We start from the raw sequence: 126,661 nt of genomic DNA, 5'->3' as shown, positions 1-126,661 counted from the left end.
CTTGTACCTTGATCATTTCTTGCCCAGAATTCAAATTATTTCTAAAAACCAAAAGGTCAGGTTACGTCAAATACATCCAAAATGTATATGGTTTTAAATTGCTTTTAGATAGAAGAAGGGTGTGTTTAACACTGGATGTAAATAGGCTTTTATGCCTAACATTTGAGAAAGTAACTTATGAGTGCCTTTGAGAAGAAATATTTCTTCTTCAATAAATGCAACTCATTTTTCAACTCGCACACGAACAGACATAGTACATAACAAATACTTATTCAGACATTCATTTTAATTCTGCTTTCTAGTATTTGGTTGTTGTTTGTTATGATAACATTATTTCCATTTTTATCTATATACACTTTGTTTTTCAGATGTTGTGGAAAATACGGAAGCAATGGTAGAAAATGTCGACTATCAAAATCTTTCTACTTTGTTTCATTCTTTCTACATTGATATACCAGAGGATCCCTTGCAAATGTCATTTACTAGAAACTTTCTTAGTGGGACCAAGTTAGAACAAATTGTTGACGAAGGCAAATTTCTTGCACAGAGAATATTATGTTGTAGACACATCAGAGAAAAGGATAAAAGTTTAGGGACATATGTCTACGAAGTTGCCGTGAAGCATAACGAAAATCAGATGGTTATTGAGGAAATGGTAAATAAATATAAGGACATTAGCACTTTGCTTACCGTTTCATAAATATATTTTTGATTTTCGTACTATTTTTTTAATTTATTCCAAATGAAAATTCATGCCTGGTGTTATTGCAGTGGACTTAATTAATACACAAAAAACAAATGTATGATCGAATCTTCTGTTTCAGGATCCCTGGGAAAAACTGGACTTTTTCACCAGGAAAAATGATAACCTTATCAAAATAATTTTGATTCGAGGAGGTTGCTCTGATGTTTCGAAAACAAAATGTGTAGTTAAACAAAAATACGAAAAGTTCTTTCGATTTCAAACAATCCATTTACATCATGAATCGGAACATTATGAAAAAGTGGTTAAATTAATTGCGCATAAAAAAATTGTGGCTTACAAACAACTTATTATGTCACTTGGTAATACAATTCCTATAAATCACATCGCAGATATTGTCAGTTATGCTGTTAATCGAGCTTTGTCAAAAGAAAGCATCACACAACTTTGCTTCGAAGCTAACATTAAGGAAAGCGGGGACGTAAGTAGTGGTCCTTACAATTGTTGGTCAAGTTTTACAATTAAAAGACTCACAACGGAATTGATAGAGAAGACCCTGGAATCAGTAAGCGGATGTCTAGGATCGATAATTTGTGCAGAAATGCAAAAACACATTGTATGGGATACCAAAATCAAATTTAACTTTGATTTAAATCCTTTTATAAAACTCTTAGATATTCCAAAATTGTTCCAGTTTCAATCGGTATTCATTGCGTTAACTACAATTTTCAGTCCTTGCGCAGGAATCTATATTGTGGTTGTTAATGTTGTTGCGGGTACATTTACCATAGCAGTGAATGTTAATTCAGAGGCATGGAGGAGAGATGTAGCGACTGAAATTTATGAAAACGTTTCTGAACATAGACAGGAAATAGTGCAAGAGATAACTTCAAACATGTTAAGAAGATGCAAAATCACAAAAGATGAATTAGACAATATTGTTGAAATACTTGAAACTTTCCAAAGGCGAATAGACTTATCTGACCAAGTTTTGCGTGAGTATCTTCTAATTGTTTTTGTAAATAATATTGTAACTGTCTGCAACTTAAGTTTTTGTTTTTATTTTCGAAGAACATTACTGAATTTAAACCAGTCTCAAATAAGAACGCAGAACAGTTAAGACAACATTTTGCGTTCAAATAGCAGTAAAAGAAGGTCGTTTTGCTCTAGTCTATTCATATCTGCATAATGAATAGTTCTAAACTATTTTGGGTGTTTTTTGTAAAGATATGGGTAACCTTAAGTTGACAATGTCTAACTTTGACGGTCACGTGACCTTTAAGGGTCACGTGGGCGTCTTTTAGACAAAATACGTCATTGCTAAATTGACACAAAAAAGTCAAGGCCAAGGCAAAAAAGGTAAGAGAATCACACTGTGATAGACTGTGTCTAAAAACCTCGTATGAAAATCCCCTGTCTTTCCCTGTTTTCACTGTAATCCTTTGTACATCCTCTGTGTGCCATTGTACAGAGCCCCTGTATACCCTGTGCGCCCCTGTAATACCCCCTTTTTGGCCCTGTCACCCATGTATGCCTGTCATCTCCTGTATACCCCTGTGCATGCCCCTGACATCCCCTAAACGGACTTTGATAACTGCTCACTAAGTAAATACATGTAAAAAGCTTTTAATTAATTTTGATTTTTAAGAATTTATATTAAGCATTCATTTTTTAGACGGTGCTTGTTTTTCTTTTCATTTCATAGAGGGCAATATTATTACAAACATGAATAATTCTGACTCAACATCGACACAAATCAAGATATATCTGTATACCGATTAACATATTTTATCACATGCATTTAAACAAATGACCGTGTTCTGTAATTTGTTAACAAAAAGAAAAAAAAAACAATAGGTGGAGGAGTGCGTGATATCTACAATGTTCTGTGCCATGTAAACTTGAAGCCTTAGCTAAAGCGCATACTAACACAACATGATCAGCACGTGCAGATAACCACTGTTTTGAATAATTAAATGGTACATAGAATTAAACGGTCTTTATGAAGTTCGTGTAAATCGCTGATATTTGCTGTCAGCATAGTTTTTTAATAAATCAGAGAGAGAATTATTTTTCGGAACGGGGATTAGACCGGTCCATGGACACTCTTTACTTCTATGAACTAGTGTGCATTTTCCATGTATTTATGTGTATTATTGTATAGAATTGTCAACATGCATATACACTGTAGAACACTGATACGGTTACTGAATGATTTCGGACTAGAAAAATGTCATTCATTTATTTAAATTTTATTTCATTTAAAAAATTGTTTCTTTACTTCACATAACTCGAAGTGAAAACAAAACGAGAAGGGATCTTTATAAATTTCTTTCACGTCTTAAGAATGCTTTATTAGATATTAAAAATCCATTAAATATATTAAGAATATGTTTTTCCCCTTTCAGGTGCATATGATCCTTGGAAACTACACCCTTCATTCCCAACCAGTCATCTCATATATCAAAGAGACCAGGCCCAATGAAAGACAGAAACCTAGACCAAATTCAACAGAACTGTTTATACATGTACGTTTGTTCAATAACTTAACTATTTAAGTAATATCAATTTCTATGTACTTTCCATTCTAAACTACTATACAGTTGTTAATTGTTATACTTATACCTCGTAAGTTGTAAAAACTTGTGTCCGAACCATTTGTACATGTTTATGCAATAAAATATGTTCAAACAAATGAAACACGGCGTATATGATTGGCTTTGTAATTTTGCATTGCCTTTGTGTTTTCATTGTTTCATGAATGGAATAAAAATGTAATAAAAATGTCCACATATTAAATTCTTTTTTTTAATTTCTTTTTTAACATTCAAGAACAAACGCATGAATATGAAATTTGAAATATATACATAGATAATTAACAAAGGCTAGGTAACACCCCCCCCCCCTTGTGCACACACATACACACAAAATACTACAAGAACAAAAATAAAGAAAAAAGTAAATTATAAATTGATTTCGCTATTAGTAATATTGAATTGTATTCATACGAGGGTTGTCCCAAAATAGCGTAGACAAGTGGCGTTATTCAGTTAATCGAAGGCAAAGGAAGATGAAATTTGTGCCACAAAGGGTACAAGAAATTTGCATTCAAATAATGTTTTAAAATCGAATATTGTTTGAGATTAAATTAGTGAAATGAAAGCATGTTAGATCAGAAATTCCACATGCGGCGCAATGTCAAAAACAAAAAGTTAAAATCAATATAATGAATTGAAAATTGGGCGGAAAAGTACCTTTCGAATGAAAAAAATTTCAAATAAAACATACACTGATATTTGATAAAAGTTCTATTATTTACTCAGAAAATGTTTTGGCTGTAACAAAACTTTTAAATATTTTATAGCGCGTTTTGTGACAAGTTGAAAAGTTAACTAGTAATAAAATGACGTTGTCAGCGTTTAAGGCGGCGCAGCAGTAACTGATACAATTTTGTAAAGACCATGAAATAAATCCTAAGCGGCTTTGGAAGTAAATGAAATTAACAAAATCGATGAGAAAATGTGTTTTATGAATAAGTAGTTAAACAACATTCAAAATATCTGAACAAGTATGATGACAATAAGTGGAAAAAAGAAACCCCGAACGATATCAATGGACGTCAAAATGTTGAACGACACATTTCGGTAAGAAGGACGTTAGAGAACAAGTAATACGTACAGGACAAGTTTGGAGCAGACAGATCGTTTGTACTTAAAAAATATTTAAAAAAAAACCAAAACAAAACTAGAAATATATATTGAATGTACATGCTGGGTGCATGTTTAAAGAAATTAATTTTTCTAAGACATTTTCGGAAATAAAACGTAAATGTTATCGAAAACGATGTGGAGGGTTTAGGAACAACGTAAAACTGGAAATTTTCGACGTCGCACATTGCGCCGCCTGACAAAACTTGTTGTTACTAATTATTCATTTTCTCGAGAAATAAATAAAGTACAGATTTGAACTTTTCAGCATTGTTTGCCAAAGGGTCATTGAAGAAAACATAGAAGTCTAATGAAATTGCAGTGAACAGATAATAAATTATGTGTCTTGTCTACATTATTTTGGGACAACCCTCGTATATAAGAATAAATGCAACAAAAAAAATATTTATTTACGAAAACATATAACCTCTAAGCCAAAAACTATGAACAGAATAAAAACAAAAATGCAGCTTTTTACATGTTTTGAATAATAGTAGTAAGTACATCCTAATTATTTTCAACTTTTTAATCACTTTTTTATCAAAATATGCCATTTGTTACCTCAAGTAATAAAACATTTTTTGTTTCAAAACTTTATATTAAAAGTGTTAAAAAATAATTAAAGGCATTCTAATTAATTTAATCTCAAAATTTTTATGACCCAAGAAAGTAAAAAAAAAATAGGTTCTTACTTTTCTTATTATAAAATTTCTGTGATTTTCTTAGAGAATATACTATGGCGTCTGCTGGAATGGGTAATGTAGACACATTCTAATATCAATGGTTTTCTGTAAATCAAGGTAAAATGAACTATTGCAACTTTGCTAAGGTCATAATAGCTAGGTTCTCAAAAGATCCCCAGTCAATTGAATGGTGGGAAAACAAAGCAGAGGGCAAGTCAACAGGAACAATATTGCCAACACCACAACAACAAGTAGTGGAAAAATGCAAAAACAGCAATTTCTTCGAAAGTTTTCCCTGGATTCATGGTCCCTTTTGTCAGAGAGAAAAAAAATGTGCATTCTCTTCAAGACTGTGCGAGGTGTAAGGCAACCGATCCATCGTCGTCATCTCTGCACAGATCTGTAAGTGAAAAGACAGAGAATATAATGTTCAAAGCTGATGATTTGATCAATAAAATAGGTACATTGACCCCAAACAGAACTGCCAATGGGCAGCTTCAAATGATGAACATATTATAACCTATCTTTGAGTCAACATTTCACATTAGTCTCAAAAATGCTACCTCAAATTTTTACAGTTTGACAGAAAAAACAGGTAAGCAAAAATTTCAAGAAAAAATTTAAGAGACAAGAAAATACAGTGAAAAGATTTCCAATATGTTATCCAATAAAAATGAAGTTAGCTCCTTTCTTTCATCTGGTCATTCATATAATCAAAGAGATAGGAACAAACAGTCAGCGTTTTTGAAACACTCAAAGCTGCAAGGGGTCGAAGTGAAAATTTATCCAAATTGGTCAAATGTGGTACAAGGAAAACCAAACAACATAGAGGCAAGCTAGAGAACTATGTATTTGAAAAAGAAGCATTTCAAAACTACATCATGGCATTGCCATCAGGCTCTAAAGTAAGTTGGAGGATATTATCAGTAAAATTTAACTTGAGAAACAAAAAAGGGGCAATACCTTCAAATGGGCAAGTATTAGCTGAATTTGCCAAAACTTTGGGTGTAAATGTACATAAATTCAACCCCGAGCAAAGGCTTAGTGGACGCGACTACATTCGAAGAGTTCGCAGAGCCAGGCAAAAGCTTTTTAAGAAAGTTTTAATTCCTATCCCAACACCGACAAAGCATTCACAATCTGCTATCCAAAAAATTGAAACAAAAGAATTCTACATTGGTGAAAAGATTGCCCCCAAAATTATCAAAAGAAATAAAATAACACCAGATGGAGATTTAAAGGATGTATCATAACAAGTTCATTGCAGGAAAATACCACTAGAAAAAATAAGAAACCAAATGAACAAAGACCAGTGTGATTTTTTTCGAGTCGGCAAACAACACATTCGACATCTAAAACTCTGGCATGACCACAGCGACCTATTAAATCACGGTTATGTGGCATTTATGGTCTCAACACTCTAGGATCATTCTGTTCTTCTGACAAATAAAGAGTTCCATAAAAAATGTCCATGAAGGACCCCCGTAGATGTTCAGAGTGTTGAAGAAAAAACATATTTGTATATTCTCGGGCAATCATGTTCTAGTGATAGTGACCAGATGACCTATAGAGATACACAAGTGGCAGATATCCAGGAAATCCACAATCGATTAAAAAATATATGACAAAGTACGCCTGTTCATTGGAGATGGACCTGCACACCAATTCGAGGTGGACAACAAAGAGGAGGGCATTATAACTGTCTGTGTGGAATTAAGGTCACAGAACACCCGAATAAAGATTGCGCAAAGAGATTTCATTCTCCATCTTTACCTGAGAGGGTAAAGGAATAAGTGCGGCTTTATGCAAAGTTTGCCCCCCAAAATCAAAGTCTTAGAAAGAGCTTTAAAATAAGGTGAAAGATAGTTAAAATCATATTGAAAATAAAGGTGTAAAAGGTTACATAGTGACGTCGTAATGTAGAAATGACGTCAAGAATATTGCATTATTTTGATAAATTGATGTTTTGTAGCAAAATATGGGTGTTTTACGATGGTTTTTCGACTGGGAAACATCGAGTGCAGGCTTGCTCAAGTACCATGTTTTAGTATAATATGTATAACTATCTGAAGAAAAACATATGTTAAAATCGCACTTGAGCAGACCTGCGCTCTATACTTCCGAATGCAAAATATAGAGCAAAAATGAGAATATCTTCATTTGTTTGCAAATTTGCGGGAATTAGGTCATTTAAGTGACGTCATAGATAAACAGCAAGTGAGCAATGATGACTACAATCAAGATTAAAGTTATAGCATCCTCTTTACAATGATTTGTGAAGATTTTATTTTTATACGATACTATTTAAAAATTGGTTGAAATTGGGGGCAGATATTTGACCAGACCACACAGTCCTTTGTTTAAAGCTGGGATTCTATGGAATCAATTTGTCCCCTTGAACGAATTTGAAAAGAGGTAATCTTATAGATGGACTAGAGACACGGGGAGTTGACACCTTTCACCTTTTAAAACTGGAGATGCAAGAAAAACTCACCACCATTATGCATGGTATACAAAGACCTCCAGCTCTTTTCTGCAGTGAGCATTGCAACTCTGATTTGCTGACGATGTATGAAGTTCCTGCCTGTGAGCCTCTTCATGACATACCAAACGTAGTTCAAAATCTTTTAACAGAACTTCCTTCAAATATTGAAAACAAAAAAGAATACATTTGTAACAGGAATTTGAGATATTTTCAAAAGTAACTATTGGAGACAAAAAAACAAGTTAAAAGGATCGGACGCTAGACTATAAGCAGTAAAACTGGCAAAATATGTGGGCACACAGCATTTAGAAGAAAAAATCCCAGAAGACATAGTAAACATGTGCACCCCACTTGTAGAAACCATTTCAATTTGCTACAGTCAACACAGCCAAAGAACCCCAAAGAGAATGCTTAGACTTCACACTCAATGCTTCAAATTCAGTATTCTTTGCAATCGCATAATTGGGGTTCCTAAAAAATGACATCACGAAATTTCTATGTGTGCCATTTTCACAGCCTACAGTTCATGCGCCTCAAATATATAGATGATCAAATTCGACCACTTACTTTCAACTACATTATCAGTTAAAAAACCACGTAAAAGCGATTTAAGTAACCTGTAATCACGGTAATTTGGATCTGAAAAAATGGAACAATCCATCCCGCCCACCCCTTCCCCTACAGTGGATTAATCCAGGTCGAACTTCTGCATCAGCGCAGTGAGAAGAAATGTAAGCTTGCAAAAAGAATAGATGATCTATCAGTACCTTTAAAATCGAAATGTCTGAGACAGATCTACTTCTAAAATTGAGAAACAATATATTTGAAAGAATTGAGTTGTTTCATTTTATTACCTACTATAGCTGATGCTTCTTTGTTTTACAGATTTATTCAAGGAATAATTAAGGGGTTATTTTCTGAGTATAACAAAAATATAAAGTGGTCAAATCCAATCAAGCCTGAAGGGATCGATTTATTATTGATTTGATCAGACATGAAATTGGAAAGAAAATATGCTCAGATTGCACAATCTTTTCTTAGTTGTTCCGTGCAATAATTAAAATATTCTACCGATCGTCGCCGACATTGTTCGTTTGAAATGCGTGTCTTTATTGTGTGTGTAATGTATTTCTTGAAATAAAACACAGGGCGAAAAACCATCTTTAAGCAAGTCCTTAAAGGTGGCTTTAAGGTGACTTAAATGAGCTTAAAGGCCATACAACCTTTAAGCCGCCTTTAAGTCACCTTAAAGCAAGTGCTTATAGGTCCTTAATGTCCAAACTTCTTTAAGCCACCTTTAAGCATCTTTAAGTGGCATTTACGCTCTCTTTACACTGCCTTTACACTGTCTTTAAGTGGCCTTTAAGTCAATATTGATCATGCTGAACAATAAAAACATATATTAAATGCAAAAGCTCTTTTATAGAGATGGGAGGGGGTCATCCGAGTGATAATATAATTTCCAAGGAAGGGGGGGGGGTGTCCCAGGCGGTTTTAATCGTCGCCCCATTAAACACAGATCGCTATCATCAGCACCGCTCCGATGGACACAGATTGCCGTTATAAACTTCTTTAAAAATTTTTGGGGGTTTCAAAATTATTGTAGGGATGAGCGCAGTCTCTGTATCTTAATATGTGCATAAAACTAATCAAAGTATGTTTGTTTCCTATTATAAATTAATCGGTGAAAAAAATACCTCTCTCTCTCTCTCTCTCTCTCTCTCTCTCTCTCTCTCTCTCTGTGTAAATTCACCCTAAAAACAAAAAAAAAATACCCCAAGGTAAATAGAAAAGAAAAATAAAAAACATAAAGAAAACAAGAGGTCCTTCACCTGACAGGTGGAAAGACCTAATTAAACAGATGAGTTTAAAGCAAAAATTCAACCTTATGTGACAGTTTTAAATAACTCAGAAGATTGCAGCGATCTGTACATTGTCTATTTTGTGGTAAAGGGAATATATTTAGCTATGAGAAAAATATATATCGCCAGGTGCTTGATATTTGCTTAAAGGCTTCAACAGTTTGTTATTTTTCTTATCACGGAACCTGACCTATATTTTTGTGCCAAGTTAAAAGTTATAAAAAGAAATTAAATTGTAAGCATGTGGTACTATCACGTGCATTACGCAGCATTTAATACGCAATCAACGCTCTTTTTGCAGAAAAATAATAACATTATCGATTACACAACAAATACATGTATACAGAGCAAACAAAAAAAGTTAGGGTCTTTAGTAAGATATATTACCATCTACCTATAAAGCCACTCTTCCACGGCCTGGATCTTAACTAAACATGTATAATGAAATCAATCTGGCACGGATTAACACGGTACATGTACCTACAAATATAGTCGTGTGAATGCATTAAAGTTGACACGAATTCAAAACTGCTCACTATCATCCTCTCGCGCAAATTGTCGCAAACGGGTATACAGCATCGCTGTTGTACGTGTGTGTGTATGTCCATTTTAGCCTTTTAAGCAAAATCACAAAAACTTCCGCATACATGTTTATGAAACCTCGTACACTTTATAATCATGATTGAAGGACAGGTCCTGTTGATTTTAAAGTATTTCTGTTAACTAATTCTAAGATATCGTTAAATCTACAACACTTAAATAGACCTTAACAACAGACATTTCCGGTTCGCGAAAGTAAACATCAACAACTTGATACTTTGTTGGATTTAGGTCATGTAAAAGTAAGAAACAAACGCTTTTTAGAGATTTGGAGTTAGACGAATGTCCAGAGTGAAAAGTTAGATGAGCAGGAGATTTAAGTTTATCCCAAGTTAACCAAAACAAGCAGCCATGTGAGCCGAATTTTGGGCTATATTTCCCGAATTACTATAAGAAGAACAAGTTTATAATTCAGAGGAGACTTCTACTAGTATTGTCAGCATTGTTAACCGGAATATATTTCATGTTAGTCGATACAGATACAGTACTGCTATCCTGAGAGTTGAAAAAGATACATGTAGGATAGGATAAGATACAGAATACATGGTAGAACTAATTAATGAAGTCAAACTCTATCCTGTCCTATCCTATCCTGCGTCCTGTAGCCAATCAGATTCGAGTATAAATTTCAGAGTGGTTTAGCGAAACGAAAACTAATTCAGAAATACATACACAACATCAATTTTATTTGTTAAACACAGTTAAACATTTAAAAATTATTAATCATGCTTTGTATTTAATGCACAATGCAGCGAAAAAATTATACATAAAAAGTGTTATTGCTTTATTTAAAGACTTCAATTATAAAAATAGAAGTATTCAGTCTACGAACGATTTGACATATAAGTAGACAAGTATCTTAACAAGAAACGAGCGCTGTTTTGTGTACATATTACGTTTCACATAATTTCTTCGATGTCCGATTACAAGGACGTGTAAAACCCGATAATGAACTGAACATATCAAATCAAGTAATGTAAGCTAACGATATATGCGTAAGGATTCATACTTTTTCAATAATTTTAAGTGCTAATGCAACAGCTGCAAAATTCTAATTTATTCATAAAATAATGTTTTACCTAATCTTGTTTACATTTGAAAATTGTTCTTGGTACTAATTAATTTTCAGATTATAAACTGGTATCTCTTATCAATTTCCCATTTACCGTTAGTCTTATCTATCTCTCTGCGAGATCATTGATTACCTTTTAATTAAGGTGATAATTAGTTTATTGCATGAACCGTAACAGTTATAATTACTTAATATTATGTATTGCCTCCCCACGCTGAGGAGGTAGATTTTCACTCCCCACACTGAGGAGGTACTGTTTACTGTAGGTGAAATTAGCAGTAGTGGGAAAGAATATTAGAAGTACTAGGGCAGTGCATTAGAGAAAGTAGGTTACAGTAAATAACAAATAGCTTAGGATTTGTGTATACCAGATGTTCTTATGTGGATTATTTTTTATGTGAATTGTGTGGATTGTTTCTTATGTGATGTGTAGACTTTTCCATTCGAAGACTTCATGTTTTGAAACTCAGCAATGATCAGTCCGCACACTCGGCGGATAACTGGGCTTCACATGTACATGTATCAGCGACAGAATCACCCGATTGTCCTCTCTTGGTATTATATTATAAGGACAAGAATTTGGTTAAATGTTTGATTAAGCAATAATTTAAAGTTCTCTATCTCCTTCTAAATTATCATTATACATAAACTCTAATAAAAGAAAAACTTTAATCGCCTTCCTGTTTGTTAACGTAATTGACTATACTCCGCTTCGATTTAATGTAACCTATGCGCAGGTAAAAAAGGTATCTCTTTCCAAAGATTTTCGGTTTTATGTATTAATTAGACGTTTTGATTATTACAACAGTCCATAAATTGTTAATAACAAATAGTTTTCTTAAATGTTGTTTTATTAAACTTTTATATCTAAATTTTGATGGTATTGGATAGGATATAAGATAGGGTAGATTTGTTATTAGGATAGAGTGCAGGATACAGGATATACGATAGGATATGATTATTTTGTCAACTTTCCAGATAGCAGCACTGTATGTAAGTCTGTTTAAGTTTTTTCTCATAGACTGATAGATTAGACTACAAATAGCTATATCTTTAAAACTCTACGTTTCATATTTATTATGAAACTTAAATTTGCCTTCACTGTTTGTCTGAATGCTTAATGGATGTCACAGAATAAAGACAAACAAAAATTATATAAAAAATAATCAGCAGCTATTTTGAGCAAAGCGTACCGCGCATGAAGCAAACCGAACTGTGCACAAAACCTACCGTTCAGTTCACAAAACGAATCGTCCCGTTCACAAAACGAACTGTACCTTTCACAAAGCGAACAGTACCGTTCATAAGGACTACCGAACCGAACCGTGCAACTGGTATTGAAGCACCTTTCAGTTCTGTATATAACCGCTGACAACTAGCTAGTCCAGCCGCAACCGATCTTAACGTTTTTTCAATCTCGTTTTGAAGGATTTTTTCTTTTACAAGAACTAAAAATATAAATATCTAGTCCTCAAATTAAAGCTGTAAAAATTGATATTTTAAAACAACAGGCCCATGGGCTATATATTGCTCACATGAACAATAGTCCTTGTATTATTCTGTGTTATGGTTTGCAAATAATTGTGCTAAAATACTTCGATTCTGTACCTTATGTAACATAAATACATGTAATACAATAGGCTTAAATCAGAGTGTTTACTGTTAAAAATGTGTGGAAAACCAGTGAACATTTTTGTCTATTTATACATATGATTTTCATGTTCAGAAGGCTAATAACACAATACATACCGAGTCACCAAACACATGTTTAAACGTAATAATACAGGGAAAACAAATGTAAACAAGTAAACAAAATCGAGGCCGTGGAATTTCGTTAGTTTTGTTTGGTTGCACAATGTCAAATGTAATAAAATAATATCTAGATAAAGTACAGATATACAGGTATCATACCTCGTTAACATGTTTCTTCTACAGCTTCCCGTCCACGTTGTTAATAAGATATATCACAACAGTTCGCAGCATTTTTATTCTGATCACAGCTGCAAGCGCCGAAGTGACGTGAACAACCTCGACTTTTCACCAGATGACTTATACTTTTTTTCAAATTTTCCGAGATATTGGTGGAAACTTTGGTGAATTTATTTTAGAACGGTTTCTTTATAATGCAATCAACAACAATGATACTTCATATTAGTTCCGAGATGTTTTTGTATCATCGAAATACAACATGTTATGAACATCTGGTGAGTAGAGGGCGGGGCTTATGCAATTTTCTCTAAATCACACGCGTTAAAATGTAGATTCCTTCTTAAACATAGCTAAGTAATGTTAGTAAATAACCATGGGCCCATGGGCCATATATCGCTAACATAAACAATAGTTCTTGTATCGTTATACATGTATTTTGAAAGGGTTTGTGATGAATTGAACTCTCCAATAATATTGTAAAACTCTCATATGTGTCATACATTTTAAATACACTTAACAATACATAAAATGTAGCTTCCTTTTTGGGACATCAAATCATACATGTAGTATATCGGATACTTAAACTGACCAATCTTAATATCCTAGGCATCAAAGCCTTATAAAGATAACACAATCTTCAATGAAGTATAAATGTGAAAGAAGGTCACTGTGACTCTCTAATGAAGGTATGAGGATGCCTACAAAGTAAAATAACCAAGGGTAGCATTGTATTTTATACAAACAATATTTTAGAACATTTTTACTATACTGGCACTGTACCAGTTATCGGCTAAAATTTAACGTTTTCTTTTCGTAATTCCTTATTTTTTGATTTTTTTGAATAAAACTTGACATACTTTAAAAAGTGAAATCCTTATTTATCAATCTGTTTGTTTATATCATTATTTTGAACCAAAAAGATCTTGTTTTGTGCTTTTTAGCACGCCCCGAATTTGCCGAGTTGTTACGATTTACTGTACCAGTTATCGGCTTCGTGATAATAACATAGTAAAATCCGTGTTCATGTTGATTTTATACTCTGATAGATGTAGTTTGAATTATGCCCCTTGTGGGGTCAGACTTAAGTAGTCGGGGTCATGTTACATTAAAACAAAACTCATAAAATGATTCGTTTATTATCATACGGTAATGCAGCAAATCGTAGACTATTCAATACATAATTGTGCAATCAGGCGTTCAATTGCGTTACAAATTTCTCGGAAATTTGTGAATTCCTTTTGTTTATAATGTTAAATGTATTGATATTATATGTCAAATCAGAGAAGGGATATAATAACGTATCATAAAGAGGCAATATTTTATTTTTAACTTATTACGTCACTTCCCCCACTGCTGAAAGTGCAAAGATGTAAAATCAGCGGTAAACATTGATCGTTTAAGCTAATGTATAAAACATATTCAAGAAAGTTTTCAAGCAAACTTACTTTTCTTTATTCGAAAAAGACGACTGAATTAAAAAATCTTGAATTGTCGCGTGCTATACACCCGAACTCTCAGTTTAGCCGATAACTGGTCTTAGCCGATAACTGGTACAGTACCAGTATCTTTCTTTGAATTTTGAGTATTTTTTGTAAAATTTCAATTAAGATAATTCTAATCAGGATCACTTTTTTTCAATCCGAAACGGTTCAATTTCTTTCTCAAATTTTGCATTTTCGTTCTTTTTTATATATTTGTTTTAAATATTGATGTTCACTAGAAATATGTGACAATTTTTTATTCTTAGGATGTTATCCATAGATTAAACAAAATATGAAAGAATAACATAAAATACTTGAACGGAACATCTCAGGTATGCTTTTATTCAAAATTATATCACTCATCAAATAAAACTGAAATTAAAGCTCTAAAATACCCCATTTGCAGTCAAAACAATTTTCCCCTTATTCACTGATAAATAGAAAATTATTCATAAAATAATTGATATTGGTCTCTGTTTTGTACTTCATAAAAAGACTCTTGATTGAAAAATCAAGTAAAATACGTGTGTATGTTGAGGACATTAGATGTTGCATTTCCGTCTGTTTTTTAAACTGTACTAAACGTGGGAAGTCTATAAATAGTTGGTATAGTCTATCAATGATTGCTACTTTTCTTTCAATAATTTTTACTAACTTTTGTTCCTTTGTCTTTTCTAACTGTGTTTTTGTTGATAAAAACTGCGTAATTACTAAGATTTACACTTTTAAAGATGTTTAAACTTGGTGATCTTTGATCTTGATTACTTTGATTTCGACATATGCCACTAATTGATGTTGGGATCGAAATTAAAAAAAAAAAACTAGTTAATAAACTTTTTTAAAGATAATTTAAGTATGATAAAATTATTACCGAAATTCCTTTTTTGTGTTTGGAGACTTCTTTGAATAAAAAGCGATTAAGCAATTTAGAATCTACACTATCTTAAAATTATTAGTAATCTCACAAAGTTTAGCACTTATAACTCTTGATAAGAAGATTTTTAAACATTTTCCCATTATATTACATGTCTATGTGAACTTTGAATTCCTCTTGGGGTCCCATTAATAATCTGAGGGTCATGGATTTCACAATTTAGAGCCTACACCACTTATACATTTCTAGGTTAAATTTTGAACTCCTCTTTAGGCCTCAGTAATAGTCCGTAGTTCACGATTAAAATAAAATAAAATTGTCACTATATACATGTATACACGTTTTGATGTAAATATTGGCATTTCTTGTATAGTGATTCTTTTCTGAGACACCCACCAAAATTTCACAGTTTCGCAATGATTTCCCTTTTGAACAGATGTGTGGCCTTTATTTTTATAACTTTGATATCTCTTTCTATAAGAATGCATTGTACCAAGTTCGGTTAAATTTGGTTCAGTACTTCCAGAGAGGAAGTAAAAAATGTGAAATGTGTACAGACGGACTGACGACGGATAAGTGATCAGAAAAGCTTAATTTTATCTTCAATTTAGGTGCTCTAAAACCTAAACATTAATGAGAAGACAATTATCTAAACACCATATCAGTTGCAAGCGTGACATTCACCCCATTGGCAGAGATGTTAGTTTGTATTGTTTTGGGCGACATTTAAACCCCTATAGACTCACTTCTGATAATTGTCTTATTTGCACGCAATCAAAAACAGTTCAATGTAATTAATGGAAAGAGCATTGATTTTAACAGTCAACCCTATTTTATTTACCATCTGCTTTGTATTGTGACACACTTCTCTTTGGTGTTGGTTCACCTTAAAAAAAGACAACATATGTGTTATAATACAGTATCTCTGCACATTGTTTTGTTGAATGAAAATATCGTAATGTACGACACGTATCAGTGTTATTAAAGGTTCCAAATTGCATTTACAGTATTGCTATTGAAATAATTGTTTTTCGATAACATCTTACGTGCATACTAAATAAACTATAAACAATTGAGAAACAAGATTATACGAAGATTTTAACTCCCGAATTCATAGCCTGTTGTTTGATAAAAAAGGAAAAAGAGCAGTTTATACAATTAATTAAAAAAAATGCTCACCATCCGGTATGTTGTCTGAAGCGCGTTTTTTCAAATAAGTTTTCCCTATAAAAAGAAACAAGATATAGTAAATTGCTTTAAACAGAACAGTATTTCTTTACTTCTCTCAATGCATCGAAATTCGGCAATAGCATAAAATAAGATATGGTTTTTTTGTTTTCCCTCGAACTGAAATGTCACACTTTCATTAGTTTAAACATAACAATCGATTGTCTCATAAATCTATAAGTTTGTTCGGTGAGAATTAATATGGTCGTCATTGGCCCACAGTTTGCCGACGCATTTCTAGATGATTTCATATTATTTAATACAGGAAGAGGATTCCGTAAGCTTTCAAAATATTTAGACTAGTTGTCCTTTGACAATCTTTTAAAAAAAAGTAGTTGCCCTTTGAATATTGACGTCAGATTGTTGTGTCTGGAGCAGACTCAAACTTTTGCAGAGGAAAAGGACAAACAGTGTAAAATTATATATCAATAAAACATTATTAGTAAACTTTTTATTAATAAAGCAAAGATTTCCATCGTATGTTCCCTATCGCTCTATAGTCATTGTTTTATCCCATTGAAGACTGTTTTGCGCATGCGCTTTGAAAAAGTGAAATGGCGTCTAACAGTAAATAAAGAACAGATTTATTATCAGAAACAACCCTACTTGGACTTGGACTTGACTTTTTAATTTTTTTATGATATTACAATTAACTAAAATCCTCTTGTAGGACATAAATATTTTAATGTTAAATTATAGTTGAATAAATTGAGATAACAAACCACTTAAAGAACACTGCATAACCGCGGCACGCATATTATACAGGGAGGGGGCTAACTCACATTTGATACACTTCAAACACACATACGCGGCATATTGAGCAATTAAGAACTTATTCTCGTAAAATGGTAAGCTTTAAAATTTGATAAAGAATGTGTTTGTAACATTTTGAAACATTACTTATTTTATGTCCATAAAGGGGAAAGAACTTATTTAAAATTGTAAGAGTTACCAAAAGAGCTGGGTTTTTTTGTTTGTTTGGTTTTGTTTTGTTTTTGTTTTTTTTTTTGGGGGGGGGGGTGGTCGGAGACATAATTTTTGCCTATTTTTCAAAGTTCATTAAATATAAAATCACTATATCTAGGTTCTTCTATGTAGATTTTGTAGACAATTGTAGGTTTTGGAGTTTATATACCTTCTTTTAAGTATGTGAACATAATTAGATAAGACAATTTTAACATGCACATAGTGTTTCAGATGCAGATATATATTGACTACAAATCACTTAAAAAAATTTCAACTATTTAAAAAAACATTTAAAACTGTTTAACCCATTAAATGTTCTCATTGAATATTCTTCATATTCAGTTCAAATAATTTGTTTCACTTATATTATATCATTATACATTTTTCTTTTTCGCAAAAAACAGTGTTTAAAGTCTTATTGAATACCATGTCGCTTGATACTGCTAACATAGACCAACCAAGATCAGTACGAAAAAAATGCAACGTGGAAAGGCTTTATATAAGCAAAGATAATGAATTATCTTACCATTTTCTAAAATTAACATCGTATTCTAACATATGCTTGGAGCTTGAAATACATGTATTCAAGTAAGAACAAGTACATGTAACAAATTCAACTTAAACGGTATATGAAAAGAAAATTATATATTGAACTTGACCTTGACCCATGCGTGCACGGCTAGACATATTGCATATGATATCGGACATTTACGAAATAGATACATCGACACACCGTATTGTTGACATTTACATAACCAAGCTTAAAGCCTACAATAATGCTATTTATTTCCCTACACTCTGCTTAATTAAAGTAATCTAACTGTGTCTCGGGAAAGGACATCACCACAGTTAATTAAGTGTCTCTCATATACCCGCAATGTAGCAACAAATTGCAGAATCGCTCCGAAACTATTTTGGAAAAGATTAATGAAGCCGCATTAGAAATAACAGTCAAATTATTCGTAACAAACCATTTTTAGGCTGTAAATACTTTTCATCTAAAAAATTGATTGATAGTAATGAGGTATTTAACACTTTTTCACCAACGTTTTTACTTGCTTCAAATTTACACACCACGTTAACCATCGGAACTCTCGTGATTTTTCATATTAAATGCACTGAGTTAGAGTTGTCCCCCGTAATTTCTTTGATAAATAGATTATATGGCAAATTTTCAATTAAAATTTACACGTTTTTTTCTGAGTTTATCCATGCAAATGTGATATTGTGGAAACATAGAGTAAAGAGCCTCCCGTGATTTAGCGTAAATGTTATGCGCATGCGCAAGATTGTAAAATAAAAAAAAATCCTGAGGATTTCCGGATTTTTTGAAGGATTTTTTTTTGTTGATTATTAATGAGCGAAGCTTGATTAAGGAAGGAGTCTTTTCATTATCAAACATACTTCTTATAATAAGAAATGCATGAAATTTTGACACAGTCAAATGGATCATATTACTTAATGATTCTATCAGTTTAATTAAATTTGATCTTTTTGTTTTCGGATAAAGGTCAGGTCAAGGTCACTACCTTTTTCCTCAACGTAAAGAGTGATAAAAATAAGTGTAGCTCTTTATAGTTCTGTAGACATTTGTTTAAGATTTGAAGATTCAAATCTTCAATGAAATCATAGACCATGAGAGTGTCTATCAGCTTATACTACTAAATTGGAATAAATATTTATACTAAAATTGATATTGCTTAGCCCGCATTTCCTCTAATTTTCTTAAATTTTGAAGAAATTTTGATTATTTTTTTATCCTTCCAATAATAAAATATTTCTAATTTTTATGTATTATGAAGACTTTATATAAAGATATAAATTGACAGAAAAGTTAATATATTGACCGTTTCATAAGAGAGAAAAACTGATTTTAGTGATTTTTTCACAAAAATCAATGCATAGAATGGGCGCTTTAAAAAGCTTATAAAAATGTTATTTGATAGGCAAATCATATTTTAAAAACATATTCTGAAACCCAAGTATCATATTATTAGTTCACATTAGTAAAAAAAAAATCCAACATTATTGTTATTGTTTTAAAAATGCTAAAACAGACTCATTATATATATATATAATCTGCAGCAATTCTGAATTGCGCAACATGTGATATTTTCCTACGCCAATATTACGCCAAAAATATAGTCCTTGTTCCATTCTAAACATTGATTACATTTTTCTATGCCAAGTTGTATGATAGTAAAAAAGAAAGAAAAATATACTAATTTCATCATGATTTAATGAACAATTAATCAAATTTACGTTTGACAAGTCGAAAACCAGAAAAGACTCCTTCCTTAAGAAACAATAAACAAAAAAAACAAATTGAAAATCTTCACGTACCAATGATGTTTAAAATACAAGTATAGAAAACAAAAGACAGTTCTCTGCCGATTTCTCGGTATTAAAGCACAAAAAGTTGAGTCTACTATTTCAATATGGTAGTATAGATGCGTAGTGATTTCATACAGCTTATACCATTTTATGGTAGAATGAGGATAAAGTGGTGCACTGCGTGAATCACTGGACAAATTTCATTTTTTTTTTAAATTTCAGGTATGGCCTTACACTACAATAATTATTTGATCCATATCAGAATCGACGTCATTTGCGTGCAATTCAAACGCAACAATGACTACATTGAACATGTGAGAACACGATTTTACCCTCCATTCATTAAATAATTCAACACCCTTAATTTGATTGAAATAATGATTTGATGTTGTTTCTTTTCAGAACAGTTATCTTTGTCAAATTGTGCAAATTGGAAAAGTTGATCCATCTGCTTTATTAACCAAAACTGTATGGATATAAGAAAAGGAACGTTTCTTGGGCATGTGCGGCCATCTTGCATACATTTGAGGAAAATATTTTACTGTTTACATTTCTTCAACTGACTTGTGTCTGCCTGAAACTGGCCATAAATATTGCCAAAAAGATATATGAGGCCCGTGGAGCCACAACGCTCACCTGAGCAACAATGACTATGTGGGCGTTCAAAAGAATATTGTGCCATATGTACAAGTATATAGCGTTTAGCGATACATTTCTTATGATCAACCAAAATTTCAGCGTCAATCGAAAAATTATAAGCTAGATACAAGGCTCACAATTCTGCTAGGTTTGAGTCATTTCTTGTTCACGTTTGTGTGTTAATAACATTCAACTTCAGATTTTGTAAATTGTTATTTCCTTTTCACCATTTAAAATGTAAACAAAAGAAAGAATGACCTCAGTTCTGTGTACAGAGATGGAATTGTGAGTAAAGCTCTTTTTCTTGCTTACAATTTGAAGCTTATCACTCAAATATGGATAATGAATAGAAAATTGTAAAACAGAAGAAACATGCACTGAAACAAAAAGACCACCTTTTATTTATCAAAGAAAATCACATATATACCTACGTATTTCCGTCAGCTATATTCAAATCTGTTTAAAACCATATCGACTAAAGAACATGCTGAGCATCTCAACAAAACGCATTGCATGAATCAATCATTATGCAAAAGATCATACCGAATTACCAATAGAATGAAATGTATTTTAGTACGCTGTTAATACATCAATTTTTGCTTATTTCGTCAGGTAAACAGTCAACTGTCTTTGACTATGTTTGATTTGATACGTAAAAATTACAAAATACAGGCGATTGTTACCCAGGTTACAAAGCATAAATAATGAAAATGAAACGATAAACAAAACAACCTATCACCATCGTCTTTTGTGAAAACTGTCAACGCATTGAAATATTTAATCTCAATTTACTTCACAAAATGGGCATCAATGTATTTTGCAATTTTCAAACATTCCCTTCGCACGCGAACTGTTATACAACACACAAATTTATCTTTGTCGGACCGACCCGTTTATCATATGTCCAATATGGTTGCTTTAAATACAGAACTTCGTTTTAAAAATATGGAATACCGAACCCGAAGTTATACACTGACTTCTTTTCTTTATTATTATTTTTTATAACTTAAATTTGAATCAAAATTAACCCTTAAATTTAGCAATTTATATTTTTTCTGTACAGATGATTTCTGATAAATTACGTTGAATTTGACTCAACAGTTTTTTGAGAAGAAGATTTTTCAAAATGCACCCTTTTTTTACAGTTTAAAGGGGTTTTTTTTCGCTTTGAATGCAAACTGGTCTTTTATTTCTGCAATTTTTATTCGCATTCCCGTGAAGATGCTTTGTGTTAAATTTGGTTAAAATTTGCTCAGCCGTTCTGGAGAAGAAGTTCAAAATTTTAAAAGTTTACACATCTGACTGGCGGACGGACGAACAGACAGACGGACGACCGAGAAAATGTAATGGGAAAAGATCACTTGAACTTTCAGCTCAGATGATATAAAAATCAATAAGTATAAAGTCCTATATGTCATCTTGTTTGAAAAGTATGCATAGAAGAACAGGACAATTCCTTTTAATGACTTAGAACAACTGTCGAACTGTGCAGCTTCAAACTTATTCAAAGATTAACAAATCGAAAAAAAATATAAAGGGAATTTATTGGTGTCCTTTCTACTACCATTTGTTGAGGAAAAACAAATGTTTCAGCTTGGTTTTTTAAAGTTGTCACTTTGTCTCAAGCTGTACATGTAGCCTTTTTGTTAAATTGGTCTTGAAAAACTATAAATCCCCACAAAATATATTTGTCTGTGTCATGAATGTACATTGACGTAAAATTTCAATGAGATATGTCAATATTTGTTTTAGATTTAGACAATCACATTTAAGGACTTCTACACCACTTCTAAATAACATTAAATGGGACATGGTCACGGTTTTGGTCAAAAGCTATTTTTCCGATTTTAAAGTCTCTGCCGGTCGCCGTAGACTGGTGGCAATCGGTAGTATTCGATGATCTGAGCGATACTCTAACATCGGTCCTCATGGCCTGTAGTTGTTAACACATCTGTCACATCAGCAATCATCGTACAGAGGCCGAGCATGCATACGCCCTTCCGATGGTATTATGGCGAGTGAATCTGAATGAATTTATTTTTACCAGCGTAACACTGATTACCGGCAGGAAATCGGACACGCAGTGGAAAGTGTTTACCGAACATTCTACAACGCTCGACTTGTTGCCGGACAGTGAATCACACATCATACATGTGCGATTATTGTCCGGTCATCTTAGCAACATTGTAGGATGAACGGATGATGGTCGGCCGAAAAATGATATAGTAATTGCCTTACCTTACATGGTTAATAAACGAGAATGGCTTTGGCACCGAGACATCTGGGGTACTATGTTGCAGCAACAACCTGTACAAGCTCGGCTTCAACATGACGCTATCCTGGCGGCGTTGTTAAAAGAAGCAAAGCAAGAACAACTCAGAGCCCCACGATGAAACAGAACGTGGTGGTTCCGAGACTTAAAATTACAATACTCTTATGAGAGAGTCTGAGGCGTAGAATTTTACAAATTTTAAATTTTTTATCCGCATAGAGCCGTAGAATTTCCATGAGCTTTTACAAATGTAGCACAGCTTGGGACACGCATTGCCAAAATGAAAAAAAAGTAAGTTTAGGTGAAATTGTGGGGAATTTACTACTTATTTTGCCAAAACATATATATGTTTCAAATCTAGTTTGTTTTGCAATTGTTTATTGGTATCTTTCTCTCTCTATTTATTTTTCAGCCAAAGAGCTTCATTGGAACCTGGTCTCAAGTTGGTGATCACGCTTCACTAACTGGTCAGTGGCGCATGTTATCACTAACTAGTAATGCGATTCGAGTCCCCACAACACAATTTATATGTGTGTGCTAGAAGGTTGCCTAGAGTACAAAGCTGTGGTGTGCAGACTCAATCGACCGAAGATGCCTTGCTTAAAGTAGCACAGCAGTTCGAGGGCATGTGGATCTTCCTTCATTGCTGCAGGGCCTTTAACGGCAAGCATATATCCATTTAGAATCCGTCATCACGACATGCGTTCTGCTTTCCACTCAGGAGATGCCTTGTGTGGTCTTTGCATATCGCTCAAGGAAAGTTGTGAACGTGTAAAAACAGTTTGCGCCAATAAAAGCCCAGCGATGCATTGCTAAACTACATATGTAATACGGATATTCCAGCGGAAATCGGCCGAAACATTTAAAATCGATTGTACTTTGGTGAGCGCCGTTCGTATATCGGCAATACATTAGCCGGCTATAGGCAAAAGTTAAGTCGATTATCGGCCGATGTTTGTTAACTCTTACCTCAGACTCAAATAATACAGGGCAAAGATCGGCCATGCATCAGCCGATTCTTAATGTGTTACAAGTAATGACGTATCGCCGATGAGAACGATGTGGAACATTAGTAGAGACACCGCTAATTTTTAACTACAAGTTAATTTCTTCCGATGACTTCCACCGATGTGCCCGATGACGTCTGTCACCGTCCAATAACAGCGGATGTCCGGCCGGCATCCACACCATTTTCATCTCAAACGCACATGTAACACATCGTTTAACCCATCGCTCGGTAATGTGACTGAAACTTTATAATGCTCTTGTAAGGCATTTTTGATAGTTAACCAAAATCTGAGTGTCATTCGCTGAGATGTACGCGAGTTACTGAGTTTACAATGCTTTGCTAAGTAAACAAAGCTTTATGTTTACATTTTGAATGTTGAAGTGAAAATTCTAGTTTCAGACTTTAAATTGATGTGTTAAACGTTAGGAACAGTTTATTATTACTTAAAATGAATAGGCATATAGACTGATCAGCTTGAAAAAGATGTTTTACTGGCATATTGAGCCTGAAACCAAAACAGGGCATGAGTCCTGTTTCATGACAAATAAAAACTAGAGGTACTGTGAGCAAGCTCACAATTGATACCCCCGCTAATAAAAATCAAAGTACTGAAGTACTAACGGGAGTTGATTTTATCGATTATTATTTATCTTAAAATCAACGATATGTTATTTTGCTTGGCAAGTAGTAAATAATCTCTATTTGAATTAAGCACATTTTTATAATATGGATTCTCGGGCTTTTCCGACAAGAATTTTAATAAAACTTCTTATGAATCATGTTGTGTAATATTTAAAAATAGGATTGATTTCATCAACTATGGATCCAACCAATAATGAACTCTAATCTCGTTCAACCAGATGCTCGGCTGTCTCCGTTAATCTCCGACAAGTTAGAGATACCAGGTCACGTGATAGCTTGATGATGCAACCTCTAAATATAGACTGACTTTCTGCTTGTCGGAGATGTACGGAGACAGCCGATGGTTGAACGAGACTAAATTGAACTCTGGCGTAGGAAAACATACGACTGCACAAAAACTTCTAAATTGTTCGTACTATCTAAAATCTGACTATTTCTTAGGTATTTATAAATAAGTTTCCTTTAAAATTTATCGATTATTTTCAAGAACTAACTCTTGTCAGCGGTGATGATTTGTGCTTAGGTCCAAACACTGTTCGGCAATGGTAGACGCTTCAATCCCAAGTGGTCCAAAGTCTCTATTTTAAGTAATAACAAAGTTGGAGGCGATTTTATGGAAATTTAAATACTTTTAGAAGGGAGACTCAGATCATTTCGATATGAATAGATTGAAGAACACTCTAAGTGTACTAAAGACATTGGAAAAAAGTTCCAATTCTCTATCTCTAATAGCGATAACAAGTATTTCCTTCTCAAGGGGCATTAACTCTGTAAGTTCAGGAACTTTTTTGACACAGGGTCAATTGGTAACATAACTTTTAATGAGCAATTACATAAAGTTTAAATTGTTTGGATAACCCTTAAAACAAAAAAGGAACCGCAAGGTAAATAGAAAAGAAAAATAAAAAACATAAAGAAAACAAGAGGTCCTTCACCTGACAGGTGGAACGACCTAATTAAACATATGAGTTTAAAGCGAAAATTCAACCTATGTGACAGTTTTAAATAACTCAGAAGATTGCAGCGATCTGTGCATTGTCTGTTTTTAGGTAAAAGGAATATATTTACCTATGAGAAAAATATATATCGCCAGGTGCTTGATATCTGCTTAAAGGCTTCAACAGTTTGTTATTTTCTTTATCACGGAACCTGACCTATATTTTTGTGCCAAGTTAAAAGTTATAAAAGTAAATTAAATTGTAAGCATGTTGTACTATCACGTGCATTACGCAGCATTTAATACGCAATCAACGCTCTTTTTGCAGAAAAATAATAACATTATCGATTACACAACAAATACATGTATACAGAGCAAACAAAAAAAGTTAGGGTCTTAAGTAAGATATATTACCATCTACCTATAAAGCCACTCTTCCACGGCCTGGATCTTAACAAAACATGTATAATGAAATCAATCTGGCACGGATTAACACGGTACATGTACCTACAAATATAGTCGTGTAAATGCATTAAAGGTGACACGAATTCAAAACTGCTCACTATCATCCTCTCGCGTAAATTGTCGCAAAAGGGTGTACAGCATCTCTGTTGTACATGTACGTGTGTGTGTGTATGTATGTCAATTTTAGCCTTTTAAGAAAAATCACAAACAACTCTCGCATACTTGTTTATGAAACTTCGTACACTTTATAATCATCATTGAAGGACAGGTCCTGTTGATTTTAAAATATCTCTATTAACTAATTCTAAGATATCGTTAAATCTACAACACTTAAATAGACTTCACAACAGACATTTCCGGTTCGCGAAAGTAAACATCAACAACTTGATACTTTGTTGGATTTAGGTCATGTAAAATTAAGAAACAAACGCTTTTTAGAGATTTGGAGTTAGACGAATGTCCAGAGTGAAAATTTAGACGAGCAGGAATTAAAGTTTATCCCATTTAAACCAAAACAAGAAGCCATGTGAGCCGAATTTTGGGCTATACTTCCCGAATTACTATAGGAAGAACAGGTTTATAATTCAGAGGGGACTTCTACTAGTATTGTCAGCATTGTTAACCGGAATATATTTCATGTTAGTCGATAAAGATACAATACTGCTATTCTGAGAGTTGACAAAGATACATGTAGGATAGGATAAGATACATAATACATGATAGAACTAATTAATGAAGTCAAACTCTATCCTATCCTATCCTGCATCATGTAGCCAATCAGATTCGAGTATAAATTTCAGAGTGGTTTAGCGAAACGAAAACTAATTCAGAAATACATAAACAACATCAATTTTATTTGTTAAACACAGTTTTAAAAACATTTAAAAATTATTAATCATGCTTTGTATTTACAAAGCGGTTAAAAAAAATTGTTGCGCACGACGTTTTTGCCAATTCGGAAACAGCGTAAGTATGGAGTATAGGCTGCACAATGCAGCGAAATAATTATACATAAAAGGTTTTATTGCTTTATTTTAAGACTTCAATTATAACTAGAACCTTTTTTGCTTTCAACAAAAAGTAAGGACTTTTCGACACCCCCTTTCCCTTTTTTTATTGTATTGTCAGGTAGAATCGTATCTATTTTTTATTTAAAAATTCTTCACTGCCTTGGTATAATCAGTTGCCTATTAGAAATATAACCTTACAAATAATGCAATGTCATAAAAAGATAACTTCAGAAGTAAATATACTTTTTAATTTCTAAAAGAATATTTCCAAAAAATCATAAAAAAGTAAGTATTCCTTTCTCAAGTAGAAAACTTGGTATGCCTAGAGTATAAATGTTCTACGTTCATTGAGCAAAGCGAGATAACTCTTTCTAAATCTTTCAATATTCACGCCCTTAAAACTCCTTAAAGAAGTCAAAAAATTGCCCTATCGACCATAATTTTAAAATTGTACTCTTTACTCAAAATAAAACCGAAAAGATTTTAAAAATCGGATGAAAAATAAAAAAGATTCAGCTAAAGGGTTGTTTTTAGCTTTGACCCCTCTAGATCTCTTATCTTTCAAAATCTTTATCCCAAAACATTTTCCGGTCTGCAAATTAGGTCCCTCAATTTACATATTAAATATGAAAATATTTACTTGAAAACTGTTTGAAAAAAGTGGCCTGCGTGAATTCAGTTAAACATTAAAACACCCATAAACAATTTTTTATCAACTTATAAAACCGGAAGTTCTCAATGGTTTCAAACGAAACTTTAAATGTATGATAATTAAGACAGTTTTAACATTTTCATTCCTCATTTAAAAAATTTGGTTGTTATTTCAATTTTTAGTTTTTTCATCCCCCCTTTTTGCATAGTTTGAAGTCTAATATCTCAAAAACAGCAAGAGATAGAAAAAAGTTGTCTCTTACAATGTTGTATACCAAACTATGAAGAATCTTAATCCACATTTTCTTAGTTTATAAGTTTTTTTCAATCTCGTTTTGAAGGATTTTCCTTTTACAAGAACTGAAAATATAAATCTATAGTCCTCAAATTAAAGCTGTAAATATGGATATTTCAAGAGGCCCATGGGCTATATATTGCTCACATGAACAATAGTCCTTGTATCATTCTGTGTTATGGTTTGCAAATAATTCGATTCTGTACCTTATGTAACATATATACATGTAATACAATAGGCCTAAATCAGAGTGTTTACTGTTAAAAATGTGTGGAAAACCAGTGAACATTTTTGTGTATTTATACATATGATTTTCATGTTCAGAAGGCTAAAAACACAATACATACCGAGTCACCAAACATATGTTTAAACGTAATAATACAGGAAAAACAAATGTAAACAAGTAAACAAAATCGAGGCCGTGGAATTTCGTTAGTTCTGTTTGGTTGCACAATGTCAAATGTAATAAAATAATATCTAGAGAAAGTACAGATATACATGTATCATACCTCGTTAACATGTTTCTTCTACAGCTTCCCGTTCACGTTGTTAATAAGATATATCACAGTAGTTCGCAGCATTTTTATTCTGATCACAGCTGCAAGCGCCGATGTGACGTAAGCAACCTCGACTTTTCACCAGGTGACTTATACTTTTTTTTCAAATTTTCCGAGATATTGGTGGAAACGTTGGTGTATTCATTTTAGAACGGTTTCTTTATAATGCAATCAACAACAATGATACTTCATATTAGTTCCGAGATGTTTTTTATCATCGAAATACAACATGTTATGAGAATCTGATGAGTTGAGGGCGGGGCTGATGCAATTTTCTCTAAATCACACGCGTTAAAATGTAGATTCCTTCTTAAACATAGCTAAGTAATGTTAGTAAATAACCATGGGCCCATGGGCCACATATCGCTAACATAAACAATAGTTCTTGTATCGTTATACACGTTTTTGAAAGGGTTTGTGATGAATTGAACTCTCCAATAATATTGTAAAACTCTCATATGTGTCATAGATTTTAAATACACTTAACAATACATCAAATGTAGCCTCCTTTTTGGGACATCAAATAATACATGTAGTATATCAGATGCTTAAACTAACCAATCTTAATATCCTAGGCATCAAAGCCTTATAAAGATAACACAATCTTCAATAAAGTATAAATGTGAAAGAAGGTCACTGTGACTCTCTAATTAAGGTATGAGGATGCCTACAAAGTAAAGTAAAATAACCAAGGGTAGCATTGTATTTTATACAAACAATATTTTAGAACATTTTTACTATATCTTTGTTTGAATTTTAAGTATTTTTTGTAAAATTTCATTTAAGATAATTCTAATCAGGATCACTTTTTTTTCAATCCGAAACGGTTCAATTTCTTTCTGAAATTTTGCATTTTCGTTCTTTTTTATATATTTTTTTTTAAATATTGCTGTTCACTAGTACTATGTGACTATTTTTTATTCTTATGATGTTATCCATAGATTTAAAAAATATGAAAGAATAACATAAAACACTTGAACGGAACATCTCAGGTATGCTGTTATTCAAAATTATATCACTCATCAAATAAAACTGAAATTAAAGCTCTAAAATACCCCATTTGCAGTCAAACCAATTTTCCCTTTATTCACTGATAAATAGAAAATTATTCATAAAATAATTGAATTGGTCTCTGTTTTGTTCTTCATAAAAAGACTCTTGATTGAACCATCAAGTAAAATACTTGTGTATGTTGAGGACATTAGATGTTGCATTTCCGTCTGTTTTTTAAACTGTACTAATCATGGGAAGTCTATCAATAGTTGGTATAGTCAATCAATGGTTGCTACTTTTCTTTCAAAAATTTTTACTATCTTTTGTTCCTTTGTCTTTTCTAACTGTGTGTTTGTTGATAAAAACTTCGTAATTACTAAGAATTACACTTTTAAAGATGTATAAACTTGGTGATCTTTGATCTTGATTACTTTGATTCCGATATATGCCACTAATTGATGTTGGGATCGAAATTAAAAAAAAAACAACTCATCAATAAACTTTTTAAAGATAATTTAAGTATGATAAAACTATTACCGAAATTCCTTTTTTGTGTTTGGAGACTTCTTTGAATAAAAAGCGATTAAGCAATTTAGAATCTATACTATCTAAAAATTATTAGTAATCTAACAAAGTTTAGCACTTATAACTCTTGATAAGAAGATTTTTAAACATTTTCCCATTATATTACATGTCTTTGTGAACTTTGAATCCCTCTTGGGGTCCCATTAATAATCTGAGGGTCATGGATTTCACAATTTAGAGCCTACACTATCTTATACATTTTTAGGTTAAACTTTGAACTCCTCTTTAGGCTCTTTAGTCCGTAGTTCACGATTAAAATAAAATAAAATTGACACTATAAACATGTATGCACGTTTTAATGTAAATATTGGCATTTCTTGTGTAGTGATTCTTTTCTTAGACAACCACCAAAATTTCACAGTTTCGCAATGATTTCCCTTTTGAACAGATGTGTGGCCTTTATTTTTATAACTTTGATATCTCTTTCTATAAGAATGCATTGTACCAAGTTCGGTTAAATTTGGTTCAGTACTTCCAGAGAGGAAGTAAAAAATGTGAAATGTGTACAGACGGACTGACGACGGATAAGTGATCAGAAAAGCTCACTTTTATCTTCAATTTAGGTGCGCTAAAACCTAAACATTAATGAGAAGATAATTATCTAAACACCATATCAGTTGCAAGCGTGACATTCACCCCAGTGACAGAGATGTTAGTTTGTATTGTTTAGGGCCACATTTAAACCCCTATAGACTCACTTCTGATAATTGTCTTATTTGCACGCAATCAAAAACAGTTAAATGTAATTAATGGAAATAGCATTGATTTTAACAGTCAACCCTATTTTATTTACCATCTGCTTTGTTATGTGACACACTTCTCTTTGGTGTTGGTTCACCTTAAAAAAAAAGACAACATATGTGTTATAATACAGTATATCTGCACATTGTTTTGTTGAATGAAAATATCGTAATGTACGACACGTATCAGTGTTATTAAAGGTTCCAAATTGCATTTACAGTATTGCTATTGAAATAATTGTTTTTCGATAACATCTTACGTGCATACTAAATAAACTATAAACAATTGAGAAACAAGATCATACGAAGATTTTAACTCCCGAATTCATAGCCTGTTGTTTGAAAAAGAAGGAAAAAGAGCAGTTTATACAATTAATAAAAAAAAATGCTCACCATCCAGTTTTTTGTCTGGACCGCGTTTCTTCAAATTAGTTTTCTCTATAAAAAGAAACAAGATATAGTAAATTGCTTTTAACAGAACAGTATTTCTTTACATCTCTCAATGCATCGAAATTCGGCAATAGCATAAAATAAGATATGCTTTTTTTGTTTTCCCTCGAACTGAAATGTCACACTTTCATTAGTTTAAACATAACAATCGATTGTCTCATAAATCTATATGTTTGTTCGGTGAGAATTAATATGGTCGTCATTGGCCCACAGTTTGCCCACGCATTTCTAGATGATTTCATATTATTTAATACAGGAAGAGGATTCCGTAAGCTTTCAAAATATTAAGACTAGTTGTCCTTTGACAATCTTTTAAAAAAAAAGTAGTTGCCCTTTGAATATTGACGTCAGATTGTTGTGTCTGGAGCAGACTCAAAATTTTGCAGAGGAAAAGGACAAACAGTGTAAAATTATATATCAATAAAACATTATTAGTTAACTTTTTATTAATAAAGCAAAGATTTCAATCGTATGTTCCCTATCGCTCTATAGTCATTGTTTTATCCCATTGAATACTGTTTTGCGCATGCGCTTTTAAAAAGTGAAATGGCGTCAAACAGTAAATAAAGAACAGATTTATTATCAGAAACAACCCTACTTGGACTTGGACTTGACTTTCTATTTATTTTATGATATTACAATTAACTAAAATCCTCTTGTAGGACATACACATTTTAAAGTTAAATTATTGTTGAATAAATTGAGATAACAAACCACTTAAAGAACACTGCATAACCGCGGCACGCATATTATACAGGGAGGGGGCTAACTCACATTTGATACACTTCAAACACATATACGCGTCATATTGAGCAATTAAGAACTTATTCTCGTAAAATGGTAAGCTATAAAATTTGATAAAGAATGTGTTTGTAACATTTTGAAACATTACTTATTTTATGTCCATAAAGGGGAAAGAACTTATTTAAAATTGTAAGAGTTACCAAAAGAGCTGGGTTTTTTGTTTGTTTGGTTTTTTTTTTTTTTTTTTTTGGGGGGGGGGGGTGGTCGGAGACATAATTTTTGCGTATTTTTCAAAGTTCATTAAATATAAAATCACTATATCTAGGTTCTTCTGTGTAGATTTTGTAGACAATTGTAGGTTTTGGAGTTTTTATACCTTCTTTTAAGTATGTGAACATAATAAGATAAGACAATTTTAACATGCACTTAGTGTTTCAGATGCAGATATATATTGACTACAAATCACTTAAAAAAATTTCAACTATTTAAAAAAACATTTAAAACTGTTTAACCCATTAAATGTTCTCATTGAATATTCTTCATATTCAGTTCAAATAATTTGTTTCACCTATATTATATCATTATACATTTTTCTTTTTCGCAAAAAACAGTGTTTAAAGTCTTATTGAATACCATGTCGCTTGATACTGCTAACATAGACTAACCAAGATCAGTACAAAAAAAATGCACCGTGGAAAGGCTTTATATAAGCAAAAATAATGAATTATCTTACCATTTTCTAAAATTAACATCGTATTCTAACATATGCTTGGAGCTTGAAATACATGTATTCAAGTAAGAACAAGTACATGTAACAAATTCAACTAAAACGGTATATGAATAGAAAATTATATATTGAACTTGACCTTGACCCATGCGTGCACGGCTAGACATATTGCATATGATATCGGACATTTACGAAATAGATACATCGACACACCGTATTGTTGACATTTACATAACCAAGCTTAAAGCCTACAATAATGCTATTTATTTCCCTACACTCTGCTTAATTAAAGTAATCTAACTGTGTCTCGGGAAAGGACATCACCACAGTTAATTAAGTGTCTCTCATTTACCCGTAATGTAGCAACAAATTGCAGAATCGCTCCGAAACTATTTTGGACAAGATTAATGAAGCCGCATTAGAAATAACAGTCAAATTATTCGTAACAAACCATTTTTAGGCTGTAAATACTTTTCATCTAAAAAATTGATTGATAGTAATGAGGTTTTTAACACTTTTTCACCGACGTTTTTACTTGCTTCAAATTTACACACCATGTTAACCTTCGGAACTCTCGTGATTTTTCATATTAAATGCACTGAGTTAGAGTTGTCCCCCGTAATTTCTTTGATAAATAGATTATATATGGCAAATTTTCAATTAAAATTTACACGTTTTTTTTCTGAGTTTATCCATGCAAATGTGATATTGTGGAAACATAGAGTAAAGAGCCTCTCGTGATTTAGCGTAAATGTTATGCGCATGCGCAAGATTGTAAAATTAAAAAAATCCTGAGGATTTCCGGATTTTTTGAAGGATTTTTTTGTTGTTGATTATTAATGAGCGAAGCTTGATTAAGAAAAAATAAACAAAAAAACAAATTGAAAATCTTCACGTACCAATGATGTTTAAAATACATGTATAGAAAACAAAAGACAGTTCTCTGCCGATTTCTCAGTATAAAAGCTCAAAAAGTTGAGTCTACTATTTCAATATGGTAGTATAGATGCGTAGTGATTTCATACAGCTTAAACCATTTTATGGTAGAATGAGGATAAAGTGGTGCACTGCGTGAATCACTGGACAAATTTCATTTTTTTTTTTAATTTCAGGTATGGCCTTACACTACAATAATTATTTGATCCATATCAGAATCGACGTCATTTGCGTGCAATTCAAACGCAACAATGACTACATTGAACATGTGAGAACACGATTTTACTCTCCATTCATTAAATAATTCAACACCCTGAATTTGATTGAAATAATGATTTGATGTTGTTTCTTTTCAGAACAGTTATCTTTGTCAAATTGTGCAAATTGGAAAAGTTGATCCATCTGCTTTATTAACCAAAACTGTATGGATATAAGAAAAGGAACGTTTCTTGGGCATGTGCGGCCATCTTGCATACATTTGAGGAAAATATTGTACTGTTTACATTTCTTCAACTGACTTGTGTCTGCCTGAAACTGGCCATAAATGTTGCCAAAAAGATATATGAGGCCAATGGAGCCACAACGCTCACCTGAGCAACAATGACTATGTGGGCGTTCAAAAGAATATTGTGCCATATGTACAAGTATATAGCGTTTAGCGATACATTTCTTATGATCAACCAAAATTTCAGCGTCAATCGAAAAATTATAAGCTAGATACAAGGCTCACAATTCTGCTAGGTTTGAGTCATTTCTTGTTCACGTTTGTGTGTTAATAACATTCAACTTCAGATTTTGTAAATTGTTATTTCCTTTTCACCATTTAAAATGTAAACAAAAGAAAGAATGACCTCAGTTCTGTGTACAGAGATGGAATTGTGAGTAAAGCTCTTTTTCTTGCTTACAATTTGAAGCTTAACACTCAAATATGGATAATGAATAGAAAATTGTAAAATAGAAGAAACATGCACTGAAACAAAAAGACCACCTTTTATTTATCAAAGAAAATCACATATATACCTACGTATTTCCGTCAGCTATATTCAAATCTGTTTAAAACCATATCGACTAAAGAACATGCTGAGCATCTCAACAAAACGCATTGCATGAATCAATCATTATGCAAAAGATCATACCGAATTACCAATAGAATGAAATGTATTTTAGTACGCTGTTAATACATCAATTTTTGCTTATTTCGTCAGGTAAACAGTCAACTGTCTTTGACTATGTTTGATTTGATACGTAAAAATTACAAAATACAGGCGATTGTTACCCAGGTTACAAAGCATAAATAATGAAAATGAAACGATAAACAAAACAACCTATCACCATCGTCTTTTGTGAAAACTGTCAACGCATTGAAATATTTAATCTCAATTTACTTCACAAAATGGGCATCAATGTATTTTGCAATTTTCAAACATTCCCTTCGCACGCGAACTGTTATACAACACACAAATTTATCTTTGTCGGACCGACCCGTTTATCATATGTCCAATATGGTTGCTTTAAATACAGAACTTCGTTTTAAAAATATGGAATACCGAACCCGAAGTTATACACTGACTTCTTTTCTTTATTATTATTTTTTATAACTTAAATTTGAATCAAAATTAACCCTTAAATTTAGCAATTTATATTTTTTCTGTACAGATGATTTCTGATAAATTACGTTGAATTTGACTCAACAGTTTTTTGAGAAGAAGATTTTTCAAAATGCACCCTTTTTTACAGTTTAAAGGGGTTTTTTTTCGCTTTGAATGCAAACTGGTCTTTTATTTCTGCAATTTTTATTCGCATTCCCGTGAAGATGCTTTGTGTTAAATTTGGTTAAAATTTGCTCAGCCGTTCTGGAGAAGAAGTTCAAAATTTTAAAAGTTTACACATCTGACTGGCGGACGGACGAACAGACAGACGGACGACCGAGAAAATGTAATGGGAAAAGATCACTTGAACTTTCAGCTCAGATGATATAAAAATCAATAAGTATAAAGTCCTATATGTCATCTTGTTTGAAAAGTATGCATAGAAGAACAGGACAATTCCTTTTAATGACTTAGAACAACTGTCGAACTGTGCAGCTTCAAACTTATTTAAAGATTAACAAATCGAAAAAAAATATAAAGGGAATTTATTGGTGTCCTTTCTACTACCATTTGTTGAGGAAAAACAAATGTTTCAGCTTGGTTTTTTAAAGTTGTCACTTTGTCTCAAGCTGTACATGTAGCCTTTTTGTTAAATTGGTCTTGAAAAACTATAAATCCCCACAAAATATATTTGTCTGTGTCATGAATGTACATTGACGTAAAATTTCAATGAGATATGTCAATATTTGTTTTAGATTTAGACAATCACATTTAAGGACTTCTACACCACTTCTAAATAACATTAAATGGGACATGGTCACGGTTTTGGTCAAAAGCTATTTTTCCGATTTTAAAGTCTCTGCCGGTCGCCGTAGACTGGTGGCAATCGGTAGTATTCGATGATCTGAGCGATACTCTAACATCGGTCCTCATGGCCTGTAGTTGTTAACACATCTGTCACATCAGCAATCATCGTACAGAGGCCGAGCATGCATACGCCCTTCCGATGGTATTATGGCGAGTGAATCTGAATGAATTTATTTTTACCAGCGTAACACTGATTACCGGCAGGAAATCGGACACGCAGTGGAAAGTGTTTACCGAACATTCTACAACGCTCGACTTGTTGCCGGACAGTGAATCACACATCATACATGTGCGATTATTGTCCGGTCATCTTAGCAACATTGTAGGATGAACGGATGATGGTCGGCCGAAAAATGATATAGTAATTGCCTTACCTTACATGGTTAATAAACGAGAATGGCTTTGGCACCGAGACATCTGGGGTACTATGTTGCAGCAACAACCTGTACAAGCTCGGCTTCAACATGACGCTATCCTGGCGGCGTTGTTAAAAGAAGCAAAGCAAGAACAACTCAGAGCCCCACGATGAAACAGAACGTGGTGGTTCCGAGACTTAAAATTACAATACTCTTATGAGAGAGTCTGAGGCGTAGAATTTTACAAATTTTAAATTTTTTATCCGCATAGAGCCGTAGAATTTCCATGAGCTTTTACAAATGTAGCACAGCTTGGGACACGCATTGCCAAAATGAAAAAAAAGTAAGTTTAGGTGAAATTGTGGGGAATTTACTACTTATTTTGCCAAAACATATATATGTTTCAAATCTAGTTTGTTTTGCAATTGTTTATTGGTATCTTTCTCTCTCTATTTATTTTTCAGCCAAAGAGCTTCATTGGAACCTGGTCTCAAGTTGGTGATCACGCTTCACTAACTGGTCAGTGGCGCATGTTATCACTAACTAGTAATGCGATTCGAGTCCCCACAACACAATTTATATGTGTGTGCTAGAAGGTTGCCTAGAGTACAAAGCTGTGGTGTGCAGACTCAATCGACCGAAGATGCCTTGCTTAAAGTAGCACAGCAGTTCGAGGGCATGTGGATCTTCCTTCATTGCTGCAGGGCCTTTAACGGCAAGCATATATCCATTTAGAATCCGTCATCACGACATGCGTTCTGCTTTCCACTCAGGAGATGCCTTGTGTGGTCTTTGCATATCGCTCAAGGAAAGTTGTGAACGTGTAAAAACAGTTTGCGCCAATAAAAGCCCAGCGATGCATTGCTAAACTACATATGTAATACGGATATTCCAGCGGAAATCGGCCGAAACATTTAAAATCGATTGTACTTTGGTGAGCGCCGTTCGTATATCGGCAATACATTAGCCGGCTATAGGCAAAAGTTAAGTCGATTATCGGCCGATGTTTGTTAACTCTTACCTCAGACTCAAATAATACAGGGCAAAGATCGGCCATGCATCAGCCGATTCTTAATGTGTTACAAGTAATGACGTATCGCCGATGAGAACGATGTGGAACATTAGTAGAGACACCGCTAATTTTTAACTACAAGTTAATTTCTTCCGATGACTTCCACCGATGTGCCCGATGACGTCTGTCACCGTCCAATAACAGCGGATGTCCGGCCGGCATCCACACCATTTTCATCTCAAACGCACATGTAACACATCGTTTAACCCATCGCTCGGTAATGTGACTGAAACTTTATAATGCTCTTGTAAGGCATTTTTGATAGTTAACCAAAATCTGAGTGTCATTCGCTGAGATGTACGCGAGTTACTGAGTTTACAATGCTTTGCTAAGTAAACAAAGCTTTATGTTTACATTTTGAATGTTGAAGTGAAAATTCTAGTTTCAGACTTTAAATTGATGTGTTAAACGTTAGGAACAGTTTATTATTACTTAAAATGAATAGGCATATAGACTGATCAGCTTGAAAAAGATGTTTTACTGGCATATTGAGCCTGAAACCAAAACAGGGCATGAGTCCTGTTTCATGACAAATAAAAACTAGAGGTACTGTGAGCAAGCTCACAATTGATACCCCCGCTAATAAAAATCAAAGTACTGAAGTACTAACGGGAGTTGATTTTATCGATTATTATTTATCTTAAAATCAACGATATGTTATTTTGCTTGGCAAGTAGTTAATAATCTCTATTTGAATTAAGCACATTTTTATAATATGGATTCTCGGGCTTTTCCGACAAGAATTTTAATAAAACTTCTTATGAATCATGTTGTGTAATATTTAAAAATAGGATTGATTTCATCAACTATGGATCCAACCAATAATGAACTCTAATCTCGTTCAACCAGATGCTCGGCTGTCTCCGTTAATCTCCGACAAGTTAGAGATACCAGGTCACGTGATAGCTTGATGATGCAACCTCTAAATATAGACTGACTTTCTGCTTGTCGGAGATGTACGGAGACAGCCGATGGTTGAACGAGACTAAATTGAACTCTGGCGTAGGAAAACATACGACTGCACAAAAACTTCTAAATTGTTCGTACTATCTAAAATCTGACTATTTCTTAGGTATTTATAAATAAGTTTCCTTTAAAATTTATCGATTATTTTCAAGAACTAACTCTTGTCAGCGGTGATGATTTGTGCTTAGGTCCAAACACTGTTTCAGTTTCGGTTTGCCAGAGTAACTGCATAGGAGAGTTGATTAAAACCAACTCCCAAAAATTATAACCCGTGTATTTTTGCTATTATAGAAAATATTGGATGAATCTATTTCACTGTCAATTTTCTATGAATAACAACTGCTCTAGTTTTTTAAAACTGTTAATGCTAATATGAGTAAACAAATTAATTGCTATCCTTTAATTCCATTTTATATTAAGTTAACTGTTAATGCATGAGGACATTTGCATCCTTCCGTTACAATTACATGTATGACTCAAATCAAACGAAATCCACATGTTAATATTTAAACATTTTTTGAATTATTGGTATACTGAGCCCGAATTTTTTCCGATTTTTTTTTTCCACACATCTATTTTTCCCAAACAAAATTTCATCGGAGCAGGCCATTTTCAGAGAGACAGGAATGAGAATATAAAAAATAATTTTATGTGGCCTGAGACAAAGAACCTTTCTGTCAAATTTTAGCTTCTAATATTTCCATTAATACAAGACATGAGACAGACAGAATTGAGCATTTTTGAAACAATGACCTTGAACTACCTCAATTGACCTTGGGTAAGCTATCGACCGGACACGAATTTTGCATTTTTCATGCAAGTGACCTTGACCTCGCCCGAATGACCTTGGGTCAAGGTCCTGACACACCCTAAGGTCATAAGCAATCTTTGTGTGAAGAAAGAACTTCCAATGTTTCTCAATAAGAAAGATATGGACCGGACACGATTGCATAGACAGACGGACGGACGGACGGACGGACAAGGTGATCCCTATATACCCCCCCCCCAAACTTTGCGGGGGTATAATGAGCCCTGTATCTTGTTTATTATTTTACGACTGACAATCAAATTTTATTTGATCATTAGGAATGTATTCCGTATTCGTTTTAAATAATAAAAACAGAAAAATAGAAGTTGAAAGTAAAATTTGACCAAAAATGTTACCATACCTGTTATGTTATTGCATTATAATTTGTTTATTGACATAAGCGACAATCAGTTGACAGAATGGCAGAGATTCATGCTGTGAAAGCTAACATTTTTTACCGTAACATATCTTTGACAAGTTAGATCTGAATGACAAAAACCTCACAAAGACAAGCGTCAAGTTGGTTACATATGGTGAAACTGAAATTACACCGAAGGATATCAAGACTTTGGAGTGTTCTGTACGTGGCGAAAAGTTCGACTTGCCTTTTTTCATAGTGAATTCAAATACTTAATCAATTCTGGAAAGAATGCCGGCACAGAAATTGGATCTATTGTGCGCGTGCACTCGGTAAACAAGGACTTGTTGAAGGAAAACCCTACTGAAATCATATGAAGATATTATCAAGGGACTCGGTAAACTTCCTGGAAAGCACCACATCACCATTGACGACACTGTTACTCAAATAATTCATCCACCGAGGAAGGTCCCTGTCGCTCTCAGTATTAAAAGCGAAAACGTTAGGAGTTATCGCATTGCAAGATGAGCCCCCCGATTGGGTATACAGTCTGGTTACAGTCCGTAAACCTAACAAGATAAGACTCTGCATTGTCCTAAAGGACTTGAATCGTGAAATTAAGAGAGAGCATTACCGCTTAAAAACAGTCGACAAAGTGATTGAAAACCTTCAAGACAACGTGTTTTGGCACAGCAAACTTGATGAGCCCAGTTCAAAGCTGTTGACATTCATTACCCCGTTTGGTCGGTACAGATTCCTGCGTTTGCCATTTGGAAAAAGTTTTGTACCAAAAGTGTTTTCTAAGCGAGTACAAGAGATGTTTTCGGATTTAAAGGGCGTAGAGTGCATAGTAAACGACATCCTAGTATTAGGAGTTACCATTGCTGAACACAATTCCCGGGTACACCAGATGCTACAAAGATGTCGTCAAATTTAAGTTTAACAAGAGCAAAGTGGTGTTCCGTGTACCTGAAGTGAGGTATGTCGAACATTTGATTACGAACAGTGGTATTAAGGTAAAACCCTAGGAAAGTACGAGCGATAGTAGACATGCCAGCACCAAAGGACGTTTCATGAGTCAAGCGCATTTTAGGCGTCGTACAATATGTTGGCAAGTTCATTCCGAACCTGTCTGATGTGACTGCACCACTTCGTACACTCCTGAAACAAGACGTCAAATGGCATTGAGATGCACCATAGCAGGAAAGTTTCGACATACTGAAAAAACTGGTCTCCAGCACACCAGTACTCAGTATATATGATGTTCACAAACCTGTAACAATTTCCAGTGACGCAAGCTCGATGGGACTTGGCGTAGTCCTCATCCAAGATAGACATCCGGTAGCATACGGTACGAGGGATTTAACAGCGACACAGAAGAGGTACGCTCAGATTGAACGTGAAATGCTAGCTATTGTATATGGATGCAAGAAGTTTCATCATTACATTTATGGCCGAAAGTTGACCGTTGAGACGGATCATAAACCCTTGGTCGCAATCTACAACAAACCACAGTATCGAGCGACGCCTAGACTTCAACGAATGTTTATGAAGTTACAACGCTATGACCTGAAGTAGGTGTATATACCGGAGACGGATATGCATATTTCAGATGCATTGAGTCGGTCTTTCCTGCAAGAGACTCCCGAGACTCTAGTTGATGATGATATCGATGTTGATTTGATTGAGGCACAACTACCCAGCAACTGTCTCCAGCAAAACTACAGCAACTCAAAGAGGCGACTGCTGCTGATGATACATTACGAACGCTGAAAAATACCGTTTTGATTGGTTGGCCAGTCGGGAGATCAAGTGTTCCATTAAAAATTTTACAGTATTGGAGCTACCGTGACGAAATCACTGCCATCGATGGACTTTTATACAAAGTTACAAGTTAATGTACATAATTCAAATATAGATAGGACACCAATGAACCCCCTTCATATTTTTTTTCAGATTTGTCAATCTTCAAAATAAGGCTGTAGCTTCGCAGCTTGACAGCTGATCTAATTAAACAGGTTTTGTCCTGTTCTTGAATTCATAATACATTTAAAACAACATGTAGTATGTCATATTGCTTTGATACTGTCTGCCAGTTTTGGGCAGAAACAAGCCAGCTCAAGAAATGTTTGCATTCCTTTCCTCATATGTACAAGATGGCCGCACATTCCCCTTACATGTAAGTGTGTGCTTTGAGTTTGTAATTAACTACATTAATGTCCCAGTATGTTTTATGGAACTGTGTTCATATCCAAGCACAGGGCGAAAAACAATCTTTAAGCAAGTCCTTAAAGGTGGCTTAAAGGTGGCGTAAAGGTGGCTTAAAGGATATACAATATTTAAGCCACCTTTAAGTCATCTTTAAGCTGAGCTTATAGGTCTTTAATGTCCAAACCTCTTTAAGTCACCTTTAAGCCATCTTTAAGCTACCTCTAAGCAAGTTTAAGTGGCATTTACGCTCCCTTTAAGTTGTCTTTAAACCATCTTTAAGTTCCCTTTAAGACAATTTTTGATCAAACTGAACAATAAAAACATATATTAAATGCAAAAGCTCTTTTATAGGGAGGGAAGGGGGTGATCGGAGTGATGATATAATTTCCAAGGAAGGGGGGGGGTGTTCCAGGCGGTTTTTGATTGTCGCTCCATTAAACACACATCGCTATCATCAACAACGCTCCAATGGACACAGATTGCCGTTATAAAATTCTTTATAATTTTTGGTTTTTTTTTCAAAATTATTCAAAATTATTGTAGGGCTGAGCGCAGTCTCTGTATCTAAATTTGCGCATGGAATTATATTTAAGTATATTTGTTTCCTATTATAAATTAATCGGTGAAATCTCTCTCTCTCTCTCTCTCTCTCTCTCTCTCTCTCTCTCTCTCTCTCTCTCTCTCTCTCTCTTAGTTCATCCGGTTATTAAACACAAAAAAAAAGATTATGAACCAAAACTACATGATTTAATTTAATAATCGGTTGAAGGTATGTATTTTATTTCGATTTTAATTATTTCTAGGTCTAATTGTAGATCTGCTAGATACATGTTAACAGAGACATAAATAACTATTTATAAATATTTATGTCTCTGATGTTAAAGATGAAAAGACTCTCAACTGCCTTTGTTATATCGGGCAGGATATTACTGCTTTGCTCGTCTAGACATAGTTTTGTTCGTTTGTGTATATCTAATTAGAGTCTATTGTTTGTCCAACTTAAGAAAACCCCTGGAACTAACACAGAATATACAAGATATACACAACAGTTGTGTCGTGTGCCCAGGTGCACGTTTGCGTATATCTCATTAGAGTCTATTGTTTGTCCAACTTAAGAAAACCACTGGAACTAACACAGAATATACAAGATATACACAACAGGTGTGGTGTGCCCAGGTGCAAGTCAGGGTTTCTGAATGCGTTGAAATCTTAGTATGTATGTGTATACGATAAGTCTAGTGAATAAAAGTTTATTTACATTTGTAATTCATTTTCAAAGTATTATTTCCTAACTCTGGGTTTTAAAAATGTTACGTCTACAAATTAAAGATACATGTATGTAAGAGTAAAATCTAGAGGCTAATTAATTCCTGTACCGGTGATAATAAGGGTTAATTGTTTAAATATATGTATAAGAGTAAATATGTCACATACCCGGCCTGGTACATCATACAATTGTATGTACAAGTATATGTATACATCATTTGCAATTGCCACATGCAGTAAATACGTCACCCGTTATTGGTTATATTGTTTGTTTTAGAATTGATAGTCTAAAAATCATGTATACAATTAATTGTTTAAACATACTGGAACGGCGCCGTGATCATGAAAACCGGGAAAATTGCGTAGAACTAATACCCTAATAGTTTCAATGCATTTAATAAAAGAAATGATTTCATCTTCTTCCTTGCATTTCATTTAGCTATGAATTAGATGAACGTTATCTACTCGGTTTAAATTTATTTACTAAGGAAGCATAACGGTTTCCATTAAGGTATAATATATTTTTTTTTCACCGAAGACCAAGTTCCGTATTTCATTCTCAATATATGCATGCATGTAATTTATAAATTATATATGATTGATTGTTACAAACTGAATGGAAGTAAAAATCTTTTCAAGTAAAAAATACACATTGAATACATTGATTTAATATCTACTGATATATAGGATATAAAAACCTACTTAAATATGTAAGTTGCCGTGGCGCAGAGGAAGTGAGGTGATGCTGGTAAACGAAGGGTCCCGGGTTCAATCCTCGTCTTGGGCGTTATGATTATATATATTTTTTTTTTATTTTTTTTTTTCTAGAACAAAAACCGTTTTTGATACCTTTTCTATCATTATCATATAGTTAATATATTTTGTTGGTAAATTAAGCACAATATTAAATTAAAAGATTTTTTATGGCTTAAAAGTGGCTTAAAAGGTGGCTTAAAAGTAGCTTAAAGGTGGCTGAAAGAAGTTTGGACATTAAGGACCTATAAGTTGTCCTTAAAGGTGGCTTAAAGATGATCTTAGAGCTGCCTTTAAGCCATCTTTACGCTTTCTTTAAGTCATCTTTAAGCAACACATATAGCTTTAATGTGGCTTAAAGATCGTCTTTAAGCATCTTTAAGTTATGTTTTAGGAGAACTTAATGATGGTCATTCATCCTGTGAAGTGTATAATAATCCCCAGTGACAGAGATGTTAGCTTATGTTGTTTTCGGAAACATGCAATCCACTGTAGACACTCGCTACAAAGAGTTGTCTGATTAGCACACAATCAGAGCAGTGGAATGAGATTATTGGAAAGAGGGTGTATATAAACTGTCAACGATAATAGTTACCATCTGCTTTGTATTGTAATGCACTTCTCTTTTGTTTTGGCTCGCCTTTAAAGAAAAACAACACAAATGTTACAAACAATATATTTGCACTATTTTGGTTACATGGAATGTTAGTTTTAAATACATGACACATACATATTACCGTATTTATTAATTAAAGGTTTCGAATTACATTAACAGTAATGTTAACAATGTTTTTTCGGCAACATTTTATGGGTATACCAAATAAACCATAAGCAAATAAGAATTGAAATTATCATGCTGTGCTTTAAAAAGAAACCAATAAGGCAGATTATACAATCGCTTACCATGTGGTATGCTGTCTGACGTGCGTCTTTTCAGTTTTTGTTCGCCTATGAAAGGTAACAAGACACATTAAATTGATTTTACAACGCAGTTTATGTTAAAATAAGTATTCTACATTCTTGTAAGAGTTCCCGTCCAGCTGAGTTTGAGAAAAAAAGCTAGTTTTCAAAATTCATTAAAAACAAAATCACAAAAATAATGCACAATCACAGGATGAATCTCTGCCATTCAGCCAATTGAAAGGTGACTGAAAAATAACTGAAATGTGACTGAATGGCATATGTGTGCCATTCAGTCACCTTTCCAGACCATTCAGATATCATTCAGTTGACTGAATGGCAGAGATTTATCCTGTGAATCTTCAAATTTACCTGGTTAGTGTACCCATGTTTATAACCTGTATCAACCTCTGTCAATCAACTGAATCGATGCCAAATATTGAATGTTACATGTAGAAAATGATAAGCATATGTTTACTCGTCCTCTTATCACACATACAGTATTTGATATACTTGATTTCATATTGAAGCAATACAAATGATTTTATTTAGATTTATGATGGGGTAATTAAAGTTGATATATGATATATGATAAGTAAAAAACTGTTCCCTCATTTTAACATACCACATAAATGTGCATTGAGCATTGATCAGATTTGTACAACGTCATGGCGACTTCATCTCACGTACATGTATCAAATGCATGTTATGTTTGGCATTCAATAAAATCAATAAAACAGCTTGAATGTTTTACATTTATTCTTTCAGAAATTTGGAGAGAGCATTTTAAAATTGTTATGATTTTTTTAAGCAGGGCCAATTTTTTTGGTAGGTCTTGAACCGGTTTCTTTCTGGCACCGACACTTGAAGATAAAATGTTCAGACAAATCTGGTACATAGGCAGCTGGTTGATTTAGATTTATACCAATAAAACACATATGTAAACAATAACAAAGCTTAGGCTTTGTTTACAAAGATTTTAAAACTGTGTATCTTGCTTATCACTCAATTCTTGACTTTCAAATTTTGACAAAGCATAAAAAGTACTTTTATTAAACATTCTAAACATTAAAATGGGAAAAAGAAAATTTCAAGTTTTGAGCTTAAATCATGCCAAGTCCCTTTAAGAAATCTCCTTTTTCGGTTTTTTACCTACCATAACTTCTCATTCATTGAAAATGGAATAGTTTTTAAGTCAAATATATATCATATGTCACCTGTTGTTCCTTTCAAGCTTATTGTGCAAAAGTCATCTTCAAAAAAGTCGATGTTCAATTTTCTAAGTTTGTCTTTGTCATGTTCCTCTATACTAAATAGTTTATCAATGTAAATTCCTCTGATCGATAAAACTATAAAAAAACTTGTCGAGCGGATATATCCATTAACCCTGACGTCTTCTATAGAACATCCAACTATATTGGCGACGGTTTCTTTCATTTTGGTTTCATCTTCGAAACTAAAATGATGTAAATTTGCATCTATGTGGAAACGAACGTTTTTAAATCCGTTTTCTGAAAAAAAAAATAAAACAGCTATAGATAGATAGATAGATAGATAGATAGATAGATAGATAGATAGATAGATAGATTGATTGATATATAGTTCGATCTATCAGCTTTTATACAATTTTCTTTCACAGGTCGTCATATCTGATGCAAATCATGCTATTTATTTCATTAATATTATATGCTATTTTTCTTTTTAATTGTATATCAGCTCTGCGTCATTAAGTGAAAAACCGCGGTCATAAAGGCCTAGAATGAAATATTGATTATCAGGCAGTTATGAATGTTTTCAGTTTTTAACATATTAAGCACCTTTCACAATTGGCGCACAAGCACTTCACGACACTGCAATCGGAATTTGTAAAGCCCCTTTCACAATTGGCGCAAGAGCACTTAACAACACTTTGCGACCGGATTTTTTTAAAATTTGCACGAGCTCTCTCATTCGTTGCACGAGTTCTCGCATTAGTTGCATGCGTTTAGTGCTCGCATCAAGTCTCCTCAAAATAGTGGACATCACACTATTCAGACGCCGCCGAATGCGGTCCAAATTATCATAGTGTAACGCACGAACATTAGTACGAACCTTTTACAACGTGTTGTGTACTCGCAAGAGTAATGATGAGTTTTAAAGGTCGTAAGATGATTCGCTGCTGTGTATATTGCGACCGTGAGACTGTTGCTCAACATGTCTCATGTAATCGTTCAACGTTGTACTATCATTGCACGACATATCACCCTCAACATGTCATGCTTTGCTACTCATATATATACCATGTAATAATATCTCTGTTTCAGAATTAAATTGACAATATACATTAGTTTCATGATGGTGAGGGAAATACATATATAAAGATTTTTTCCCTCAAGAAGAATCATATTTCCCGAACATTAATGCAATAAACATTTTATTATTCCAAACAACATATGATTACACAAAATACGTTGATTTCTAATAATTATTTAACTTTTAAACAGTTGCAACATTAACATCGTGATTGATTGATTTCACATGTTACTTTCTCACTTTTCTTTCATGAATCATATATAGTTAAGCTGGTTTTGTGATATATGAATAGAATCATAATGATGAAATATTTTTGATTTAATTATATTTGTCTACATTGTATATCGACTATTTCATTTCTATGACATCGCCCTGTCACGTGACTTTCTAGACCAATCAGATATCATAGAATAATCATATTAAGGTATAATAATAAATGCTGTTGCATATCTGTATCTTCGTGGCGACATGTTCTTTCGCTTAATGTCTTCTGAATATTGACAGTGAAAATAACCCCTCTGACTTGCACGAGCATTCGTACCATGGAACGCATAATCGCACGTCCAATCGCATTGGAGCACGTTTAATCGTCCAAGTACCTGGTCTCTCGCACAATCCTGTCGTACATGTATTTTCTTTCAAAAGTCGCTTTCATTGTACAACATTCGCATACAGACGCGATATATATCTTAAGATTCAATTTGTTTACATCGCAGTCTGCTCGCTTAGATCATGTGAAATTCGTACGAATACTTTTTCATATATGATTATTTCGGCAACAATTTACAATTAAAGCCCATTTCATAATTGGCGCACGATTAGAAGCGACCAAATATTCGTGCGACCGAAAAAATTATATATGAATCGTAAAATATATATATATATATATATATATATATATATATATATATATATATATATATATATATATATATATATATATATATATATATATATATATATATATATATATATATATATAATCTTTGCATAATTTTACAAATATACTTTTATTACTGTTCTTGATCTGAAAACAAAAATGATTTTATATCAAAGTACCGAAGAACTGACGGGAGTTGATTTGATCGATGTTTATTTATTTTCATATAAATTTAAAGATAGAATTCAATCAAATTATGTATCAGTGATAGAAATATTTCTGGAAAATGAATCCAAGCAATATTGAACCCTCGTCTCGTTCAACCAAACGCTCGGATGTCGCCGTTAATATCCGACAAACAAGAGAGACTCTCTGCTTATCGGAGATTTACGGAGACAGCCGAGCGTCGAGTTAAACGAGATTATATTGAACTCTGGCGTAAGAATACATACAACAAATATCTAATTGTTTATACCATTTAAAACCTGACTATTTTCAAGGTATTTATAAATAAGTTTCCTTGAAAAACAATACTTTAGCATACATTATTTCGAATTTGTCAATTATTCTGAAGAACTAAGTCTTGTCAGCGGCGATGATTTGTGCTTTGGTCCAAACACTGTTTCACTTTCGTTTGTCAGAGTAACTGCATAGGAGAGTTGGTTAAAATCAACAGTTAGTCATTCAAATTAAGTTTATCATCATGAAAAGCCACAAGGCCTAACAATGTCATGTCCTTTATCCCCCTCATTCTTTTCCATTAAACAAAGCGAAACAGAGTCATTGACATTCCCTGTATTTGACATCAGTTCACAGCAGGTTACCTTCCAAAGTAAACCGATAAAATATAAGAAGAGGTTCATGGGTCTAATCGGTCACCTAAGTAACTGCAGTGTGGCTTTTGCAATGTACATTCATGTTCATCATTATTACATGACTAATAAAATAATTTTCAGTAGGGGTTTTCAAAGGAAAAATCCGGTTATTTAAATGGTGAAAATGGCGAGTGGGCGGCTACCACAGGGGACCCTTGTTGCAAAAATAACTTTTCCTACAGCTTTCAAGATAGGACGATGTTCTTTTGCAGACCAATTGTACATATATCAAAAGTGTGCATATTGCTAGGACTTAAATTTCTGATAATTTATGGAAAAAAATACCAGCTGTTGATCTTCATTGTTTTGTTGTAAAATATTGCAAATAGGGTACACCTACTGTACGGATAACCTCATTTACAATTTTCAAAACAGGAAATTGTTGCTGATCACTTTTACATATATGGTAGGTTTGAACCTTGCCTGGATTTTGATTTCTGGTTATCTATTAACTAAATACTAGCTGTTGAGCGTAGACATTTATAGGCAAAAAATATTGCAAATTGAGTACCCCGTTTCCTTGAATAGGAAGTGTTATACATGTATCGATTCAGGATTGACAAATGGATTATTGATACTGCTCACAAAAGAAAAAAACCGGTTTGTTGTCACGTTGACAGCTTTTCTGTTGTAAAAGCTTTATGGGGCAGGTGATTTATTTTTTAAGTGTAGATATAGATACGTTTGACCAACGTTAGCCTTTCCAGATACTAGTATTAGACAGACAGGGTTCTGTTATTTCTTATAGATGTAGAGTTGATGTGCAAAATGAAAATCTCGTCTTAAAAAATGTGTGTGGAGTTTTTTAGAATACAAACAAATGGTGTACTTTTTAAAGAATATTTTGCAAAGAAATTATTTAGATCGGCGGACTTTTTTGTATTTTTCTAATAAACCGGATGGTATCCCGCACAAGTACGGGAATGAAGAATTTAGAGATTGATGACAATGCTAAAATGTTGAACCGTTTTTTTTTCTTTTGTTTATTTCCGTATATACTGTCTGCCAAATTGCATAGCTAGATATTTAGCCGAAGGATGAAATATGAAATATCTAAACTGAAAATGATAATGAGTATTATTAAACAGTGAGTGGGTATTTACATATTACATATTACATGTATATATAAGATGTCATATCTGTAAATTGTGTTCTTTGGGTCAAACTTCACTATAATTTGTACCACTGCCACAAATGAGATTTTCAGATAAAAAAATGATTTGATCAAAAAAAAAATCTGGGGAGTGACCCCCCCCCCCCAAAAAAAAAAAATAAATAAATAAATAATAGCTTCCCCGTTTTGTGCATACATCATTAATTCATATTGACTTAGAACAAAATTAGTTCCTTCTTTACAAATTAATGTCTAAGGTTTATAACCAATGTGTCGTGGCATAAAATTGTATGAAAAAACCCCGCTAATGTATGCATAATTATTTGCATATTTTTAAACCAAAATTGTCGTATCTAAAGTAACTGCCTCATAATAAACCTCCCTACACTTTATGTCAACCGCGTTTTTTGGCACCCCGTTGTGGAAAATACATTCTTTCGATCAAAACTAAAATTGTAGGAAATTATTACAGTTTATCTATTAACCTTTTTGTATTAATCAAAGGCATCTTATCCAAAGTCAACCCGCGACACATTATAAGCGTCCTACAATTTTCGACATGACGTCATTTAGTCAAACCGCGTTCTTTGTTATCCCGTTCTGGAAAGTTGTTTTTCTATTCTCTCGCCAGAGGTCGCACTTCGGTAACTTTTATCCATAATAACTTAAATCAGCATTTACCAAATCTTAACTTCTATGTATTATCCAAGTGCGTTCCTAGTAAATATATTCACTGTTTACGTAGTCATTCTATATTATTTATTACAAGGATATATTTCAATCCTATTTCTCATGGACTTGGATCCGCCAAAGCATGGTTACCACCTTTCTCTCATTTTTGCTATTTTGAGCTGGTTGATCGAAAATGAAAGAAGGTTTTTCATTGACTTTTTAAATAATTATATATCAGATAAAATGTAACTGCAGCTTACGGAAATCACGTTTTGAAATACCAAAGGTTTAAGCAGTTATGCTGGTGCATGCATTTTTTAGTTTATTGGCAAAAAGTCTTCATTTATTAGAATGAATTAAAAAAAAAATCAAAGTAAATGTACTATATGTATACTCATCCTGATAAATGTTCAATTTATTCTAATAAGTAGAACTTTCGTACTTGAAAGCTTGTTTGGAAAAAGTATCCAGTCAAATGTTTACCATATATACAGTAGTTTGCAAAAGAAAAAAAAATCAAGTTCAACAGATGATATTTGTTTCACAGATAAACCAAAATTGAAGCCTATGCACTATGAACTTTCTGATATATGTACAATTTATCTGCAAAAGAAAACAGTTCATATATTAAACATAGGTAATCAAAGATTTTGAAGCCCATCTCGTTAAATTGTAACTACAAGCTCGGCATATTTTGCACCGTGTTCTTCTTTCTAGTTAGTGTATATCCCAAGAACAATTTAATGCAAGTATATTTAAGTAGGACTTATAGTTACCTGGAAATAAAGCTTCTTAAAAAACATTTAACCTGTTACTTATTTTGAAAATTGTTGATCTAAATTCTAGAAAAAAAAATATTTGAAATTGTAGCATAACATATACTGACAACATTATACAATTCAGAGCAGATCTGAACAATGTACAAAAATAATTGGTCGACATTACAATATCCTAATTTATTTAGATTTTTAAGATGGTTGACAGTTTGTTATTGTCATTATTTCATTATATAATCATTGGAGCCCTGCTCTATAACCAGAACCCCTGACCCAGGAGCCTTGATATTCATGATTTTGAAAGTGACAATCTTCTTATCGTAACTAGGTACAACGTTCATCTGCTTAATATTCAGGAGCAAAGGAGCGACGAATTAATGCAGCTTTAATTTTAGCTGGACTTTGCTGAAAGCAAAGCCCTGTCTGTAGGCAGAGAAATCGCCAATGATACTATAAATAGCACAAACTTCAAAAGTAAACAAAACAACCGAGCATCGTCAAAATAAAAGCTTCCACTATACCAAATAGTTGGACAGGGAGCCATGTGTTGTTAAATCTGTTGGTTTTTTACTATTTTGCAAATTAATTTAGCGTTGATTGTTTTACTTTTTAAATTAACTACATGTTTTTTTAAACAATACAATGCGTTTTGGGCACATATACAATGCCTATGAATTTCCATCAACTACTTTTCAAAGCATTGGTGTTTGGCTGCACAAAGAAGTATTAAGGTGAAGTAGGTTGATTTTTAGAACGATTGTTACAAATTTAAATGCAACTGTTGATTGTTTCTACTAGACAGACATATTTTAATTTATAGCCGCTAACAAAATAATTCAGTCGCTCTCAGGCGCATTTGCAACATTAAACGCATGAGAGAGAAAGGGAGAGAGGGAGGGAGAGAAAGAGAAGGGATTGCCAGTTTTTACTACAAAATATGCATAATGACACATCACATCGGCTTTCCGTACTACCTCGGTACTTTGATTAATATAAGAATCCCACCTTAACACAACGACCCCTGACCCCGGGCTCGTTAAGCGGAGTAGAATTGTTGACCTCCTTATTAGAACATCATTCCATCTCAAGTAAGTTCTTGGTGTAATCCGGTAATCAATAAAATCTTAGACAATGCAGGTAGGGTGCGTTTTATAAGGGAAATGCAGATACTAATAATGAAACCAATGCATTGCTTATGATTCTCGGTATAATTTGATAAATGAGGATTTCAAACACACCATGACAAATTGTTACAAAACATAATAACGTGGTCAAGATGAATGCTAAGTACACTTGTAATCTGAATTTAAAAGAAAACGTTATGCAATCATTTGAATATACAAAATAAATGTAATACCTGATGGCTTCTCGTAATAATATATTACTTTCCTCTTCTTAGCATACTCAACCAATATCCTTTCAAGTTCTTCACATTTTGTTTCTTCAAGTAAAAACTGCATAGCAATGACGTTAGATGCGGTAATAATCTCTTCTTCCAAAAGAACCAAAAAACAATCTGCTGCAGTTGTTGCTTGATTTAATTTTGTATGTTCTTTAATATTGCAGGATGCTACAATGAAAAGGTCAATTTATAATTACCAGTTTGCTGTTTTTTTTTGTTTTTTTTGTTTTTTTTTTTATTTTTTAAAGTAAAATTTTAGTGAAAAGACTTACCTCGAATGAGAAATTTTAGTTGATTAATCTTTTCTGTAGGGAATTTCTCTGCTAGGTGATTAAGCAATTTGCTAATCGGAACACGAGATCCACCATCCATGTGAAACTTGCCTACAGGTCATGTATTATATTATCATGAATGAGAGAAACATGAATTGCCAATAAGATTGGTTTTATTCAATGAACAAAACCATAATAATAGAAAAGTAATATTAAAATTGTATTTGTTGATTGCTATCTAAATTGACTCTTACCAAGAGTACTTTGTTTTCTCCTTAAATTATCTTCAATGATTATATCTTGAAAATAAAATAAACAACATGAATAATTAAAGTACTGACGAAAGTTAATTTTATCGATTATTCATTTTAGAACCAACGATACGTTAGTTACATGGCAAGTAGTTTATTATATATGTATGTATTTGAATTATGCACATTTTTATGATATGAATGCTCGGACTTTGCCGAAAAGACTTGGAGAAAACCCATATGAATCATGTCGTCATATTTCTGGAAATTGTATAGATCCTAGCAATATTGGAAAGGAAAAGAGATTCTCCGCTTGTCGCAAATTTACGGAAACCACCTATCGTCTGGTTGAACGAGACTATAGTAATCTCGGCGAAGGAATACATACAACTACCACAAATATCCAAATTGTTCCTACCATTTAAAATCTGGCTATTTTCAGGGTATTTATAAATCAGTTTCCTTGAAAAACAGTGCTTCTGAATTCATTACAGCAAATTTATCGATTATTTCGAGAACTAAGCTTTGTCAGCGGTGATGATTTGTGCTTAGGTCCAAACACTGTTTCACTTCCGATTTGCCAAAGTGATTGCATAGGAGAGTTGATTAAAATCAACTCCCAAAAAATGTAATTAGACCTTTTTTGTCTTCAACAAAAAGAAAGGGTTTTCCGACATTCCCGTATCTACGAGTCACGTATGATAAAATCAGGTATATAAGAAACATAAATAGCAAATTAAGATTTTTTAATAAAAAACAAAACAAAACAATAATGATGTATAGTAACAATGGACTTTTGTCATACCAGAAGTCTAAAGTGTATCTTACCAGGACGTTTTTGTTTTCTCTTCAGACTGTCTTGACATATTTTACCTTGAAAAAAAAATGAACACAAGAAATAAAAATGTGTAATATTTATCAATCATTTTAAAACACCACTGTAATTATTTCTATTAAACACTGACGATATTATATTTTATATAATATTTTGATATGCTTTGTTCCAAACATATACAAAACAAATAAATTCCTATACGTAAAAAAATGCTATTATGTTTATGTATTGTTTTAGTATGATAGTTAATATACATTTTCTTCTTCACATTAATATAAGACAATGTTAATATGTTGAACCTTATTTTTGTTCATTGTGTTTAAACTATGTCCGATTGCATGTCTGGTGTTTAGAGGAACAGACAAGGATAAAAATCTTAACTGAAAGCGATGTTTTATTTACTTATTTCTTTTTGTTGTAGGATTGAAAAAAAAATTCAAATTTTATCTCAAACAACTGATTTAGTATTAAGTGCGTCGTATTTCTGAATTTTGTTCTTTGGGTCAAATTAAATTATAATTTTTATCACTGTTCTAAAAAATATTTAAAACAAAAGTGTTTTTTTTAAATAGAGACAGATGCTTTAGAAGGGAAGATAATTAATGCTGAAGTACTAAATTTTGCCTTAAAAAAAGACAAACAAATGACAAAAATCCGTGGCCTAAGAGATAAGGTTTTGATTTTAAAAGGTTGTTTCGAAGGATTTTGAATTGTTTGTTAGAAGAGCAGTCAATTTTTCAACAACAAAAACATACAATTCTCAAGTCCAAAAAAATAAAGCATAGTAACATGTATACCAGAAGCATGAAACACCAATCAGATATTTTAGAACTGACACCTTATCAGACTATTTAATGTAATATATAAATTAGCCTCAAGCTGTATATTGCTGAAAAAATTAAAACTGTCCTTTATAAATAAATGTCAGACATTACTTTTAAAAGGCGGATTTATAGGTTGAAATATTAGGATAGTTCATGACATCAGGGTTGTCTCTAAGACCCGGGAGGCGGGGAATTAGTATGATATAAAGCAATTTACTGAATATAATAATATACCTTGCCTCTTGATGATATTTGACTTTGAGAAAGCGTTTGACTCACTCTCCAAAAAAACTTTATGTAAACAGTTTTAGATTTTTTAAATTTTGGATCATCAATAAATAGATGGTAAAAAAAACTTGTTATTGTGGTATCAAAATGTGTGTCATTCAAGATGGACAGATTTCAGAGTGTGTGTATACATATATATATATATATATATATATATATATATATATATATATATATATATATATATATATATATATATATATATATATATATATATATATATATATATGTGTGTGTGTGGTTTACAGACAAAGTGATCGGATATCTCTATATCTGTTTCTGCTGTGTGTTGAAATCTAAGGCATAATTGTTAGAAATAACAAAATCATTAGGAGTATAATTATTTGATGGAGAAGAATATAAACGTTCTATATATGCAGACGAAACATCTGTAATATTCATAATATTCAAGGTTCACCAACATCTATGTATAGCATTCACCAAGACGTACATCACTTTGCAAATATATAAGGGCTAAGAATTAATTTTCCAAAACCAAAATGATTTGAATAGAAAGTAAAAAAAAAATTTAAATGAAGTTTTCTATCACTCAAGAGGGAAACTTAATTGGCTATATAATAGTTTTGACATATTTGGAAAAAAAATTCATTATATTTGTCAGACATGCTAGACCTAAATGTTTTTCTAAAGGTGATCGAGACTAAAAAATATTTAAGCAATGGAAAGTAAGAAGGGTGATCCAAACAGGCAGACTTACTGTTCTTAACACACTAATTAAACCAAAATTAAACCACGTAGTTCTTGCATTGCCAATGCCTAATGATGCCTTTTTAAGATCTTGTTAACGTAATGTTTGAATGTCTACGAAACAGTAAAATACACAAAGTTAAACAAGAGATGTTCGTAAAACACTTCTTTTTGAAACATTTGTGAAAAAATGAATGTAAATGAATTTTCAATTCAAAATATACAGTAATTATTGGAATGGCAATGCAAATGATTTTTTTTGATAAATAAAGCATTGATAAAAGGATTATTTCTGAATACTTCATTATTACCTGGAATCATCATTTCTACCTTTCCGATTCGGTTTTTGGCCTCTATTTTTAAAGTGCAATTTTCTAGATTTTCTGGATGTTTTATAACTAACACAGGGTGGGGAAAAGTACTTGTTGTTCCATTATATTCTTCAGCACTAACATTGATTGCTTGATAATTGTTTGAACCGTTTTCCTTTATGCTCCATTTCACAACATGCGGAACTGGTACTGATTTAATTGTCGTCGTAAGCCACTGGCTTCCATCTTCTTTTTTCTCGCAAAAAGGTTCTTCTAAAAGAATCTCTGGAACACCTATAATATATATATATATATATATATATATATATATATATATATATATATATATATATATATATATATATATATATATATATATATATATATATATATATATAACTATTATGATGTTTAAAGCCATTAAGCGGTTCTTATTGTTTTATAATATTAATACAGGACATTATACTTGCTTCTATTAACTAGTTATTTAAGCAATTCGGTTTTTTTTTGCTTCTTTCTCAAATATAATTCATATAATCAATAAAAGCCAAAATTATAATCATATTCCTGTTATCAAGTAATTGTTTAAACTCATTGTATTATTTAATACAACACAGGTATTGTTATTTTGTTAAAAATTTCTTTTTTTTTATATCACTAAGAAATTTTCCTAATTTCACTATTATTATTATTTACCTTTCAAAGATCCACGTTTCCTTGATATTGGTGGTATTGGATAAAATGTGATGCAATAGAAATTATTTATAGCTTAGGGTCAGGAGATAGGAGATATATTGATTTTACATCAAATTGTAGGAAAGTAGGTTTGTAATTTTTTCTACTGGAGCCTTAAAAGAAAATGCTGACGTATGATTATTTATCACTGATGGAGCGCATGTTTCAGTAGCCATGGGTGTTAGGCCAATAATTCAAAAGTCCCTGGTTTAAACCCCGTTGATGTTATGTGTTATGCACAAGACAAGGCACCTTATCTACATTGGCTCAGTGTACCCTGCTGAAAATGGGTACCAGCTTATGCTGGGAGTTAACCTGCGATGGACTGATGTCCCATGTAGGCAAAATGAATGACTCTCATCCGCCTAGCACCACGGATACCGTGGATAAGCACCAACCTAATGAGCCCAATGAAGCGGAAAATGTTAACACATACTTGGAAACGTAGTATGTTACCTAGAACAATTCCTTTGCTCCTAGTCTCCCCAACCGCGTTGATAGCAATAAGTTTATAATCTCCAGCGTCATTATAATTGACGTTGTTGATTATCAGTGATTGGTTATTTACATCCACTTTCAAATATTTCCCACCGCTTCCGCCAATGTTAAGCTTAATGTCGTCTTTAGTCCAATACACATCAGTTAAAGTAGGCGATTCGTCATAAAGAAAGACATCACATCTCAGTTTGACTGCGTGACCTTGTAAGGTGCATGTTCCTTCAGATATGTTTGGTCGATCTGAAACAGATTTCGTAGCAAACAAAATTAAAGTTAAACTCCCGATGATTTTTAGAACAGCAATTATTCTTGAATATTACTCAATAGTTAAAAAAAATAAACCAATATACCTCCTGTAATTTGTAGGAAATACTTATTGCTCGTGCACTTTCCCATTAAATTCCATACAACGACCTGATAATATTGTTGGTCATTTAAAGTAGTTTGCCATAAAAGTAAAAACGGAGAACGTGGATCAGTACTACTTCCAAAATATTTCCTCTCGTAGATATCAACATGATTAAAAGTTGTTCCGTCAAGACTTTTCTGCCATTCCACTTTGTCAGGAAGAGGACATCCAGATACACGACAGTCGAATCTAGTATCTGATCCACAGATGACCTTCGAATTCGACGTTGAAAGTATTTGTGCACTAGGTATGTCTATAGAACAGAATAAACAATGATTATTTAAAATGTATTATCAAGGGAATTCTATAGAAATTGGTAAAAGAACATTCATGATGCGGATAGCATGAAGATGTTATAATTTTTTAAAGGAGGAATGTATCATTTAGTCAAGTAATCAGCTTGTATGCAACGGGTCATAAAATGTAAAAATAAAACTTCTACTACTGACTATGGTGCATTAGATTATCAGTATTGACTTGATCGCATTTTTTTATAAGGGTGGACATGCTGTATTGCGTGTCCTTGCGTATAAAATAGGGGTATGGAATGCAAACTTATGTAGTGGTCAACTTAAGTTGTATTTCTTCCTCCCGTTTTTATACAGGTAAGATAAATAAATACACTTGCTTGCATTCTCAAAAGTAAAGTTAATAATTTCAGGGAGTAGCTCACATCCTATTTTTAGAATTTTTAAAAAAATGAATAGAAATTTTTAAAGATTTTAGTGTATTTAATATTTCTAATTAAAATATCATATTCGAAAATGTTATATCACAATTAAAGAGTAGTTACCTGGAAGACATATTTCTGTCTTTTTTTATACAGTACGAGACACGGGCTAATCCCCATGTAGAGAAGGTGAATATTATTAAACTAGAGTGAACGGTATATAAATTACGCTTAATTATAAATTAAGTTCCCCGACATTTCAATTTAAAATATTCAACATCTGCTCTTCACTAAAAGATTTCGTCAAATGAATTTATATCATATACGAAATCCATGGTCTTGGGTAACCTTTAACAGATTCGCTATTATTATTTTGTAAAGAAATAAATAAAAGTAAAAACAATAATGATAAATAAAACCGTATCAATATTTCCATCACTATTTTAAATTCATTCTATCTATATATCTATCTATCTATCTACCTATCTAAATATCTGTCTATCTATCTATCTATCTATCTATCTATCTATCTATCTATCTATCTATCTATCTATCTATCTATCTATCTATCTATCTATCTATCTATCTATCATACTATCAGTCAGTCAGTCAGTCAGCAGAGAATCCTATCGCGACATGAATTTCTGTGTATGGATGCATTATTTTGGAATATACAGATATGCAAATGTAATTGAGAAAACCAAATTGAACTAAACCTTCATTACTGCAATTTTTTTTACCTGTACAAGATCTTACAGAGACAATATGGCGCATCTTATCATAAACCCACTTAAAAAAAAATCGGAGCGGGTTCGGTATTTTTGTACTACTCATAAATGTATAAACGTTCAGAAAATTACTAATTTCTCCGTGAAAAAAATCTAATTATTTCATTAAAATTAGCCATTAGGTATAACCTATACGTATAAACATCGTCACGTATTACGGGGTTCAGCCTTCTATACTATTACGCATGCGTATTTATTGTAAACAAAACCCATGCAGGTCTTCCCAAGAATTTCCTTGCCATGTTTGTTGGTAAAAATATGTCTTTTATACTTCTCGCAGGTAATCATCAGGTAAAAAACAAACAAAAAAACAGCACAATTATGATTTTGGTAGCATGCATTTTGCGTGCTTATCAAAGGAGTTGACTACAATCTAATTTCTTTTTTTTTTTGTAAGAGAGACCCCTTGAGGGGTTATTTGACATATATATGTCTGTTCATTTTAAAATGAACTAAAATTGGTAAACCATTAATAGATTATCGAGAAAGTGATGATGTGTTCCATTTATGGAGTCCTTTTTACGTCGTATATCATGATGATCGTAGTCTAACAAAGATCGTGTAGTTTTCAGCAGATGTCAACTATTGTCAATCAGATCCACGTGGTTCAAATAAACGATATGAGATTATTCCGGTTTGTACCACACTTGAATTTCCGGATGCTTATAATTACATTATTTAGGTAGGTACATGTAAACTGTTACAATCAACGTTATTTCTTGTTTCCTAACGATAAAATGGGTAAATCTGAAGTTATTCAGTGAGTTATTCACTTGTGCTGAAACGAATTTTCGAATTCGTGAGTATATAGTAAATTTCTGTAAATCGAATGTATATTTAGCATTTGAATATTCGGTTACATGTTTAACCCCCTTTAAACTATGCAGCATCATTTTGTTTTCGTTACAATGGATAAGAAGAGCTGGGTTTGGGAACATTTTACTCTGAACAAAAGAAAAGGCAAAGCCATTTGCAAACTTTGATATATGACTGCCATACTTGTTAACATTGAAAGTAAAGGCAGGGTTAAATCGTCCAAACATTCTGGATTTATCGATTTATATAAGACGATGAAGAAATAACTTGCTAAAATGTTTGAACCAGTGTGAGTAACAGAGTGTTAATATCGAAAGGTACATCGAATTTTTTTTAAAGATACTTCGATATAATTTGTTCTTTAATATACATGACATTTCCGAAAATGAGGTCGTTTTGGGGTTTATAATTCTGTATTCAAACATGGCGGAAATATTTAAAATGACTTACGAAGTTATGTATCGGTCTCATACAAGGGTCAGGACTGCTGTATATTATTAAAGAGGTAATAAATCTTTAGATTGTAGTTGATGGAGATTTTAAAAAATATAAATATCATTTGCATAAAAAATAAATGCGCGTGCCACCTTATTCAATGCGTACTTATACATTAAGTGTCAAGTTCGAAATGACATGTTTAAGCAGTTTACACATACAATCACAAAGTGATATAAAACTATCAAAAATGCTTAATACCTTGTAGATGACCTCTCCAAATGTTCGAATACGGATAGAATATCACTCACGGATATTCGAATTTTGATTTATGGTATTCGTTAACATTTGTTTTCACACACACACTTACAACAGCAGCGATGCCATATCCCCTTCGTAACAAGTTGCGCGAGGGGATAACTAATTAAACGAAAACTAACAATATATTCAGTGTATAATTACGAACCTAAATTCACACTCTTTGAAACGGATCCAACAGCATTTGAAACTGTACAGGTATATTCTCCCTTGTCTTCTTCACCTGGACTCAAAATTTTAATACAATTATCCGCTAATCCTCCTCCATGATATTTATCGTTTGACAAATCTAACACCGATGCATTCTGTGTCCATTTTATCTCTTTGACATTTGGAGAGTTACCCAAGACTCTAAACACATAGTGAATATATAATTCTTCTGTTTTTGATGTGACAACCAAGTCCTCTAAACATGGTGGTTCTATAAGTAAGAAGAAATTTTAAAAAAAATCAAATTAAATAGAAAACTTCACATCTAAAAAATATTAGCCATTAGCTTATTTATATATTTACTTATAGTCATAATAACATGTAAACTCAAAATAGTATGATCATCTTTATTTATCTGCAATACACTTTATTAAAAATAAACTGAAAACATAAAAAAAAACATAGAAAAAAAAAGCACATGGTAACCTACGAATTAAACATTTTAAGTACAGATTTCCATTTCAGCTGGTATTTGTATGTTTGATTAAAGTTAAGGATCATTTATTTTGACATATGTCTTCTTGGTAAAGTCAATCAAAATGAAAGAAAGGATCGCAAAAAATATTATAGTAAGTGATGATTTTGCAAAATGATTAATTACCTCCCATTGGGCGTAGGTAAACTTCATTGCTCGATATGTTGACATCTGCACTTCTTGAAATAACTGCTTTATATCGTGCTTCATCATCCTTACACACGTTGTGGATTTGGAGCTGTCTATCGTCACTTCCCTTGTACTTATCATCTTCTATGTTTATTTGTTTCGTAACCAATCCGTCCACTCTGTGCCAGCTAACTGGCAAATCAACATCTTCTTCTAATGTAATTTCAGCTTCAAAACAAGCTGTTTCTCCACAACGTACGTGTGTATTCCCCAATATGTAAATTGCTGAAGGAAATAAATTTTACAACAAATATTTTTATATAAAACAGTTCTATTAAAAATGCTATATTATTTTAGACAGAATCTTGTTTGACAACAATACTGTAAGATGCAATGACATTATGTTTACCTCTGGAACGTTTTCTACAGGAAATATACTCATTAAAAGTCAAATGTTTTCTTTCTAACTCTACAAGCATTTTAATGTAATCAGTTTTACATCCTCTAGTTGTCGTAAATTGTTGACATCTTTGAATCATACACTTTGCTTCATGCCAGAATTCCTTGAAATCGTCGTCCGAAATTTCTGCTGAATCTGCATGCGCAAATGATTCGTTTCTTAGGTGTCTAATTCTTTCGATATCGTCTACGACACACATATCTTTTTTTGTTGGTGTTTTTCCCCATTTATTTGTTGGCCCCAATGACGGATCCGGACATAAATTTCGTATCAGTTTGTAAAGCAAGCTAACATCAAACGTACGGTAATCAGGTACATTTGTTGAGTTAAAGCAACACTTTGTGTTTTGATCCTGATTAAGTCTGAATTTTCCAGTAAGTAGTGATTGACAGGCTTTTATATTCTTGATCAGCTCTGTAGGCTTGATGAATATATTTAAAATGTCCTCGAGGGGCAGTTTTATAATATCAATGCAAACCTTTGAAACACGCGCAAAATTCAGTTGCCTTTGAGTAAGACCTCTTGATGTCATAGTTTGTTTTATTTCAATTCAACCTCTTCTCTTATTTAGAAATCTTTGTTTTTATTTGATCATCGTTGTTTTGAGTTCTGCAGTCGTAACCTCTTTCTTTCAAGCTCTGAAAATAAATGGAAAATCACTGAGGAAAATAAACAATCTGATTATTATCAATATATTTCCTATATAATTTTCCTTGCCAATTGACTCAAAGCGCACTAAAATTAAACAATTTAATAAATTGTTTGGCATTTAGTCGATAACTTATGATTTTACACCTCAAACTATGCTTGACAAAATCTTTTAATTTGTAAATATCTTTAAAAAATTGTAATATTTGTATCAGTTGTTGGTTTTTTTAACTAAAGAAACTTAAAACATGCTTATAGGTTAAATGTATTCTGTCAGATAGAGAAATAATTTGAGTATAGCATTCATTAAAAGATAGATTTAAGCTACATAAGTTCCTAAACTTGTGCATTGTTACTTACACCAAAACATTTAATAGTCTATGTACATTTTTTTTAATATTTGTTTTTTATATTAATCTAAACTTCTTTAGGGAGTTTGGAAAATCACCATTGATCGGCAATCTATTATCAATTAAAGAAACTGAATAAATGGGAATTGGTGTGATTTTATTTTTAATGGAAAGAACTTTTAAAACGGGTAGACTAATTAACATAATGGAAAAAAGAGTAGGGCGAGTAAACCGTTGGGCAGATTCTTCATATCGGACAACTTTGAATAAAAAAATACAAGTATATATCCCTACAATAGCTCTTTTTTTTATAATTTTATATATTTTTATACCACCACCGACTAGCAGTAAATCTTATACAATTTAAATACACCAGCAGTGTTTTATTATCATGAGTTCATATATTGTTAAAAGCAATTAAAGCCCCTTTCACAATTGGCGCACGAGCAGAGGCGACCAAATATTCGTGCGACCGAAAATATTTTGTATGAATTGTTAATTGTTGCCGAAATAATCGCCTATGAAAAAAGTATTCGTACGAATTTCACACGATCTAAGCGAGCGTTGTGCTATGTAAACGCATTGAATTATGCGATATATCTTGCGTCTGTATGCGACTGTTGTACAATGTTGAAAGATAATACGATAGGAACGTGCGAGAGACTAGGTGATCGGACGATTGAACGTGCGCCAATGTGATTGGACGTGCGATTATGCGTTCCATGGTACGAATGCGAGTCAGAGGGGGTATATATACCGCCCATATTTATACTCTGTCCCAAGATATTCTGGATTTACATTTGGCTTAATTGCTTGATATTCATAAATACTTCAGGGTTCAAACGTTGTTCATTCAAAAGTATGAAAAATGTCCAAGATTTCTTAGTCAAAACGCCCCTGTTGGCTTATCAGGTTTCAATACAATGCTAAAAAATGTGATGTCTGCGGAGATTTTGTATTGCAGCAAGCCCGGATGATAACGTTGAAAAATTGCGCGATGCTTTCCGAGTGTATTCCGAATGGAGAAAAGATGTAAACATTATCCATTATAAATCTCCATAAGGAATCTGATTTCGTTCCTGTGAATTTTTCCGAGTGAAAGATGATAATGTGTCAATGAAATTATCTTGGAAAATATCCTTTTCAACTATGTCAATTGCACTTCTTTCACAGGTATGTGCATTTTTATTAAAAATCGTCCAAATGTGCTGCATAAATATCTTGGGACAGGCTATAGTAGACATAGTTGAAAGCGAGAAAAGATGCCGCCTAAGAAGATGCAGATATAAAGCAGCATTTATTATCATACATCAATATGTTTATTCTATAAATGTCTTATTTGTCTAGAAAGTCACGTGACAGGGCGATGTCATAGGAATGAAAAAGCTTATATGAGTATACAATGTAGACAAACATAATTAAATGAAAATATTAAATCATTATGATTCTCTTTATATTTCAGAACCAACAAAACATTCTATGATTTATGAGAGAAAAGTGAGACAGTTACGTGGGAAATCAAACAATCACGACGTTAATGTTGCTACTGTTAAAAAGTCAAACATAAGTAGAAATCAACGTATTTTCTGTAATCATATAATGCTTAGTATGATAAAACGTGTATTGCATTAATGTTCAGGGTATATGAAGATCCCCCCCCAAAAAAAAAAAAAAAACAAAACAAAACAAAAACAAAACAAATTTCTCTCGGGCGAAACCCTCAAGAGATATGATTTTTCTTGAGGGAAAAAATGTTCATACATGCATTTCTCTCATCATCATGTAATGAATGTATATTGTAAAATTTATTCTGAAACAGGCTGATAAGTCGTGCAATGATAGTAAAACGTTGCAAGATTACATGAGACACGTTGGGCAACAGTCTCGCGGTCGCAAAACAGACGCTTGAACACCAGCGATTTATCTTACGATCTTTATAAATCGTGTATAACTCTTGCGAGTACACAAAACGTTGTAAGACGTTCGTACTAATGATCGTGTGTTGCACTGCGATAATTTTGATCGCGTTTGGTCGCGTCTGAATAATGTGCATGTCCACTATTCAGAGGACACTTGATGCGACCAGTAAGACGTATGCAACGAATGCGAGAGCTCGTGCTACGTAAGCGAGGGCTGGTACAACGTATGCGAGAGGACGTGCAAAGCTTAAAAAAAATTCGACCGCAAAGTGGTGTAAAGTGGTCGTGCGCCAATTGTAAAAGGGGCTTAAGAAAACATTTTTACACAGAATATACAAGAAAAAATTGTGGTACAACATATTAAGCATTATATTAAACTCCCGCTCTTGCGCAGGATATCTAGTAATATACTAAAATTGAATTGATTTTTCACTTCCGCAAGTCTGTTTTTACATGCATGAGAATTTATAAATTAGTTAAGTTAACACGTAGCCGGACGATTCTCTGATCAATTAGTTTATAAAAATTCATCTATGTAATACGAAGATTTAACAAGACACCTTTGAGACAATTTTCACTAGTAATACCCCCGCTCTGATGTGAATATATTCAAAATACGCAAGTTGACATTAAACAGGAAGTTGTCGCCCGAATGGTACAACCATAGATTTTACCATATGTCACGCGTTAACAAATTTCAAGCATCTGCTATGAATAGTTGCTAAGTAACCTTTGACGATGTTTTGTTTGAAAATGTTGTCTAAAAAAATCACAGCAATTATTTAACAGGAGGTTGACGTCCTATTGGCAAAGAAATAGATCCCACCATACACATACACAAAGAGTGTCTTAAAATGTCAAGCATAAATGTTTCTTCGTATTCAGTAAGAAATACCTTGAACGTCAGATGACGTTATTTATAATTTTGACCCGATATTTACAGATACATGAAAACTACCTTCTTTTGGACAGTTTGATGTCCAAAATACAATTACATGTACCACCAATCCCACAAAATGTGTAACACTTATATACAAATGTGCAAATAATTGTTTTACTTATGTTTTTTATCACTGTACACTTTTACAGATTGTATTGGATTTTTTTCCGAGTTAAAGGCATAACACTTATACTTTGTGTTGCGCAGTGACGTCCGGGGTCAATGTTTTCAGTAATTTTTAATAAAGGACTATCTGTTTGTAGTTATTGATATTTATCTCTTCAAAATTTGGTTCATAGAATATCATGACAAATGCTAATTTGAGGTTTAAGTATTATTTGGTTCTCAGTTCCATTCATAGAGATACAACTGTTAATATTTTATAATTTATTGTTGACATAACAAATTTTGAGCGTGCGCCGTGACTGCAATTTTGCTATATAAGATTCTGAATAATGACCAGGAATAAAAAAGGTCGGGTCTAATTTGTTCTGCCCTAGATTTTTGGATGAAAGTTTTTACATGAATTTCTACTGGTATAATCATTATTTTAAGATTAAAAAATAAGATATTTACCACACCGTTTGTTTAGGGGGTCATCTCAGAGTTTGTTAATCTTTAACATAGGACCCTATGGGATTTTGCTTGAAATGTATCAATTTTGCATATTTTTTTTTACATTTTTTCAAAACTTCTGCCTTAGGGATTTTTTTTTCTGTTCTACACATTAAAGTTATTGCTAAAAGGCATAAAATGGTCAAATAACAAAAAACAACTTTTACCTCTTTGTTTGTTCCACGGGTCTTATCAAAGGTGATTTTTGCATGCCCAATTTCCCAGATTCGTCAGATAATGGCTATTTTTATTTGACAAAGGCGGAAAAGGTGATCTATGTAGTATTATTAAAACATTCAGACATATTTAAGTAATAAAAAATTCTATAACATCACATATTAAGGGTCATAAATATAAAATACATGGTTACTGTCTTGAAATATATGAATTAAGCTATATTTAGACGGGTTAAGAAAACTTGACAGAGGGCTAGGCTTGCTGAACCCTCTTCACGTTTTCGACCCGAGTCCAAATATAGCTTATACTTCGAGACATTTATGTTTATTCCACAATATAACATTATTTTTACGCATCAAACGAGATATTTTCAACAATTTCCGCTGAATATCTGCAGTTGAAACTATCACGAAATGGCGTCAACCAAGCAAAAAAGATGACGTCACAATACATTTAAACGCTGCGCGAAAGCGTGCATACACGTTCTGTACTCGGCCGCGTTAAATTAGTCGTAATATGACGTTAATAAACATAGATATTTTAGTGTCATTACCAATAAAACAAGAATAGAATTCCTGGGTCCCCCGCCGTTCAAGCAGTATACTAGTATCGAGTCTATCGACCAAGGCTGATTTAGGAATTTGACCAAGATATTAGTGGTATAAACATTTGGTATAAATTTAATGAAAAGCCGTCAAAATTTGTAGGCATGAGAGCGCTTACAAGGTCAACTTTTGGATAAAACGGAGTCATTATTGTGGTCAAAGTCCCATAACTCCAACAAAAAGTATCGACCAATGCTGACTTTCGAACTTGACCAAGGTATTAGTAGTATAAACATTTGGTATAAATTTAATGAAAATCCGTCAAAATTTGTAGGCATGAGAGCGCTTACAAGGTCAACTTTTGGATAAAACGGAGTCATTATTGTGGTCAAAGTCCCTTAACTCCAACAAAAAGTATCGACCAATGCTGATTTTCGAACTTGACCAAGGTAATAGTGGTATAAACATTTGGTATAAATTTAATGAAAATCCGTCAAAATTTGTAGGCATGAGAGCGCTTACAAGGTCAACTTTTGGATAAAACGGAGTCATTATTGTGGTCAAAGTCCCATAACTCCAACAAAAAGTATCGACCAATGCTGACTTTCGAACTTGACCAAGGTATTAGTGGTATAAACATTTGGTATAAATTTAATGAAAATCCGTCAAAATTTGTAGGCATGAGAGCGCTTACAAGGTCAACTTTTGGATAAAACGGAGTCATTATTGTGGTCAAAGTCCCATAACTCCAACAAAAAGTATCGACCAATGCTGACTTTCGAACTTGACCAAGGTAATAGTGGTATAAACATTTGGTATAAATTTAATGAAATTCCGTCAAAATTTGTAGGCATGAGAGCGCTTACAAGGTCGATTTTTGGATAAAACAGAGTCATTATTGTGGTCAAAGTCCCATAACTCCAACAAAAAGTATAGACCAATGCTGACTTTCGAACTTGACCAAGGTAATAGTGGTATAAACATTTGGTATAAATTTAATGAAATTCCGTCAAAATTTGTAGGCATGAGAGCGCTTACAAGGTCGATTTTTGGATAAAACAGAGTCATTATTGTGGTCAAAGTCCCTTAACTCCAACAAAAAGTATCGACCAATGCTGATTTTCGAACTTGACCAAGGTAATAGTGGTATAAACATTTGGTATAAATTAAATGAAAATCCGTCAAAATTTGTAGGCATGAGAGCGCTTACAAAAAAGTGTGACGGACGGACGCACGGACACACGGACGCACGGACCCACAGACACCGGACCCACAGACACACGGACCCACGGACACACGGACGGACGCCCGGCATTTATATGTCCCCGCACCGCGTTGCGGCGGGGGACAAAAATCAATGATGATAACAGGATTAAAGCCATTCTGAAACGGGATGGGGCTGGATTTGTTGGAGGAGTCATTATTCGCCATTTATTGAAATGGAACCTGGCTAAGACTAGAACAGCTAAACCCAAAAAACATTGACTCAAGAGTGTAGTGATTAATGCCAAGGCTCATAAAACGAGTAAGCTCCCCCAGTGGATGGTTGACATAGAAAAAACGGTTTCAAGCAAAAAGAAAGGCCCCAGGAAAAAAAAAGGCATAAAGAAAGGACAGAAACTGATTGTTAAACTTCCTATAAAAAACAATAAACAGATTCCGTTGACTCAACCTCCCCCTAATACAACAAGAGCCATGGTAAAACAAGGTCAAAAGAAAATGGATCGAGCCATGACTGGACCGATAGGGAGTCAGAAAACTCCCGATATTCAACCTAATGTGTTTCCTGGTATTAAGGTTCCTGTTCATCACATTCCAAGATCCTCATTGTTGTTTACAAAAGTGGCTGGTTTTAGTCCTTTACAAGATCCCGATAAGAAAAACAAGAAGGGGAAATACCAATGTCGATATTGTCCTGCAGAGTTAAGAGTGAAGAAAAATAGAGATCAGCACGAGAGAACCTCTCACTTGGGTTATGCCCCTGCCTAGAAAAGAGTATAAAAACCCTCACAGACTGAATGTAAACATCATAATGAACAAGAATGGGTACAAGCCAGAAGAAAAAGAGCAAAGTGTGCTGTTGTAAATCTCGACTGAAACCTTATTTACCCATATTGGAGTTATTACCGACGCCACATTATTCACCAAAATTAAAGAAAGAGGTGACAAAGCACTGTTCTAATGACTGTATTTATAAAATTTGTGAAATCGTGTACAAGCTCCTAAAAGGCAACGTTCTACTGAACTCCTCTCAGAAGAAAAAAATTGCTCCTCAGAAACACATCTTGAGGCGCCTGGTTCAATCGCAGTCCATACAATAACGCAGAAGAACTTTAATACTGAATCAAAAAGGGGGCGTTTTCCCAGTGATTCCCATGCTCCTCAGTTTACTCCTTTGAAATCATGAGTCGCAAGATGGTGTTAGTTCCGGAAGCCATGTTACTGGAATTGAAAGGAAAATTACCTAAATCTCCCGAATTTCAAGCCGTCGTTGGATTAGGACAGCAGTTAGATCAGATTCAAGGGAGAGAGGATTTGAAACCTGAAGAAAAAGTGGCTTTCTATGGGCTTCAATTACACCGTTATCGGAATTATTTACAACAAGCCCGTTATCAGAGGAAGGAAAGGACATTTACACAACCATTACCTAAAACACAGAAAAATAGAGAGGCAGTCGAAGATGTTGAGTTTGCTGCTGATCCTGTTGCTAATGCTGCTGACCCAGGTTCCTCAGAACTGGACAAACAAGTGTTAACAAGTTTAAGCAACAAAATTCAAAAGAAAGCAGGGCTTCTCTTAGATCATCTCAAGAAAACTAAAGTCTTGAAATGGAATTCCGATGGAGAAATCAGATACCGAGGAAAATTCATACCCCAATATAATACCGTTGATCTTGTGATACAATGATTCTATTTTTCATAGATACAATGAAAACTAGATCTCGCATAGAAATCGGCCCTCCTATTGGAACGGACCAATTTGCTCAAGCCTTAAAAAAAACCAATGTTCAAACAGATTAGCTAACGAATCCAAACATTATAAAAGTCATGCAGAGACCAGGAAAAATCCACACCCCTTAGCCCATTCTAGCTGACAAAGACTCTGATAATAATGATAACGATACGGGGTGTCAGGAACTTTCGACTATTAGCACACCACAAGCTTCTCCTTTCCTTCTAACTCCAAAGACAACCAGAAAAAGAGACAATATCCTCCTAGATTGGAATATATTAAGAAATGAAAAAATAGACAAAGGTTTTACAAACCATTTTACAAGAGATTTATTACAATCCTAAGACTGGATATGGAGGAGTACAATCTTTATACCGGCAAGTGCGTGCAAGGGGACATCCAATATCCATTGCTGATATTAGAAAATGGTTGAAAGAGCAATAGACTTATACTTTGCATAAACCCATTCGCCGCAAATTCAAGAGACAACAAACAAGAGTAACAGGTATCGACGAGCAATGGCAATTAGATTTGGCAGATGTATCCCAATTGAAGAAAGAGAACGATGGTTATACCTTTTTACTGTGTGCTACGCGGGTATGATAAGGCAACTCTCAGAGATCAAAATCCTCTGATCGATATGCCGTCACAATAAGCAGCATGATGTCATATTTTACTCAGAAACATGTCGATTTTAACTTTATCTCTAGTTTCAAATATAAAAACTACAGGCATAAAATATCACTAGAAACTCTTCTAATTGAACATATCTTCGATTTCTCTCTATTACGTATAATTATCATTGATGACGTCACAAGCATGTTTAATAGAGAAGATCATGTCGGGAGACCAAATCATCGGAATGCAGTGTAAACAATGCCGATATAAGACTTATTTAACACAGATACCTAAGATTTAGAAGAGTGTCAGTTAGGATATAATCAGGATAATACAGGCTTGGATATTTTGTTTAATCAGCAAGTGTTATAAGGTAGGCAGATCGACATGTATATGGCTTGACCAGCCTTTCCTCTGTCCGTGTGTACAAAAAAGGCAAAAGTGTAACACTACCCCGGATTTTATGAAAGACGACCTTGGCAAATATCAACGGTATATGACCTAAACTACTTGAAAAGTGCTGCTAGAATCCTGTGCTTCGTTGTTTTAAAAGAAAAATACGAAGTTACAATGAAATTATAGAAGTTGCGAGGATTTCCGATAAATATTTACAATATTTATTTTATGCGATTAACAATAGGATTTTAGCAGTAATACTAATAAACATGAACTAATTGCCGATCGAATTAGTGTAGCAAACATACAAATAAACTTCGGGGTAGTGTTACACTTTTTGATTTTTTGTTAAGGTAAAAAAAGTGATCTATTTTTAACTGTCAAGTGATACCATGGCACGCAGCTTCAAAGATCGAGGCGATTCCGAAGTAGACAAATAATATCTTGGTGAACACATTCCCGTGGTATTCATATTTTGCATGTTTTCTTTAAAGAATACCAGTTTTTAAATTGATCATAATTTTGACGGTCATTAAACTCGGAGTTGCCTTAACTTACCCGCGTATCGATGTACTCTCTAAATGTGCTTGGTTGGTGCCTTTAAAGCAGAAAACGGGAAAAGAAATGATTCGCGGATTACAACTTATTTTTACAGAAAAGGGCGTTCGCATTCAGTCGGACCAAGGGAGGGAATTCACAAACAAGGAATTTCTGCGCGCTTTTAAATTTATTCATTTCTTCACCACTAGCAATGTAGAAACAAAAGCAAGTATCGTTGAGCGTTTTCAACGCACCCTAAAAGCTCGCATGTGGAGATATTTCACTCGTCATAAAACTCGAAGATATATGGACATTTTACTGGATCTGGTATATGCCTACAATCACTCATATCATCGCAGTATAATTAGAGCTCCTGCTGACGTGAATGCCTCCAATGTCCTACAAGTTTGGAAAACTCTGTATCAAAAGAATTTCTCTACACCCTTCTTTTCCCCTAACTTCACAAAAGAGACATAGTGCGCATCAGTAAAGCAAAGCGAACTTTTGAAAAGGGATATCTACCTAACTGGACCCGGGAGTTGTTTACCATATCTCATCGAGTCCAGGGGGCTGTTCCTTATAGATATAAGGTACAGGACTATCACGGAGAAGAACTGGAGGGAACTTTTTACGAGTCTGAATTACAAAAAGTCATTGAAGAAGACGACGTCTATAAAATAGAGAAAATTCTGGACAATAAAAAGCGTCGCATAAGGGAAAAAATCATTACAGAAATCAAAGTGCGCTGGTAAGGATATCCCCCTAGTTTTGACTCATGGTTTCCACAAACAGATCTTCTACTCCCCATATGAGTGATCATTAAAAAAATGTTTGGAGAAAAAATTCCTAGAGCTATACACGATTCGAACCGAGAATATTTGATGATTTGTCTTAGTTATACCGTAGGGTAAACCATGCCAAGTCCCACTCTTCAACTCAAAAGCAGCACTAAATTAGAAAATGCATGCGAAAAGATGTCACGTGATCGTGAGTTCTTTATTAAAGACATGCAGCTCGAGGTTTTGACTTATTATCAGACCAATCGATGATCAAGCTACATGGTTGATGGAGAGAGAGAGGATGAATCCCATTCAGTACTGTTGGAAAATCATAGATTCTAAGGGAGCCCCTACGAAAAACTTAAAGGAGCAAGGGTGTGTAGTAAGCTGGAATGTTTGCGTATTTTCATGCAAAAACCTCGTTTTCCTCAGGGAGAGGAAAAAATCTGCTCGTACGAAAGGAATCAGATTCCTGACAGGAAAAGATATTTCCGTATGATCGGTATAAACACACAGCATGGACTCTGATTGAGGGAGACTGGACAGATGATTTGGAAAAATGTTCAAAAGACTTTCGCGACACCATCGGTGAATGTTATTTGGACTCTTGTGTATCTTACGAGAATGTGTACATGCGGAGACCCTTTCCAATCCGAGTCAAAAGGAGCAGATCTCACAGTGTATGAAAAAATTCATCCATGTTTGTTTATGTTGTTCTTATTGTTGTTCAAGTAAAAAAAAATAAGAGTATATAAAAAGAGTGTTCTTTATGTATGAGACTTATTTGATCTCAAGACATGGCTCAGAAAACAGGGTTTTACATGACTCTACCGAGTGATGGGTCTATGTCTACTTTTCCCGAGAATACGATGGCTCATTTAAAACATTATTACCCCAAACCATGGATTTCACTGATAGTGAATGGGAGGAAGTAGGTCTCACAGAAATGATGTATCCTAATACACTCCAAAACATAGACCCAAGGGAAGCACATTTCGATATCTTAATTCCTACTCATCTCGATGTAGAACCCGAAGATCCTGATATAGCGGGGCGATTTACGATTGAAAAAATAGGCCGATAGAAAAAAAAATCAAAACGGTTTGAAATACATAATCTCCAAGAGAATTATGATGAGTTAAACTTTGTATTTGAATAATGTACAAATCAATGTGCTCTCCATTACTTCATGCTAAAGCAATGAACATACCATTACCGTTAGAAATGCTTATAGTAACGAACTCTATTTTTAATGATAACAGTAAAATGTTAAAACTCAAAACGTGTTGCTGAAAATATAGTAATAAAAATTTACCATTAAAATTATTACAACGTTAACCAACTCGTATATTTTTCTTTGTTGTGTGTTTTTTTTATGTTAACAACTAATGATGATTCATACAACAATCATATTTTTTGCGGCCCATTTGACGCTTGGTCAATCTGATTTTTTGTTTGATAATTGGTACAAAAGAAAGATGATAATACTGATAATAGATAAGTCGTACATGAACTAATTGATTGGATACGGGACATGCGGGAACAATGTTTTCCTGAACCGTGTTGCCAACACCCATTTCTAAATTAAAAGATAGGGTGCATGTACAACTTACGTTATGCATAATTATACGCATTTTACAAATGCCTACATGGTTATGCTGCACTGGATATAAATAGATCAAGGGACTAGAAACGAGCTCGTTGCAAGCAACGACTAGGTCTTCCGTCGCAGCTGCCTCATACCTGTGTGTCCAGCACGGAGATAGAAAGAGAGAGATGGAGAGGAAGAGAGCTCGTGAGCGCTTGCCAAAATGTGTGACTGTTACAGTTGAGTCTTTGACATTCGAAACCCGGAAAAGTTATCGTTCTTAGCAATGATGTTGCTGTACAACTTACTTCCGAAGCGTTTACTTGGAACGTTTCATAATAACGTGGTCGCAAGTGACAAATGTTTATTCATTGGATAGATTACGGTTCAGCGTGCTAATTTATATCAGTTTTCGGGTAAAAGGATATGTGTAGAAGTGAGCAAATATATGACTACAAAGGTATAGCGATTTTTTTATACTAATCGTTTGCATTTTTTAGTGGTTCGTCAATGTAAACAAACGGGAGTTGCTTACCTTCTCTCTTTGTATATACTAGATTTCGACCCGTGCATGCACGGGTTCACATGGCATATTATGTCGTGCTTTAACAAAATAGATACACCAAATATGCACACCATGTTTACATTCAGAACTCGCGGAATTGTTTATATTAAACCCACTGAATTAGAGTTATATCCCGTATTTTCTTTCATGAACAAAATATTTAGCAAATGTTTAATGAAAATTTTTATGTATTTAAGGTCCACGGAAGACCTTATAGTTTTCGTACAGTTTCTTACTTACTTATTGCTTTCGGACTGTTTATTATTTTTTTTCCAAATTTTGTGCACGCGACTTTTCAAAAACTACTCATCCGATCTCGGTAATTTTTTCACAGATTATTGGACATTATCTGAATTTTATATATTTATGAAATTTTGGTCATCGTCATTTCCGGTCCGGATTTACGGTAGATTTTGTATTTTTTTATGACCAATTTTGTGCAGAGCTGATCTCAGAAACTATAAGAGATATGACTTTGAAATGTTTTAGGATAGGTAGACCATGGTTTGAAGTTGTGCACTGTATCGTTGTTTTGCACCAGTGGCTCTATTCCTTGAAGCTTGCTCAGGCACGAAAATGGGGTATATATTTTGAATCAAAATTTGCATACGTTTTGATCAGTATCTTTTTATCGGTTGATATTTGGTTAAGACATAGAGAACAAAAGTAGAAGAGAACCAAAAGTTCTATCCAACAAAATCAAGAGCAGGGGGCTGGCCCCTTTTATTTAGGGACCAAGAATCTCGTAAAGTCTATTACAAATAACTTCAAAACGATAAATATTTTTTCATGCATTATAGAATCAAAGTTGTTGAACGCTAAAATATCTGTTTGAATAAGGCATCGACAGGCCCATGTTTGACGTAATTAGGGATTTTTATTTATTATCTTTAAATTTCGGGGGGGGGGGTTAATTTTGAAATTGGATCGATATTTCATGGCATCATTTAAATTAATAAAAAAAGAAATCGAACGGATAACCTACTCGTTACTCGTAACGAGGTCGTACATGTATCTAGTTATTATTAAGTTTTTTTCCACAAATTTTGTGCACGCGATTTCTCGGAAACTATCCAACCGATTTGCACAAATTTATCACAGATGATAGGAAGTGATCTGAATTTATTTTGGTTTTTTAAAATATTTTTGCCGTCGTCACCTCCGGTACCGATTTATTGCTGATTTTGTCACTTTTTCGACCTATTTTGTGCACGCTTCATTTCGAAAACTATCAGAGATATGAATATGAAATGTTCAGGATAGGTAGACCATAGTTTGAAGTTGTGCCTATTGATTTTGTTTTACGCCATTGGCGCCGTTCTTAAGAGCTCACTATGGCTCGAAATTTTGGTACGGATTTTGTTCCCCTTCTTTGTACACATAGAGATGGCTCGATTGATTTTCTTGAAATTTTTAGGAGTGATAGAAATAAATTATATATCGAGTATCCATTTTTTTATTTTTTCAAAATTCATTTCCCGTCGTCCATTTCCTGTCCCGCGACAAAAAGCTTGTGACATTGAGATCTCAAAAATGAAAAAGACTTGAGTATTCAATTTTTGTAGGATTATAAAACTGTAGATGTAGATGTCTTTAAACCATTTTGTTTTGTTTGTCATAACTTCCGGTCGTCAACGGAAGCTCTTCAAAAATTATTCTTTATTTTGCATTTTATTTGTTTTAGATAGAATTGAATTATAAGTAATAATCTTTACATATGTCATGTATCCGATGTTAAATAAAAAACAAAAAAAATTCTACTTCCGGTGAGATTTCTCGAATATCTCAGAAAGCGTTTTTCAAATAAATGTGATCAATGCACGAAACTTAGATTTCAGACATACGATAAAAAATGCGTTTAATCGCTTTCATTTTGTCAACCGTGGTCACTTCCGGTCCTCGCCAGAAGGGTTAAAACAAATCAAGCTGTTTGAGCTGTTTTCCTTCGACAATTTTAGTACAATTGATAATCAATAAATTACAAGTGTATAATGTTCAAGAAATACTAACTTTTTATTTTCAGTGAGCATTTCCGTTTGTCCGTTTCCTGTCAAGAGACAAAAAAAAACAATGACTCCACAAGATCTCAAAAACGATGATGATGTGAACAACCAAACTTTGTGGGATGATAGCCCTAGGCATGTATCCATGTTTACGTTCTTTTGTTTGAATCGTCATCACTTCCGGTCGTCACCGGAAGCACTTAACAATATTATTTCCTTATATTTTCTTTACATGGAATGAATACCGGTAAATCATTACACGATCTTATATATGTTAAATAAGCAAACATATTCTACTTCCGGTTATCTTAGGTACCTATCATTTTTACAAATTCGATACCCTCGAGATTTTAGTCACTGTAAGTGGCTGAGACACGAACATTTATGAATAATAGACAATTGATTGAAGATGTGTTTACGGGTTTCTTTTATCAACCGTCACTTCTCGTACTCACGAGAAGAGTTCATACAATTCATGTTTTTAACAAGTTTAACCGATTGTCTTTGGTGTTTCATCAAGGATAATAAACAGTTATGTACACTAGACAAATGTATAAAAAAAACACCTAGCTTTTATTTTTATTACTCACTTCCGTTCGTCCGTTTCTGGTCTCGAGACAAAAAACTTAGTTTCACCAGAATCTCAGATTTGGCTGAGAGTATCGATTTTACATAGTATCATATCAAACAAAATCGGACGTAAGACCTACTCGTTACTTGTAGCGAGATCTAGTTGTATTACCGTTTTCTTGTAGTTTATCCATGCAAATGTGATTTGGGGGAAAAACAAACTATAGAGCATCCCGTGATTTAGCGTGAACGTAAAGCGCATGCGCAAGATTGTAAAATCCGAAAAATTCAGACGATTTCCGGATTTTTAAAAGGAATTTACAGTGATTGTTAATTAGGGAATCCTGATTGAGGAAAACATTAAAAATAATTGGTAATCACAAAGTACCAATCATGTTAAAAATATATAAAACAAAGGACAGTACTCTTCCGATTTCTCGGTATTAAAGCCCAAACATTCTAGTCTATTATTTTAATATAGTAGTATAGATATAGATAAAACGAATGTCAATACAAAATGCCACAGAGTCGTGATATTTTTGTTATCTTTCCGACTTGAGACATAGAGAAGGGGTTGTTAACGATAATAAATAAAAATAAAAAATAACAACAATTTATATATAAAACACTTTGAAAGGGGGGAGGGGGCGCACGGTCCTGTCTACAAGCACCTTTGCTATCGATATGTTGTGTTAATATAATCCTATTAAAAGCTAATTAGGCTAATACATGTATTTTTAATCTTAGACTGGATTGAAATATTTAGGACAATGGAATTTTGCCTCTTAAGGTTTAGTAAGTCATTTTTAATCAGTTGTTCAATAATTGTCTGGAACTTTTTTTTTTTACAAAATTCGTTACGATTGTTTCTGTTTGCATAACTGTCTTGTAAACTCTTTAGCGTTGCATGCTTAGAAGTGTAATGTATCGTGTTCATCGTATTGGATGTAAACATATTGGAACCATTTCGATTAATTCTAAAACAGCATCACTTGGTTGGATCTAAATCTCATTTCATGTCTTTTGCCTATAAAACTATAGCATATAAATCTGTTTTCTAATTTCTGGATTCCCTCTTCGACAACATTGTGCAAATTTTGGTGCGTCTTTGCCAAGGTGATTGATGAAAAGAACATGTCTACTAAATGCACTAAATTATATAAGCAAGTAAAGATCTTTAAAGGTTGTCTATAGTTTGATTCTCATTATGTGTGGGGGTTTTTTTGCATTTGCATTTGCAGTTTATTTTGAGAAATTTTTTCATCATCATAATTGTCTTAATATAGACAGAATCACGTAGACTACCACTATATTGAGACAGTTGGTATGCCCCGTATAAGATTTAAAAAACATGTAAAATGCATTTTTTATCAAATGCAGAAATGAATCTCTGAAAATTATAGTTATTTGCGGAAATCCTAAACATTATTACAAGGGTTCTGAGGATTAATTTTTTTTCCGGGAAGGGGAAGGAGCGATGTTGACTAATTTGGTTATTTCAATCATTTTCATTTAATTTATCGTTTTTTAAAATTATTGGAATGCCGACATTACCTTTTATTGAAACAGGGAGGTATGATAATTAAACACGCAATTGTAGAAAATGTGACTTTTGCAACTTAAGGTGTAACATCCCTCTGCTATTAATTTTGCCATATATTTTTTTAAAAATTTCATATTGATTTTCATCAAAGTCAATATCAGTCGATTCATATGAAACAAAGTTTAAGTGAAGAAGCGCTGCTAGATTTTTCAAAAATTATTAATATGTCAAATCATGATATGAAGAAAACTAGACATAATGATTAGAAAAAGCAAAATTTTAACATCGCAGTATAAAACTAAAAATCTAAAATGCATATGAAAATAATATATAGTTATATACATTTTCAATTCATATTACAAAACATATTGAAGCGCTGCATTTTAGTTCAGAATAGCACTTTGTTGTATAGGTTTGCAACAAAAATTGCTTCAATCAGCAAGAGTTATCTTTCTTTATCATAGACTATTGAAGGTTTTACATACATGTTTTACATACAGTGCATGATAAATTGCCACAGTTTCTAACTTTTCAGACAAGGTTTTCTGTTTTTAAATTTGGATAAGATAATAGTACAAAATGGATATATATTAAAGAAATCCTAAAAATGTAAACCAGAGCATTTTGTTATGTAACACAAAACGGGAATTTTCCAGTAATTGGTATGATATCAATTTATGGATATATTGTCTTGAATCAAATGAGATATTAGGTGGGTTTTTTTTTCAATTTGTTTTCCTGTATCTGCTCCCTCAGAATAGAAAAGCCTTATTCAATTTTAAACATTTGAAATGCTATAAGTTTTAAACGATTATAACTAAGTCTAAAATTTGTAATTGTCTTGGTCACATTTTTCTCAATTATAATTCATTCAGCTCTGTGAACGAGCTATAGATAGAGAAATAAAAATATTCCATCAAAATATTCTCTGGCCTAAAACATCAAACATGTACTGTACATGCATGTACTAAACAAGTACCTAAAATTTAGTTATATTTAAAAGAAGAATTAATCCATCGGGAGGGGGGGGAGAGAGAGAGGTGGAGGAATAGTCATGTAGATATTGCCTCATTAATACTTTATCATTATGATACATTTCATGTAATATTTTGTAAAATTTTTCTTTACTTTTTTGACCCCTGCTTCAAAAGAGCCCTGGGGTTCAGTTCTTTCCATTCAAATTTTCTTTTTCTATATTTGAATTTAGATAAGTGTATAGCCTTCCAAACATAAATTGGGACCAAGCACCACCTCCCTTATTGTTACATGCCTCAAAAATTGTGAGTTAACAGAAACAAAGTGATATTATTTTCTCCAGAAGTTATCTCTCTTATCAGAGGGACATTCCACCTTAAATGATATTGAAGATGAATACCAAATTTTACTTATTAGTCCATCACTTCGTAGTTTAAGAGAAAAGTATATATTAAAAAACACTACTCCCGGAAACCAAGAATTTATAAGTTTTACAGTTACTATTTACCTCAAATACTTAATAAATATGGAATTTAGGGAAATATTTATACTATGCAAATAAGCATCGAACTCTTCATGTGAATTGTCAAAATTGATTAGGGACACTTTGACTGTCTTACTGTATTTAATATGTATATGTTCACCAATTAGATATTGTCTCTTTGAATAAATAACTTGAACTACCTTTTAATGCAGTTGAAAGTTAAAATACGAACCAGTTAGTCTTGGTAATTATTCGGCCAACCTGCGTATGCGTATGGAAGGAAATGCAATATTGAAGAAATTCGAATAGATGATCTGGATACAAGGTCGTCCATCGATTTTTTTTTATCAAACTGAGAGTTACAGAAGTGCAGCAAGAGATTGTCAGACCTTCAATAGAATTAATCATGTTTTTATCTTTTTATTTCTAAATCAAAAGAAACTCAAGATAAATCAAAAGATTTTGTCTCTATATCAGTGAATGATAACATTGATCAGCAAGGGGTTCTATCTCGTGTGAGCGCCTACCTGATACATTGTAACATGGGACTTTGGACTTTGTTTTAATTCAAATCAATTTATTGACAAAAACCACATGTGGTGCAAGTCATACATATAGTATACAGGTATAATTAGTAAAAAGATTTTCTTATGTAAATGCATCTCGAATGAAGTAACAAAAATGTCTTGTTGATTTAAAATCTGCTGAGTTAAGAGGGGGTTGTTTTCTTTTTAGTATAGTTTACAAATAAGCTGTTCGACTTTGTACACCGACGGATGCTATGATATCTTTATAAAAAGGTCAGAGGAAAACTCTCTCTCTCTTTCTCTCTCTCTCTCTCTCTCTCCTCTCTCTCTCTCTCTCTCTCTCTCTCTCTCTCTCTCTCTCTCTCTCGCTCGTGCTTAAGGTGGAATGCTACATCGTCACAATATGTCTGACTTCCGTTTGAAAAGCCATTTTGTTCCGGAATGGTAAGATTCTGCCGTGGAACAAAATGGCTATAGAACTCTTCTTACGAAGGAGATAACAGAAGTATGAAATCACCAAAAACGCTTAGATAATATGTCGATTTTTATATTCGTAAACAAAGCGTTCGGCCAACCTTGATCAGCAGCTGTTTAAAATTGCTGCGAGAGTGAATATCGTTTTGGTTTGCTGTTTTGTAAACTTGTCTTGTGATCTACCATGTGTACAGCGCACGATCATACATACGTGAGCGATGATAAAGGTAAGCAGATATTGTATTTCTATAGAATTGATATTTAGAATGAATATATATAGCTTTAGCTATCTTTTAATTTCATTCCAAATGTTTAGAAAGAGGACTTTAAATGTAAAATTCTTACAAAAAAGGCTTAAAATATTCCAAGCTTTTTCTTTGTATTTGAAGCAGTTTACACTGAAAGTCAATCACCTATAAAGCTCTCTTAATGTGTTACATTATATAAATTGACCCCAGTTTAGAAGAAAGGTATGCTCTTCATCTCTATACGTAATACTGAATCTCCATGACATAACCTGTCTAACGGATTTCAATATGTTCTACTAAAAATGAAACAACAATAATATTGGTGGGGGTGGGGGGGAGGGTGGGGGGGGGGGGCAAGTCCATCATAATTCATTCTTCAATATGTAAATTTCAGAAAAATTTTTATTGAAAAAGTATTTACAGAGATGTTATTAAAAAAAAGTAAAGGTCAGAAAAAATATTATTCTTTAGAAGGCGAACTATCCAATTTAGATGTTCATCTTATTATTAAATAGATTTTATAGTTGAACACAGTCACCAATGGTTTCCTTCTTTCAGTGATATCAACCCAACTCGTATTTAGATGTTAACCTATACTAAATCAGTAACAATACTTATTTCAGTTAAATTGGTCGCCCCCCCCCCCCCACCAAGACTATCGCAAAAAAATTGTCTCAACAGAAAAATTTAATTAATAATATATGTATATGCGTACTTAAAGAATTGATCCACTAAACCGCATTTAAAAGAGTTGTTTCCCTCACCCAACTCGATCAGTATTTGAACTTTTTGTCATTCAGATGGGGAAATATTTTTTCTTCAAAATTAAATAAGTCTGAAATTTTTTTTAAATAACTTAATTTGTAATTAAAATCAAGGTAATTCAGAGAAATATTTTGACAGTCAGCTGATATACACGTAGATAGTACAGTAGCCTTAATATCAATATATCAATTCTAGGTTTTATATTCATATGCATGTTTACATTTCCCATTTAGTCTTGGATTTGTCAATGTCATCAGGGCAGTCAAAATAGCTTGACATAGATCTGTATTACTGCTATTACTGCAGAACTTGCTGAATGTTTTATCTTACATGGATTTCCTTCTTTTTTTTTCAAAATGTAAAGTAAACACAAATGAAAAAAAATCTTATGAATATCAACTTTAATTTTATACCATCATTCATTTTTTTGTACATGTATTCAAGATGTAATAATAATTTTCAATGAAAATAATTCAACAACTCAAATGATCAAGTGGTAATAAATCATTATACATCAGCATTGACTTATGAACACATTTTATTTTCAAAAGTAGACAGAGTATTAGTCAAGCACACATTTGCTTTGAAATAGTTAAGAAAATACTAGTTTGTTCCTTTGTATTTAACCCAAATATCCCTATACATAATTTCTGAAATGGACATAAAGCGTGAGCCAATAATAAATATTCAGTCCAGCTAAGTTTTTAATCATAAATTAGGTGTGGATAGACGGGAATAATATGTCATTTTCAAGAAAAAGTCGTAAATTATCTAACAATCAAAGGCCAGAAGGGCCTGAGAGTCGACTCGCATTTGATTGTCAAAATGGAATGGGCGAAGTACAGAGATAAAGAATATTGTGTGCCTTCTTTAGTTTAATGGCATTGCAGATATGATGCATGAACGTTTGAATATGCAAGAAAAGAAAAAAATAGTTTTAGCACCAAAACTTCGACACTGCACGTAAATGGACACTATCACACATGTATATAAAGCCTTCAATTTTGTATCACCCAATTGCACCTAAAAGTTGTGCCCAAAGTGTTTTATTCCTTTCTTGGTAATAGGTTTTGCGCAAATCTTTGTTGTTTTATGTGTATATTATGTTTGTAAATAATGCATTCACCTGGTCATTTGAGGTTAGCATTCTTCTAGCTTTGAAAAAATATGTAAAATTTGATAATAACACAGCAATGCAGCAGGATGTACATGTCCACACTGGTGAAACATCTACATCGAAATATTTTAAAATGTAACGTGTTGTATAGATATCAGCAAAGAAAGATATATACATGGGGGACAATCCCCATTACGAGTCATGTTCAGCTTTAATATCATTTCATCCTATAAAATGATATTACATTTAGGATATTCAATTTGGCATTAATTTCAATACACTGGACACGTTTTCGAAAATACCTGTCACTGACCCTTTCTTAAAAAAATTAAATATTGTTTGACTATTATCTTTTCAACTATCAATATTCAATACTAATCAATTTTTTTTTTGCAAATCCTCAACAGAACCAGCCATTTCATTCACAGTTGGAAAAAAAAACTGCCACTTTGTCAACCATATTCAGTTAAATGAGTGGAAATCAATAAGAGATATGAACATTGTTTTATTCATAAAATGCAAGAAATACAGTATAGACTGTCTTTTATGAAACATTTCATCATTTTCATATAAGCCATAAATAAATATTGACTTATGTTAAACAGCATGCATATTGTGTAATAATCAAATCAGTGGCGAATGGACAAAGTAGGAAGTAATGCATGCTAAGTCAATAATCAATGGTGCTATAAGAGACAGTCCATTTATACTATATTCCCTACCTCAATCAGAACAATGGAATAATGAAATCTGCAATACTCAAAACAACAACTACGTGTAAAAAAAAATACATGGTTATGACTAGATTTCATGAGAAATTCTTTCTTGACTAACTTACATTGCAGGAGTATTCATTGTTTATAAAAAAAAACCTTGGTTTCTTATCAAAGTCTTAAAATCAAATATAGATTTTTTCACTTAGTCTAAAGAGAAACATTATATGCATGCATCAACTTGCTTAAAAACAATAAACATAGCATCTGCTACAAATAATAAGTTCTACAATTACTCAATATCAAAACTTATTATTACATCTAAGAGTTAACAAATGGAAATGAGCTTTACATAAAGAAATCGTTTATTACCGGTATAAGCTTTTCAGTCATATTGATAGTGTATATAAAACATCACTTGATTTCTCAAGTTTTTAAAAGTAGAAAAGACATACAAAACTCTATTCAGTACAATCAAAATAAAAATTCCAAATAAACACATCCGTGCAAAAGCTGGAAGTGAAAATTTTACATACAACACTTTATGGTAAGAGAGATTATTGTGCATGAAAACTTATTGCTCAAATTACAAGTTAATAATGTAACTTGACAGGAAAACTACCACTAAAATCTTCCAGCTACAGTTTTCTTCACAATTAAGGAATGTTGCGATCTTGTTCAAGGAAATTTTGTAAGCTGGATATGCTTCCCCGTCGTCAATTATAAGACTCAGAGGCCATTTTCCTCCATGTTATCGGCCATTATGTTTTCTGTGAGCTTTAGCTGTCTTGGAGCTTCCACGGTCTGACAAATAAGGAAAATATTAGAACAAGTTCTTCCCAAACACATGCATGATTTTTTAAATACATATGAAAACATTTTTTAAAGAAACTATTAAAAAGTGATGTAATTATACCTCAACTTCTGTCCTTCCAGTTGTTGAGACAGACTTTTCGTTATTGTACGTCTGTACAACAACATCAGTGATTTTCAAGTGTTGGCCTATACCCACTTCTTTTCAGCAAACTCTCTCCAAAGTGACACTTTGCACTTGCCCGTCCCATCCTTCAAGGTCATATATCTGACTTTTACATCTCTTCCTCCAACTGATACAGTTCTTGTAATTTCTTTCTACAAAATATATACAGCTACTAAGGCAGTGTTTAAAAGAGAAGTTTTAAAAAATGCTTACTGCTATTAAAAAACGCAATCATTTACATTAAGCATGGATGTTCAATTAAATTACACAGCGGTCGATTCGTTTTTTCTACCTTGCACTTCCGGCAGCTCATAGAATATAGAATATTTATTTCTGTTTAATAAATATCTAGCTAAGATTTATTGAAACCTTAACTTCGTCTTTCACCAATAATTTTTCTAAGAATTATTTGATACTGGAAAATACTCGTTACCGGTAAAACGACTGTACATTAAATTAAAACACGAGTAAACGATTATATACATGTAGCTTTACAGTCTAGCAAATTCTTAACATAAATATCAAAGAATACAAACCGTTATTAAACTGTCCAAAGTAAATTAACTGAAGGTGCAAAACAGATTATTATTAGATGTAATGACTTACTTGTAGCAAAGTTCTGACGATCTCCACTGCACTGCTCAGCTTGAAAACTTCTCGTGATTCTGTTTACTCAACCGACAGCTTCCCGCGAAAAGGGTCAGGTGAAAATTATGAAAGTTAACTTGTTCGTAATATTATTCTGCGGGTGTTTCAATATTAGTTACATAAGCAAACGTTTTCAATGAAACTGACTAAATTTCTTTTTGTTTACGATAAAAAAAAAGCTATAATATACACATTTTAATAATCCAAAGCAGCGCATGTCTTTTATACGGGAGTTTTAAATTTGATACAATTTCGTATTTTGAGATAACCCCCTTCATGTGCCCCTTCGCAAATATTCATCCGCATGTAATATTTACGGTATTATATGCACACTTTAAGGTGAACTTCAAGGTCATTGTGTAATACATATGCAGAATAAAAGTTTCCAACACAATATTGTCATCAACTTATTCAAATTATGAAAATAAGGCTATTGCAAGTGCCTTATTTATCAAGATTTATTTACAGCCAGTGAAGGAACACACATACGAGTTTGTGCTTCGGTAAATCCGCACAGAATCAGCGTTGACAACAAGGATCAGCTCGCTTCGCGAGCCGACTAAAAAATGGCGGTGGACATCACGATTTTATATTTTTTCCCTTTAGTTTCTTAAATGGTGAAAAAGCGAGAAACAAACAATTATATTTTTTAGATAAATTTTCAAATCATAAAAAAGGCGAGCTAAGTGTGAGGAATCATGCTGGTTTCCACTAAAGCGATGCTTTTTATGTCAACATGGTTGACAGTCAGATTTCATATTTTTTTTTTTAAGTTTCTTAAAACGGAAAAAAAGCATGAGACTAAGAAGTTTAATTTGGTCTAGCAAAGTTTATCAATATAACTAACACATGCTGAGTCTTAAGAAAAATGCTAGCTATGACGGAAATTCCGTAAAATAGGTCAAAATGGCGATTTAAAATTGCCTACAGCCAGATTTCATCACTTTCTATTTAAGTTTTTAACAAGAAACAAAACATTTTAACAATTATAGTCCTGTCCAAATTTAAAAAAAAGTTTTTATTCATAATTAGGGTATACTGGTTTGACGATATATGCTTACTTTTGAATGGCGTTATTTGGGTCAAAATGGCCGACAGACAGAATTCATAATTCTCTTTTAAAGCCGTTTACAGGGACAAAACGTGTAAGTATTACATTATACAAATAGGCACATGAAAAATTAGACTGGAACACTTTAACAAAACAAAAAAGAACAGTTCCGTATTTTACTAAAAAATGTTAATTTTTGCCGTTTTGTCTTATTAAGGCGTATACCGGTATTTTATTTAAACATTCTGTGTTCATGCTTTTCAATATCCGTCTTGTTCCTAAAACTTTCTGGGGTGTTTTGAATTTTACTTTATGTACCGATTTCTTCGACCTGCAAGTTCGTGAAATACAACAAATGCTTACAAAGCAAAGTTTGAGAGAGGAGAAATTTCGGCATTATAAAACTGGTGTTTTTAGGCTTTAAAGACATCGATGTCAGAAGCTTATGTGATAACAGAGATACAATCAGGTGCACAGGAACATAGTACGACATGAAGAACTGTTATACTTATATGTCTGTCTCTTCCTTTAATACCTTTCCAGCAAAACAATCTAACTAATATATCATCTTATACACTGGAAAAGCTCGTGATTCAAAAGGAGCCGAGATCAACATTTCGTCCAGCATTATTTATAGTAAAAAGTATGCGCAATATGTTTTGGGCAACCCAAAGAATTTTACTCTTTTGAACATTACATCTATATTGTATAAGGAATCAAGCTGTCTATGTCTTCGTTAAACATAAAAGAACCTCTTGCAAAATTGTTAACATGTGTTTTGCCAAATATGCCGAGGAAAGTATAACAATGCGTGTCCATATTCAGAGGAAAAGTTGAGCCTTCTTTATGCTAGACCATGCCAGTATTAATTTTCAACATATCCTCACAACTAAGTTTGCTGATGGATGTATGAACCTCTTTAAAGCCGATAAACATCCCTGTCAATGTTGTTGAAGAGAAAATGTTTCCCTTGTATAGAACTTTTAATTAGCACTTTGTTCATTTCATTCATTGATATGGTGTGACACAACTTCTTATTTCTACAGCATATCGAGAAAATCAACATAAATGAACAGAAACAAGTATGAAAAGGGGAATTAACTGACCAGAAAAGATCGAGAAGTTCTTTAATTATATGGATAACAAAGAAACACTGCCCAGTGACACGGTTTAATTTGCTTTCTTCTTAAAATCAAAGCCAGGGAATATGTCCCAACTTAGGATTTGCCTTACGTTGCTTATGAAACAAACACCCACCGAGGTAATGATAGGGAGACAGGCATATATAAGCATGCCCATATGACCATACCCAGCCGAGATGGGATAACAAAAATTAAGTAATGGTTGTTTGTTGCTCGAACTAATGAACTTAAGATCTTATACCTAAAGCTTTCTTAGATTTGACAGCGTGTAACTGCAACAGATTGCAGAACCTTTATGCGTGAATGTAAACGTGCCTACTTCCCGGGTAAAGAAATTTCAAATCACAATCTTATCATTCAAAAAAAATTGTATAAAAGACCTATTTATATACTGTAGCTAAATAAGGGAAAACAGAATTATTTTTTTTTTCAAATAAAAAGTTGGTGGACTTTTTTCTTTTAAAACAAGTGTTCACATTTGATTGTCAGTTACATCAATAGTATTGAAATTATGATATTCAAACATTTTCCCCATTTAAAAGGTCATTAGTAGTCTATATAGAGATTAATGAAATTTGGCTACTAGTATACACTAATTTGAATTGCCTTTTTGACAAAATTAACGTCATTTTCATGAAGACCAACACATTTCATCAAACTTGGCACAATCTATTTATGTTAAATTTGTTTGCTAGACCAATTTGTGATTTTGTATTGTTATTTTTTTCCATTAAAGAGACGGTGAGACGAAAAATGATGAAATCTGGCTGTCCACCATTCTTAACTATTTAACGCGATCAACATATTTTGTTGGACTCAGCAAACCTTAGTTATGATAAAATGCTATGCTGAACCAATTTATAATTGCTTGTTACCTCAATTTTTAAGACCTAAAGAATTATAGAATTTGCCTGTCTACCGTTTTGACCGCCATTTTGACCTAATTTGCGCCATTTTTTGTCATAGCAAGCATATTTTTCAGACTAAGCACGCCTTAACAAATTTGCAAAAATAATAACTTTGCTGGACTGAATTATTATTGGGTTTTATTCGCTCTCCCTTGTTTAATTGTTTTAGGAGAAAAAATTATAAAATCTGGGTATCTACCATTTTGAATCGCCATGTTGACCTAATTAATGCTTTTTGGGGAAGGCCAGCAAATTTAATCAAACTTAGCACACTTAAGATATGATAAAATACTAAGCTGGATCATTTCATTATTGTTTTCAATAATGAAAAGACTTTAAGAAAAAAATATAAAATTTGGTTGTCAGCCAATTTGAATAGCCATTTTAACTACTTAACGCCATATTCACGGAGGCTGGCATAGTTTTTGGAATCAGCACACTTGAATAGTGTTTCAAAACCATGCATGGACCAAATAATAATCATTTGCCGTTAAAAGTGGGGTTTTTTTTTCGACTAAATCGAACTAGACTAACAGTCGTTTGAGATACAGATGGAATACAACGATTTGAGTTAAAAGAATGATACATACCGTAACAATGACAAAATTCCACCAAAGTAATGTACAATATCCACTTCATTGCAGACTGTTAAAATTGTAAGTTGTAGGACTATTTTGTTTTAATCATATAAAACACGGGAAGTATTATGTATTAGTATGTTTGTAAAAATGCCTCCTCTACATACATGCATGTGTAATAATTTGTAATTCTTGTTCATTTCCTTCCACATTTAGATTCTGAAACGATGTAAGTATAGGCAGGCAACATCGCCACATATGATCATGAATTTTCATACGTTAATTAATGTATATTTGTTCATATGATTGCTCATATGATCTGCCACATGTGATACTCATATGTTTTGATATACAGATGATATACATGTGATTCTCATTTGAAATGCAGTATTCTACATCCATCATGTATTGTACCCACATTGTACCTACATTGTACCTAACAAATAAGACTAAGCCATACTACAGTCATGAACATGAATAGTATAGAACAAAACACAAACTATTACATGTACAGAAGCAAATCTAAAACCGGCAACCGCCACGGGGAGGGGGCATAATTTAATTTTTAATTTTGTTTGTAATAAATATATAGACCATTATACTTCCTATGACATAAAATGTTAAGATTATTGATTAACTGAAAATTCACTGTAAACAGTTCTACCCCAAATTGCACATAAAGTGCTGCTCATGTCACGATGTGTATTATCATATGGGCAGGGATCTCATCCTTCAGTTATGAAAATTATAATTTTTAAATGTATTACCGGAGTTTTCATGTAGCCTTCATTTTCAATTAAACTGGTACAAAACAGTATTATTTAGGGGCAAACACATGCTGCGGGTATTACTGTCTAATGACATCATCTAGTTTTTAACTGTAAAGATGTTGTTCTTTTAAAGAGACAGTACAGCTGGAAAACATAAGTGTTTACTTCAGAATAACACATTGTATCGTACGGAAGTAAGAAATAACGTTGATTGTGACTCTTGAAGTACAAAGAAATCCCTTTCAAATCTTTTCAAACACTTAGCTAATGTAATTATGAGCTTCCGAAAATTAAAGGGTCGTACAGGCCAGATAAATCTCAAATCGTTTATTTGTACCACTTGGATTATAATTGACAGTATTTGAACCGTGCTGAAAGCTGATCTTCGGCTGGCTACGGTCATCATGGGATATGGGATAGAAGGGACTCTCTAAACGGAGCACATCACCATTTTCTCGATAACTTCAAAATCATTTACCATATTTCATTTCATATTAAAACATGAACATACATAGATATGTCAAACTATCCCTAAAGGGGCCTCACTTACAAATTGAATTTAGTTTGCAACTCCTGTGATAAAATTAAACAAAATAGAAAACACAAATTACCTACTTACGCAATAATAAGTCTGGTTATTTTAAAAGCTTTGAAAAATTATTATCTTAGAGAAGTCGATAAGACATTTTTATCAACACACCGGTCCAGAGGAATCTTCGCGAGCCCTGTATGTGTTTTGTTTATAGTAAATACGCATGCGTAATAGTATAGATGAGATGTATATATTCATGGACCATAAATAATTATTAATTTTAATGAAATAATCAACTTGATTTATTGGAGAAATTTGTAATTTTTCGAATATTTATACATTAATGAGTTGTAAAAAAAAATACCGGTCTTTTAATTAGATGTGCCGTGCTGTCTCTTAAAAAAACATAGCATTGCATCAACTGATGCTTGTTCCTTAAAAAATGTAATATATAGCTAGTTCGTTGTGAAAAAAATGTGCAGAAATATTTAACAACTTTACTGTACCACCTTATGTGATTTGATTTGCAGTATATGTATATGTACTTTATAATTCAATAATTTACATGATGTTTTCAATCCAGCATGTTACAGAAAACAGTATCTTTTCCTTAAATATCAATTAAAGAAAAAGAGAGAATTGATAATCAATTTATTCTTCATAGATTATTATGGGTTTTTTTCAAATTCTAGATTGTTCCATTAATCCAAGATAACTACGTTCAATATCTTGATGTATCAGTAAGCGATTAGCAATATACAAAAAGTTGATTTTTAGCAGTACACATTCGATTATCATATAGGCAGGTTAAAGCGTCAAAATGCCTTGCAATATCTACAAACGTATAAAATGTGCACAATCCGTTTTCATTCTTTTCACTGTGTAATCAACAATCTGCACTACATTTAAAGACTTCTTATTTACAAATATATACAGCGATAGTATAAAAGAGGATATGGTTTTTAAGTGCTATGTTCTAAATTGCACCCGGAAGATATGACCCCAAAAAAATCTAAAATGAACTACATCTGTTGCAAGAACATTTTAGATAAGCGCGTGTGTACTGATAAAACACTTAACAAATGGCTTTTTACCAATCAGGAAATGTGAGAAACGTTGTTGCTGCTCCTGAAAATATTTTTGCAAAGTATTTTGAACAAGAGGCTTACATGTACATTCCTTTACTATCTGTTTAGGTCATCTGTGTCATGTAGGTGACCTATTGCAATCCGTTTTCATCCGTCGTCGCGAGCCTTTCGTTAACATTTGAACATTTTCAGCTACATCTCAGGGGGGAGTGAGTATACCTATAGTTCCAAAAAACAAAATCTTACCCACCAAATTTTTTCCCCTATTAAGAAAATCCTAATCGGGGGGGGGGGGGGGGGGGGTCATATGCCTATGACTTCAACTTCTCAATATTTCAACCTTTTTAGGAAGAATTATATTTCCTGAACAAAAAGTGGAGGGGGGATCTGAACCCTCTATGATGCTATGTGTCTAATGGTTAGGTCTAATTTGGCAAAAAAAAGTGGGGGCTAGCCCCCCCCCCTCTAGCCCCACCGGTTTCGACGCCTATGCTAGTTGATTTCTTGATATAAAGAAACCAAAAGCAGAATACCCGTATGTATAGTCCAACCTTAACAATACGGAAATATTACAGATGCAACTTAGATAACTCTATGGAAATTTGATATCGATTCCAAATAAATGTAACCATAATAAACATTGAACAATTTATATTGTGTTAAATGCAATATGATTTATTATGAATTGAAGTATGTAAACATGAATATCACGCAAATTATCATTTTCTTAAAAAAAAAATGCTACAGTGTGCACGCACATTATATCCTGTTTGTTGAAATGGAGTAATTTTATTGAAAACCTACTGTGCAGAAATCTTCATTATTGTATATACCGTAGCATCGACAGCATTCAAGGACAAATAAGTGTAACATCTAGGTCAATAAAGACAGGTTTATAAATAGCTTTAAAGCAGAAACACTCTACAACAGATTCACAGCAGGCATTTCGCATCAGAAGAGGGTGGTATTTGGAGGGGGCGAGGGGTCAGTCCCCACCCTCCCACTCACTTTTCGTCGCAGAAAATGTACATAAAATTTTGTAATAGTCATAGGCGTCGGAACCGGGGGGGGGGGCTTTTTTTTTGCAAAGTTAGACCTTACCATTAGGCACATAGCATCAGAGAGGGTTCAGCCCCCTCCCCTTTTTTGGTCGAAGGAAACATAATTGTTCTTAAATTTAAAAGATTGAAATATTGAGAAGTTGGAGTAAAAGTTAACTCCCCCCCCCCCCCCCCAATGGATTAGGAATTTCATGATTTGGAAAAAAATGATTTGGTATGTAAGAATTTTTTTGGAACTATAGGTAGCCCCCACCCTCCCCTAGGGATTAGGATTTTCATGATTTGGGGAATTAGGTTTTTTGTTTTGCTTGTTTACATTTCTGAAGATTAGTCTAGCCCCCCCCCCCCCCCGACTTTCAATTTGCTTCCGACGCCAGTGATAATTTAATATTTATATTTTATGATATTGGGAAGTTGGGTAATTTTTGGAATTGGAGTCCCCCCCCCCCCCCACCACACACACACACACACACAACACTTTAGAAACGAATGATATGTGCCTACACAAATTCCACAGATTTGTTTTAATTTTCTCTCTGTTATTTAATCTCGACAACTCACACTACGAACAACTTATGCTATCGTGGATTTTTCCCGGTTTGTTGCCATAACTCATATGAAAACAATTGAGGGTGGGAAACATCTTGGAATTTATCAAAAGTAGTTGTTGAACCAATACAAAAACAATGAACACAACATCAAGGCAAGAACGTTGTATTTATTATGTGTGTGTTTGTTTTATTTTATAATGAATTGTAAAAAAAATTAAACACTAAGATTTTAGTAGGTACTTCTTTGAAAATTAAAGTATTATAACATGTTGAATGGTAGTTGTATTAATGTTCTACATTATAACATTAGCTATCTTTTATTTTTGAAACTTTTTCAACACGATCTCTATTAACGTTTAAATAAATCTATCAATTTAAATATAACTTGAAACCACGTCTTGCATTTCAAATAATCATTACCAGATAAAAACGAGGAAGTGATGAACTAATGCGTGACGGTTTCAGTCAAATGAACTGTAAATTGTAATGTAAGTTAATCAAACAAGACTGGTATTAAGTGCACTTTCTAGACTTTTCAGTATTACATGTTAGTAAAACATTGTTTAACATGAATTCATCAGGCGATCGGAAAAAACCACTACAGAGGCTTACAATTACCTTCTACATTTTACATCCGTTTTGATCAGAATTTCCCTCAAATTTTCCTGTAGGGTTTTTTTTTAATATGTATGATAATGTAATGCTTTGTAGTATGAACACAGCTTTAATTCCTTCAATTGACTATACATAATATATATATTAAGAAACTGAAAAAGAAAAATATACACTCATTTAAATACCTGACAAATAGATCATTAACGTATAATTTTTCACAACTGCTCACTTGATCATTATTTTGATTTCATTGGTTTTAAGCCTATCATGACGATGACTATAATACATGTAGTTGGTGTGGAACCTTACTGAATATAATACTACGCAAAACTTTTAAAAATGTAACTAAACACAAAGCTATAATCAATTCAATCCGGAATTAAAATGTCTGATAGGAAAAGGGTAACAACTCTATGTTGTAACAATACAGATACAATATTTATTGCATTGGATTTACGCAGTTCATTTCAAGTTAATGTTTGGTTTTTACGCAATGGTTAATTTCATTTTCTTATTAAACCATGTCTTTTTGTCAAAAGGTTCCTAAACATATTTTTTATTCGGCGTCTTAAATTTTATAAAGTATTCATTTTCAAACAAAACAAACCATACATATTCTTTTGTTAAAACCCAATCCCCAATTATGGCATTTGGCCTTTTTGTTGAAACTGTGCTTGTTATTTTCCATCTGATAAGCATTAAGAAAAATGTGAATTTTTGTCTCGTATAATAGTTGTCATTCCTTACATCATTTACCACCAGATGGTGCAACGACATTACATCCGCAAAGTTTATCTTTCATTAACTACTCTTAAACACAGAAAGGCATATGTTTACCTGTTTACCTGATGTTTTAAACGTTTATTAATTGAGGCAAATATAGACTCAGCATATATTAAACCTAAATACTAGTCTAACGTTTATTGAAACTTGTTAAAGAGATTCATAACAATAAGAAACATATTTAAAAAGGACACCGCTAAGCGGAGCATCCCCTCGCGACATGATTTATTGTGTGTAGGGATGCATTATTAAGCAATATTTAGTTATGTTAATGAGAAAACCACATTCTACTAACTCTCCATTACATTTTCTTTACATGTACCAGATCTAAATCCAAAAAATATCAAGTTGTTGATTTGAACTGCCTACTTTCACTTTGGTTTCAAAGAAGTGAAGCGGATATTGATAACTCGTATACAAAATTGATTATAACATTGATTTAATGAAATAATAATTTGTAATAGTATTAATGGTTTGGAAAGGCACATGCATTTTTTCTTTGTTATTTTACAGAAGTGTGCAATCTATGATAAATATTTTTAGTTTTGAACGAATTTTGTCCTAATGTATGCCCCCCCCCCCCCTCCTTTACCATGGTGTAATTTTATCTAAGTTTTTGTCCCCCGCCGCAACGCGGTGCGGGGACATTGACATGCCGGGCGTCCGTCCGTGTGTCCGTCCGTCACACTTTTTTGTAAGTGCTCTCATGCCTACAGATTTTGACGGATTTTCATTAAATTTATACCAAATGTTTATACCACTAATACTTTGGTCAAGTTCGAAAATCAGCATTGGTCGATACTTTTTGTTGGAGTTATGGGACTTTGACCACAATAATGACTCCGTTTTATCCAAAAGTTGACCTTGTAAGCGCTCTCATGCCTACAAATTTTGATGGATTTTCATTAAATTTATACCAAATGTTTATACCACTAATACCTTGGTCAAGTTCCTAAATCAGCCTTTGTCGATAGACGAGATACTAATATACTGCTTGACCGGCGGGGGATCCATGAATTCTATAATTTGACCAATTAATATGACATTGCATTTGTTTTAATCTTTTACAATGAGGCATATATGTGCAAAGGCTGAGGAAATTCTATTGGAAGGTTTTTTTTTATAAATTTACTAGAAAATTGAAATGGAGTGCACACACACACATACACACACACATACATACACGCATACATACGAACACACATACGCACGGTAGCGATGCTATATCCCCTTCGCAACAAGTTGCGCGAGGGGATAATAAATATTAAAACATGTACAGATAAGAAATACAATTTCACAAACTAGGAATCTATTAACATTTTCTGATTTTGATGGCAAATCAACGATTGTGTAACTCCTTCTTCTGACACTATATTGTAACCATTTTCTTTGTGAAGTGAAGCCAAACGGGATGAAGCATCTCTCAAACATGACATATAGAATAAGCGTATTGATATACACTGCATGTACATTTTGTAACTGTTTTTATGAATCCGGAACTGTAAAATGTAATGTTAGTGGGTTTTGTATGTACTGATTATATTATGCACAATGATTTGTAATTTGAATGGCACTTAAATATAATGTATATTTAGGTATAAAAACTAAATTCTGTAATAATATTATCCAATTTTTATATAATAAACAGTTTTCCTCTTAAAATAGGGATGACTCATACAGGAAAAAGTCTCTGTCACTAGATTTGATATTTATGTTCTTTTTTATATTTAAATATATATTTTAATTCTGTCATTTGTTTGGTGAGAGGGGCAATCAGTTCTGTTATTCTGAACGTATTTTATATCCGAGATATTTTGGATATTCCGGATATCCTGTATCAAACCAACGCGTTCTGTATTAGTTGAGGAGAAGTTCCAACTCAATTTGAACAATATCCAATTTATAATGAATCTGGCCATTAATAAAAAAAATTAAATAACAACCCAATGTCAAAATGTGTCTTTATCAATTAAAAAACGCAAATTGATCAAACATGATAAAAATAAACGTAAGAAAACGACAAACTACACTAACAAAGGACGGATTTTAAAAAATGCAATGATGCAATTGTGCCAATGATAAATACTGACCTTAAGCCTCCTTCTGACTCACAATACATCGACCTAAATGTACCTAATGGTCTGGAGATTTTGAATGTTTTTTTTCTGTATTATGGCAGGTAGTTGGTTCTTAAAACATTTCATTTAGAGTCAGATATATTGTTTTGTATTTTTCCTGAAATAAAATAATGGTTTTCGTAATACATTAAATCATTTGTATAAATGGATTTTTAGAAAGTATTATGACACTTTAATATATACCATAAAATGTGTATGTATTAACAAAAGAGCAATGTTTCTTTGTACAAGAGTTATCGTTATATATACGTTGTCTATGACCCAATCAACCTTTTATAACGTATAGACCTCTAGTTTCTGTGATAGCAATATGCCTTATTTACCCTCTGGCCGAAAAATTGCGTAGTCTGTTACTTTCTGAAAAGTGATACATGTATCTAAATATCCAGAGGTTTCCTAAGTTTTTAACCGGGTTTTCCAAGGAAAATCTGGTTATTGATATGGTGAAAATGGCGAGCGGACGGCTGCCAAAAACGTATTCCTATTGCGCGAATAAATCCTCCTACAGTTTTCAAGATAGGACGTTGTTCTTTTGAAGGTCAGTTGTTCATATATCAGAGGTGTTCATATTGCTATGATTTTATTTTTTGATAATTTGATTAAAAACAAAAAAATACCTGTTGAACTGATTTATTTTTTGGCAAAATAATGCCTATTTGGTACCCCTTGTGTACGGAGAACCTTTTCTACAGTTTTCAAGATAGGAAGTAAATGTTTTGCAGATCAATTGTATATTAGAGGTGTTCATAGTGCTAGGGTTTTGATTTTTAATAACTTATGATAAAAAATACCAGCTGTAGAATTTCTTCAATTTTTGGCTATAATTCAACTGTACAATTTTTTGTCTGCTTATTTGCATAATGTGAGTTGGTGGAACATTTAAATTATGGATTTTTCTGAACAAGATGTTTTCCTGCACTGTAGTTTGTAAGCGTGTGACCTGCAAAGTTAGCTTTTGTAGCCATCTCTTTCATAAACGAAGCAAGATTGTTTCTCCAACTTGTCATTTAAAAAACCATTTATCGCTACGACGGTCAAATCAAGAGATGGTTCTTTTTTATAGCTAGAATGGGTCCTCATCTGACGAATATTGTATCGAATGAGGTATTTTTGCTGCATATAGTTTGTAAAGATCAATTGGATCTCTTGCGTCCAAGTCTAAATCATTTTGGGTTTGATTTTGCGGATGGCCACACTGTTTTCCCCTGTTCTTCTTTCTGTTTGTCTTTCGTTACATTCGAGAATATCTGTGCCGCCAACTGATTTTTTTTTTCAATTTGATATCCACCAATTCTAAATTGTAATATTCTGTCATTCCTCTTAAACCAAAACAAATGATATTATTCAACCAGAGAGTGTACAAGGGTGCTTCAGGAGTTTCATTGGCAAACATTTTCTTTTCTTACAATATGTTAATTTCTTCGTCTATTATCGCGTAGGTTTTTATTCATCAGGGTCTGATAGGTATCGATTGGAGGTCATCTTTACACGACCTCTACATTTGCATACGATCTAAATATACACTGTACCAAAACTTATCGCATAGAAGCTGTAAAGGAGGCTTCCTCGTTGCTTGCAACGAGCTCTAGATGATTTGCATACCATCTAAATTCATCACAACTTATCACATACATGCCTTTATCTGTTTAATGAGAGGTGTAATTCTTTAATACTCTGCAGGTGGAGTTTACATAGAAAACAGGCATGATTTATTGCCTGTCAACTTTGAAAGAGTTCCTAATGATTGTCTAAAGCCATGATTGGTCAGATGTTGAGGTCGTGTGAAGATGACTTCCTATCAATGCCTGTCAGATCCTGACAAGTTCAAGGGGAAGGAGTGGTTTTATTTAGACTGATTGACAATCCTATCTTGACTTGAAGCTGTAATGGAAGACCTCCTCGTTTTTAGCAACGAGCTCAATTTTAGTTTTGTTGTATTTTAGTCACTGTTTCTTCCTATATGATTGGCTTTAGTTTATCGTCCGTTCATGTATATCCCCCAGAGTTACAATTATCAATCGATTTTTTACCATATATTGTTCAAAATAATTGGAGAATGTGCAATAGTTAGTCGTTAACATAAAAGACATGGTCGCTTTCAAACATCTTAAATAAGCTGCGACAGACCTTTGACTATGCAGCTTTATCTCTATCCGACCACATTGGTAACAAGCAGCACTTATTTCTCGTGATCAAAAATTGTGTCATTTTAACCAGCCATGGAAAATATATCCATACACCGTGCACCTCAATTATGTATATCTTTTTACGGGTAAACACGGTGGATCAAAACGATGCAGGTGTGCTGTGCATTGCATTGCATCACATCACATCCATTCAATTGAAAGTTTATTAAATTGTGAGCGCATACCTGTTAAAAGTAGCGAAAGAACAGAGTACTGGATATCAAATCTAAGGATCTCGGATTCGAAACCCATTATAGATGTTGTATTTTATTCCCTTTTTATCCAAGATCAGAAATCGATTTTACAAGTTTAAGTGCAAACTATCTATGTCATCTGTTGTACAACTTTCATCTTCTTGTGCTCTCTGTTAACTGAATGACTCTGGGGCTTATAAAACACTGATATATCTTATTATAACTACAGTATGCTGACCATTATCGAAATAAGATTTTTGTTATAAACTGTATCTTTATTAAAGCGGGTTCGAAACCAATTACAGACGTTGTATTTTATTTTTATTATTTTTTATCTAAAATCAAAAGTCGATTTTACAAGTTTCAATGCAAATTACCCATTTCATCGGTTGTAAAATGCTCCTCTTTCTGTGATTTCTGTTAACTAAATGACAATGGGGTTTATCAAACACTGATATATATAATGTTATACATGTAACTACAATAATATGACCATTCTCGAAATAAGAAAAACAAAATATTTTGGTTTATAAACTGTATCTTTATTAGAGTACTCAAGTTTATAAGAATTTAGGTTAAATATACGAAGGAAGACTTTTTTAAAAATATTTTTAAATTGACGATTGAAACGTAACTGACATAAAAAAAAACAACATTATACATGTACACATGTAATTCTATTTACAATGACACACAATAATACATTTCAGTTTTAAAAACACGCAATTAAACTCCATCATTATTCTTCTTTCATAAGCTTAAATTTAAATGAATGTTACATTAATTATTAATAATTTTAAAAAAATTGTGCAATATTGTTAAGTGTATAACATGTCTATTTGCAGGTCTGTAGCTCGCAGTCTAGATGATGGTTGGACGACTTTGGAGCTAAAACTCCGTACGAGTTAAAACGTGTGGATATAAGCTTAATCAGTCAAAAATTAGCGCAATTCTCAGTGTGTTGTAAATTGCAACGTTTTAATAAGGAACAAAATTAGAGTCTTCAATAAAAATGTTTGCAGACATGGAGCTACATACCTTCGGCTTTGAAATCGGCAGACCCATTATTAAATTTAAAACTATCACCGACTTTTCTTAGAACGAAAACGATTTTATTTGATGACGGAAATCACAATAACCAGAGAGAAGTGACGTCAGATGGTTAAGGAAAAAAATAGTTCACCAACCTATTCCACTTGCGGACACGATCTATGATTGCTTATGCGACGATCTGTGCCATAATTACAACATGTTTGAAATCGGGATAGACATCTTAAAACAGGGGGTGAAAACATGAAATATATCAAAGGATTCAAACAAGTATTGACAAGCAACGAAAAAGAAAACATAACACGAACTAAGTCTAAGCTTGAATCAAGAAGTGAACTATTTAACAATGCATAGTTAATCGTGTAAATTAAAGGATATATTGTGCTAAGGAGATAAATCACAATGATAATCCAAAACATCAACGACATCGAATTTGCTATTTTGTTTCGTCGAACAAAAGCTGTTTGGTTGTACAGATAATACAGCTTTCGAACATTAAAAATAACTACAATAATAAATGGTAAACCACAAATATACAAACCAAACCCAACCTCAGTAAACTCTGCTGTTTCCAAAGATATCATTTTCATTATATTTAGCACTTTAACTGCTCCGTATCCGATGGAAACGACAATAGAGCTTAACCAAACCGCAAAAGACATCAAAAGAATTTTTTTACAAGTCAGATTCAAACTGTGGAGAGGATTTGTTATGAAAACAAAACGAACATATGATACTAAAACCATATGGAAAAATGCCGAATGAATAAATAAAAAGGTGAATGTTTCATATATATAACGATGAGAATACTCATAAAAAAGAGATGTGTTAAATATCTGAACATATCGCGTTACGGAGGCGAGTACGTCAGACACTGCTAGGCAACCAATCAGGACGTATGTTGGAGTGTGCAGCCGTTTGGATACAGCAACAAAACACACGGTGATAGAATTTCCAATTAATCCAATGCAAAACAAAATCGATGCAGCAATAACAATATACGTATTTGCCATTGAACTGCGTGTTTTCCCGATACACAGTTTTACTAAAATGGATATCAGACTTTTCCTGCAGTACTGCTAGTATCCGTTTAAAAGTCCCCTTTGTTGCCTGTAAATTAAGATTGAAAAACAGTTATCATAAACACAGAGTATATATCTAATGTAAAAAAGACCGATAACGGAAGGAAAATAACATTTTATCTCTTTAACGTCTGATAAAAATTACACATTGAACATCTATTGTAACTTTAAACAAAATGTTAGAAAATAAATGAATATTCTACTTACTGCTAAACTATGCTAAACTATTCTCTTCGATTTGTATGACCAGGACCCAACGTCATCAAAATTGTCTTGCCACTCAACCAAATTCTAAATTTAAACAAACTGTTAGAAAATAAGTGAATATTTCACTCACTAGTATACTAGGATAAGTCTACTTTCTTAAATATGTATGACCAGGCCCCAACGACATCAAAATTGTCTTGCCACTCAACACAGTTCTCAATGAGAATCTTTAAAGAGAAGTACATCAATATAAAGTTAATATTCACACATTAGATTGCGTACTGCTAAGAGGATATCGGTTTTGTGGGTGATGATAGTGGGGTTAGTATCTTTTTCTCTATCTCCATCCGGTTTAAAATTAACATGTACGTCACGTGACATGGTTGAAGAGAAACTAACAGTGTCTTTTTGTGAACTCTTCACAGAGAGAAATGTATGTGCATATACAATGTATATAAAGCTTACTTTATCTAACACACTGTTATCAGGCAATTTCCAGTACACCAAATATGAGGTCAACTTATACGCTACAAAGTAAATAAACGATCGTTTATACTTTGCCAAAATAATAAACAATCAAAACAAAAATAAAACTATATGCTGTCATTAGACAGTAATCCCCGCACCATTTGTTTGCCTCTAAATAACACTGTTTTGTACCAGTTTAATTAAAAATGAAGGCCACATGCAAACTCCGGTAATACATTTAAAAATTATAATTTTCATAACTGAAGGATGAGATCCCTTCCCATATGATAATACACATGAGCAGCATTTTATTTGCAATTTAAGGTTGAACTGTTTGCATTGAATTTTCAGTGAATCAATAATCTTAACAATTCATGTCCTAGAAGGTATAATGGTCTATATAATAAAACAAACAAAATTAAAATTAAAATATACCCCATCCCCGGGGCGGTTGCCGTCTTTAGATTTGCTTCTGTGTGCCTACATGTACATCATCGTGTGCACATATTTAGAGAAGGGTGGGAGTGAGGGGCTCAACCCCCCCCCCCCCCCATGAAAATTAATTTTACAATAGTAAAATTACCAAAAATACACCTTGGACCCCAATGCTCTTACAGACATGTACATGTAAACGCTCAAACCCATTGCGCTTCAATGTTAGGTGACATTATTTTTGGGGTAGATATTATATGTATACATTATTGTTTATTTTAATAGGAAGTATACATCACAACATGCAGGTGTCTTTCACCACCATAAAGCTGTTATTTACCTAATAAAATAGTGCAAGTGGTTTTGAAGAATAGGTCACAAAAATACATGCACGTTACAAATAACTAATCTTTGTCTGAAGTTACGTACACAACGCAGGTCTGCAGGTCTCATTAGCGGATACTAGTTTTACCCAGCTTTTCGATTAGATGGATTTCACGTGGTGTATACTTACATGTATGCGTTTTCCATATGCAGAAAAGTATTAGTTAACATGAATACACATTTCTTTTGTGATGATCAGCTAAAGGAATTCATTATTGTGCTTTAATTGAATTATCATTATGATGTTGACAAATATTGGTAAGCATAATACATGTAGTAGGACAATATAATGAGACGCCAGCATACATATGTATTACTTTCACTTTCTAAATAAGTGATCTCCCTTTGACAGCATACTGTATCATCTTCTTTTAATCTTAAAATAAGCTTATCATCGTTACCTATCATATCGCATTTTTAAAGTTTATGTCATTTTAATTGCAAAAGTTAATTTTTCATTTGTCAGACTTATACTATTGAGTTGACCCTGTATAAACAATTTCGTATTAAATTTGTGTATTACATGTTAGTAATTGTAAAAAGTTATCATTTTATATGAGTTTTAATAGGAAGGAACAAAGGCGTATTTCTTTCTGAATGTATTATAATGCATCAACTGTTCTGACCACATGAAAGAGGAAACAACAAAAAATCTTCTAATGTCATTATGATGCATCAAATGGTGTAAAGAATGTATTAAGAAGACTGAATCTTTAGAACCAGGTTAAAGGGGGGGGGGGTGAATGTTGAGTATAAACAGTTATAATTTGAATCATTTTTTGTTATTAATTTTAACTTGTCAATGAATACTAGTTATTGATCCCAAGGTAGAAATATGACCTCTGATCATATCTCAATAGATCATTTGTCAAATATGCAAGGTGTAATGTAATTCTTTTTAAGAATAACATGTTCTACCAGTTTATAAAAGTTTTTAGACCCCAAATTATATTTTGATTTTAATAGATCATTCGACAATTAAGGGGGGAGGGAGGAGAACAGATTGTATTTTAGTTTGTTTGCAGGTGGGGTTTCCAAGATCCATATTTGACAATTTTTTAATGTAATTTAAAATAAGACTAAGCCATACTACCCTGAATAAACAATTTCCTATTAAATTTGTGTATTAGATGTAAGTAAGACAATGTAGACACTTATCATTTCTATATGAGTTATAATATTAGGAAGGAAGGAGTATTTCTTTCTTAATGTATTATAATGCATCAAATACAATGTAGGCTATATGTATGAGCTTATGGGACTGTTCTGACCACATGAAAGAGGAAAATACAAAATATCTTCTAATGTCATTATGATGCATCAAAAGGTGTAAAGAACATGGTGTTGTCTTTAACCCCCGCCCCCCCCCCCCCCCCCATTTATGAAATAGGAAATGATGATACACTGTATATTTTGTAAACTTCTGAGATCCTCATTTCTAAACCATATAATTTATTCTTGCTCTTTGTGTCATTGCACATCAAATTGTATATAGCTTATTCCCCCTTGGAGACACCCTGCCATTTTCGTGTATAATGTTTACTTTAACGGACTAGCCAATCAGAGAGTGATTAACAATAACTAATCTAAGAATGTAAAAAAAAACAAACCTGAATCGAATCGAAATCTGGGAAGAACGTGCCAAATCGAACCGACAGTTTTTTGAATCGCAAATAACCGATTATTCCGTTATACGTCTTTACTAAGTTTATATTTAATTATCACTTAATGTGTCAATTAAGTCTGTAAAAATATCATATTAATGAAGACGTTTTCAATGTTCAACAACAACGCTAACTATATTGTGCATACTGTGTTTTACTTATTCAGGCATAAATTAAATTAACCCCCCCCCCAAAAAAAAAACAAAAAACAAAAAAAACTTTAAACCAATAGCAGCGTGTTCCAATTGAAATACCAAAACCACTCAAGTAAATATTAACACTGTTTTGGCGTATTAATTTAATGTTTTATATTTACGAATCGGCAATTAAAATATTGATTTCAGATAGCATACAAGAGTTATTCTTCAAGAGTCGTGCTTGTTTTTTAATCAAATACACTATTTCTTTTTTTCAGATTATTTATCATAAATTTGAAGATAATGTATTTTAAAACCCCGAGACATGCATTCATCGTATTATTTTCTATTTTATTTCAAGTTTGGATGAATTCCATATAATCGTGTTGACATATGTACATGTACAAGGGGTGTCCAAAACGTTTGTGAACACATGCATTATCATTCTTTAGAAATTATCATTTTTTAGAAAGTATTATGATATTTTAATATGTACCTTTAAATGTGTATGAATAAAAATAAGGGAATGTTTCTTTTTACAATAGAGTTATCATTATTTATACGTTGTTTATATATGCAGCATACCTTTCGTTATATCGACGTTTTTATAACCTCTAGACCTTTGGTTTCTATGATAGTAATATCCCTCAATCACCCTTGGGTCAGAGGGTACAATCGCACAACCATCGAATAAATTCTCCTGAAGTTTTCAAGATATGACTGTTCCTTTGAAGATCAGTAGTACATACATCAGAGTTTTGCATATTGCTAGGATTTTGATTTTTGATAATTTATTTTTAAAAAATACCCGCTGTTGAACGTAGGCATTTTTGGCTAAATATTGCATATAGGGTACCGCATTGTACGGAAAACTCTTAATACAGTCTTCAAGATAGCAAGTAAATGTTTTGCAGATCAATTTCACATATATTAGAGGTGTGTGTATTGCTAGGACAGTTATTTTTAATTATTTATAAAAAATACCAGCTGTAGAATTTAGTTATTTTTGGCTATAATTTAAAAACAACTTAGCGTTGCTTTTATGTCCGCTTTTTTGCATAAAGTCAGTTGGTGGAACATTTTTATTACAAATTATCTGAAGGCGCTGTAGTTTGTAAGCGTTTGGCTTGTAAAGTTAGCTTTTGTAGCTATTTCTTTCATAAACGAAGCAATATTTTTTCACTCCTTCTGTACATTTGAAAAACCATATATCGGGGGTTATCTAAAGAAACGGTTCTTTTGATAGCTAGAGGGGGCATGATTGTATGTCTGTCAACTTTTGAAGTGTTCCAAATGATTGTCTTAAGCCCTGATTGGTCAGAAGTTAAGGTCGTGTGAATATGATCTATCAATATCTGTGCTTTTGTTTAGACTGATTGATAATCCTATTTTAACTTGAAGCTGTAACGGAAGACGTCCTCGTTGCTTGCAACGAGTTCAATTCTAGTTTTTTTTTTAAAAAAAATAAGACACTCTGTTTCTTCCTACATGATTGGCTTTAATTAGCTTCCGTTCATGTATATTCCCAAACAACAATTAATCGATTAATTATTACCACATAATGTTCAAAATAAAAGGAGAATGTGCAATAGCACGTTGTTTACATGAAAGTAATGGTCGCCGTCTAAAATCTGAAATAAGCTGGTTGCGACACGACTTTGATCATGCGTCTTCATGTCTTAGTCAAAGGTATCCGGCCATATTGTAAACAAGCAGCACTTATATCTCGCGACCAAAAGTTATGTCATGTCAACCAGTGATGAAACGTATACCCATACACCGTGCACCCTAATCATGTTTATTTTTTTATTGGTAAAGACGTTGGATCTTAACCATGCGGGTGTGTAGTCTATTGTATCACTAGACAGTATATATAATTTTGAGCGCAAACCTATTAAAAATATCGAGCGGATAGCGTAATGGATAAGGAAATCTAAAGATCACGTGTTCGAAACCGTTACATACGTATTTTATTATTATTTTTTTTTATCCAAGACCAAAAGTCGATTTTACAAGTTTTAATGCAAATTACCTATTTCCTCGGTTGTAAAATGTTCCTCTTTCTGTGCTTTCTGTAAACTATATGATAATGGGGTTTATCAAACACTGATATATAATGTTATACATGTAACTACAATAACCTGACCATTCTCGAAATAAGAAAAAAAAATCGTTTATAAATTGTATCTTTATTAGAGTACTCAAGTTTATAAGCATTTGAGTTAAATATGCGAAAGAAGACTTTTTTAATTTTTTTAAATTGACAATTGAAACGTAACTGACATCAAAAAAGAAAACATTATACATGTACACATGTAATTTTATTTACAATAACACACAATAATACATTGCGGTTTTAAAAATACGCAATTAAACACCATCATTATTCTTCTTTCACAAGCTTAAATTCAAATAAATGTTATATTTATTAATAATAATAAAAAAAATATATCGTACAATATTGTTAAGTCTATAAAATGTCTAGCTGCAGGTCTGTAGCTCGCAGTCTAGATAATGGATGGACGACATTGGAGCTAAAACTCCATACTAGTTAAAACGTTGCAATTTACGTGTGGAAATAAGCGTATTCAGTCAAAAAATAGCGTAATTTTAAGTGTGTTGTAGATTGCAACTATTTAACAAGAAACAAAACAGGAGTCTTCTTCCTTCATTAGAATTTTTTGCAGACATTGAGCTACATACCCTCGGCTTTAAAATCGGTAGAACCAATACTAAACTTTAAACTATCACTGACTTCTTTATAACGAAAAAGATTTTATTTCATGACGAAAGTCACAATTACCAGAGAGAAGTGACGTCAGATGGTTAAGGAAAAAAATAGTTCACCAACCTATTCCACTTGCGGACACGATCTAGGATCGCTTATTCGACGATCTGTGCCATAAATACAACATTTTTTTAATCGGGTTAGAAATCTTAAAACAGGAGGTGAAAACATAAAATATATCAAAGGATTCAAACAAGTATTGACAAGCAACGAAAAAGAAAACATATCATGAACTAGGTCTACGCTTAAATCAAGAAGTGAACTATTTAACAATGCATAGTTAATCGTGTAAATTAAAGGATATATTGTGCTAAGGAGATAAATCACAATGATAATCCAAAACATCAACGACATTGAATTTGCTATTTTGTTTCGTCGAACCAAAGCTGTTTGGTTGTACAGATAATACAGCTTTCGAACATTGAAAACTACTACAATAATAAACGGTAATCCACTAATATACAAGCCAAACCCAACCTCAGCAAACACTGCTGTTTCGAAAGAAATTATGTTTATTAAATCTAGCACTTTAAATGTTCCGTATCCGATGGAAACGACAACAGAGCTTATCCAAATGGCAAAAGACATCCACAAAATTCGTTTACAAGTCAGTTTCAAACTGTGGAGAGGATTTACTAAGAAAACAAAACGAACATATGATACTAAAACCATATGGAAAAATGCCGAATGAATAAATAAAAAGGTGAATATCTCATATATATATAGATGAGAAGACTCATTAAAAAGAGATTTATAAAATATCTGAACATATCGCGTCACGGAGGCGAGTACGTCAGACACTGCTAGGCATCCAATCAGGACGTATGTTGGAGCATGCAGCCGTTTGGATACAGCAACAAAACACACGGTGATAGAATTTCCAATTAATCCAATGCAGAACAAAATCGATGCAGCAATAACAATATACGTATTTGCCATTGTACTGCGTGTTTTCCCGAGGCACAATTTTACTAAATTGAGTATCAATATTTTCCAGCAATTCTGCTAATGTTGGTAAAGAAGTTGCCCATATCGTCTGTAAATTAAAATTGTAAAATACAATTGTATTCATCAACACATACCTGTAATACATTTTAATATAAACTAGAGGTACTGTGAACAAGCTCACAATTGATACCCCCCGCTAAGAAAAAAAATCATAATGCGTGTATTTTTGCTATTATAGAAAATATTGGATGAATCTATTTCACTGTCCATTTTCTATAAATAACAACTGCTTTATTTTTGAAAACTGTTAATTTTTAGCTTCTAATATTTCCATTAATACAAGACATGACACAGACAGAATTTAGCTTTTTTGAAACAATGACCTTGAACTTTCTCAATTGACCTGGGTCAAGGTCATGACACACCCTTTAATCATAAGCAATCTTTGTGTGAAGTAAGAACTTCCAATGTTTCCCCATAAGAAAGATATGGACCGGACACGAATTTTGCACTTTTTCTGCCAGTGACCTTGACCTTGCCCAAATGACCTTGGGTCAAGATCATGACACACCCTTAGGTCATAAGCAATCTTTGTGTGAAGTAAGAACTTCCAATGTTTCTCCATAAGAAAGATATGGACCGGACATGATTGCACAGACAGACGGACAGACAGACAGACAGACGGACGGACGGACAAGGTGATTCCTATATACCCCCCCCAAACTTTGTTTGCGGGGGGTATAATAAGATTAACAAGCATTCTGAGAGTATTGCATAAGCAATACACGTCCCCTACCAGTTTGTAGAAGTTTGTGAAAACAATGCACTGTTATGCAGAATATCGTTTCTTATCGTCTCAACAGACCAACCCGATAACGAACCCGATTGTAATAATACATAAAACCCTGTCGATTAGATTAACAACACAATGCTTGACACTATTTTACAGAACTTATTTGTTTGTTAAACAGAGTAAAAGGAATGGTCCAAGAAATGCACGATATTATTACTGACAACATACTTTCCTTGTGTATTTGATACACACCGAGCCCGATAACGAACCCACACATTAAAGAATTGGAATATAAAATATTAATTTTCTCAAAAATATGTCAACCTGACGCTACAAAAGTGTAAACTTAATCTGTAGTTTGACATTTTAAAGCTGTTCAGCAAATTTCATATTATTCCCCAAACGCATAAAGAAAAAATGTGTGGAAAACTGAAGTGGGACAGACAGACGGACGGAAAGACAGACAGACGGACGGACGGACGGACGGACAAACAGACAGACGGACTGACGGACGCAGAGAAAAGTTATAGTCCCCTCCGGTGAAAACCGATAGGGGATTAATAACGGAAAGAAAATAACATTTCATTTATTTGAAGATTAAGAAAAAAAATTACACCTTCAGCATCTGTTTTAAATTTAGATGTTATGAACAAATGAATATCCCTACTCACGTTTACATTGTGCTAAAAAATAATTTCTTTAATTCGCATAACCAGGACCCAACGTCATTAAAATTGTCTTGCCACTCAACCCAATTTTTACGAAGAATCGTTAAAGAGAAGTGCATTAATATGAGGTTAATACTCGGACGTAAGGCTAAGCACTGCTAACTGAGGTGGGGTGGTAACAATAGGGTAAGTATCCATCTAAAGGAAACATCTTTATCTTCGTCCGGTTTGAAGTTAACATGTATGTCACGTGACATGGTTGAAGAGAACATAACATTATACCTTTTTGTGTGATAATTACAGAGAAAAACTTGTGTGCGTATACATGTATATAATGCTTACATTGTGTAACACCCTATCACCAGAATATCTAAATACTACATACAAGGTCAACCTATATGTTACAAAGTATAAAAAGGATTGTTTATTCTATGCAAAAAATAAAATAAAAAAAAAATAAAATGATTTCTTTATTTCTATATATAAAATATGTAACAACGCAGTTTAAATAGTGAATAACTTTGCAGTGTTTTTTTTTAAGTAAATGCGGATTGTTATACATATAAACCTTAAATATTGCATCAGCCATTCAATATTTTTACCTATAATGAACATTTTCATCTGTTAGTCAGACTGTTAGTCAGTAAAATTATAAATAATTTCTATTGGTTTTTTTATCTCTGTTATTATGTTACATAATCGTATGGTACGCAGTTCATGTAAATTTGATTAAGATATTTCAAGACAACATGTCTCAAAAAAACAAAAATAGTTTTACGGGTTAAGGATGATCATCATAAGAAACAAGATATTCAAAGTGAAAAATAATAACTAACAAATGTGTGTATTTACTTAAGTCTGCTTTGATCGAATGTACTCTTATGGTATTATGATACATGGTCAGACGGGCTATAAATTCCATCCAATGCATTCAATTAATCAAATACTGAAAGTACTTGAAGAAAGTTAGAAAGTTTGTTAGAAAAGTTTTGCAGTTGATTCCACATGTATTACTTGGGTACAGTCAGTAGAGAGAACTTTTAATAACTTTTGCAGCATGGCTCCAGATTAGTTCATGATTGGTTGTTCGGTATCAACATAAAAGTGGATATGATATGAAGGAAACACATCTGGGTCAGAAGAAGTTCATTTCTTTTGACATAGCGACTTCGACTAGGGATATTATAACACCGCTACTTGATTGTATTTTGGTTCACACTAAATGATAACCAACAGTATTCAAAATCAAACGTCTTAATAAAAAAAAACAACAAAAAACAGGAGCAGAGCAAACACGAACCTCTAAAAAATAAGAGGTACAATCAGGCGCTATAGAGTAGTGAGCATCCTCTGCTGACCGGTCATCCCCGCCGCGTGCTCTTTGTCGTAATCGGGAAAAACGGAAAAGTCCGTAGACAATTAGGTGACTGATTAATTATAGTCTGACAATAAGTATGAAAAACGTCAGTCAGCATACGAGTGTTTCATAATTTAGTCTCTTTATAGGCCAGTGAGAAGGAGTTGATATGTTAACTAACTGAAATCAACCCACTTTTTGTGTTCGATACATAAGAAATACCAGGTACAGTGTAAAACGATATTAAATCGGTCCTAAATTGGTCCCTAGGTCCAAAGTTATCAATCTCATCAATAGTAGACATGGCTATAAATACTTAAGAGAACACGTCTACCTATAGAATATCAGCAGTCAGCATCTACATACTATAATTGCATTTATTACCTAATCAAAGGGATTTTGTTGTGTTATTAAAATGGTTTTCTAACAAACTTTCTAACTTTCTTCAAGCACTTGTTGAAGGTTTATGTTATTGATGAAAAATGAACGTGTTCTTAATTTAACTAAGATGCTCACGCATTTCGTTGTGTTTTTTTTTTTTGGGGGGGGGGGCGGAAAACTTTTCTTAATTACTAAACAAAGAAAATCCAAATCAATGTTTAACTTAATATAAATTGTGCCTGTTTGGGAGGGTAACAGTTGAAATTGACACCCCGAGAAAACCATTGTCAACCGACGCGAAGTGGAGGTTGACAATGGTTTTAGAGGGGTGTCAATTTCAACTGTTATCCTCCCAAACAGGTACTATTTATTTTGTTATACTGAATGTTTTAATTTAAAAGAAAACATTACTTCTTTTAGATAGGAATAACGTGAATTCTAAGGCGAACCGTACGCGCATGATTTTCGCGCATGTAACAATTCGTAATGTTACCCGTTGCTAAGTGCGTTGCTAATGCTGAGGGTAATAGAACAGATTATGAACTGCGTTTAAACCAATCAGATTTCAGTATTTAAAATGAAAGTATAACAATATAATTTATTGCCCTTTTGAATAAAGATTTTTTAATGTACACCTTCATGCAGATTTTTAAATTTAAATCGTTGAATTAAAAATTGATTCCTTGGTTTTGAAAACATCATTCATTCGAAACGAAAATTTCAAAATATGTTACCACTTCTGTAACTCGATGATCAAGAGAAAAACATGTCAAATGCCAAGGAGAAGCCCCAAGACAGAGGCTAGAGCATTTAACATTTCAATGGAATGCGTACATTTATTTGATATAAATATATCGTTTATTTTTTTGAGAAACTAAACAAATTGTAAAGCCGATTAAATGTATGTTTTCCTGACTGGATTGCTATCAATGATATACGAAGGTTGTCCCAAAATAGCGTAGACAAGTGGCGTTATTCAGTTATTCGAAGACAAAGGAAGATGCAATTTGTGTCACAAAGGGTACAAGAAATTTGCATTCAAATAATGTTTTAAAATCGAATATTATTTGAGATTAAATTAGTGAAATGAAAGCATGTTAGATCAGAAATTCGACATGCCGCACAATGTCAAAAACAAAAACTTTAGTTAAAATCAACATAATGAATTGAAAATTGGGCGAAAAAGTACTTTTCGAATGAAAAAAAAAACATACACTGATATTTGATAATAGTTCTATTATTCATTCAGAAAATGTTTTGGCTATAAGAAAACTTAATAAATCCTAAGCGGCTTTGGAAGTAAATGAAATTAACAAAAATCGATGAGAAATGCGTTTCATGAATAAGTAGTTAAACAACATTCAAAATATTTGAACAAGTATGATGACAATAAGTGGAGAAAAAAAAAACAACGATATAAATGGACGTCAAAATGTTTATCGACACATTTCGGTAAGACAGACGTTAGACAATAAGTAATACAGGACAAGTTTAGAGCCGACAGATCGTTTGTACTTAAAAAATATTAAAAAACAAAACAAAACTAGAAATATATATTGAATGTACATGCTTGGTACATGTTTAAAGATATTATTTTTTTAAAGACATTTTCGGAAATAAAACGTAAATGTTATCGTAAACGATTTGGAGGGTTTAGGAACAACGTAAAACTCGGAATTTTCGACGCCGCCTGACAAAATTTGTTTTTACTAATTATTCATTTTCTCGAGAAATAAAAAAAGTACAGATTTGAACTTTTCAGCATTGTTTGCCAAAGGGTCATTGAAAAAAACATAGAAGTCTAATGAAATTGCGGTGAACAGATTATAAATCATGTGTCTTGTCTACATTGTTTTGGGACAACCCTCGTATGCAATGTAGTATGTGTCAAAGTAAAACAGCAGCCATTTATGTTAGTTATCTGTAAGCGGATCGGAGTTCTGTTCATGGAAATGAGTTTACTCGTGTTCGAGAAGCATGTACATAAAGACGATTCTAGTGTCTAATGCCTAAGAAAAGGGTCTTCTTGTTCTATCGTGATTTAAAGATAAATACGAATATCAATATGACAGTAAACCGAGCTTTCTTTTGTGTAAACATTTCCATTCTTTACAAGGGAATCGTTATTGTAGCCTATTTATTTTATTTTTCTTCAGAAAATTTTGCATAAAATTTAAGAGATGTGCAAATTGCTGGGATTTTATTTATGATAATTTTTTTTTAAAATTCCAGCTGTAGAAATTATTTATTTTTTGGCAAAATGGTGCCAATATGGTAGCTCCAGTGTACAAATAACTCTTTCTCTGTTCATATTGCTAGGATTTTGATTTTTAATAATTTATGAATTAACAATATCAGCTGTAGAGTTAAGTCATATTTTGGCTATAATTTAAAATTGACTGTACATTTTTATGTACAGTAATTTGCAGAATGTAAGTTGGTGGAACATTTTCATTACGGATTTTCTGAACAAGATGTTTTCTTGCGCCGAGTTTGTAAGCGTTTGACCTGTAAAGTAAGCTTTTGTAGCCATCTCTTTCACATAAGAAGCAAGATTTTTTCTCCAATTTCCAATTTAAAAACCATATATCGCTACGGGGGTCATCTACAGAGATGGTTAATGGTTCTTTTTGATAGCTAAAAGTCTTTAAATGGCATATAGCCCAGAGGTATTTTTACTGCATATAGTTTGTAAAGATCAATTGGATCTCTTGCATTCCCAATTTGCGGGTGTCTAAAGTATTATCCCCTGTTTTTGTTTTTGTCGTCTTTCGTTATATTAGAGGATTTCTGTGCAACTGATTTTTTTAAAATCTAATTTGATGTTCATCCTAAATTGTAAGGTTCATTCACTCCTCTTAAACTTAAAAAAACCGATTCTTGTTCAACCAGAGAGTGTACAACAGTGCTTCAGGAGTTTCGCTGCCAAGGATTTTTTTTTCGTACAATATGTTAATATCTTCGTCTGTTATAGCGTCCGTTTACACTTGTCAGGGTCTGATAGGTATCGGTAAGGGGTCATCTTAACATGACCTTTACATTTGCATACCATCTAAATATACCACCAACTTATCACATACAGGCCTTTATCTGTTTTATGAGAGATGTAACTCATCAATACTCCGCATTTGGAGGTTACATAGAAAACAGGCATGGATTTATTTGTCTGTCAAATTTCGACGAGTTCCAAATGATTGTCGAAAGCCCTGATTGGTGAGAAGTTAAGGTCGTGTGAAGATGACCTCCTATGAATACCTCTCTAATCTGTCAGAAGGGGATGGTTTTATTAAGACTGATTGACAATCCTATCCTGAGTTAAAGCTGTAACGTAAGAACTCCTCGTTGCTTGCAACGAGCTCAGCACTAGTTTGTTTACATTTAGTGACCACAGTTCTTAATACATGATATGCCTTAATTTCATTTGATGTATACTGAAACACCGTGCACCCAATCAATTATATCTTTTTATTGGTAAACACGTTGGATCTAAACCATGTGGTCGTGCATTGTATTGTATCACATCACATTCATTCAATTGACAGTCTATAGAATTTCGAACGCATACGAGTTAAAAGAAGCGAACGGATAGCGTAATTGATGAGCGAGTCTAAAGAATCCAGATTCGAAACCCGTTTATCTTTTATCAAAATTTGACTTTACAAGTTTAAGTGGAAATTACTTATATCCTCGTTTTAAAAATGTTCCTCTTTCTTGGCTCTCTGTTAACTAAATGACAATGGGGATTATAAAAAAAACTGATATATACTGTTTTACATGTAACAACAATAAGCTGACCATTATCGAAATAAAAAAAGATTTTCGTTTATAACCTGTAGCTTTGTTAGAGTACTCTAGTGTATAAGCATTTGAGGTAAATATACAAAAGAAAACTTTTTTTAATATTGTTAAAATGACAATTAAAAAGTAACTGACATAAAAAACCTTAAACACATGTGATTTTACGCACAACTACACACAATAATACATTACGGTTTTAAAAATACGTAATTAAACTCCATCTATATTCTTCTTTCACAAGCTTAAGTTTAAATGAATGTTATATAAATTGCTAATAATAAAAAAATATATATATTCTGCAATATTGTTAAGTCTATAAAATGTCTAGCTGCAGGTATGTAGCTCGCAGTCTAGAAAATGGATGGACAACTATGGAGCTAATATGCCGTACGTGTTAAAATGTTGTAATTTACGTGTGGAAATAAGCTTAATCAGTCAAATATTAGCGCAATTTTAATTGCGTTGTAAATTGCAACTTTTTAACTAGAAACAAAACCTGAGTTTAAAACCTTTACTAGAAATTTTTGCAGACATTGAGCTACATACCGTCGGCTTTAAAATTGGCAGATCCACTATTAAACTTTAAAATATCACCTCCTTTTCGTAGAACGTAAACGATTTTATTTGATGACGGAAATCATAATAACCAGAGAGAAGTGACGTCAGATTGTTAAGGAAAAAATAGTTCACCAACCTATTCCACCTGGGGACATGATTTAGGATTGCTTATGCGACGATCTGTGCCATTATGAAAACATTTTCTTAACCGGGATAGGAATCTTAAAACAGGGGGTGAAAACATGAAATATATCAACGGATTCAAACTATTAAGAAGCAATGAAACAAAAAAAACATTTTATTAACTAAGTCTAAGCTACTATCTAGAAGTGAACCGTTAAACAATGCATAGTTAATGGTGTAAATTAAAGGATAGATTGTACTAAATTGTTGATAAATCACAATGATAATCCAAAACATCAACGACACTGAGTTTGGTATTCTGGCTCGTCGAACAGAAGCTGTTCGGTTATACAGGTAATACAGCTTTCGAACATTAAAAACAATTACAATAATAAATGGTAATCCAGAAACATACAAAGCAAATCCAACCTCAGCTAAAACTGCTGTTTCGATAGATACTATGTCCATTAAAGAAAGCTTTATATTTATTCCGTATCCGATGAAAACGACAATAGAGCCTATCCAAACGGCAAAAGACATTAACATAATTTTTTTACATTTCAGTATCAAACTGTGCAGAGGATTTGTTATGAAAACAAAACGTACATATGATGCTAACACCATATGGAAAAATGACATTTCAGTATCAAACTGTGCAGAGGATTTGTTATGAAAACAAAACGTACATATGATGCTAACACCATATGGAAAAATACCGAGTGAATGAATAAAAAGGTAAATATCCCATATATAAATACTGTGGTTTCATTAATGTTCGTGGGTATCAATTTTCGTGGATTTTCTGAAAAGCACAGTTTCAAGGATACATAATTTCGTGGCCAATGATCCAATCAATACAAAATGTTAGTTGAAATTGAACTTCAATGAACATTTAAATTCGTGGATCAACTTAACAACGAAATCCACGAACATTGGTATTCAACAAATATTGATGAAACCACAGTATACGTGTGAATAGTCCTTGAATAGAGATTTGACAAATATTTGAACATATCGCGTCATAGAGGCGAGTACGTCAGACACTGCTAGGCATCCAATCAGGACGTATGTTGGAGTGTGCAGCCGTTTGGATACAGCAACAAAACAGACGGCGATAGAATTTCCAATTAATCCAATGCAGAACAAAACGGATGCAGCAATAACAACATACGTATTCGCCATTGTACTGCGTGTTTTCCCGATACACGGGTTTTTTTTAAAATGAATATCAAACTTTTCCTGCAATACTGCTATTATTGGTATATAAGTTGCCTATGTCGTCCGTAAATAAGAATCGAAGAATAACTAGCCAACATTGAGATGATGACTATCTCAAAGGGCCCGCTTAAATAATGAACGAAAGGGTGAAAAGCATTTAAGAGAACTTTGCTTTGACCTTGACCTGTAACTTACACATTTTCCAGCTGGCATAACACTTTTAATTCAATCAATCTCGTAACCCCTGACATGCAGGCATTTTTGTTCAACTTGAGCAAGATTAGGCAAGTTGGAAATAATCTACGATCTAAAACTGATTATCAAGAGATCTGCTAAGACATTCTCGTTGACTTTGTTTAAATCATAAAGTCAATGCACACCATTAACCCAAAAGCTCTGTTAGTGTGAAGTAGGAGCCAAACAGGGCCAAGTGGAGAGTATATTTATGTACATGTATATGCTCTGAAAAAAGTCTGCGTGATCAAATAAGACCTTGACACTTGACATACAAACATTATTCCAGGCTATTGCACACCCTTGATCGTAGGCACACTGTGAGTGAGGTATGAGCCAATTTGGACCAAAGGGAGAAAAGAAATACACCGTACAAGGGTTTTCATGTAATTCTGCTATGACCTTCATATTTGGCCTTGAAACTTGGATCAAGGTCACTGCACACCCTATAATCAAAAGCTCTGTTCATGTGAAGTATGAGCCAAATAGGGCTAAGTGAAGAGTATATTTATGCTCTGAAAAAAAGAGTTTTCGCCTGACCAAATATGACATTGACCTTAACCTACGAACTTTATTTATGATCATTGCAACTCTTTTCACCATAGGCACTCAGTGAGTGAAGTTTGAGCCAGATTGGACCAAGGGGAGAGAATATATGCTCCGAATAAGGATTTTTCATATACTTCTGCTAAGACCTTCAGCTTTGACCTAGAGACATGGTTTAAGGTCACAGCACACCCTTTAGCCAAAGGCAGTCTGTTGGTGACTCAGGATGAATGACCATCTTTAAGTTCCCCTTAATAATAGCTTAAAGGTAGCTTTATGACAATATTAAAGCCACTTTTAAGCTATATATGCTGCTTAAAGATGGCTTAAAAAAAGCGTAAAGATGGCTTAAAGATGGTTAAAGGCAGCTTACAGACTATCTTTAAGCAACCTTGAAGGACAACTTATTGGTCCTTAATGTCCAAACCTCTTTTAGCTACCATTAAGCCACCTTTAAGCCATTTAAAAATAATGTCAGTCTTTATTTAATGTTCTGCTTAATTTACAAACAAAATATATTAACTTTATGAAAATTTAATCAATTGTGATTAATTGGCAAATATATTTAAACTTTATTTAAAAAAAAAACCATAGCCGTGCGTCTGGAATAAGACACACCTATTTTGTATATCGTGTATATTTTGTGTTATTTCCAGGGTTTTTCTGAGGTCTGACATGCAATAGATTTTAATCAGATATAGACAAAGAAATAAAAACATGTCAAGACACACAACGCAAAAAAAAAATTTATTCTACATGAACATGTAATGTAGTTATGAAGTGAATACTGTGTATTCTATAAGTTCCAATGATTTTAATAAAAAAGTGTAAAAACGGGCTTTGCTCTGGAAAAAAAATGAAAAATATGCCCAAATTGGGTATCGATCCTGGGACCCTTCGGGCACTAGAATCAGCTCAATTCCACTGATCCACGATAGCTCATATGTGGTAAGGTTTTTATATGTAATAAATCATTGGCTTTTGAATTTACTTTAAAGACTTTGACTTACATTCAGTTTATAACAATCAATTTTACCAAATTACATGTATGCATGTATTAAGAATGGATTACGGTACTTGGTCTACAGTGATAACATATATTATACCTGACTGTAAACTGTTAGGCTTACTAGAACTCAGTTACAAAACTTAAAGCGGTTAGATGTACGTTCACCTAGTGTTAGATTTAAAGTGTCGGTCAATGAAAAATAACCTTGTCTTTACTGGCCTTGTAGGTGAGACGAACAACGAGGACACAGAAAGGAAACTCCATTACTTCATATATCACGAGCTCGAAATCGAGAACAACATTCAATTTAATAATGTGCACGGTTTTTGTCGTTTCTACCGCGGGAAAGATTGTCGTATTGTCGCCCGTTTCTTGTACTACGGAGATTTAGTACATGTTTTGAAAAAATGCCCACAGACTTCAAGGGAAGCCTTATGGAATCTACGAGCAGTTTCCAAACGAAATCGAGGACAGACGTCGGCTTCTGTATCCAATACAAAAACGATGTAGAAAAGCCGGTTAGCTCTCCGGTCACGTTCCCGCACGTAATAAGTTTTATAATATTGAGTATTATATATTTACAACGTATCCAGAACAACAAATTAAGTGATTTATGTTTAAAAAATACACATGTGATTCTATACATGATTTTTAAACTTTCAATTCTATAACAATCAATATAACCAATCCCCCCTCGCATTTATCCCCCCAATCCCCCATTACTGTAATTAATCAGTCTCTAGATTTTACTCTTACATACAGGTATCTTTGATTTTTGGACGTAATATTTTGGTGAGGGAATAAGATTTTGACAATGAATTAAAAATGTAAAAAAGACTGTCTTGTATATTCTGCGTTAGTTCCAGGGGTTTTCTCAAGTTGGACAAACAATAGACTTATATTAGATACACACAAACTAATAAAACCATGTCTATACAAACAAAGCAGCAACATCCCGCCCAAAATAACAAAAGCAGTTCAGAGTCTTTTCATCTTTAACATGTATCTAGCAGATCTAGAATTAGATCTAGAAATAATTAAAATAGAAAAAAAAATCATATCATAAACTGATTATAAAACTAGAAAATGTATTATTCATTCAATTTATATTTTATTTAATAACTAGATAAACTTTTTAAAAGAAAAAAAAATAAACACAGTGTCGTAATTAGTTTGTGTGAATATGTTTTCCTTTACAAAAACAATTTCGAAATAAAAACGAATTGATGTAGATTTGTATTAATAAAATTTGAATCCAGTTCAATGAGAATTATGAATTTAACATCATGTGCAAACAGTCAAACAATGATGGATTTCGACTGAGTATTATTTAGTCAAATTTTGAATGTCAATTAATAATGAGAGAGAGAGAGAAAAAGAGAGAGAGAGAGAGAGATCACCTGGTTATTTTTTAATGGGAAACACACATACTTTAATTTAAAATCATGGTCAGTTTAAAGACAGGGACAGCGCTCGCCGCTTCAATAATTTTGAAACAAAAACAAATAAAATTTTATAACGGCGATCTGTATTCATTGGAGCGGTGTTGATAATGATGATCTGTGCTAGTGATACGACAAAGTGTTTACGCAAAGCTTGAGTGTAGATAGCTGTTTCTTCATGGCGTGTGTTGACAATCAAAACTGTCTGGAACACTCTCCTCCCCACCTGAGAACTATATCATTCTTTGGATCAACCCCTCCCACCCCTACCAAAGAGTTCTTGCATTTTATTTAATGCAATTAAAATGAAACTGTTCAGCTTGATCAAAGTTGACTTACAAAGAATTAAAAGACAATGTAAAGGCAAACTAATGAAAGCGTAAATGCCACTTAAAGAAACTTAAAGGATGCTTGAAGATGGCATAAAGGAGGCTTAAAGAAAGAACTGTGAACGCTAACGCCCGTTTCCCGCTTACATTTTACATCCAAGTATTTTGGAATTTCTGTCAGATATTCAAAAACTTAGCTTTCTACTAAAAAAGTATAATCAAACACTAATCAATTTATATTAAAAAAATTGTAATCAAATTATTAATTATTAAACAAAAGTTTTGCTAACGCGGGGTCTTAAATTATTTTCATTGAAATCGGTCTCTATGAGTGAGGACAATATTATTTAGCGGCCGATATATGCATAAAAATTTAATAATCGCATGTTTACGTTTCAAATTATTGTAAATTTTCATTTAATTCATATTTGTTAATTATATTTTGGATCGTTACAAAGCAAAATGCTTTTTTGGAATATATTTTGGTCTATAGACGTATGTTACCCCCGTGAAACAACAAACCCTTTGGTATAAATATGCTAAAAAACAATAAATAAAACCCCTTAAAAGGGAATGTTTTATAAAAAAAATTCCGTTTTCCGTTAGTTTCTATCATGAAATGAGATATTTTAACCCAAAATGCATAGTTATCTCTCTTTGTTGAACAAATCATTTATGTTTAATGAAAATATACATTAATGTTAACATTATTATAAAAAATAAATTTATTTAGACAATTATCAAAAAATTACTTTTAGTTAGGCGGCTAGACAATGCTATCGTTCGCAGTCCTCTGGACATTAAGGACTTATAAGCTTATATTTAATGGTGACTTAAAAATCGTACATGTATATCCTTTAAGCCACCTTTAAGGACTTGCTTAAAGATGGTTTCTCGCCCTGTGTATGAGCAAGATAGGACCAAGGGGAGAGAAGATATGATCCGGACAAGAGATTTCGGACGGACAGACTGATCACTAAAGGGTGCCCGCAGAGCGGAACCCTAATTATGTTCATCAACAAATAATATATTTTAATATAAATACGAGCGATAACGTAAGGAAAATAACATTTCATCAATTAAACGTTCGACCAAATATAATGTACACTTTGAACATCTGTTCTAAATTTAGACAGAGCATTTGGAAAGAAATGAATACTCCTACTCACTGTTATATTATGCTGTAACTTTTTTTTTCAATTCACATAACCATGACCCAACGTCATTAAAGTTGTCTAACCACTAAATCCAGTTCTCAAGAAGAATCTTTAAAGAGAAGTGCGATAATATGAGGTTAATACCAATACTTCAGGTTGAGTACTTTTGAAAATGTTGGGAGGGGGAGGGGGGGGGGCGTTGTGGATGATAACAGTGGTGCAAGTATTCTTTAGTATGAAACATTTTTATCTTCATCCGCTTTGAAGTTAACATCTATGTCACGTGACAGGTTTGAATAGACCCACTAGAAAGCGACTCAAACTCTGGACTGATTCCATGTTCAACTAAATCCAACATGATATTTATATGTAGTATTATTTTAAACGAGTACTTTTAAGTGAGGGAGTGAGTGTGTGTGTGTGTGTGTGTGGGGGGGGGGGGGGGTTATGACAGTTTCTTCTTGTGTAATCTTCTCAGGGAGAAACATATCAAGTTAAAAATCATATCGATTGTATGTCAAGTACATTGTAATGTTGTTTATGGAATGTTTTGTAAAAAGTCTAAAGTGTTGGGGAAACGGGGTGACTTTATCAAAAACATGTTTCAGTCTTATCACTGATTAAGAGAAAAAGTTACAACTCTGTAGCAATGCATCTTTATACAAATGAACATACTGTTGATAATTTGTCTCTTATAGTATTGAAAAATTGTTCAAGGATGAAACTTAAAGAAGATTCAGAGAAAATGTATGAAAGGAAAAATTAAAATACTTATATGCCTTTGGTATCAACAAAGGGGAACATTATTGTCTTTAAACTACATTAATACAAGTTTGTAAATATTAAAACTGCTTGGTCCGATTTTTTGTTATTACAGTGTCAAATGATTTTCCATACAAACCATTTATTTTAGAAAGTTATAGACTTTCTGCTATTTACACCGGCAGAATCGATCTCCTTTCAAAGTTATACATTTTTAAAGTAAATGAAAATAATTTCATTTTGGGCAAACGAAAAAACAAACCAAAATGCATAATGGGATGTTTAGAGCAGGGAACCGTTTGGTTTCTTCCCCCGAATGATTGGAGCTATTCAACCAGCATGCTATGCATCGATTGTAATCAAAGCAGACTTCAGAAATATTAACGAAAAAACGTGCAAAGGTTTATTTTTAATTACACTGAACATTGCTACCTTTATTTATGGTGGTATCAAAGTTGTAATACAACCATATCCGTCTTGATGTCAGGGGCGAATTTTAAGATGAGGCGAAATATTGCGATACCCTTTCATGTCGTTTGATTTGTTAACAAATTCTGAACATAATTTTTTACATTGAAATGTGGCTTAATTTACTGGGAAAACTACTGCAATGTCTATTATTATACAGAAACTTAGCATAACAATCGTTTAAAAAAGTGCACAAAAGTTGATATAAAATCAGACCAAGCAGCTTTAAAATCGGAAAATAATTTTTGATCAAAATCCTGACCATGCCCGGGCCTTTGATTGTAAAATATAACAATTGTTTATGAAAGCTGAAAACAAAATGGTAATGAAATTACCTCATTTGATTAGCATTTTGCTAGTACAGTATTGCCGAGTATATGCGGTATACAAATATATTATGGTTCAACGCCAAGCATTTATTTGTACATATACACTCTACCCAAGCTGTCAATCTGCATAGGAAGATACTTACATTCATCAAAAATATCTTCCTTCCTAAATCCTTGCTCTTCGTATAATGGCGTGGGTTTTCAAAAATGCCAACCTATTTAGATAACAAATCGAGCAGAAACTGCATAACTAAGATTAGATGCTTTTTTTCTGGCTGTGGTATTTTGCTGTGGCATTGAATTTACTCGCAATAAACACATTGAAAAGGATATAAAAAAATACAAACTCCCCTGCACTTTAAGTATTTTTCATGTATTTTCCACAGCTAGATGTTCGGTTAAACTGCATGTTTAAAATATTATGCCATGTCTTTTAAATATTTTTTCAAACAATTCTCACCAACAATAAACATATAAACATTAATTAATCATTTGTTTTTTTTTAATAATGATATCGAAATATACTATAACATGATTTTTTTTGTCCGCAACTGAAATATGTCAATCCTAAGCATTTTAAAGATAGAAACATTTGATTACTTCAATGTTTTAAATAAATGTGCAAGCATTGACGGGCTTTTATTTCTTTCACGCTGACATAACATTTTTGTCTGTATGATAATCTGTTTTCCGACGATCAAAATATACTCATTTGTAACACTAACAGAACAAGCATTTTGAGAGTATTGTATTAGCAATACACGTCCCCTACCGATTTGTTTTATTCTTTGAAAGCATACATTTATTTCAAAACTATTATAAACGGCTTGTTAATATGCTTTAATCAGAGATACAAGAACAGAGAAAATTCAAACTTCATCGTTGATATGGAACTGAAATAAAAAATGACAAAATACTCTTTATTTTATCTCCTGTAATTTTGCCAAGTCCATTAAGTATTTTCTGGAAGAAATTTGTGAAAACAATGCATTATTGTGCAGAATATCACTTCTTACCGTCTTCTGTACCCCAAATAAACAGACCAATCCGATAACGAACCCGATTGTAATAATACAACAAACCCTGTCGATTAAATTTACAACACAATGCTTGACACTATTTTACAGAACTTATATGTTTATTAGACAACAATAAAAGGAATGGTACAAGTAATGCACGATATTATTACTGGCTACATACTTTCCTCGTTTATCCAATACACATTGAACCCAATAACGAACCCAAACATTAAAAAAAATGGAAAATTAAAAAAAATTCTGGAAAATATGTCAACCAGGCGCTACAAAAGTGTAAACTTGATCTGTAGTTTGACATTTTGAAGCTGTTTAGCAAATTTCATATAAATCCTTAAACGCATAAAGAAAAAAAAACTGTCGAAAACTGAAGTGGGACAGACAGACGGACGCATAGGAAAGCCTCCGATGAAACCGGTAGGGGACAGTTTAAAACAGTTCTGGTCAGACATTTCTTATGGATTTTGTTATAAAAATCACAAATGTTACATTTTAGAAATGTTTTACGCTTAAAAAATTAAACATTTTTCGATAGGATTTTACATCACTGTCAAAACTAAAAGAAAATGCTATGAAAATTTCAACGCTTAACCCGTGCTTGTTTACCTCCTTCGGATGTCTTGGTAGAAAAGTCACCCATACCAATGTAGAACGTCCTTCATCGAATCATTGTTTTTTAAATTGTAGTGAAGTGGACGAGTGAATTTTCCCAAATTGCACGTACGATTTAGCATCAAATTCTAAATGTCATAATTCTATAACGTTAATGATCGTGGTGACATTTAGAAGAGGCCCAATGGAATTACTGAAGGTACCGGAATCATTTCCTCTTTATTTTGCAGCCATGTTGCTGAATTATGCATTGACATCCCCCTGTGCATAAAATACAATCAATACGGGAAAATGCAGCAGACATTACATATTCTTTTCAATCTTCTTAATAAAATCTTCGATAGATGCAACAAATCAATGATTATATTCAAACGATTTTTTCTTATATCGAATGTGATAACGCATTTCTATCCTAACTAATGAAGACATTTTGTCAATAAACTAAGGAAGTATCTGCTTACTCATTTGGTATTTCAAAGCGTGTTAGAAAATGACCGTAAACTATAATTTCACTTTTGCTTGATAAATAATTATTGTACAGTTAATTAAAAACTTACATTTTCGATAAACCAGCACGAAATAGCACAAATGAAAGTAATGTGGTAGAAACGCTTTGGCGGATCTAAGTCCGTGGTAGATAGCATAAACAAGTTTGCCCAGGTGTACGTGTAGAACGAAAAATGTTCATTACGTCATCAGGGTATATAATGACGAATTTCTACACGTATATATATACGAATGAACAAAGGTGTAGATTGCAAAGTACATGAAGGGTCAAGCTTGTGCTTTTACGAATGAAAACGGTATTCATATAATACAGGTAATAATAAATTGATAGATAAAGTTGATTAAAACCACGGTACTCAAATCCAACTTATCTGGACAGAAAATATATACATGTATCCCTCTTTAAGTCAAATGAACATTGATTGACAAGCATCTTTGCGCTTTTTTTTTGTTTTGGTTCTCACTCTCTGTTCTTATGTAAGATACCTTTCTTTAAATTACGCTAATTTCCAAAACTTTCATATGTTAGAAATAAGAAAAAATTACATTGAACAGCCAACGATATATAGGTTTTAAATATATGGTTATATGAGTTCCCTGGAGGCAATGGCAAGGAGTATATTCGCTAGGCAAGCGTTTTCGGTCCACTTTGCTTACTATAAACATTTGGCGGATTTCATTACGAAAACTCGGCGACAAGCTCCGTTTTATGATTGACTGCAGCTGCGTGTAGCTGA

General features: G+C 33.0%; 3 protein-coding genes and 1 pseudogene across 4 annotated transcripts; all 4 read right to left on the bottom strand.

Annotated features, from left to right (window-relative positions):
• Positions 1–30,424: 30,424 nt before the first annotated feature.
• Positions 30,425–89,658, bottom strand: LOC128172316 (uncharacterized). Its single transcript, XM_052838110.1, has 15 exons — positions 89,534–89,658; positions 62,114–62,802; positions 61,702–61,989; positions 61,039–61,311; positions 57,805–58,116; positions 57,413–57,694; positions 56,222–56,515; positions 54,084–54,128; positions 53,005–53,115; positions 52,688–52,900; positions 45,939–46,232; positions 44,725–44,769; positions 44,417–44,461; positions 31,112–31,156; positions 30,425–30,816 (listed from the first exon to the last, which is right to left on the bottom strand). The coding sequence occupies exons 2-15, from the start codon at positions 62,694–62,696 to the stop codon at positions 30,764–30,766; spliced, it is 2,883 nt and encodes a 960-aa protein (XP_052694070.1). The 5' UTR covers positions 62,697–62,802; positions 89,534–89,658; the 3' UTR covers positions 30,425–30,763.
• A 10,316-nt stretch (positions 89,659–99,974) lies between these two features.
• On the bottom strand, positions 99,975–102,685 carry LOC128172942 (olfactory receptor 52B6-like). 2 transcript variants are annotated; one of them, XM_052838679.1, is made up of 2 exons: positions 101,779–102,685; positions 99,975–101,599 (listed from the first exon to the last, which is right to left on the bottom strand). In XM_052838679.1, the coding sequence occupies exon 2, from the start codon at positions 101,500–101,502 to the stop codon at positions 100,627–100,629; it is 876 nt and encodes a 291-aa protein (XP_052694639.1). In that variant the 5' UTR covers positions 101,503–101,599; positions 101,779–102,685; the 3' UTR covers positions 99,975–100,626. The 2 variants fall into 2 exon arrangements, with proteins under 2 accessions (XP_052694639.1, XP_052694640.1); XM_052838680.1 differs by having other exon boundaries at positions 101,909–102,685.
• A 4,561-nt stretch (positions 102,686–107,246) lies between these two features.
• LOC128173270 (C-C chemokine receptor type 1-like) lies at positions 107,247–108,679 on the bottom strand. The gene has a single exon (XM_052838989.1). It carries the CDS (start codon positions 108,588–108,590, stop codon positions 107,715–107,717), a length of 876 nt encoding a protein of 291 aa, XP_052694949.1. The 5' UTR covers positions 108,591–108,679; the 3' UTR covers positions 107,247–107,714.
• Positions 108,680–116,290: 7,611 nt separating this feature from the next.
• Positions 116,291–117,477, bottom strand: LOC128171080 (olfactory receptor 2L8-like; annotated as a pseudogene).
• Positions 117,478–126,661: the final 9,184 nt, after the last annotated feature.

This window comes from Crassostrea angulata, chromosome 2, assembly GCF_025612915.1.
Source record: "Crassostrea angulata isolate pt1a10 chromosome 2, ASM2561291v2, whole genome shotgun sequence".
In the NCBI taxonomy this organism is placed as follows: domain Eukaryota; kingdom Metazoa; phylum Mollusca; class Bivalvia; order Ostreida; family Ostreidae; genus Magallana; species Magallana angulata.
This window is presented reverse-complemented; position numbering and strand designations above follow the sequence as displayed.

Excerpts from the sequence above, each read along its gene's own strand:
- LOC128172316 (XM_052838110.1), bottom strand. The coding sequence starts at position 62,696 with ATGACATCAAGAGGTCTTACTCAAAGGCAACTGAATTTTGCGCGTGTT. Across the intron at positions 58,117-61,038 it reads TTCAAAGAGTGTGAATTTAG|ACATACCTAGTGCACAAATA; the intron begins GTTCGTAATTAT and ends TCTGTTCTATAG. Across the intron at positions 57,695-57,804 it reads TTTCCTACAAATTACAGGAG|ATCGACCAAACATATCTGAA; the intron begins GTATATTGGTTT and ends AATCTGTTTCAG.
- LOC128172942 (XM_052838679.1), bottom strand. The coding sequence starts at position 101,502 with ATGGCAAATACGTATATTGTTATTGCTGCATCGATTTTGTTTTGCATT.
- LOC128173270 (XM_052838989.1), bottom strand. The coding sequence starts at position 108,590 with ATGGCAAATACGTATATTGTTATTGCTGCATCGATTTTGTTCTGCATT.